Source organism: Aythya ferina (genome assembly GCF_964211825.1).
Source record: "Aythya ferina genome assembly, chromosome: 2".
Classification (NCBI taxonomy): Eukaryota; Metazoa; Chordata; class Aves; order Anseriformes; family Anatidae; genus Aythya; species Aythya ferina.
In genome coordinates this window covers 17,492,568-17,606,906 of record NC_140297.1, presented here as the reverse complement: position 1 = coordinate 17,606,906, position 114,339 = coordinate 17,492,568, and the positions used below count along the sequence as shown (strand labels likewise).

General features: G+C 40.8%; 4 protein-coding genes across 6 annotated transcripts; 2 read left to right on the top strand and 2 right to left on the bottom strand.

Annotated features, from left to right (window-relative positions):
- Positions 1-10,177: 10,177 nt before the first annotated feature.
- ACBD5 (acyl-CoA binding domain containing 5) lies at positions 10,178-41,040 on the top strand. Of its 2 annotated transcripts, XM_084510828.1 has the most exons (14): positions 10,178-10,262; positions 10,848-11,034; positions 12,056-12,176; positions 13,452-13,524; positions 17,557-17,668; positions 17,800-17,832; positions 27,764-27,901; positions 28,897-29,097; positions 29,821-29,927; positions 31,781-32,057; positions 32,870-33,069; positions 34,694-34,744; positions 35,029-35,138; positions 39,019-41,040. In XM_084510828.1, exons 2-14 carry the CDS (start codon positions 10,959-10,961, stop codon positions 39,029-39,031), a joined length of 1,512 nt encoding a protein of 503 aa, XP_084366954.1. In that variant the 5' UTR covers positions 10,178-10,262; positions 10,848-10,958; the 3' UTR covers positions 39,032-41,040. The 2 variants fall into 2 exon arrangements, with proteins under 2 accessions (XP_084366954.1, XP_084366955.1); XM_084510829.1 differs by lacking the exons at positions 10,178-10,262; positions 17,800-17,832 and having other exon boundaries at positions 10,739-11,034.
- Positions 41,041-43,967: 2,927 nt separating this feature from the next.
- On the bottom strand, positions 43,968-60,655 carry MASTL (microtubule associated serine/threonine kinase like). 2 transcript variants are annotated; one of them, XM_084509999.1, is made up of 12 exons: positions 60,466-60,655; positions 58,728-58,865; positions 58,180-58,319; positions 56,679-56,767; positions 55,985-56,091; positions 55,522-55,657; positions 54,248-54,420; positions 51,815-53,062; positions 49,830-49,968; positions 46,902-47,015; positions 46,696-46,797; positions 43,968-45,163 (listed from the first exon to the last, which is right to left on the bottom strand). In XM_084509999.1, the coding sequence occupies exons 2-12, from the start codon at positions 58,860-58,862 to the stop codon at positions 45,006-45,008; spliced, it is 2,541 nt and encodes an 846-aa protein (XP_084366125.1). In that variant the 5' UTR covers positions 58,863-58,865; positions 60,466-60,655; the 3' UTR covers positions 43,968-45,005. The 2 variants fall into 2 exon arrangements, with proteins under 2 accessions (XP_084366125.1, XP_084366126.1); XM_084510000.1 differs by lacking the exon at positions 60,466-60,655 and adding an exon at positions 59,597-59,726.
- Positions 60,656-64,225: 3,570 nt separating this feature from the next.
- Positions 64,226-84,290, top strand: YME1L1 (YME1 like 1 ATPase). The gene is made up of 19 exons (XM_084507389.1): positions 64,226-64,385; positions 66,192-66,323; positions 68,803-68,965; positions 69,834-69,932; positions 70,721-70,830; positions 71,928-72,078; positions 72,171-72,278; positions 73,055-73,137; positions 74,155-74,245; positions 75,609-75,761; positions 76,909-77,041; positions 77,250-77,312; positions 77,820-77,932; positions 78,308-78,463; positions 79,120-79,271; positions 80,291-80,417; positions 80,514-80,587; positions 81,228-81,314; positions 82,499-84,290. The coding sequence occupies exons 1-19, from the start codon at positions 64,356-64,358 to the stop codon at positions 82,640-82,642; spliced, it is 2,169 nt and encodes a 722-aa protein (XP_084363515.1). The 5' UTR covers positions 64,226-64,355; the 3' UTR covers positions 82,643-84,290.
- Positions 84,291-86,122: 1,832 nt separating this feature from the next.
- PTCHD3 (patched domain containing 3) lies at positions 86,123-94,413 on the bottom strand. Its single transcript, XM_084509685.1, has 4 exons — positions 93,623-94,413; positions 93,406-93,527; positions 91,199-91,344; positions 86,123-87,975 (listed from the first exon to the last, which is right to left on the bottom strand). The coding sequence occupies exons 1-4, from the start codon at positions 94,358-94,360 to the stop codon at positions 86,402-86,404; spliced, it is 2,580 nt and encodes an 859-aa protein (XP_084365811.1). The 5' UTR covers positions 94,361-94,413; the 3' UTR covers positions 86,123-86,401.
- Between the last annotated feature and the right edge of the window lie 19,926 nt (positions 94,414-114,339).

Sequence of the window (114,339 nt, the reverse complement as noted above, 5' to 3'; positions counted from 1 at the left end):
CCTGTGCAGGGTAATACCAAAACAATTATATCAATTTCAAATTCAGGCCTTAATGTATGTCAAAACTCTCATGACAGTAGGTTGGTTTGGTTTGCCCTCCACAAAGCAGACCTCTCTTATCATTTATATTCTGAATTTATGTGGGAAAACTTCAAGCTAATGAAAGAACATGTTTTACCTGCAGTTGGCATGTACATACATTAAGCAATGCACTAGTTCTTTTATGTAGTGATGGCTAAAACTGGTGGAAGTTAAGACTTGTCAACTATTTATTGCTGATTGTATTTTATATAACTCATATTTCATAACCTCTGTTGGTTGGTAAGAAGAGATTTAGTCACAGAAAGGCTTATTTTGATATAAATCAGTAATCTGAAAGCTAAATTCAGGACACAAAGGCAATATATGTTTCTAGCTGCAAGGTTGGTCTGAATGGTGTTTCTTCCTTCTCAATATTCCTGACATTTAGAAATATGTTTTGATATTTAATTGTATTAGTCCATAATTCATCCAGGATAATCTAGCACATCTTCTGCTACCAATTAAAATTGTTTGGTTTTGCTCAACCGTTTCTCAACAGCACACCTGTAGAAAGGACAGGACTTTGTTTTCTGTAAAATATACTGCCTCGTCTATTATTCAGGGAGGGCCACATTACATGAATGAAATGAAGCCACAGCGGGATGAAAGAATTGATCCTATCTACCTACCCAGCCCAGATGTTTAGGACACACCTGACTTGTGTGTGGGTGTGGATGAATAAGCGTATTTACCTCACAGGTGCAAAAGGAGCAATAAAACAATAACCATGCTCCAGCAGGACAGGAATACCTGTTACCATATCACTGAAGTGCTTCAGCTCAGCTTCAGGAGCCTGGCTCTTCATTATGGGATGGTGCAACAAGACCTAGTGACAACCGACTGCCCCAGGTGAGTACGGATGTTTCCTAAAACAGCTGGACCCATGCAAGAGGCTTCTGCTGGCATGTTTTTCTGGCCAAGGTTTTGCCCTCCTGACACAGTTCCAGCAAGATGAATCTGTAGCGAGGATTTGCTAAGGCATGCCAACTATTTAACAAAACCTGCTTATTCTGGCTGAAAGGGGTAGAGGAGCATTTCTGAGAGCAGCTCCAGAGGCAGATGAGAGGGGCAGCAGCGGGTGGCTGTGGGTGTGCAGGGGATGGTGACTTCTGCAGCCAACTCAGAAGCCACTGGCAGGGGATGTGTGAACGCAGCCTACGTTCACGGAAAGAGGCTTAAAAGTGTGTTTGCTCTATTAAAATGTAATTTAACTCTGACAATTAAAAGGGTGTAAGACTTGAAAGTTAATCATTTGTATCTACTTTGCTTTTTAATTTCCAGCCTCTGACTAGAAGTGGAATTCAGTTTCATGACAAAGTGAGTTGACACCCTTGGTTTAATGCCATTCTGCTCTTTTGAATGGCTTCTGATCTGTGAGCTAATCTGATAAATGAAGACATGTTGTGCACACATGGTATGCATTTTAAAGAGCTTCAGTGTGTTAACGTGCTACTCTGAATATGGTGGGCCCCACGAGGAAGTGAATAATTTGAGACACATGAGACAGAAGCAAAGACTGGAGGAAGTTGGGATGGTCCATTTGGAATGAAAGAACGTGCACCACAGGGCTCCTTTCTAGGGCAGGCATGAACCTTCATTTACTTTTAATACAACTATTTCAAATTATTTACTTATTTATTCTTCAGGTCATTCCCACCACTTTTCTATACACCTTTTCAATAATGTAAAATATCCAAGTCCATTGATTTGGGGTTTGATTCTGCTTCTTTTTACACATGAATTCCCAAATCCAAGACATGTGAGACAACTTCATGTCTGAGGTAAAAAATGCCATCATTTTATCATTTTTCTGTGTATTTTTTTCTGTTTTCATCAATTCTCTATTCCAGTTATGCCACAGATTCTTTAATGAAATGATTCTTTAGTCATGTATATGACAGCATCCAGCAAACGTGAAACTCTTTCACAATGATTTTTAAAATATCTATCTGTGAGTCCTCCTGTGGATGTAAACCTGAGCAAAATAAAGGTAATGGCAGGTGGCAGAAGTAAAACACAAGGCCAGCATTCCTGAAAACCAAGGGCTCTACCTTGTAAACATACACAGGTCTTAATTTTATCATTGCAACATCAGTGGGATGCTCAGGTGGTGAGCTGCAACATGTGTATGATCACAGACTTAGTCAGCTCAACAACTATTTTGTCTTCAAAAGACTCGTATTTGGGCTGTGGTTACAGCGGTTTAGGCTTCATGCTGGGAATGGTTTAATCTTTGTATTGTGAATGTCTCTCATTCCTTCATCTGTCTCCCATGCAGTTTTGGATTTTCTTATAGAGAAGAACGGGGAAGCTGTGGTGGGGTGGGGTAGGCAGGCTTGTGCAGCCAGTAGAGCACTGCCATGTGAGCCACAGCAGAACCCAGCTAATCCGAGGAGGAACAGGCTCTTCAACCTTTGATCTATTTAATACATTGCTTATAGCAACAGCTAATATGTCATTGATCGACTTAATATGTATCATAACTGCTTTATATATTACGGGTGTACAAATACATGTGTATAGAGTTGGTCTTTGCATTGTTTCATCGAGTATAAAACAGAACTACATTTATGCATTTTGTCCAAAGAACTAAATATCTTTAAACCTTTTTTGAAAAAGAATGTCAGTACATAGTGTAAACAGTACTTTTATTGTGATATAGAAATGTAGACATCAAAATAGACAATCCCACTAATCGAAAGCTTTCTTTTTTTAAGACTTTTTTATACATATACATATTTAAGTACTTACATTCTAAGACTTAGTTTTAATTTTTGATCTGTAAAAAATTCCTGAGCTGACATTTCATAGAGGCAGTAAAGCAGGAAAGACTTTTATGGGTAATCCAGATGAAAATTCTAGAAGAACTACCATGCACAGGAATGAGAACACATACTGAAAGTTACTCTTAAAAATGGTCTAGAGAAATAAGTGAAAAAACAGCAACTCCCTCTTGCAAAAAGTTATAAACAGGATTGAGCTGCTTATAATGCGTGATTTGCTGAGGCAGCTGGCAGACATTTATCCCTAGAGTTCATAAAAGTCAAAGGTAAACTGCAGAGAAATTTGTAGCTTCCTTTTCAAAAAAAAAAATTAATAAAAAATCATTAGACTCCCATAGCATCTCCCATCTGTAGGGTTTCGAGCAGGCAGTGAAACAGTAAAATACCTGGAGAGTGAACAGACTAACAAAAAGAGATCTTTAATCACAGCGTTTAAAACACAATTTTTGGCTTACATTAAAGGGATAACAAGGGAGATCTAGTTATCTGCAGTTTCTAAATTTAGATATTCTTAAATCAGTGTGTCCGGATTAGTTACATCCAAGAGTTTTAAAAGAGCCAGGAAAGAGCATTACAGACTGTTAATATTCATTCTCAGTCAGTTTTCAAGCACTGGAGAAGTTCCAGAGCACTTAAAGAAAGCAAAGGTTGTGCCACTATTGAAAAAAGATAAATAACTATTGTAGTCCTATCAACTTAGCATTGATCCCGGGTATACAACACAATGACGAACAGGAGATTCCATTAAGAAAGAATTAAAGAAGGATATCTTAATGATGCAAATAAATAGGAATGTTTAGAGAAGTATACATATATTCAGGATAGCTCAATAACCTTTTTTATGAAAATACAAGTTTAATAGATAAATCAGTCCACCTACCTACCTACTACAAACTGTGTTACAGAAATACATTCATATTTCTGTAAAATATGTGACTTTGCATGAAATTTTGATTGAAAACTACAATAACACTAAAAAACATTTGTGGTACTGAGAAATCATTATGGTGTGCATTAAATCAAGAACATGCTGACAGACTTCAAATGTGGTCATAAAGATGAGTGTAACAATTTGACTCTGTGTTATTTAACTTATTTTGACTAACCTAGCAAGAAAACAAGAAAATCATTGCTGATAAAACTGTCAGAGATTGCAGTGATTAGGGGAGTAAAAAGAATAAGTAAAAGAACAGTGTCACGATAGAATAATCTGATAAGGGAGTTGCAAAAACAGTGTAACTGAAAATGACCACTTACAGTTTCATCACTTGGAACAAAAGCTTCAGGAGTAGGTACTTCTAACTAGAGTCCCCAGCTACAAATAGGGTATGAGCATCTTGTGCCTTGAGGCTCTTGTCCGTCTCTATACATTCGAAAGGGTCAATGAGTTCTGGATGTACGAATGAGAATACTGAGTCTGGAAAAGGCAGCATCTCAGTCCTCTACTGCCTCTTTGATATTGATACAACAATTACTGCAGCGTTGTAGTAGTATCTGGGATTTAAGAAAGATGTTGAAATATTGGAAGGACGTAAGAAGAATGAATTCACTGGAGCATGAGCACCAGTGAATTCAATTCTAAATAAAGGAATCAAGGGGTTGCTTAATTTCTATTTGTAAGGATTCATAGAAGGATTGTTGGAGAACCTTTCAGGAAGATAATAGTGAGCTCTATAAGCCATCAGACAAAGATATAAAGAGATAATTAAAAAAAAAAAAAAAAAAAGTGAACTAGGCAAATAAATGGAAGAAATAGGATATCTTTTCATTGTTCTTTTGTATGGCAAATTTGTAGTACTAACATTTGATTTCACGATGTTTTTAAGTGATCTATATGACACTTAAGACTTGGTCTTTAGTGATGATGTGAGTGCTCTTTAATGGATATATCTTTGGTTAAAGATTTATAATGGCTTCTGAAATTGTCCTCTGCCCTCTGTTAGATTACTCAGTGTGACAAACAGACTTTGACATAACTTGTTGTTATCACAGGCATGTAGCTGCCCAGCTCACCACTTAGTTGGGGCTGCACGTGTATCTCTATCTGCAGCAGGATGACTTGACTTTAAATATCTCAGTTTAGGTGCATTCAAAGGCTTCTGTGGATTCAATGATCATTTTTCAATACATATTGCTTGGTTGTCTTTGTTTCTTATATTTATTTATTTATTTATTATTATTATTATTTTAGAAGACAACAGTAATTTACTTTGAAAACTATCCAGCGGGCTCTTTTATCTATTTTTTTCTACTTTTGGGGGAAGAAGAACTGACAGCTGTCTTTCCTCATTAACCTTTCTGGCGCTTACAGAAGCTGTGATGCTAAGCTTCTCCTCATACCAAACATATGTATTAGTAACCAGGGCATTTCAGTGACAAGGGAAATAATTAAAAAACAAAAACAACAGCAAAAACACTTGTTTTCCTAAGTTTTTATTCATCCCATTCATTCATCCATCCAATAATTTTCAGCTTAAGAGTGAATTCATTATTTTAAATGGCAAAAACTTGGAGGTTCTGGTCTTGAGATGCTGAACGTTGCTGTAGCTGTCCCAGCTCCCTCACCTCACAGAAGCAGGCGGGCCTTGTCAGCCCAAAAATCTGAAGAAGCAATTCTTCACATTTTCTGGTTGAGTCAAGAAGAAATGATTTAACAGCAGAAACCAAAACAGTTCTTGAATGTCAGATTTCTTTCTCAACACGGTTTCACAGACAAACTTTCTTGGATAATGTCCAGTACCAGACCTAACCTGAAGATGAGAGTGAAAAAGCCGTGGTGCAAACCCGGCTAGCTGGCACCATGTTCTGAGGAAGCCAGATTTTTTACCAGGACTCAACGTAGCTGGGTTCTTATGGCCATTGACACCCAATTAAACTCAGTTTTAAATCCTTCAGCCGAGCTTGTTTGTAGGAGGACTTACTCTAGTAAATCACCCCTAATCTCTTAGATTAGATGGTCGAAACCCATTGGCCAAAACCACAGGGGTATATTTTCTGCCTGAATAAATATACAAAAAGATAGAGAGAGGTCAGAAAACACTTGAATTCAGCCTTCTGTGCCAGTTATATTCCAGGTTTTGTGAACTGGTAAATATGTGTCTGAAAACATTTCACAAAGTCATTTTTCAGACTCGCTAGAAAGAATCATAACCTTCTTTTGCTAGAATTTTAAAAGAACAGGCCTAAACTAGGGGTGTTATTTTTTTTTCCTTCCAAATATTGAAAGAAATATCACAAGAGCTGTCTGGCTATAAATATGCCATTGCATAAGCACATTAATATGATACAGTCACAGTATTTTGTTTGCTGTTCCCAAGAGGCAAATTACACAAGGATAGGCTTATAAAACTTCAGCGGCACTAGTTGCAAAGATAAGAAGCACAAATGTCAAAACAGAAATAATACCCCAGACAGAGTTGGGTTTTCAGAGTCAAATTCTACTCATTTGCATTATGAAAATGTGTAACCATAAATATCCCCAAATCAACCAACTAAATCCAAATTTTCATCCCTGTAAATGACAGCACAATTTAAACTCCAGTAACTGTATTTTTTACTGAAGGGAAAAGAATAAATATTTGTTATGAACTGTCTGGTCCTGCTGTTTATAAGAAGATGCAGTTCATCATTGCTGCAAGATGAAACTTTTTAAAGCTTATTTCATGGCTGGGAAAGGGAACAGGATTTTTAAAATGTTCCATCTAGAATATGCGAAACCTGAACAATTCTGTTATAACAATCTGCTGGTTTTACAAGAATAATACCTTGAGGCAATAAGGAAAACTGAACTTTATTAAAAATTTCATAAAAGAAATGAATAGTAAGCTTGAAAAAAGTAGAGGGGCTTAAGATACGATATGAGACCGCATTGTACTTCAGACCTGCAGTGATGTAAACCTGTAAAAGGTTTCGACTTCGTAAGGACTATATAGTTCAACACAAAGTCAAATGCTGCTAAATGTCTTTGGAAGTGTGATTATATTTTGTTCTCCAAAGGGCGTTTTATGAAAACAGATGTGAGCTGATACTTCTGTTACTGCATCCTCTTTTTTGAAACATGAGATGAGGGGAGGCAGGGGGGAAACAAAAACACAGCTCACGATATTGGTTGCTGAAAGACCTGAGATACCTGAACTGAATAGCCTGAGAGGGATTTAAAATTGGATATTTTACATTTAACCCCTTTGACAACATGGAGCCTAATCCTTAGGCAAAGCAGCCTGATGGTTAAAAATAATTCCATTATTTAATCCTCAACTGTGAAATGAATTGGTATTTCTAGCTGAGTTATTAATGGGTGTATCTGAGCAGCACAACAAAACTTCCATCCCCAAAGGCATTCTTGCTCATTTCAAGCTAGCCTTTTTCCCAAGGGGCTTTTCCTGAAGAACAGGAATTAGCCTACATGGGTGGACAAACTTCAACTGCTGGTTCTGCCATATTCACGGTCTGCAAATAGTTCCCTTTCTCCAGAGCTGTTGATTTTGACACAAATATTCTTCATGATTTCATTAAGAAATCCTGCAGCAAATGTCAACTGATACATTAGCCTTTCTACTGTGAACAATGTCAAATGCTCCTTATGAAAACGCCTGTCTTAGATAACATCTTTCCATTCTTCATAAGCATGTAGATTTAACTTAGAAATTTTAATGCTAATTTAGTTCTTCATAATTATGACTATTAGGTTTTAAATAATTCATTCTCCCTCCCTGCTGGATTACATACCTCAGAAAGTAATCTTTGCTAAAATTGCATGCTCTTGGATCTGGTAGCTTACAGAACTTGCTTTTAATGAATATGAGACTACGGTCTACTTTCTTAAGAATCATTTAAAAATATTTCTGTGAAACACACTGCCGTGATTCAGACCCTTGAGGGAGCAATAGGCATAATTGGTTCCAGTTGCTGCTTTTCACTTGCATAATTATACTGACTCCTCTGTCCCCCAAGTAAAATGAAGGTGCTCCTCAAGCTGGACTGGGATGTAGCTCACCACTGGAAGCAACTGCCAGAAAATTAAATCAGACCTGGGATACAAAAGAGAAGAACACAGAGGGGCGGTTCCAGCTTACACATGGCACAGAATGAGGATTGTAAAGGAGCTCAACAGATCAGACTTTGTAGACTGTCCTGTGCTCACTGGACATCACTGGACTCAATAACCATCCCTAATCCATCTGTGAAGAGTAGGTCCAAGGTTATACTCAGGATCACACTTGTCTGCATTTTCCAGACATCCTCCAAGTGCGCTCCTTTGGGGACTACAACAGTGTGTTTCTATGTAAGATTTTCATTGCCAGAAATGCCTCGTATTAGCAATTCACATTCTCTTCTTGTGCAGTCTGTGAAACACCAGCTGAAGGGAAGTGTGAGGATAGGAAAGTATACAGACATGTCAAGTGTCATACATAACGCTCACTGCCAAACCACGCTGGTAGCAGAGTACTGTGGTTTCTCCTCTCACACCTCAAACGATCACAGAATCACAGAATCACAGAATTTCTAGGTTGGAAGAGACCTCAAGACCATCAAGTCCAACCTCTGACCTAAGATGGGCGTCACTGATCAGTCTTTCTATCACAGTTCCCAATGTTTAGATTCTCATATACTAGATTAAAAATAAATATATATATATAAGAAAAGATGGTCATGCTTATGACTGCTTTGGAGGCCACTTTTGCAGAGTGACAGAAACACAATCCACTTCAACACATAGATTATAAGTAGACCTTACAAACTTGTGGTCATTCCCAATAGGTACCCTACAAACTTGTGGTCATTCCTAATAGGTACCCAGCAGACAACAGAGAAACATCTTATAATGCTGTTCCCTCAATAATGGAGTCTAGATCCTTGGCCTGAGATAAAGTTCCAGATTTGTTCCTCGCTGTCTGCAACAGATGAGAGGGTCTCCTTTATTACCTGTATTAACCCTACATGGTAGTCACTACAATGAGAATGCAATATGCATATATAAGGACAGCTAATGGCATGCTGATTAGTATTATATATGAGCATTTAAATTAACTAGTCATTTGTGATATATTCTCACAGGCTCACCAGTGCTTATAATTTGTTTCTCATTTACTATTTCATCCTTGTCTCAGGGTGTGATGGTACTGATTATTTTGGGTTACTTCATTTTCAAGTGCCTCATTCTAGATCTGCAGATCTCACACTCTCACACATCTTCAATGCAAAGATGGCAGCTTCTGTTTTTTCACACAGCCATTAAATAGGCTGTCATTTGCATCTCTTTCAAAGCTTTCTTCCAGTGAAAGAGTGGCAACATTCATTATAAAAATGCAGACTTCATCTCCCTTAAAACAATTAAATGGTAAACGTCATTATAGATTTTCTCAGGTAAATAGAATTTATACATCAGCTGGCCTCACAAGAGGCCCTTTATTTATTTATTTATTTATTTTGCAATTAACTCTTTGCATTTTCAAAAAATCCATATTTATACAGAGACCCATTTATCTTCAAACAAACACTTCCCTTTGATCTGAGCTTCTGTCATTCCTACCTTCATGGATAGAAAGACGATGGATCTTAGTATAAAGCTCACAAGAGCTTCAGAAATCTAGCACTTGAAAAATTCAGAGAAACTCATCTGTAACATTCATATGAGTGCCGTGGTGATGTTCCTAACATGGGTTTGTCATTTACCCAGCGTGGGGAATCCTATTTGAACACCTCTGGACGCGTAAGCTTCTCGCCAGTAAAGCTCTCCTGGGCCAGCTGGCTGCTGACCTTGTGGAATGCACTAGCTCAGCAGAGCACAGTCTGATCTGCTTTAATTCCCTCTCTGTGGAGCTTTTCTTTCCCACCAGAGGGCATATACTGTGAGTACACAACTGCCTTAAGAGGAATTTAAAATATATGTTGTGTACCAGATAAATGAACTGACTTGAATGCCAAGACTTTGCACTCAATTCTATCTAAAGGGGCTATTAATTCATCCTGAAACTCACTGGGTAAATTATTCCACTTGCTACAAAAGTAGTTTTAGCATACTTTTGTCTGATTTCATGCGCTGTATGCACAGCACTTCTGAATGAGGCCATTCATTTATTTAGCTACTGAGCTAGCTGGCTGTGCTGTAATGGCATTCACCCTCATCTCCGAATGCCATGGCAATAGTTATTTCCAGGGTTCCAGGTTTTAAAAATCACAATCCTGAAATTTTAATGTAAATAGGAGTCATTGCTGCTATTAAAAAAAAAAAAATAATAGTAAATACGTGGCTAGAGTGAGTTCACATTTGGGTGGGTTATGTGGGAGCAGGTGTGGGTGAGGGCAGCTGTGAGGAGAGGGGGGAGGCAGCAAGGCAGAGTGCCAGGGCGGTCGGGAATCCTGTTTGGCATTCCTATCTTCAGGAATCTCCTGAAGGTACTGGGGACGATACTGGGGACGATACTGGGGACAAAACTGGGGACGACAGTGGGTCAGTGCTGTACAACAGGAGCATGGCACCTTTTGAAATATTCGTATAAAGTAACAAGCAGGGAAGCGAAGGCGTAGGAAGAGGGGATAAAGAAACGAGTGAAAAATAAAACCATTTGAGGTAAAAATAAAGGAGAAAACAGTCCCCTGGGGAGCAGCCCTTCAGCTAGAGCCCAACGCCTCAGCCCCCGGGGGCAGCGCCGCGAGGCCGCCCGGCTGCTGGCCGCCAGCCCCGGCGTGAGGAGGAAGGAAAAGGCCGGGCGGGGAGCGGGGAGGCCGCGGACTACGTTTCCCAGCGAGCCCCCTGGAGGCCTCGGGGCGGTGCGAGGGGAGGGGAAGGCGTAACATGGGCGCCTGAGGCCGGCAGGGAGGTAGGGGCCAGGCTGGGCCGGGCCGAGCTGCGGCCAGACCCGACCAAGGGGAGCGGGGCCGGGCAGGGCAGGGCCGGGCACCCCGTCCCGCTGCCGCCTGGGGGCGGTGGGGTGGCGGCGCAGGGCCCGGAGCCTCCCTGCCCCTTCTCCCGTGCTGCAGGCGGCCCGGCGAGGGAGGCTGAGCAGCAGCAGCAGCAGCAGCAGGACGAGGAGGAGAAGGAGGAGGAGGAGGAGGCAGGCGGTCGGGGACGGGACGGGACGGGACGGGGAGATGGCGGAGACCGGCTCGGTGCACGCCACCAGGTTCGAGGCGGCCGTGAAGGTGATCCAGAGCCTGCCCAAAAACGGTGAGAGCGGCCCGGGGGCGGCGGGGGCCTCGCTGGTAACACCGAGGGGACGGGACGGGGCGGTGGGGACAAGCAGGAGGTGGCCCTACGCTTATCGAGCCCCCCCTGCACGGAGGAACGCGGGTTTGGGGCTCTCCAGTTCGCCCCAAAAGTTCCTCCTGAAGGAGGGGTCCTGCGGGAGGGGCCTTTGCCTCCTTAAATCCTAAAGTTGGTTTGACAGCTTTGGGGCTGTTACCAGTTCCCTCTGCTGAGTTAGTGAAGTGGTAGAGTGAGGAACCAGCTCGTATCCTTCCGTTAATAACCCTAAAAAAATCACTAATTGCATCGTTACTTATTTCTGTTATAAGTAAACCCGGGTTTGTTGGGGTACCAAGGTAAAGGTCACTGTAAACATCCCCTAATGACTGGAATCCAACCTGAAATAATTAACTCAGCGGAGCAGGTGTGATTCTCTGCCAATTATTGCAGTTCTGTGTTTACATTTCCTGTGCCTACAAGTGTTTACTTCACAGAGGAAGAAGAGAAAACAAAACCAGGAGGAACAGTGAAACTGTTGTTCAACTGCTGTTGAAAGACCTGTCAAATATCGAAATAAACAACAAAAAAAGTGCCTTTTTAAATTCTGTAGTCTTTCAGTAAGTTACTGCTTGTATTGCCAGAATGGCTTGTGACATACTGTGTTTACTGAAGGCAAGCTGAATCTGTCCCTTTAAACCAAGTGAAAGGAGGCTTGCTCTTTGTTACTTATTACTCTTTTGCTAATTGTGGAGTCTGACGTTAGCGGTAGTAAAGGTTAGAGTCCCTTCAACTTGATCTGAAGCGTGTGCTCTCTGTAAAGTAAATATTGTCAGTGAGGCTGACTGCAGCTAGCTGAAGATGTTTTTCCTTGACTCAAACTGTACTGCTCTGAATCAGGCTGTAACAAACTGCAGGCTGTTTTCAGGCAGAAATACTGACCTTGTGAAATACTTGTTAATAATCTTGACTACAACTTAATTGTATTTTAAAATGCTTTCACTAGGTTCATTCCAGCCAACAAACGAAATGATGCTGAAGTTCTATAGCTTTTATAAGCAGGCAACACAAGGACCCTGTAACATTCCAAGACCTGGATTTTGGGATCCAATTGGTAGATATAAATGGTAACTTTTCATGTTTGGTTTTTTTTTTTTCCTTTTTTTTTTTTTTTAATACATTGAGTGGAGATGTTTAGAAGAGTGGCTGTTGGAGGAAGGTACTAGTGAGCTTCTTTCTTTTTCTTAATCTTTGATGCTTCAATTCACTTTCTTCCTTGTGTTCCAACTTTCTAGTTCAGGTGCAGTGTTTATCCCACACCATAGACTGTAGGCGCTCTGCAGGGTGTGTGATGTGGAATAGTGTCTGGAATTCTTCCTTCATGCGCGCATCATACAAGATAACACGAGAAGTAAATAGGTGCTCATTGAAAGACATGATGAATACTGCTTCAAGCTCTTGAAGAGAGATCTAGTTTGTTCCTTTCTGGTTTGTCTGCCTGGTGGCAGAACTTCCCACTGTCAGTGTTCTCCTTGTGCTGGGAAGACTTCTGATTTGCCAGACTGCTGAGATCTGTTTGAAAACCCATATCAAGACTTTTTATATTAAGTGTTTATAATCATTTTGTCCTGTAGAGCGAGTATTACTGCTGTCTATACGGTTGGCTGTTTGTAGTTCAAATGTGAGCCACCAGCCTTGGGGTTTTGCTGTAAGTGGGACAAATAGTCTGGCAAGAGGTAGGGGTATTGTCAAATCAAGTGCAAGACTGAGTAAGGAAATAGTTTATTCCAGCCTGTATTTTGACAGATTCTTTTTGCAATGCTAAAAAAAACAACCAAACAAACAAAAAAAAACCTTCAATTGAAGTTTTCTGTCTTGCAGAACTGGAGAGGTGGGTATTTTCTAGGTCTTGGGTAGCAGTGGTGGTAACTGGGGGCAACAAACTACTTGCCTATTAGACAGGCGCATCTTTCCCCTGCTGCTAAACATTTTTCTTGTATCCTGTTATAACTTAGCTGGCACTTTACAAACAGCTGGCACTAAATATTTAGGCCTGCTTTACTCTGTAATAGAGGGCCTTAAGTCAATCCGAAGGGGAATATGTGTCTTTCATAATGTCTGGGCTTGTAAACAGCTTACTGGGTACAAGATCCTAGTTGACCAGTGAGGAACTGTGTAGTCCCCAGGCTGTTTATTTCGTTGCTTCTTTATTGATGTCCCACTGTTTAATTATTCTAGCAAATTATATATCTGGTCTTTCAAAAAAAGTTGCAAATTGTTGTTGCATTTTATTTGTATTAGAGAAACTTGGCGTATTATATAACTGACCTACTTAGGGCTGGGCTGAAAACAATCCCACAGGCCTTGCAGATTCTGAAGATGTGTGTGACTTTGCTCCTTAGGGATGCTTGGAGTGCTCTGGGAGACATGTCCAAAGAAGAAGCCATGATAGCCTATGTTGAAGAAATGAAAAAGGTAAATATATTAATGAGTAGAAGGCATCCTACAGAATAAATGTTCCATGAAATACACTAGGGAATGTGAGGAGATTCTCACTGAATACTGTCAGGCCTGCAAAATTATTCTCTATATGAGCTGTTACACTTCAATACTATGCTGTTTGGCCTGTTGGGTGAATAAAATTATGCAGTTTCCTCCAATTCAATTCCTATTGAATTTGGCATGTTTTTAGAAAAAATGAGTTCTAGTTGATCTGAAGCATAAATGATAGATTTGAAGTACTGAAAACATGGTGAAAGGGGGCTGTGGAGAAAACAAAGCAATCTAATGTGCAACAAAAGAAAAGCTGAATTTACTAAAGACTACCTTGGTTCTCCAAGTTGAAAGAGGTGAGGGATCCTTATCTTGGGGGTGGGGAGGTGTTGGAGTGGGAAGACTCTAAAAGTAACCTGTCAACAAGAATTTTGCTCTCATGACTGGAGAGATGAGTATAATCAAATAAAAACTTAAAACTTAATTGTCTTTGACTTTTTTCAGGAATAACTCAGCAGCCTAAGTTTTCTTTATTTGTGATGAAAATACTTCTTGTATATTGAATTTTGAGTCTGACACTTATAATTGAGTAATTTGTTCTGTCTTGTTTGGAATAGATGTGTAACTTGTAAACATCCATAGTTACTTTATTAAGCCTGTATTAAAGCATTAACTAAAGTAGGTGTTCAGAATTAAGGTTTCTTTTCTTTTATTATCTAACTCTTCTAACTGCAGTCCTTTGCACTAGCTCTTTTAAGTAGCCTGCCCAGTTTAAAGATTATTTTTTCTGTCCTTTTGGATGAAGGTGTATCTGTAACTTATTAGAATGAGGTTAGCATCAAGGAGAGGAAAAACTTAAGTTGTACGCTGGACATGCTTGCTTTTCTCTTAGGCCATTATCATAAACATTCTTAAGGGTTCACTTGAATACTTAACATGTTTAATGATTGGTACAGCAAAAAACCTTTACTTGGTGAAGAGATGGAATTCAACTACTTCTTGTTCTCTGTAATTTTGGTTATTCTGTTCCCATTGACACTACTGTTTATGCTTTAAAATGAAAAAAAAATAATCCAGAAAACACAAAAGGCTAAATGTTCATATTTTTTAAAAATAATCCCCACCAAATTGTAACTTGCTTCGAATGCAGGCCATAAGATTTATCTCTTCCTTTCAAATCTCAGTTTCAAAATGTATTAATATTTCAGTAGAGTACCTGCTCTTTTCAGTGCAGTAGCTAGTTCCATCAGGATGCTAAAATTAAGTGGAGTTGTGCAGTGTGTTCCAAAAAAGGCTTAGTAAGTCTCCTGTGAGGAAGTCTGCTTACTTGACCCTAATGAAGCACAAATATTCTGCCTCTGTACGGATTACGTGCAGAGATTGGAGAGCAAATGACTTCTTGCCTCGCACAGCTTTGAAACTGGGGATCTGTTTACCCTGCATTACTGCAGCTTCAGCCCTCGCATTTGAAATCCTAGCTTCAGCTTTTCCAACCCAGTTGGTTCTGCTTGAAATGTCAATGGAAGTGCATTTCCCACGGATCCGCTGGGCTCTTCCATCAGCACATACTGCACTAATCTCTGTGGTGCTGCTGTGGGTGTTCGGCTCTTGCTGCATAGGTGCCCGTGACATTTGTCTCTTCACAGAATCACAGAATCACAGAATTTCCTAGGTTGGAAGAGACCTCAAGGTCATCGAGTCCAACCTCCAACCTAACGCTAACAGCCCTCCACTAAACCATATCCCTAAGCTCTACATCTAAACGTCTTTTGAAGACTTCCAGGGATGGTGACTCCACCACTTCCCTGTTCTGTTACATCTCTTGATGTAACAGAACCGTGTGTAAGGGTGTGATTGGTATTTCTCCCCTCTCCACCACCCTGGAGTATAACCCTAGCACTTGAGTTAGGGCTGTGCGTGTATCAGCCGACCCATTTGCAAGTTGAACATTATTGTAGACTTGTTCCCTCCCCTCATGTGGTGGCATTGAAAATTGCAGCTGTTGAGAGGGGTCTGGCTGAGATTTCCAGGTGTTGGTAGGCAATGACCTAACATGTCTCAGCCCTTGCGAAGATGAATCTAAGCTCAGGTACATGTTGTTTAAGGCAAATACCTCTTCCAAATCACATTTCTGAAAGTTTATGTTGCCAAGTACTATTTAGGCTAATTTATTTACATCTCAAATAGCTTGTTTTATTTATTAATATCATTATATGATGCTATTTATATTTAATATTTAACATTATTGTTTTAATATTAAAATTACCATATTAATGAGAAATATCTTAGCATAAAACATTAACTTACAGTGTTTTTAATTTGAAACAAGGATCTTCTTATGACTTGTCTGAAAGTCGTTTCTTTCCAAAGAAAACAGTAATTCAGGATGCATAGTAACTTATTTTGTATTTACAATTTCAAAATTTGTACGTTGTGCAGAGTGGCTAATATACATAAGCAACCAACTTTGTTTATGAGGGTTTATTGGTTTTATTTTTTTTTGCTACCAAAAAGGTATCAGTTAAAGCCCTTACTGCACAGCTGCTGTTAAACAAGATACTAGGAATTGCTCCAACTTATTAAAAGTATATTGTCATCTCTTTACAGTGTGAAGAACAGTTACTTTAAACGAATGCACATATGAAAGTGCAGTACGAAACAGTTCACAGTGTAGATGCTAAATATAAATACCTAGCAAATACAAGTGTGTTACTCTAGAGTGGGTTTCTTATTTTTCTCAGTGCTACTGAAGGTTATTTTTTCTGTTTATTTGTTTTTAAAACACCTGTCCTATGTCTAGTTCTTTTCCAGCTCCATATCTGAGCACTGAGCTCTAACAAATACAGGATGAATTATATTTGCTAAATAGATCAGAGAAGTGGTGATGGAACTGTAGGTCGATGGGATCTCTGTCTCTTGGTATCTTTGGTGTGCAAGTGTTGACTTGTTAGCTACTAGCCTGCCTGGAGCTTCTGCCTTGTGAAGTAATGCTGTAGCTTTTGCTTCTGCTGCTTAGTGAAGTGCTCGGTGCTTCTATTTGAGAAGCATGTTCTGTGGCAACCTGTATCTTCCATCTGGTACTTTCTGCTCCTCTTCTGGAGGGGGAAGCATACCATAGACAGTAGTCTGCTTCTACCTGAATCCTTTTGCATAGTTACTGGCTTTTATCCCCTCTTTTGTCTAAAGAGGAAGAAGTAACAAAGCTACCAGCTAAAAGCTTGCTCAAAGTACTTAAAATATAAGGGGACAAATGTCTAAAACTTCAAAAACAATATTAAATTATTGAAGTACTTTCTATTTGTTCTAGATTACAACTTAATGTTCTTACCAGAAAGTTAAAGATACTAGTTTTGTAAATTAAAATAATTTTTTTTATCAGAGTAATGACTTTTAAATTCTGCCTTTAAGTCATTTGGAGCTTGTCTGATCTTCTAAGTGTTTATGTGCATTGACACAGCTTTTTTGGATTCTGTTCACTTTGGTTTTTGGTTTTAGGTAGACCCAGGGAGGTACTTTTGATCTGTTCCTTACATTCCATTGAAGATGGCAGGTTTTGACAAATAGGAAGAATCCTCTGGCAAAAAAAGCCTTACGTTCTCATTTTCTGTGTGGAAAGGCAGTCTATAAAGTAAATTGCATCAGATAAAAGCAATCTGTTGAACCTTGGCTAGTTTAGTTTGAAACTGCTGAAATAACAGATTCCTACCAATACTGTGCTGAGGCTGTCCTTTAGTCATGGCAAATGCATTAGCTCTCCTCTCTTACTGTCACCCAAAGCAGGTTAATACAGCTAGTTAAGGTTCTTGTCTGGTAAATTAGGTCCATGCTATTTAAAAAAAAAAAAAAAAAAAAAAAAAAAAAAAAAAAGGAAAGAAAAGAAAAAATCTTAATTATGTGTTAAGAGACTTAGTGCAATGTTATTGAGCTTACAATAAAAGTTTCTAAAACTAGTTAAAATGCATGAATCATTGAAATGCTGTTTCATGAGGTACTTCATATTTTGGACTTGTACAGATTCTTGAAAGTATGCCAATGACGGAGAAAGTTGAAGAATTACTACAAGTAATAGGCCCCTTCTATGAAATAGTAGAAGATAAAAAGAACAGAGGATCTGACCTAACCTCAGGTTCGGACAAATAACTTCCGTTATACTACTGATAATCACAGGTCTGGATTGTGTGTGGGGGGTTGTTTTCTATAAATGATTTTAAAGCTAAATGTTGCATCTTTCTGTTCATTCTCTTCTCTGTATGGCAGTTCGAATGGAGAAAGTCTCTAAATACTTGGAAGGTAGGAATAACAGATTATGTATAAGTCCATCTCTTCCATTGTTTTGGTGCTATAGTAACTTCCTGCTAATGCTTGCAACTTCTACGTTTGCCACCTCATGAGGCTGGTTTTTTTACTATTTTTATCTACAAATGAAATTAGACCCAGGAAGCCAAATGCTTAATCCTTATCTGCATGCTTTCTGAGATGCTGAGGGAAAACTGTTCCTGAAGAAAGTGGAATATTTAAAATGCCCCTTCCCTAGCTAAATCTAGTTTCTCCCTTTCCATTAATAAAAGGAACAACTGTTTAAAATGTGTAAAAGGTGTAGCTGTGAACTATTGTTAAACTATATGCTGATGCTGGTAATCCAACTCTGTTATCTGATCTGAATTTTTAAATAAATAACTCCCTAGTCAAAACCATGGTTTTAACAATCATGGTTTCTCTAATACCTTCAAAATATAAGATAGGTTTGGGAAACTTTCAAATTAAGCTTTCTGAGGCTTAAGCTTACAAAGGAAACATTGATTTATACCTTTTAAATCTCTTGGCAGGTGGCAAACCTAGTGGTGTCATAGCTGCATAAAAATTGATGTGATGATTATTTTTGTTTTTAGCAATGCTATTGTGAGAATGTTTTGATAATAATAGTTATGTTACAGGTAGTATCTTCATAAAGTTGTAATGTAGGACTTGGCTGTTTAAACCTGGCTTCATTTCAGATAAAACTATTGAAATGCATGGGATCAAAACTTGTAACGGTTTTAAAAAACAAACCATTGCACAAATGAATTTGGTTAATGTATTGAAGAAGTAGCAATCACTGGATAAGTTGCCTTTTGTATATGGCTCTTTTCCCCATCTTAAGCAAACACAATCTTGATTTTGCTTTTGGCATTGAGTTTCAGAGGGAGAGAAATAGTTTTTCATTTATTTTGAGGAAGGGTAATGGTTGAGGGTTTTAAATGGCCATTTTGAAAGCTGTATGAGTTCTTTCTCAACTAAAATTGTGCATATTTCATGTCTGTGGTTTAACAAGCCTTCCTGACAGCTGGATTGATAGGCAAGATTGTAGGAGTATCAGTAGATTCAGGTCAGTGATCTGTGTAATAAGGATTTACTTATACTTGGTGTCTAAGGCAGAGTGTCAAAAGCAGCAGCTTTTTTTTTTTTTTTAAGTGACTTTATCTAGGCAAGCAGAGAATCACAGAAGTTAAAAGCCAAGAGTCCTAAATCTGTTATTGAAATCAGAATAGTTCAAAGGTTCAGCTTAAACATAAGGCAGTATAAATAAAACTAATACTATATCGAAATTTCAACTTTTTCCTCTTCTGACAGCGTTGCACTAAATCTGGCATGTGTAGCGTTACCAATGTAGCCTTAATAATTGATTTGCCCACTACAAGAAAAAATAAACAGGAAATAAAACTAAGATTATATGCTCCTGGAGCCTACTCCAACCCTACCAAGTGAACAGCCTTTTACAACGCTCAAATGTATGGCTTCACCTATGCAACTTGAAGCTACATCATCTCATTCTGCCACAAGTTAAGAGAGAGTTCTTGGAGAATTCTGTTGTCTTAGGGCTGCAGAAGAGAGTAGGTAACTGCAGTATTACAGAAGGACCCTTTTCTTTGCAGTTGCTGGAAGAGTAGAAGACATTGGGAAAGGTGGGGACAAGTCATAACTTGCTGGGATGTCCACTTTAGAAGAGCAATCCTTTAAATAGTTGCACTTGCTAATAAATAAGCAAGAAATCTGATGTCTAAAAAAAGTCTAAGAAGTTTCAAAATGCAGTTATGAATTTGAAACTTTCTGAACAGACATTCCAGTTTTCTTGTTACGTTACACCTGAAGAATCCAAAGGTGGGCTAGAATTGGCACAGTAACCGTCTGATACTGGATGAGAAACATGAAAAGTTTCAAAGCCACCTCAGCCTTCCAAATGTTTCCCTGAGAATGTGTGTTGTTGTCTATTCTGACTATGAGTAAATCCAAAGGGGACAAGGAAAAGCCCGAGCTGACACGCCAGCACGAAGGCCCCTCAACAGCTGAGTGAACTATGTGGAATTTGTTCACAAGTTCTTCAGTAGAATTTTCCTGTGTACTCTTTCCATTTTGTGACCAAGGCACTTATCTGTTTTTAAAAATCCTAAATAAAGACCCTCTGCCTTTATGTTGAGCAGTGGCACTCTCTGTAAACCTTTCTGAAGACTAGAAGTTGCCTTCAATAATGTCAAGTTATGCACCGTGGAGACAGGAAGGTTTCAGCATTGTAATACCTCTGACTTCTGTCATCCTGCTGAGTGTCTCTCCTGAGACCTTTGCTCCCAGCTGTATTGCGACTGCACCAGATGAAGCCCTGTTGAAGCAAGGGGACTCCTACTTGTGCAGCTGCATGGGCTGGTTTTGGGCAGCACTGATTGCAGGGCAGCATTTTGCACTGGGAGCCCATACAGGGCACCACTTCAGTAGCACCTCTGAGTGGCAGAAGTTAGTCCAGCTTGCAGGCAGATAGAGTTTGCTTGGACACGAGAGCTATTTTTTATTTATTTTTAATATTCACTGAGGTCTGCATTCTTCTAGAACAAGCAAGTACATTCCAACACTTCTGTTTTAAAGGCAATAGTTACTGCAGGACTTAGGTAAGCTTGGGGGTGGAGGGAGGGTGGCATTTAAAAAAATCTGTTCTAAGTTATTACTTCTTGTTAGAAATACTTATTGTAGCTCTAAATGCAGTATATTTTCCAACTGTTCTTCTACAGATTGAGAAAATGCAGCTATTTGAAAAGAGAAACTACTCAAAGAGCTTTTCATCTCATTTTCAACATCTTTGCTTTGTATCAAAGCATTTGGTGGTACGGCTTTCTGCTTGTGTGTGGGTTTCATGTGAAACACCCTGTGTTTGCTTTATAAGCTCAGTTTCTCGTTTCTGTTTGACTTCAGAGGTACTTGTTAAATTGCTTTCCTTCCTTCTCATTCTTCTTTTCCTGACTGGGATTTTGATGGAACTCAGTGGCTGTGAATCCCTAACCCTTCGTAAGAAGGGAAAAAAGAGCTACAATCCCTGTTACTTCACAATTATGCCTCAGTAGGATATGTTGAATGGGTGGCTGTACCGTAGCTGAGAGGTGCATTATGTCAGGGCCAGCATGCAGCAGAAGAAGTTGATGGGTGGGTGAGAGAAGTTCTTAAAGTTCTGAGCTTTGAACTTCCTCTCCTCTTCCAGTTTCCTGCGATACCCTAACAGCTATCACCCAGGTTCCATCTAAATATCGGGAAGCACTTCTTTACTGTGCAAGTGACAAAGCTTTTGCTCAGGCTGTCCAGAGGGGTTGTGGAGTCTCCCTCTTTGGAGGCATGCAGAAGCTGCCTGGACATGGTCCTGGACAACCTGCTGTATGTAGGTGGCCCTGCTTGAGCAGGTGGTTTGGGCTAGATGACCTCCAGCCAACCTTAACCACTGTGCGAAGGTTACAGTTCATGTTCAGGGAGGCTACTATGAATCTTACTTTACAAATGTTGTTGTTGCTATCTCATTAGTTTAGTAGCTTCAGAAGCATTTAGAATATTCTCTGTTGTGTTCCAGGATGGGATTATTGTAGGATTAAGGGCTGGGCCAGAAACTGCCAAAGTCAGTGGAGAGTGTCCCAACAAGTTGCAGCTTGTGCTGTTGCAATATATACTTCAGGCTTCACAGTCCAAATCTGGGCCTACTTTGTGGTTTGACTTCACACGGATAGTTTTATGCCTGTACTCTCTAACAAAGTTGGAAACTGCAGCAGAACATAAGTATAGAGAAAGCCTTGACTATATCAACAGCTTCACTCTTACACAAAGCAGTAGAGATTACGCATCTGCACTGGGTGAGCAGCAGAATGTTCAAGTGTTAAAATATATAAGACTTTTTTTTTTTCTTCTAAAGTAGAGATAGATGAGAGAAATTGTCTTACACAAAGACATACCTGGCTGTATTCTGTTTCATGCTGGGTTGAGTCAAAGGTAGAAGTTTTTGTGCGTAATTGGTTGTTGGATCTGTACTCTTTCCTCTATTCAGACCAGCTTACTGCAAAAGAGAAAAGGAGTTGTCAAAAGCTCTTCAGGTTCTTTCAATTAAAAAAAAAATAGTAGATGTACCCACTTTCTGTAAAATGTTGGTGTCTCACATTATAGAGATCTGACTTGCAGTTAAAATCGTGTGCTGAGAGAATGAAGGTCTAGATTTCTCACAGCTGTGTTCTACAAAGAAGAAAAAGTAGCCAGAGGTTTGGAAGGCTGGTAAATACCAGATGTAGGTAGTCATATCTTGATTGCTCACATAAAAGTGCCCATTGGGGATGGGTTAGTGTTTTATGCATAACTTCGTTATAGGAAAAATAATGACTTTAATCATAGACTCCAAGATGCATGGAAAAGCCATCTGTGTTATCTATGAGGCACTGTAAAAAGCTGTTCAGTTGGTAGGGTTGGAGTAGGTTCCAGGGGCATATAATCTTAGCTTTATTTCCTGTTTTTTTTTTTTTTTTTCTTGTACAGGGCAGAGCAGTTTTTGATTAAGGCTCCGTTACTATTGCCTGGAGTTTCTGGACTATAGGTGACCCAGCAATATGTTTTTCTGTTGCTTTCAAGCATAACTCAGTTTCTGTTAGGGGGTTTTGACTTTGTGATGCTCATCTTTTGTTGCAGTTCCTGGGGCAGGAATGGTGTACTTGTATCTATTACCACACCAGTACATAGAGCTCCTCTTTACTTTCCACACAGAGTAAAAGTTCCAAATATTGACTGTATCTCTTCCACACAGAAGAGAATGTAGCAAGTCCTGCTCATTCTCCCTGAGGGACGTAGTACCAGACATGGAGGCATCCTGGATCCTGGAATGATCTTATGGCTCTTGCGAGTTGCTATAAATACTTAAGAAGCAGCTGTTCTTCATGTTCATTCTTACACGTGATCGTTTGCTAAGGTGTTGACAGTAAGTTGGCCTGGATCTGCTGGTCTCGCTGCACATACACCACGTAACTGATCGGCGTGTGCTTGGTGGCCTTGCTGTCTGGTGGCCTTCGTGGAACTACCTGCTGGTGCTGGGAATGCCTGCGGGTCAGCTGCTGTTCTCGCTGGGCTGATCTCTCTCAGGAAATCCCAGGCAGGTTGTATCTGCTTGCAGAAGTCTTGGGGTAGTGGGGAGAAGAGAAATATATCCAAGTCAATCCAAAAAACCTCAGCCTTATTTTTCTGTGGAAGGTGTTCTGAATTTTCAGGGGATTAGGTACCAGTGATAAGAATGGAGATGAACTCCATTGATGTTGAACAGGAAAAAAAAAAAAAAGTAAAGGTCCAGGATGACTAAGTCAGTAACCCCAAATGCCATTCTTGCAAGTTAATATTAATGTGTAAGAAGCTGTGCTTCATGCTTGTTCTTATCCGCAAATTATTGTTTTGCTGTTTATAAATGGTGAATAAAGACGTGACTATTGCTGATTACTTTGTCTTTTGAAATAAAGTGGCATCTATTTGCATGTAACAGCTTGAGAAGCATATAAGCAGAGAGAAATGTGGAAAAAACATGGCTGTAGTCTTCTGGAAAATATTAAAAAGAAAAAGGAGAGTCTTTATATAGTAATATAGTTATAGTAAAGTTCAGGAAGACTAAATAAAAGGAATACTATATAGATGAAAATCTGATTGCCAAGATCTATGTGCTTAGGGAATACTTTTTTCAAAGAACTTAATGCATTTAAAATTAAAAGTGATAAAACAATGGTAGCTAACCTAAGGGATTTTATATTTTTCTGTCTCTGTTTTTTGGTGTGCCCTTCTAAAATCTCTTTATTTGTGATGGCAGCTCATTTGTGTGTTGTAGAACAGATGTTATAGAGTACCCTGGGCCCCTGCAAATTTTCTTTGTACTGTGGTATACTAGAAAGAATGGAAGGAAATGAGGGGTATAAAAGTCTTCTAGCCGAAGAACTTATTGCTCCCAGATGCTTGCATGTACCCCCTGCCCTTTCTGTTTCCCCTCAGGGAGGAGGAAAAAAAAAGCAAACAACAAATGAAACCTTCAGAAGGCATCACTCTCAGCAGTCTATCCTCTGAACTGCTCATCTGAGTGCTTCTTAGTCAAGATAAGCAGGGCTAGCAGATATCCATTATTTATCTTCAAGTGTGTTATTTAAGCAAACCCAAGCCTGGAGGTGGTGGAGTCTTGCATAGGGATCCAGGCTGAGCATGGGCTATGTCAGGCATCGCAGCTGTAGCCAAGGAAAGATGTATATCTGTGCTCCAGTTTATTGAACCGCGTGTTGAAATACTGCTTATGCTCTCCGTTCTGATGGCAAGTCAGTAGCTCCTGATTCATACTGTTCAAAGACTTTTTGGCTGGAAAGATGAAATGAAAGGACAAATATCAGGAGGGTTTCTAAAACATAAATGAACCCTGGCATGTACTCCTTCCCCATGGCAAGCCATCACTCCTTGTAGTAATACCATATCAGGATACATCAAGGTTTCAAAAAGAAGGTGGAGATTTGTGCAACAAAGTGAACGGGAAATGGCAAAACCTACTTGTGTCAACTTGGAAGTGAAGCAGGGAGCCTACCTCAGTCAGGAACGAGTGCAAAAGGTTCTGCTGGCAAGGAAAGAATTCTAGTTACCTGGTTATCCAAGTAACTTAGCATAGCACATGTACGTGCAGGTCCCTGGGAGACTTGACACACATTTTGACAGAGCTGGAGCTGGCACAAACACAGCAGTGCAAAGCGGTCCCTAAATAAGTAGTTACAAGTATAGCTCATGTAAATAATCTTTTGGTGGCAGGTTTTGCTGCTATCGAGCTAATAGTAAAGATATGCCATTTTACAAATACACATAGTAATCATTACAATATCAGCATATGCTTTCATCATTCAATGTTTTATATGTTTCATCCGCTATTGCATCCATCCTGGTCACTGGTATTTACACAGAATGAAAGTCTGCATGACTTCTGTGAGCATACTGTGTTGTGCTGGACAGAGTAATAAAAATAGCACAAAAATGTAAAAGCTCGCTTGATTCTTAGTATTCACATGAAAAGACACATTCCCTAGGGAGCAGCTGTTAACCTACCACCAAGGACTGGAGAAGTCACTGCTAGTTGGCTCGGATTTGGCTTTGATGCTATCACCCTGTGTTAGTCATCACGGCTGGTTTCATAGCAGGTACTCACAGTAACAGAAGGAGTGCAGCAAACGGTGCTGGTTTTGAGCAGCAGAAGCATTTGGGAACAGACTTGATGAGGATAGGAAAAATATTTGTATTTCTGGGGAAAAATACAAGATCAAGCACAGTATTTCAGCATCGCCACGACTGTACAATGCACTGTGTTCTTCAGAGCCAGCACCAAAGCCATGTCTCCTTAAGGAGCACTGTTGCTATGAATGGCTGTGTAGAAGTATGATGCTGATGGGTTTCAGATATTTGGGTGTTCACGGCTTGCTACCCTTATTCCCAATACTTTTCTCCACTTCTTTAGTTAAGTATGTGCAATGTATCACTCGGAAGTTTTTCCAAGTGAATGATCTCCTTGCTGAGATTGAGTGCAGAGAAAACGTGTTGGAATGTTCAAAGACATTCTCTTCAAGAAGAAAAAAAGTAAATCTTACAAAATACGTTTACAGCATGGTTGTTTTTTTTTTACAATATCTTGAGTAGGGTGAGGAGGTTTACAGTTCTATGCCTGCCTTTACAGCTAAATGTGTCTCCAAGTCTTGCCTTTCCCGTTTACTCCCACGGCTGGGTAAGGCACTTGGACGTCTCGGCCTCCACCCCCTCTGAATTTCAAAGGGAAAGGTGGTGCCTGCTTCACATTGCAAGGGGGCTGGGGCTCTGCTTACTCTTCATGCTTCAAAGGACTGTTAGGTTGTCCTGATCACACAGTTTCTTCTCACAAAAACACCTCTAGCACTCAGTTTTGCAGTAAGAGAAACATTTACAAGAAATAAACTGTAAATATGTTGGGATTTTCCTTCTATGAAATTAATTTTCTTGCAAATGTTCTTTGTAGTGAGGAGAAAATGACCGTCTATTCTTGCAGTCTACAAAATAGACAATAGTTTTTCTAGTTCTTTTTTTCACAACAAATAAACTTTTTTTAGTCTTCAGATAAAAGTTGGATTAAATCAATCCAAAACAGGGATGGAGGGTGCCCCCGGCAGCCTTATTTCACAGTAAGACTAAGGTGAACAGGATATTCAACATACTCATTATGTTTGGATAAGAAGTAAAGTTATTTTGCCTTTTTTTTTAAGCAGTATGGCTAAGCTTTGAAACTAGAGGAATGTGGGAAGGCAGCCTGCTTCTTCGTGGCGAGGTTCAAGTAGAAAACCCTTAGCCCTAAATTACCATGCAGCAAGGAAAGCAGCAGAGCTGGTTGGGCAGCTCTGGTATAATCGGGTGTTATTTTGCTGTTTGATGTTAAGCCTAAACGTAAGAATTAATCTTTCAAGGTTCTGACAAGGGAATGTAAAAAATCATGCAAATGGAGTGCTACGGTAACAATTAAAGCAGGCAGAATCTGGCCTTGTGGTCAGCGTGTAAAATGTGTCTGCTAACTGTGTCCGCTTTGTACTTTAATTGCTCTGTGCTAATGTACAAGGCTTAAATCATCAGTATGTATTTAGCTGTATTTTTTTTCAGAAGGTGGTAGAAATGTCCCTTAAATTCTCTGGTTTTGTTTATTCTGGAGGAATCTTTGCCTTGCAATACTTTGTACAGTGAGAAAATTGTTGGTGATCCTTGGAGTGATCACAGGGATGGAAAACAAGGCCTTAGCAGTTACTTCATCAAGATTTGTTTTTTTAGATACGTGTGTAATTAGACAAGCAAACACGAGCCGTGTATTTCATAGAATCATCAGATGGGTTGGGTTGGAAGGGACCTCAAAGATCATCCAGCTCCAACCCCCTGCCATGGGCAGGGACACCTCCCACCAGACCAGGTTGCCCAAAGCCCCATCCAGCCTGGCCTTGAGCACCTCCAGGGATGGGGCATCCACAGCTTCTCTGGGCAGCCTGGGCCAAGGCCTCACCACCCTCTGAGTGAAGAATTTCCTCCTGATATCTAATCTAAATCTCCCATCTTCTAGTTTAAAACCATTCTGCCTTGTCCTGTCATTATCTGCCTGAGAAAAAGTTGCTCTCCATCTTGTTTATAAGTCCCCTTTAAGTACTGGAAGGCAACTCTAAGCTCTCCCTAGAGCCTTCTCTTCTCCAGGCTGAACATCCCCAGCTCTCTCAGCCTTTCTGCATAGGAGAGTTGCTCCAGCCCTCTGATTTATTTCATCATCTTTTTCACTGAAATCAGTGCGCTTATATCCATGCTTGCTTTGCCAGATAAAGATCTCTATAAACTTTATTACCACATTTTGTGTTTGCTTAAGTCACTGGGGGCGAAGATGAATGGGATGTTTTATTTTCCCTTCTGCAGGATCCTGTTGCTCACAGAACCGAACAGAATGTTTCAACGTTTGCCTTTGCACTGAGAGCAATTTTGAAGCGTTTCAGCCCAATAGGGAACTTCTATAAAATGTTGATTCTAGATTTAAATGAAAATGTCCATCGCAGTCCTAGATAAAATGTTATTGCAGCTATATCATATTTATGCCATAAACACGGATAAATATCTTGGCGTGAGGCCCTTAGTGAAAGTAACTTGCTGTCTTTTTCCAGTAGGCTTCCTCAGAACTGTTCATTAGTAGTCAGGCATTCTGTGGTGAGCCACAAAGGAGAAACATTAAAACAATTAAGGAAGAGTTTACAGAAGTAAAGCTGGCATTATTTGGTACATCTTCTAATGTGGAAATGCTTTTGTAGAACAATGACCTGATTTTTTTTGGGGGGGTGGGGGCAGGGGAGGTTGTATGTTTGTTTCTTTTAAAATACGTATTTTTTTTTCTCTTTGAATGTTTTCTTAGACCTTAGTAACGTCATGAATTCCACTCCAAATATAAAGGCTGTGAATGGCAAAGCTGAAAGTAGCGATAGTGGAGCAGAATCAGAAGAAGAAGGGCTTCGTGAAGAGGAAGAAAAAGAACTCCAGCAAAACATGAAGGGTAAGTTTTCTGCACTTGGACCAGATGGTTCTTGAAAACTTAAGTAAGTGCTTTACTGTGCAGGTGACTGAGTACTGCTAGAGGTTGCCCAGAGAGGCTGTGGAGTCTCCCTCCTTGGAAATCTTCAGAAGCCCATGGGCATGGTCCTGGGCAACTTGCTGTAGGTGGCCCTGATTAGGGGTTTGGACCAGATGGCCTCCAGAGGTCCCTTCTAACCTCAACCATTCTGTGATTCTTCCCAAGTTTTTTTTAACCATGTAAGTGTTAGAAAATGCCAAAGGGTCATGAACTGTACTTCTCACTGTAATTCTTCAAGAGAATTTTATGCAAATAACTGTAAATGCATGTGTAAGAAATGGCAACATCTCAACCTGTGTTTATGAGATTAAGAACTAGGACAAATTTGTGAGCTGTGCCATATATTTTTTGACTTGGCTGAAAGGTATGTTAGTGTCTTTTGGAAAAGCTGAAAGGATACCCTCTGTTGTTTTCCTTTTTGTTGCAAGTGTTGTATGTAAGAGCTGTGAATGGCTACATGGGCTGTAACAGTAGAATTGAAAATCACATTTCTTCTCTTCAGAGAAAATAAAACAGAACTTGCAATGACATTTGTTTATGGGGTTCTTAAAGAATTTTGAGAAGTACCAATGTCAAGTGAAAGGCAAATGAAATTACACGTTTAAAGTTCTAAGCAGCTTTTTTTTTTCTCCTCCAGGGGCATTAGGATAATAATTTATCAGAGGGACCTACAGTAGATCGTCTTATTTATATTTTTATTTTAAATGTTATCTGCTGTTTATGCAAATTAAAATTTTATATCAGTACGTTTTGAACAGAACAGTCCCAGAGAATGTGAATCTAGGGGCATTGTCATATTTTGTTCTGTGTGTACATTATGTATTTAGTCCATTAGAAAGCCAGCAAATTTAAGGAATATGTTTTGAGCTATTATGTACCTTGCTTTCTATTTGCAAGCTTTTCCTGTTCTTTTATAGAATATAAGAGTGTGAAAACAGAATCAGCAGCTGCAAAGGATTTGGAAAGTATTGTTGCTAATGGCTGTTACAAGGATGGCTTTATCCCAGATCTGCAGAATGGCATCCAGACCAAATCTGCTCTGAATGGCTTGAACACAGAGGAAGAAATAAAGAAAACAGAGCCGAGCCTTGAAATAGCTAATAACAGTGCTCACCAAGGTATTCTCCTTGCAAGATCGTGTTTTAATTTGCATATGTTTTTCTTGGAAAACATTTCTTCTCTTGCATGCTTAATCCTGGGATTCAGAACCTAGCAGGGGTGTCTTTCAGTTGCACAAACTTGAAGAGAGAATATTAAAAATTAATCAAATTTAATAGCAGTTTAAATAAGGCTGTCTTTGAACATCTTTTACAGAAGAGAGATGAATTCACAGAGAGAGAGAGGCTCAAACATACAGAAATACAATTATTTTATTTTGAAATCGTTGTGCTATCTTTGTAAATACTATTGGCATTTGAAATCTAATTTGTAATGAAATGAAAATCACTAATAACTGTATTTGTCATTCCCAAAGGCTGAACATATAAATGCCGTCTTGTTGAAAATGATGTCTGAATCTATCATTCTAAAACCAATTGATAACTTTGGGCAAAACTACTTTATATTGAGATTAGGAAGAAGAGTTGAACGACCAAACTAAAGTTAAAATTTATATCTTACAACATGGAAATACCAGTATGAAGTTTGGTTTTCCCATTAGCAAAAGTTTTGTGTAATTCCTATATTAATGTAACATCTTTATTCTTAACCTGACTTGAAGATGAAAATAGTAGGTGAAAGGAATGAATTGAAGTTTGCCTAGGCATCATAACTCATTGCTTTACTCTGCTGGGATTGGCTCACATTTACAAAGCAAGTGTGCTTACCTCCTTTACATACAGGTGGCAATGAGGAGAATACTGAAGAGGTCTCAGGAACTCAGCACTTAACCAGCGATTCAGACAGTGAAGTTTATTGTGACTCTATGGAACAACTTGGACTAGAAGAGGTAAGGGCTCAGTATCCCTAGGTGTATTTTGAAGCTGGTATGGATATTTTAAAGTAGGTTTCTAGCTGTCAGGTGAACCTGGACATACACAAAGGTGAATGAAATAACTCAGGCATACTTTTCTCTTATTTGGACTGTCATTTTTTGTTGTTTTTGTTGATCTTTTACAACGTGCTTACCACTGATGAAAAGCTTCAAAGTTTTTCCCTTTGGGATTTTTTTTTGAGGGGAAGGTAATAAAAACAACAGTTCAAATGAACAACTGTCAAAAACAACAGTACAAAGAAAGTAAGGCTTGTGTGATGAATTTTGTGTCTCGTAACATATGTAGGGATCTGAATCCTGCTATCCTTCAGAACCAGGAAGTATCTTTGTAATTGTGTGGGCTTTTGTTCTCCTTTTTTCTGGCCTGTTATATCCTGCATTTGTTTCTTAGAATAAATAAAGAATAAGCCTAAGCACTGTACTGGCTTAGTTTTTACTGGCTTAGTTCATTGTATTAACTGTGATCTTAGATGAAGACCATAGATTACTGACTTGGACCACCTCTGTAGATCCAGTTTAAGCATGGACTTTTTAGACTGTGCTCAAACACCTAGTTTGCTGGTTCTGGGGAGAGATATGGGAATGATGCATGGGATCAGAAAGACCTGCAAGCACTGCAGTATTGCACCATTTTCTTGTCCATCTGTTTCCTTTTAGCAAATCAAAATTTTAACCAACAATGAAGCGTATTGACAAAGGGTGATTTGGTAGAAGTGCTGCAAGCTGTCTTTTATGTAGGCGATTTCCCAATTGTCTTGTGTGTTGTTTGAGCTTGTTTGAGACTCTTTAATTGTAGTGGGTGGATATGTGTCAGAATTTCCCAACTTGAATGAGACAAGTTCTAGTTGCGAACAAACTAACAAACGGTTGGGTAGATGTAAATAAATCTAGAAGAACTACAGATGGAATCATTCGAACTAAAAAAAAAGGTTCACTGAAAAAACGAATACAGCTTTTTATTGCAAAAGATGTAGCAAACACTCTGTCTTCAGTTCTGATGATACAAGTGTATGAACTACTACTTGACAAACAGGATTTTGGCAGCAGTTTCTTTTCCCCTCTTTTTTGTTATTTTGTCTTTTTCATGGAGTTATTTTTCAGCTAGCTGTAGTCCTCAGTCTGCTTCAACATGTAGTTGTGCTAATGCTCGTCATTTCACTGAACAAGGGGTGCTTGTACCACCTTAAGACAGTCCTGTTGCAGAACATGTAATTGTGACCTGATCAATGTGTCATCTATTTTTAACGTTTTTCTGCAGTACCACGGATTTTGAGGAAGAAAGTTGGCAGAATATTATATCTTTTTTTTAAATTTTTTGGTGTAAAGGACAAGTCAAGCAGTTTTGAACAAGTTCATAATAAACGCTGTGAGTTCTTTGCAGTAAGTGCAAACACTGCCTGCTCAACGTTGCTAATAGTGTGTGAATTTGGCAGCGTGGCTCACCACTCTGAGTTAGGATACCTCTTCACAGTGGGAGGCAAAGCCTTAAAGGAAAATGGAACACTTTGAGGTCTTCTGAAGGTTTGATTTTAGTGACTACTGAGAATTACTGTATGTTGAAAATGTCTAAAGTAATTCCAAGTGTTACCAGTTTTGAGAATATTTGCCTCAGATTAATGTCTAACCTTTTCAATCTGAAAAGGACATTTAGACAATATAAGCACATCCTATAGCAAAACACCTGCTCCTGTTAAAAGCCTTAATGCAGAACAAACTATTTTCTTAAAGTGAAAGAAGAGAGATTGTATTTTTGTTAGTTAACCGGTATGTTTTACAGAATTTAATTACTTGCTAATGTTAATTTGTAGCCCTTGGACATCATCACATCAACTAAAGGATCTTTAAAGCGTTCATCCCATTTATTGGATGTAGACCACAGTCTTCTGTTAGAAAATACGGATCTTCCAAGGCGTGCTTGCATGACTTCTGGGAATCTCCACCTTGGAAATAATGTAGAAGGAACAGTTCAAGAAGAAGGTGAAGTCAAGTGTGGAGGAGAAGATGGCCAAGCCACTAATGGGGGCCCTCACAAAGAGAAGAAAGGTGGAGAAAAAGCAGATTTCTATGGTGTCAGAAGAGGGAGAGGTACTGTGCACACAGCTTTTGTTTTTCCTATTCATTTTCATCGCTGCCATACGTCATGGGGGCCTAAGAAGCACTGGTCAACATAATCCAGTGAGACAGTCATACTATACAGTGCCTCTGTCCTTCATGGTAAAAATAGATGATAAAATCCTAATACCAGTGGGTAGCAATCAGTTTTCTGTTTGAAGTATTTATTTCATTCCTAATAAGCTTTACAAAAGGATTTTATTGTGTTAAGGAGATCCTGAATAAGCCTATTGGTTGCTTCTGTTTTGGCTTACCTTGAAATCCAGCTGCTCTACATGGCACCTGTTCTCCTTAAAAGTGTAGTCTTCAAAACCCATCTATGCATGAGAAGAGGTTATTTGCAAGTTATTTATATTTTTAAAATCCATATCCACTTATACCTCTATGATGTCTCATTTGAAACCAGGGAGCATCGTGGAAAGGTATCAAAAGGTATCACTCAGTTTCAGTGTCCTTTGTATTCCAGCTGGAGACTGTCCCAATTTAAAACATATCTACCCTTCATAATAAGGCAGATCTCTTTTTTTTTCAGATTTTTTCTTTCGTTTTCTTGACGGGATGTGAGTTAATAGTTTTTTTTACTAAATGGTGATGCCGTTGAATGAATGATGCTGTTACACTGAGGCTGTAGGGAAACTTTTCAAAGGACGTTGCAGTAACCTCCCAGTGCTTTTGAACTTAGTTTGGGTGGAAGAAAATTAAACAACCATTCAAAAGAAAGTTTCAATAGAGGTGGTAGCCCATTCTGTGTTTTATGTATCTATTTTTTTTCCCTCTCAACGTAGGGCACAGACTTCAGCCGCTAGGCGACGGTTCGCAAGGTGGACAGATGGGTAGCGGAGGGGATGGAGAGCGCTGGGGATCCGACAGAGGACCCCGGGGTAGCCTCAATGAGCAGATCGCCGTAGTGCTGATGCGGCTGCAGGAAGACATGCAGAATGTCCTTCAGAGGCTGCACATGCTGGAGGCGGTTACAGCGTCACAGGTAATCGTTGAAGATCTTTGATTACATTTTCATTAAATTTCCTCGGATATTCTTATGCTTTCAGATTAAAATGTCAAACAATACGTTCTTAAACTGTAAAGAAATTTCAATTATATTCTGTAGTTTGTTTCAACCTGAAGTTTGTTATTAGTGCCTACTTTCAGGAGCACAACTCAGGACTCCTGAACCTGTGAACAAAAACACGCATTTTAACTTAGAAATGAACCATATATTATTTTAGTGATTTCTGCTATCCAACTAATCTCAGCTGTAGTTATCAATACAAGTCATGCAGTCACTAAATAGATCATAGTTAATGTTAGTAATGCACAATCCCATATGTCTTTGTCAGGAGATCTTAAAGCATTTTCAGAGCAAGTGAGATTATCTTAATTTCTAGATTGGTAAATACTTGCACACAGAACAACTTCTGAGTCCTTTGTTCAGTTAGCAGGCTGATTTTTCATAGCATTCTTTCCCTGCAAAGTAATCCAACTTGCTTAAGTTTCACATTGTGTACAAGCTAGGCAAAAAAAGTCTTAAGCAAGTCTAGATACTTGTTGATGTAGTGTTTCTTTTTCAATGGAAATAGTGATGCACATAATAGTGTAAGTGGGAGGATAGAATGTGCTGTGAATATAGTTGAATCAGCAATCAAAAATGCTTGGTTTTCTTTGGCTTGCTGATAATATTTTGAGCTACCTGAGAACCAAAGAGCTGTGCAAGCAGTATCCTATGGGATGCACATACTCGAAATGTAAGGCAGCCAGGGAGAAAGGATTTATTAAAACCATGATTCTGCTCCATCACAGCTCTTCAAGGATCTGACGTCTGGATACAGATCTAAATTTTTTTTCGGACCAAAGCAATATATGAAGAAACAGTAAAAGATTTTTTCCCCAGCAGTTCATGCTGTGCTTGCTGTCCCTTTCAGAGTAGAAACTGGGTCAAGACCCTTCTGGTTCACACTCACATTCATTAAGAAAGACCTAGAAAGCTGACTTTGTTTCTGTGAAAGCACCACAGTAGCATGGAGGGAAAGGCTTGAAACATTTCTGGTATTTCTTGCTCTCTGTATTGCCTGTAAGAGTATTTGCTCCTTATACCATTAGACATGCCTGTACCTAAAGCTCAGAGCACACTAAAAGAATGTTTTTTGTTTTTATACAGACCAGTGTAAAGAATTACACAAATCAGGCTGCTGGGATTTCACCTCTGGGTTGTAAATGCTGGACCAGAGATGAGGAAGTTGTGATAATACCTTGGGCAGGGGGCCTTTGCAAAACTGTAGAGAAGTTTGGTCAGTGACACTGACTCATGTTTTAACACCCAGAAATGCAATAAAAATGCTATAAAGTGCAATGGAAGCATGAGAGTTTAAGTTGAAAACCAAGTGTTAAAAGGTGGCTTGCATGGGGGCTGGTTCTACTCTTTAACAAAGTTAAGGGAAAGCTTCCTTGCTCAGGATAGGATCGTAGGCATTAAGGACTGTTCCTCAAACTGTCATATATACAGGCTGCAAAGTCTTTACACAATGAACTAAATATTCTCGCTTCATAAAGCAGAAATATTACAATTGCACTTTTATTTTTGGCACTTAACCACTCCTTGTTTGTATTTAAAGGCAAGATCTGCAACGCTGCAGTCAAATTATCAGCCTGACTCCTCTGTTAAGGTAAAACACTGTTTGTTACTTTTTAGAAAAAATAGTGTGAATGGTGAGAACAGATGAGATGAATATTTTTAGCTTTGTTAGTATGTGCTTTTCATGTTGTCTTTTCCTTGACTAGGGGGTAAAAAATAATCTGTCTGAAAAGATTATTTGCTAGGTGAACCTTTTTTCTGATCTTAGCACTTTTTTCTACCTTGATATAGCATTTGAAGTGTTGGTGAAGCATACATGTGGTATTCTGTATGTGCATGCAGATTGCTAACTGGAATTTCTCCCATTTTCCTTAGAAACCTTCGTGGTGGCCCTTTGAAATTTCTCCTGGTATTTTAGCTTTTGCAGTTGTATGGCCGTTTATTGCCCAGTGGTTGGTGCATGTATATCTTCAAAGAAAGCGAAGGTAAAGATGTGCATTCAATAGGTCATATGTACTTTATTTCATCTATTGATGACCGATATGAAGTGTATCACCTTATTTAGACAGACCTAAAAACTGCCTTCAGGCATAAGGATAATGCAAGGGTATGTGCCTGCGCCGTGTCTTTGACAGGATATCTGAAACATGAGGTCGGTATCAAAACGGGGAGCCTGCTGATCATTGCTTTGATAAATGCTGTTTCCCTGAGTTCTTTGCTTCAGGACATCTTGCTCAATGTTCCATTCTATGCATCAGTGACTGATAGCTCTGAAGATACAAGGCTAAAGCAGATCGTACCGTTGAGTCCTTGGTGTGGTGATCATAGGAAGGTGTGTGTCTTAGTCCCACAAACCCAAGACCAATGCTCAACAAGAAATGCTGGAAGCTAGTAGCAGTGCCTTGCATTAGCTGGGACTTCTAGGAAGCGACATGCATAGTTTTGTTCCCCTTGACAACTTCCCAGTGTAAGTAGTGGTTAATTTGACTCTCGATGTGGTATGCTCACTAAAGGCAACTTAGGTTAAATCCATGAAGTCTGGTGTAGAATAAATAATTTCACAGTGAGTATACATGAGAAGTTATGGCTGGATAACTTGGAGGTTATCTCCATGACGTTTTTGACCCCCTCACTTCCAATGTCCTCTTGAGCCATTTTCACTGCTTGCTGGACTCCCTAGTTCCCTTGTGCCATGAGAAAACTGTCAAATATGTTAGTCTCATCTGTCACTTGTTATTTAACATTTACTAGCAACTTGCTCTGGTATTCTTGTAATGTCTCATTTCACTTCCTTCAGCTAGGGAACAGTTGTACTCTCATCTTACCTGTTTCTCAACTTTTTAAGCACCAGAATATCAAGTAAAGGTTGTCAAGTTGGTATATACTTAAACCTCACACCTCACTTCAACTTTGTGTGCTCTTACCTTTTCCTTATAAGTTTTTTCTTCTGTCAGTCCGCAGAGAGTCTGTATATGTGTAGATATTACTAGAACTAAATTAAATTGTAACTTTTTAATGATTACTTTTCATGCTATTGTTTTCTCTTGTATGGCAAATCACAGAGTCAGAGAATGGTTGAGGTTGGGAGACCTCTGGAGATCTTCTGGTCCAGCCCCTGCTCAGGCAGGGCCACCTAGAGCACCTTGAGCAGGATTGTGTCTAGACTGCTTCTGAGTATCTCCAAGGAGGGAGGCTCCACACCCTCTGGGCAACCTGTGCCACTTTCACCCTGACAGTGAGAGGGGTATCCTGGTGTTTGGATGGAACCCTCCTGTGGTTCAGTTTGTGCCCATTGCCTCTTGTCCTGGCACTGGGCACCACTAAAAAGAGCCTGGCTCTGTTGTCTTTGCACCCTCCCTTCAGATATTTACACCCAGTGATGAGATCTGCCGAGCCTTCTCTTCTCTGGGCTGACAGTCCCAGCTCCCTCAGCCTTTTCCCCAGTCCCTTCATCATCTTTGTGGGGTTCTCCTGTATGTCCACACCTTACCATGGCAGTGTGAAGCAGAAAGGAAGGATCACCTCCCTTTGACCTGCTGGCAGCATTCCTCCTAACGCAGCCCAGGACACCAACGGCCTTCTCTGCATGCAGGGCATGTTGCTGATTCTTGTCCAACTTGGTGCCCACATTTTCCTCAAAGCTGCTTTCCAGCTGGGTGGCCCCCAGCATGTCCTGGTGCCTGGGGCAAGACTTTGCACTTTTCCATGAGCTTCACGAGGTTCCTGTCTGCCCGTTCGTCCAGCCAGGAGATATTTGTCCAGGTCCCTCTGGATAGCAGCACGACCCTCTGGCACGTCAGCCACTCCTCCCAGTTTTGTGTCATCTGCAAACTTGCTGAGGGTATGCTATGCCCCATCATCCAGCTTGTAAATGAAGATGTTAAACAGGACTGATCAGCACCCTCTGAGCCCGGCCCATTGAATGGTAAATGATGTAACGCCCACAAGGGCTTCACTCTGCCACCTCTGCCAGGACATACCCAGTCTCAAAGCTGGCATTGATAACAGGGATGTTATTTGCATTTTCTCAGAAACCCAGAAGTTTCACTATTAAGGCTTTTAGGCAGTTCTGTACATTTCTTTGTCCTCTGCACTGATAAACGGAGATTTCAATTTCATCAGCAAGAAAAAAGTTCATTAAAGTCATGTTTTTAGGATCTGATGTGACGTTCCTGTGAACTTTAATGCTTAGCTAACAGCTTTAGAAGAGATGTGTTTTCTCTCAATTTTCCCTTTCTAAAAATAAAACCTGCAGTTCTTGGAAGCCTTTTTCCATCATCCCTTCTGACCTCTGTAGCACAAATTGCGAGCTGTTTCTGAGTCAGTTCACAGGGTCGGTCAGAGTTCATTTCTTAGAAAAACACACATTCCACCAGTTGTCCTGAGACACTGCTCTATGTGATGCAGAGCTGAAGCGAATAAACAAATGGTGCATGATTTTTAGTTTGGATTTGTCTGACTTCAGCTTTCATCCACCGGATCTTTCTAGACCTTTATCTACCTGACAAAGAGGCCTTGATGTGTCCGTGGGCACTTTATTGCTATAACCAGGCCACCTTTTAATTCTTCTTTCACCAAATGGATGGAGCAACTGGAATCTCATGTTAAAGTTGTTTTCCAAACCTGAGGTGGGTCTTGTGGCTCTTCCCTGAATGCTTTACAGTTTATCAGAATTTGAGTTCTGGACACCAGGACTTGTACTACAGGCTACTAGCAGTAGTACCTCTGAGGGAGACACAGATAGTGTAGCCTCAGGCAGTCCTTGATGTGTTCACCTCATCTTTATACAATCCATGAATCTCAGGAACAGAAGCAACGAACGTTTCTGTTCTTCAGCCTTCCTCTTTGCTTCTGAAGAAACGCTCCCATAGTCAGAATTTAGGGACTGTTCCCGCATCACTTTCCATCTCGAGTTTTATCTCCTGTTGCCATTGGCAGAGGGCAATCAGTACACTCAGAGATAAAATGGAATTGTGAAACAAGATTCCTTCTCTGTTGTCCCATTGCCAGTTTCAGCTTGTACTGTGAAGGTGCGTAAGCTTTTAGGCAATCGTTGTGCATTCATTGCCTCTGTCTGCGTTCATTGGGTTTTACAATACACACACCGCCCTGGAGCAGAAACAGGAGTCTGCTACCCGGTGAGGTAACAGCATGGAGTTTGGAGCCATGGCTGCTAAAATCTCTGCCTGTAGTAGAGCGGCTTCCGTGGGACGGGAGGTGAGGAAGCCTTCCCCAGCCTGCATGAGCTTTGTGTCTAGCTCGTGCCCCTGGGATGGGGCAGCTCAGCTCGCTCTGAGCACTCATCAAGTGTTAACCTGGCTCCTAACCCTGCCTCATACCCTGTCTGACTCCTTTAGGGACTTAATGCTGAAAATCTGAGTACTTGCATCCATAGCCCTCACCAAAGAAAACCCAACTCCAAAAGCAGATCAGAAATAGAAGTACATTTTTAGTAATGATTGAGAACTTTTTAGCTTCAGCTCGTGATTTTAGAACATTCTGATTGCTTGCTTTCTGGAGCCACTGGAAAACAGCTCATAACTGCAAACCACTGATGTGGTCAGGCACTATTATCTTCCTTTACCACAAACTCCTCTCATGTTCTGTACTGTAGGAGGCAACAGTAATTAATTTCATCTGCAGGCGAGAATCCTTAGTGGTATTTTGTACACCTTGGTGCGAGTGGTGCTAGTTCTGTCACCTTGCAGATTGTTCTGTAACTTGAGAAGGCAAATTTCCAGGTATTTCGAAGCAGTGGTGCATTCATGGGTAATCATTCACCTATAACCTTAATTGATTTATATATTTAGATAAAGGAAAAATCCTTTCATGATGTTAAATTAACGTACTTGTTTCTTCTTCTAGAAAACAGAACTGAGAATTGATGACTTGGCTCAAAGACTGCTAGGAGAAGATGGCCCTGGAAAGCGAAGGAATTCTGAATTCTTACAGAACCTCAGGATCTGGGATGATGTTCCTTCTGTTATAGTAATATTTGTACTACCTTTGAGCTGAACATTTAAGAACTAACATTATTGATACTTGAATGATTCGCTGCTCCTAGGTTACGAATAAATTCAGTAACTCCATCCTTAAAACCACACGAACATTAATTATTTTGGAACTTGCTCGTGGATGGGCCTTTAGTAATTACTAGTCTTGCTGATGTCAGATAATGGAGAAAATATCTTTGTAAAAGAATAAGTTAATAATATGTAAAGCTGTCACTTCAGTATAGAAATAATGTTACAATCAAAATATCCTTACCTGTTTTTCCACAGGTTTACATACTACAAGATGAAAGCACTAATGAAGTATGAATTCAATACCTTGTAAGCTGTTGGAAAAATACAATATAGCTCTTAGGAATTCAGCTGGTTATTTTTGCTGCTAAACCAGTGTGAGACAAATTTCCTTGTAAATTGATCAGAAATGAAGTGGGATGCTTCAGTTATCCTTTAAGATTGTAAAGGAGGTTTTTGAATTGTTATGTCTTGGAAATTGGAGCTGTTAGTAACAGAGGGATTGTCAAACACAAGTTTGCAAGTGGCGTGATCCATCTAAAGCAAGGGATCCATCTAAAAAGGCTGCACCTTATATTTTTAATTTTCATAATTGTATTCTTGTTGACAACAGTTTGTTTTAACTGAAATAATGCATAGTAGAGGCACAAGGTGCTTCAAAATGAGATGAAAGCCAGCTCTGTAAGTATATCTCTGAGATTTTACAAAGCTCTGTGCATTTTAAGTTTTCTTCTGTCAGTTTATGTCAAATTGAAAAAAAGATCTTATCTATCCCTTATCTGTTGTACACTCTTCCACGCTTACATTAAGAAAAATATTAGTTCTGCTATATTTCCCTCTTATTCTTCTACTTTCTTTCAAAACAAAACTTTTAAGCTAATTTTGGTACCAATTCTTTTTCTTTAATGGAGTATTTATTAACCAGGATACAGCCAGAGTTGTGCATATGTAGATAGATCAATGCATATGTAGCTAAATTGTCCAAATTTCTGGGAAAGAGAAGTGCACTAAAATTAAACTTGACAGAAAATGAAGACATTCATTTGCTATAAAGAAATAAGCCATCACATAACCTGTGCTTAAGATTTGAATCTTTAGAAATGTCACCGTATTATTGATGCACTTTCATTCTCCATCTGCACTAAATATTGCAAATCATTCTTGAGGACAGCTATTTTCTGTCCTTCCTGAAAATCTTTTTATAGTTTGAAAAGCATTTTTACAGCTATACTGTAAAAAAAAAAAAAAAAAAGAAAAAAGAAAAAAAAATACCACAGAATTTAATGTTTGTCTTACTGGGGCAATTATAATTTAAAGTCTTTTTTTTTTTTAATAGTTATTTTTCCTTATTCTGATTTTCTTCTTGTAAAGCTGAATTTTGAAATAAAACGATCAGAACATCTGTGAAGACTGCTGTAGTGATCGAAAAGTTTCATCTGCCAGAGGTCAGTTTTGGCATGAGATGTACTGAAAACTCAGGTTTGAACAAATCTTATGCTGGAAGGGAAGTTCTACTGTGACCTGAAGCCATTGTGCCTGTAGCTTAAAGTCCTCAGAGTGATCGATTTAATAAAAAAACAACAAATTCTTATATGGGAAGGATGCTCTAGCTTGAAGGTCACTTAAAAACCACACAAAACTGGTAAACCCTGAAGCAGCACGTCTTCTGACAGGATGAAGCACCGCAGAGTGCCTCTCCCAGTTGATAACCGTGTTACGTGTAGGTGTCCAGCTTCTAGAGATGGTACAGACATTCCCAAAGGTACTTAACCGTTAACTTCCCACTGAAATAAATGTAGGCATGTGTTATCTGTGTTATTTATTAATGTTTCAATAAATCAATCCTTTAATATTTTGTATTTAATCTTGAATTTTCTTAATGGCTGGTAAATGCTGCACAGTGCTTTGGTGGTGCAGAACTCGTTGGCTATGTGTTGAAGCAGCAGCTGCGGTCTCAGGGCTGTAACAAAAAACAACATCGCTTCTACAGCTCTTCACTTGTGACTCCTGCCAGGGCCTCAGCGGGTACAAGCACCTAAAGGTCACTGTAACTGGTGGCCTGGTGCAACTTGGATGGATTTCTAGTTAGCTGATAGTGCATCATAAAGGTAAGGGGGAGATATTTGTCCTTTGCCAGAGGACCAAGAGAGCTTTGACTTGGAGATGGTGGCATCAGGAGAGCACTAGCACATGTTGTGCTAGCTGCTACTCACCTCAGAAGGGCTGGCAGGCAGAAGGGTTTTGCCTGGCTCTAGGAACAGCTGAACACCTGCTGCACTGTTGAAGCAAAGGTGCAGCAAACGTCCTGCAGCAAATCGAACTTCAGCTCAGAGGACAGGCTTGTTGAAAACACAAAGGCATTCCACTGTGTGAAGCATTCAGTCAGGGACTCTAAAGAGAGGCAGTTCTTTCTTTTTTTTTTTTTTCCATTTACATGTAACATGAATGCTTTTTAAGATGTTTTCTTAAGATGTTAGTGCAGAAGCTTTTGCTTCCTCCTTAACACTACTTCCCTACTGATTCTCAGGATCTTCACTGGGGTGGGGAAACAGGGATGGGTTCCTTTGCGTAAAAACAGGCACCTGCTCCCCTGTACACACCTGAGAGAGGGCCAAGAGCGTAAGGCCTCTTTAAAGACAAAAATACAGAAGTAGGCAAGAGCAGGACTGCAGTATTTTATTATTTTATACACATACACACACACACACGAAACTGTGCAAAGTATTTTTTTCAAAATTTCTGTAGACAGAAAAAAATAGTTTACTAGAAGAGTAACCAAATGTGAAACCTGAGCATGCTGGAACAGGAGCTTACCAGCTCGGGAACACATCGGCATTTCAGTGCTTGGGCATCCAAAACTTGTGCAGTGTTCAGGCAAGCCTAACAGCAAGTTAGTGGTAATTATTGTCCAAGAGTGCTATTTCTGTGGTAAAAACTGTAAAGATCAGGGATTATCACTTCTCCAGCTGTGTAGTAGCAGGTCAACTGTCCTCCGGGATATCCTGGATGCTACAGTTTGTATGTCCATTAGGCACATAAAGCGTACGCCTTCCACAACACCAGGTCAAACACTCCAGCTGTTACAAATGATAGGCCAGAGCTTCTAGGGGCCAAAATTTTGTTCCAGCTTACACAAATAGTTGTAATTGATTACTAATGGGAAGAAGCTTTAAAGCACTTTCAGCTACATTTGATTACAACTCTTCGTGTTTTTCCTGGACTATTTTAAAAGTCAAGCAGAAAGTGTGGAGAAAAAAGTGGCATTAAGGGTTAACAAGGAGGTTCTCTGAGATGACGCATGAAAACGCATGAAAAATACATCTAGTATACGCCTTTTTATAAAGCAAAAAACCCCACCACGCATATAATATTCAACTCCAAGTTTGCTATGAACAGGGTAAATACAAGATATCGAAGAGAATGGGGAATTAGTAACCTTCAGTGCTAATTGTACACAGTTTAACAGGTGAAGACAGCAGCGGACATATGCTGCATTTACAACTATCTAACATTAAACATGCTGATTCGTCAGCTGGCTTATTTATGGTCTACAGGATTTATGGGTTTGTATTGCATTTTAGAACTATGGTAGAAGAACCATAATTTTATTTTAGAAGGTTTGAGGTTAAGAGCAAAAGGGTAAGTCAATACAGCTCTTTATGCACAGTGTTTTGGTGCTCTGCATAGTTACATTTGCATTAGATTACTTAGTCTGACTTCTGGGTGGTTCTGTAGCTCCTGGCAGTTGGTTAGGGAAAGTTTAGATAGAAGCTTACTTGACTTCTGCAGCTGATTAAGAATTATTTCAAGGAGTTAGAGGCTATTTGTCTTCAAGATGTCATACCACTGTAACTACTCCCCGTAGGTATGCGCTATATACACACTATACTGAAAAATGGGAACAGTCTGTAACCATTTGTAAGGGTCTGAACAACAGTTGTGGTGCTCAATTTGCATAATTTCCACAGTTTTAGGGAGTATTTTTCTCAGCATGAAACTGACATTCATTCCTGTAAGACTGGTTTAAGAAAACTAAACTGAAAGAACAAACCCACACACCACATAAATTGCATAGTAATTATTTAAATCAAGGATATTTCTTTTTCATTTTAAGGATATATGTATTCCAACTATACACAGGAAAAACTTGTGTTTTCAGTAAAATGGCAAGCTAATGAGCTTCTGATCATTCAAAGAATGTCATCTATGGATCCTGCTACAGTAATGTATTGTATTGATTTCCTTGCACATTTTCATGTAGCATCACTTTCAGTAAGATTCAACAATTTAAAAGTCTTCAGAAACTTAAGTCTGTCACGAAGAGAGTGAGAGTCACTGTATGTTGGACACAGCCTTCCACGATTCTATTTCACTACGCAAAGCACCAGCTCTAGGCATGATAAACACTGAGCCATTAAGAATTAGCTCCTTAGGTCTTTTGGAGAACTCCACTCCCCCCACCAGCCCCATGCCTTTCCCAAGCTATCTGAAAGGAAAGCAGGAAGCCTGATGATGGAAATCTGAGAAAACACTGCTCGCTGAATCTTGTCTTCCAAGAAGCAGGGCAGTGAAGAGACAACTTAATTCACCTGCATGAAGGGTCAACTCAGGAAATTCAGAAGTCACTTAGCAAAAGTTTGCAAAATGCCTGGCTTCTGGCATATGGCCACTGGCCGGCACCACTGATCTTAATTTAAGAACTACAAACCCGAAAAATAAATCTGCAGGAAGTTATCTGAGAAAGCAATACCTACAAAAGAAAAATATTAAAGAAGATAATTTAAACAGAATTACCTACACACAACCCTTTAAGATTTCAGAAACGCAAACTGTGTTACATTTTAAGAATATATTTAAATAAGCTTCCCTCTAATTAGAATATACAATACTGAATATACATTTTAACTCAAATTCTTGTGAAATCTCAGATCCGGTTGAGAGTTTACAAAACAGTCTGTTAATTTGCAACACATTATAGTCTTTAACATATAGCAGCTTCAGTATGAGTAATACTTCACTTGTTGGCCAACACTCAAGTGTGTTTTGTTTTCTATCATCCGACATGCCCAAACACTCAGCATTTTCTATTTAAAACAAGTAATTGCTAAAATGTAGGCCGTTCTGTCCATCTTCCTACAGCATCAGCTGTTACAAGGCAACAACTTAAACAGCATTTGTCTAACAGAATGGGCTCAACTCGACTTCCCCTACACCATTTGTCCAGGGAAGGATAATTACCAGCAGAACTGCCGTCAATCTTTACTGCACTACACGTGCCATGTATATACGGCTGAGTTAACTTTGATCAACGCGGTCTTAACCCTTCTGGAGGTAAGGCAAACAGAAATAAGACATTTCAATGCTGCAGTAAGGTTTCAGTTGTCCACTGTGAACAGAAACAACGGTTTTGTACAGTGGTCAGAAGACAAGTCCCAAGTAGTCGGTATAGCGAACCACCACCAGGTAAGTTACATTTAGATACAATGAGCATAAATTTATGTCCTTTCCCTGTTACTGTAAAATAACTTTCCACATCCTAGTCACAATTACTCATTGCTATTAAAAAAAGCCCCCACTTTTGCCAAGGCAAGCGTTACTACCCCTAAAAAATACAACACTCCGGCCTCTCAGTAAGGTGCAGTGACATAAGAAGTAGCAAGGCGGCAGCTAAGTTTCATACAGTAGTTTCACTTCAGAATACAATAATAAAAGCAGACTGGTAACTTAAAACACTCTAAATTTGTCAAGGACACTTGGTTAAGAACATACTAGTGTTACGGAACAATCTGAAAGTGTGCAAATAACACGGAGAGTTCACTTATCTTGGTGCTATAGGCTAAATCCAGACACAGTCAGGTGCTGAGCGTTATTCCTAGCCTCAAAGTACGAGGTATCAGTTTCATCATTGGGCTGAGGGATGAACGGCATCGTTTGATTCTGTAGATTATCCCAGTCTACTCCATGAAAGAGGGGGTGAGGTTTCAGTTCTGAAATAAATGTTTTTATAAGCATTAGAAACTTCCTTCTGCCTTACTGTCTAACATCCCCCCCCTTTTTTTTTTTTCCTAAATTCAACAGAAGTGCAAGTTTTAATTAGATATTGGTTACCCCCAACAAACACAGAGTGGGGTAAAGTTTTCACAATAGAGCACCACACAAACTTTAAGCAACACTTCAAAGTCAGTTTCTAGTTTTGTGTAAATCCTGTGCGGAGTAAATGTGTGGGAGCCAGTCCTACCCTTCACCCCAGACCACCCACCTTTTGCTATCCCATGGAATAGCCCTTTTCTGCTTTGTACAGTCCCCAAATCATAGCTTTCTACCATCAGCTCAGGGGGATACAAACCTACGTTTATCACCTGTACCCACAGACACCAAAAGCTGTCAGAAAAAAATAGGACAGGTAAGAATCACATTTAGGAGGTGGAAGTTTGCTCAAGACAAACACTCACTACAAACTTTAAGTCCATACCGCTGGCTTTTAGCTGTTAGAAAGTGTCAACCCTTGCTTACCATTCCTACATTTCCTGATCAAATAACATGGCATGATATTAAAATTTATTATAGACAAAAGACAAGATAGCAGAGGGTTAGTCTTCTAACTCCTAATTGATTCAGCTACTACACTCACATTTCCGAGAACTTTAGACTGGAATAAACCATTATGTCATCTAAATATAAGTTTGTAGGCACCACAGGCAGTTAGATTTTACCCTATTACCCAGGCTAAGGACAATAAATTAAAATACACTCAAGACAATAGATGCTTTTTGGGGGTCATTAAAAGGCCAGAGAATTCCCTGTGACATTATGAGCCTCATTTGTAAATGTGTTCCTACTCTAATTTGTACTGGCTTTATTTCAGCTCTTAGCCTTTAGTCTGAATAACCATTTCCATACTGATTTGTTCTCCAGCGATTCCTTTGGCAATTCTCCAAGATTTTGTCCCCTTCCTAAAATATCTCACCCTATAGGTTTCCTTCCCTGTTATCAAATTCGTATGAAATATATTCCCTGTTACAACTGCAAGTGCTTAAGTCCCCATATAAGGGAAAAATATACCATATACAAAGTGCATCTTGTAAACAACTCTGCCTTCCCTGTGCATTCAAAGATAGCCTGGTTCTTAAGAAAAAAACCTATTGAATTATCTTTTGAAGGATGCTTCTCTACCGAACTAGAGAAACCTTGATTAAAAGCCTAAAATCAGTTTTGTCTAAATCCCCCAAGCAGATGTTATTGAACTGGAAAACAGAGTGAACTTTAGTATGTCAAATACTGAACATCCAAAGCAAAACAGTGTTAAAGAAAAAAGTGTTAAAAAACCCACCCCCACCTCCCCCAAAACTTTCCTCCTTCAAAAGGAAATACAGAAAATATCCCAACTTGCTAAGTATTCTGGCATTATATATGAACCTTAAGCAGGCAATAAAATTTATTGATGTAAGTTTCAATAGGAGGACACCACGTTGAAAATTTTAATTAGTTATAAAGAACACAAACGAAGTTTAATACTAACCCTTCAGTCCAGCTCTCTTAGCACTATCAATTGTTAGAAGAATATCTATTGCATTTTGGGCATTATCAGACAATTTTTCTTCACCCTCTGGCCAGGGAATATCTACAAAGATAGAGATAAGTAAGTAACTCAAACCATACAACAAACTTTGAAAAAAACAAAAACAAAAAACAACAACACATTATCCAATTACTGAAACAGATTACCTCTTTTCAAAATGTTTTGGAAGACTTGTGTTGGTGTTTCATCATTAAAAGGTGGAATTCCAGTCAGAAACTCAAACAGACAAACTCCAAGAGCCCACCAGTCTACAGCAGCACCTGAGTGAGAGAAATTGAGGCTGTTACCATTAAAACTATTTTCATGTATTTGCAAGCATATGAAGATTAGCCACAGCAAAATTTGAAAGTGTTTGTATCCTGCAAAACTTCTTGGAAATGAAAGAAGAAAAGATTGTCAACTTCTTGACAATTATGCAGAAGATAAAAAGTATTAAAGGGCTTCTTTAAAGTCACCCTGATCCTTAATTCCTCACAGTTAATGCCAGGGTTTACTGATAATAACAGGGGTGCTGATTCAATTATCAGCTCTTCAACATAGAATTCAGGAGCTGACTTCTCCACAAGCTGCTTTTTTTTTTTTTTTTGACAGGAGAAAGTTGTCTTAGATAACTCCTCTAGTGTCTAGATGAACACTTCATGTTTTAACCCCATAGCTTACTCTCAGTTCTTTGAGAACATTCCAAGAATTCAGAGTTTTAACTTAATTTTCATTTGCCTAAATTTATGCCAAAAATATTGAAGGCAGCTTGCAGGGACGAGGCAGCATGTGAAAAACTGGAATTACTTTCCATCACGCTGAAGCTGATTAGGGCAATGTGTAATTACTAGTAATCTCTCTCTCCTTTGTTATTAAGTATTTTTTCCAAGTTCTGGATTTTATAAAATTAAACCATTTAAAAACAGGCAGGCAAAGCAGTCCCAAACACCACTGCATGCGCTGTAAGCTTTCTGCATCTTTAGGCTGTGCCTATACCACTGTATAAAGAGCAGATGCCAAGCCTGCAGCAAAAAACTGAAACAAAATTAAAGTGTAAATTTTTAAAGCTTTTGTTTTGTTATTAAAAAAAAAAAAAAAAAAGCATTCTCAGCCATTTCAAAATGACTACTTGACTAAGTTTAGAAGTGCTGGAAACTGTGTAATTAGTAATAATGCACTTTTAGCAGCTTTTAACAGCAGTTTGGGTGCCCCACCAAGCTAAGCACATCAAAGCAGTGAGATCACATCCATTGGTGTTAGAGGTATTTGGATGTTCAAATAAAAAAACTCCCAGCTTAGTCAAAGTTTAATAAGATCACAACTCTGAACAAAGAAGGCAGGCAGGTTTCAGTAGCACTTTTCTACCTCCTTCCCCAAGTTTAGCTAAAGATACTACATCCACTACTATAACCTTGCTAAGTCATTCCCATCAATACTTGAAGACAGGAATAGAAATACCAGGCCTGAAGTATCTGAGAGTTCTTCACATACACAAACTGATTCAGACTGACTGTACTAAGTGAAAAGGAAACAAGGAAAGTATCTCTGGTTTATTTCCTGTTACACAAGGTCTTCAACAATGCTGACATTACTCCTGAAGTCTAGGCTCACATGTGATTTCGGATAGCATAATCAGCACTACTGGCGATTCCTGAATCTTTTGTGAAGGCACCACACATTATGTGAAGTGCACATCGGACGTAACTTTCTACAGAGAGACACTGTTCACCCGAACAGTTTTCTCAGAAATTGTGATCTACTCATACTTTGACTGTTCAGAGTTGCACTGAGCTTTCCTTTTCTATGCAGTACACAGCAAACTCACCAGAGATCAGAGTCCCTGCATATGAAAAGACAATGAAGCAAGAAAACATTACAATTATTGCAAAAAACCCTAACAAAAAAAGCATATCAAAGAATATCAAGTGTAACTCAAAGTTTGTTTTTATAACTTGGTGACTCAACAAAACTAAAGTTAAAACTAGATTTTCTACTTATAACTTTGATGCGTTACAAAACTATTTTAAGATCACAACTTGGTTTACAAGTCAACTTGCAACCGAGTTCTGCTGTGTCCAACTATTGCGTATATACATTTCCAACTATTATCCACTTTTAATACCCACCAAAAAAAACAGGATTCCTAAAGGGAAGCAAGAACTACCATGTGGGTTTAGTAATTTTCTTCTTGTTACAGTCAAATTTGTTGAGTCTGTTAAACCTTTTCATGGAGTTTTAGTTAATGTATGTCAGCTGCATACCTCAGGGCTTTACAAAGAATGTTGACCTCAATGGAGATCTGATAGTAATATCAGTATAATTTCCCTGAAACTGTTAACTTTATAAAAAAAAATGTGAAAAAAATCTAAAAGTATATTTACAATTAGAGTTTGTTTCCATCTCAAACATACAGGTGTACTCAGGGATATTTTCGTTGTTGTTAGTGACTCGAGCATGATTTTAGACTTTTTGTTGATCTTAGTTGAGCTCAAGATTCGAGCCAACAAAATCTGTGCACTTTAATACTGTGCTATTTCATTTTCTTATAGAATTTTGCAGGAAATATTCAATGGCTACTACTGTCTACTTTTATGGAAGATCCTGCTAGAAATCCTGAATTTCACAAAGTCACTCAATTCAAGAATAACTGATTTTAACACAACTTTATAAACTTGTCTGAATGCACATAACACTTCAGAATCAACAATGTTGAATACAATGAAAACAATTGTAAGGTTAATCCTTTCATATTAAATTTACTATTTTTTATTTTTTTTTTTTAATGAATCTCTAAGTACAGGAATCACAACTTGCTCGTTCTGACTAAGCAACATAAAGGTTTCAGGCTGCCTAAGCACGGTTTCCGATACATCAGATTACCAGGTAGGACCATGCCAGATAGTCCAAACCTTCAGTCATGAAAAAAAAATGAAGGAGCTGCTGAGGCAAACAGCCATCAGTGTTTGCAGAAGCTAAGCACGAGCTTAAAGAATTCACTCTTGTCCTACTTGACAGGTTCAGAGCTCTACATTTCTAAGTCTTTAGATATGTTACCTTTTTATGGATTTACAAAATCCATGGCTTTTTTGTCTTACCATGAGGCTTTGTCAAAAGCAGCTCAGGTGCCAAGTAGTCTGGGGTCCCCAGGATGCGTTCACCTTCTACCGGAGCAGCTCCTCTTCTCACACTCTTTGGGGTCCTAAATGGTGTGCCAGCATCCCCCTGAAGAGGTGTCTTAAAACAGGCAAAAAGAAAATTTCGTACGTCAAACCAAACTTCAACTCCTACCTTCAGGTTTAGAAAAGGCTCTAACAGTTAAGGATTAAGTTTAAAATCAAGTACATGTTACAAAACGTACATTCCCTGGAAGTGTGTGAAACATGCCCCTATTTCTTTCCCTCAACTATCTTGAAGCATAAGGAATTAAGCATTGCTTTTTCTTCAATAAACTTTTCCCTAAGCTCTTTTCCCAATGTCAAATCCCCAAATAACATCTCAAAGTTCAAGTCCTCTTAACTTTGAATCTGAAAATGAATAATTTACTAAATATATTTTTATAATATATATATAGTCAAAATAACATCCAATTTGAGCACAGTTCCGCAAATATTTCATAGATCTGTAAAATAATGCATGCTTTGTTGCCTATTAAAAACACTCAAAATATATTAAATGAGCTGTTCATTCTTTAACCTGTACATCTATGGGATGCATAATGCCTGCAGATGAAATTCTGCTCAGGTTAGACTTAATGACTGTTTAAAGCTATACAAACCTTCTGAAAGTATTTTGGGACATAATTTGAAGAAACACAGACAGGCTAGGAGGTAGGTCAGTAACTCTCCTAGCTGTAAGGCTGACTGCACTGACAGGTACCCACTAAGGCGTGGAGAGACTGTGAAACTATCTTACACAGACTCTTATTCTCTATTCGTCATTATTCCCTGAATTCTAATATATCTGGTATAGTTTTGGTTCCAGCTTCATTTTTAATACAGTAAAGATCAACTCATAAAGATCAACTATACCATACAGGCAGGCTACAGAATCTACTACTAAACCAGAAAAAAAAGTAATCATTTGGTAGTGATGTTGTTTTAAAAAGCATCACTAAAGTATAAGAAAACATCATCCTACTCAAGTCTGAAGCTAGAGAACTAGGTAACGCCATCTGCTTCTCAGGAGATGAAGTGCACTCTACCCTGACTCCAGTTCAGCTGAACACAAGATAAGTTTCATGGTAGATTAAAGTTTTATGCCAAAACAGAAGCAAGCAATTCAGACATGAGAAGTCTTTCCCCAAAATACTATTCTGAATGTCGCTTTTTGTACACAGAATCATTCAACACGCTTAACAGAACTGCTAAAACATTTGATGGCAAAGGCTTTAAAGCCTACATCAGCCTAAGTAACCAGACAAAGGCTTTATAAAGCTATAGCAAAAATAAAACAGGAAATATATACATACTTTTACCTTTCCCACATCTGAGATTCTAACTTATTGCAAGACAATTTATTTGCTACCAATAGGATTAACAGAATCAAAAGAAAAACTTCATAACCTGCAGACAGGTTTCACTGTTGATGAAAAAATGGGTGAAAAAAGGATAAAAAAAAAAAAAAAAAAAGAAGAAGAAGCAGGCACAGTAGCAATTCCTAGCAGCCAAACACCATTTACAGACTGCCTTGGGGTGATGCACAGGAAGAAAAATCAGAAGACATCCCCTTGCCTCAGGAAACCTAAGAATAGCTCACAGAAAGCATCAGTGCTCTAAGAGGTGGATGAGACAGTAGAGCAGGCTTTTTGTACCAGCTCACTGTAAGAGCAAAGGATTTCTCAGAGAGGCAGGCAGATGTGTTGAACAATTTCCAAGCCATGATGTACAGTTACTGCTAAGCTCTCACAGAAATGAAGACTTCAGCCACAAAAGTGCAATGAGTGAAAGCACATCAGCAAAAGCTGTCTTTGGCAGATTACTTCAAAGTACATCAACTTTTCCTTAATTAACAACTTAAAGAATAATTCCAGGTCACTAACGTTTGATGCCCATGCCAAGTTTCTACGTGTCTCCTTGTATACCTGATAGACTCTGTACGGTCTTCCTTTCTGCAGCGGCGTAATAGCTGTTGGATAGGAGCCACTACAAGCAGGTGAAAGATCCATTATGTCTAAGGAAGCCATGCTACACGGCTCAGACACATTGGAGATGTTAATTGGACTATTGTAACTTCGAAAAACAACAGCGTTTTTTTTGAAGAGATTCAGTGTTTTCATCGTCTTTTCTGAAGGAGAAAAAAATGTGTCAGGGTAGGTTTCTTCGGTGTGTATTTGGTGATTATCCTGTTCAAGATGTAACACCCTGCAGTCCTGGACAGTATCTGCTTTCTCTCCATTTTCTGAAGCACCTTGGGAGCTAGGTGATGTTATTAGCATGCCTTCTGCTTTTGGTTCCTCAAAGGAGAGGTCTTTAACACTTTTATCCAAATCTAAAAGCTGTTTTTCCAAATGGCTTTCTGTAACAGACATTTCAGGAAGGGATAAATCAGAATCTGCACTCAGGATTCCTAAAGGTTTTTCATCATCAGCACACAAAAAACTTGAGTTCATGTACTCCTTTTTATCCTTTTCATGATTTGCATCCAGATCACACATAAGATTTTTGGCTATATTTGGACTGACTGATTTTTCTGCTCTTTGCTGCCTGCCAATGAAACGATTAATTTCTTCCTTGCTTTTGCAGGTCTCCTGCAGGCACCCATCATCACCGAGCATTAAGGATTCAATTTCTGTTGTCAGACCTGTCCTTTTGTTTGCTGGAAATTCGAAGATCTGACAGCCACGTTTATATTCTGCATTGCTTTTCTTAATGTAGTTAAGCTCCTGACAAGGACTAGTGTCAACTAATTCAAAGCTTCTTTTCACACCTGGTTTTTCAAAAATTTCTTCTTCTTTGATAGGTTTGATACGATCATTCAGGCACAAAGGCGACTGTTGGTAATTGGAAGTTTCTTCTACAGCTTCATTAGTCATCTCTCTTCTACTTGCAATGAGTTTTTCTTCCCAACTCTTGTCTTCACAAAGACATTTTCTTACTATGCCTTTCACATCCAGTGTGGTCACAGGAGTATCTGTTATATCAGAATGTTCAGTTCCCAGCTTCTGCCTGCTGCCAGAATCATTGCTGCTGATGGGAGAAATAGCAGACTCCAGTTCTTTTTTCTTAAGAATTTTAGTATCTTTGCTATTCAGCAGTTCTATATTAGAAAGGAGATCTGACTCGCTGGCACTTGTTTTGCCTTTTGTAGAATGGAGTTCATCTTCAGTTTGCTGCAAACGAGCACATTAAGTTTTGAGTATCAAGAAAAAGAAGATCACAGCCTTACAGAAATGTGTCCTTGAAAATACCTTATTTCTACTTTAGTAAAGAACAGCAAGTTAGCAAACATTAGTAGTGGTTATGAAGAATAAGTACTGATAAAAAGCAATACATACTGCATCGGAAAAGAAAACCTAAAAGAACTAGACTAGGGAACAGCTTTCATAATTTGGCTTTTTTGGCTTTAAGGAAGAAATAAGCTCACTACACTACAATGGAAAATGCAGTGTTTTTAAAAGCCTACAGATAAAGAAATATAGTGATTAAAATTCTATTATTTGTGACTATTTTATCTTAAGCCACAGGAAAGGAAAAAAAACACATCATAGCAGAAAACCCTGCCATGCTACCCTGACTGCCCTGTAGCATGTTATACTCTAGAGACGAAAGGAAAAGGTAGCATTACTACTATTTTGGTAACAAAACTAGAAACAAGGCCTTGAGAAATGGCTAGATAAAATACGTTTAAAACAACTTATAATACTTTGTTTTGCATGATCCATATAGGAATTGCAGCAAGGGGCTAAATAACACCCCAACATTTTCCTTTAGGTCTCATATTTGTCTGTGCAGAATTTCATTAACAGTTTAAAATAAGAAAAAGGATTTTGCATCAGCTATGACTCGTAAGTACTAGTGGGAGGCTAGCTGGTACAAAACCCTTCAGTAATATAAATGGTAACAGACTGAAGTGTTCTTTTGTACATTTTTTTCTCCTCTTCAAGATTTGTCTTCTAAAGAAATTCTTCAGCCTGCATGCTGAGATAATAAAACTAGAGGTATACAGTCAGCTTTCAGAGAGCCAGAGCTGGCAGCACTGCCTAACTTATGGGGAATAGAGCTAAACCACTGCCTTCCAGCCAAAGCCTTCTTTCACCCCTTTACAGGAGGTTAAATGGCATTTGCTTTTCCTGTTATATTACATAGGACTACTATTTGCCTAGGGTTAAAAAACAGTAACACTAGACAGATCCCAAACTCCCATTCAACAAGGATTACAACCAGCATTCCTTCTCCAGCAGGAAGACTTCTCTGCAGTTGAAGTAACTGGGGGAAGAAGTAGAAGAGAGGGGCGATACCGCACATAGAAGTACGAGCTGTTTTAGTTTGTAGTGGTAAGATGAAACAGTCCTGACCTCTACACCTCTCTCCCACCTGGGGCTGCTGTAGCATTCTGATTCCACACTTGACAAGTATGTGTGGGACTGACTACTGGCACTGGAGGTACCAAACCTTTTTCTTGACTGAAGCAGAGCAGGAGTTAAACTTCTCACTGGCATCACAGGAGTTAATGGAGAAGTATCAAGACCTTGAGAGAAAAAAAAAGTATATATAGATATTTATATTGGTATACACACAAACCTTGATCCAAATACACAGACTGTATAAACTAGCTTCACAGTATGTCAAGATTGCTTTAATATTGTTATACTAAATCACTTTCAATTGAAGTACACAAACAGCTGATGCAATTTGTGTAAAATCATAGAATCATAGAATATCCTGAGTTGGAAGGGACCCTTAAGGATCATCAAGTCCAACTCTTGACACCGCACAGGTCTACCCAAAAGTTCAGACCATGTGCCTAAGTTCACAGTCCAATCTCTTCTTAAATTCAGACAGGCTCGGTGCAGTGACCACTTCCCTGGGGAGCCTGTTCCAGTGTGCAACCACCCTCTCTGTGAAGAACCCCCTCCTGACGTCCAGCCTAAATTTCCCCTGCCTCAGCTTAACCCCGTTCCCGCGGGTCCTGTCACTAGTGTTAATGGAGAAAAGGTCTCCTGCCTCTTGACACCCCCTTACGAGGAAGTTGTAGACTGTGATGAGGTCTCCCCTCAGCCTCCTCTTCTCCAGGCTGAACAGGCCAAGTGACCTCAGCCGTTCCTCGTACGTCTTCCCCTCCAGGCCTTTCACCATCTTCGTAGCCCTCCTCTGGACACTTTCCAACAGTTTCATGTCCTTTTTATACTGTGGTGCCCAGAACTGCACACAGTACTCGAGGTGAGGCCGCACCAGCGCAGAGTAGAGCGGGACAATCACCTCCCTTGACCTACTAGCGATGCCGTGCTTGATGCACCCCAGGACACGATTGGCCCTCCTGGCTGCCAGGGCACACTGCTGGCTCATATTCAACTTGCTGTCTACCACGACCCCCCAGATCCCGTGGTCCCTCCTAAAGACAAATCTTGAATTAAATAGCTGTGCATTAAAAAAAATAATCAAATGATGGCACTAGTAAGTTAACTGAAGAAGTGTTAGTACTTAAGCACTAGAGAAATAGTAGACAACAAGACTATTAGAAACACACCTTTATCAAGTGGGTCCAAACTATTCATGTAGGATTAAAAACGAAAAGACAGATCACGTGATAGCAAAGAGCGTTGCTCAATACACGATTTGGTATATTTACCTGTTTTGAACAGTTTAGCTGAAAGAGGGGTATTTTCCTTTTCTGCTATAGACATGGGAGAATCCACTCCATGCGGACTGTCAGATGCAATACTTGAATTGGGATTGATTGGCATTTTCATTCCAACAGGAGTATACTATCAAACAGGAAGAAACATACTTAGAAGTTAATGGAGCTGGAGCAACGCATCCCAGATTGTCAGTGTAACTTTATACATTCTTTATTAAATTTGCAACGGAGCTTAGCCATGAGCATTTACCCAACTTTTATTTTTAAATCACAATTGGTACTCAGCATTTTGAAATATAGTCCAAGGGAACCACTCCAGAACTTCAAGGTACTGAAAAATATACAGGTCATTCTACCAGCTGGCAGAAGCAGCGTAAGAATAGCCTTACTCTTCCTATTTAAGATAAGGAAAATAGAATAACAAAGTACTTCAAAACCAATAAAAATTACTTACAAAACCCAGAGAGCTGATAAGAGACAACAGTTGTCCTGGAGTACGTGAGTAGTCATGTTTTGGCTTTGCCATTGATGGTGTAGTAAGGATATCTATCATGTTTATCTCTACAAATGGATTTGAAAAAATTAAGCAGGTCAGGTTCACATTGACTATTCAGCTCTATTTTCTGCTGCTTGAAAACAGCGTGTTCAGATGCTGAAGCAGTGACCTACAATCTTCTGCTAGACTAGGCTCACTTCTTCACCCTCCTCCTGCACGTTCCATTTATTTGGGTAAGCTCCCAGTTCAGTTCGGAAATTAATATACACAAGGAGTGAGAAACATGCACCGAAGGACAGACATAAGCAGAGATACACCAAGAAAAGGCCAGAATTACTCATTCACTCAAGTTCTCTTAGTGGATTTCATAGAAACTTTGAAATCCATATCCCTTAAGAGAAATGGCTCCAGATCATTTTTCATACACCTTTGTCCCAAAGAATAAAAATCAGCCTCAGAGTGCAGTGCACAGAACACTTTACTAGCATGCACTCCGTCAGTACTTACCTACTAAAAATCAGGTATTAGTGTAGTGTTTGGGCTTATTTAATTGAAAGCTGTCTGCTACAAGGATGCAAAACATTCAAGAACACAGAATTGTGTCCAAAAAAACACTAACAAATACAACCAATAGGATAGGGATAAATCTTACCTCTGTTCAGAGTAACTCTGGAAAGCCCAAAATCTGTCAGCTTTATGTGGCCCTCATTAGAAATGAGCATGTTGTCTGGCTTCAGATCCCTGAAGATACGAATATAGTTGCAGTCAGCAAAAAGACAACCAGGCAACATTATGGAAGTCACCCAACCAAAACCACATAGTCCAAAACACTCAGAATTATTGCTGATTCTCAGCAGTAAGGTGCCTCTCAGCCAACAAAAAGTTCCAGTTGAAAGGATACAGCAATAGCTAAAAATGTCTGGCTCTAAATATTGGACAAATGTCTCGGGGCTTGTAATGCCACCATGCGTGTCACATCAGTTGCACATTCCACTACATGGAGGGTTTAATAAGTGCTCTTGATGAGGACTACCACAGCAACATTTACTGTTATGTGTAGCTCCTACATATAAGAACAAGCATGATAAGCAAACCCCTAAAAGAGTTCATGTGTTCTCTGCAGCTCTACTGAGTGCAGCAAAGAACGCTGTCACTACCAGGAGAGCATTCCAGCAGTCGTTGTCCTTTGTCCTATAGTTATGTACTTGCAGTATCCAGAGGGTTCCTGAACTAGCAGGCACTCAAATGACACAGGTAGAAAGGGGTCTTAGCAGGCAGTAAAGCAGTGCTAATACAGGAATGCACTGGGGAATGGAGGGAAGGAGAAAACCGTGTATATTTTTGTACTAATGTCCACGGATAGGTTTTATTTTTGGTGATTTATGACATTGCTGTAACGTACACATGCAAAAACCTTCAGGAAACTCTAGCAAATGAGGCCGCTGTTACTACAGAATGGCTGTCAGTATGTGTTTGAGGGGAAGATGGAGACAAACTCCACTGACATTAAGTTCTCAATTGCAAAACAAACAAACAAAACCCAAACATGTTCTATTTGGTTCTAGCTACTTTGCAGTGGTTTTGCTGAAAGGGATCATAACTTCTTCATAACCAATACATAGTTTGTCTCCAATAAATAGGAAATAGCAGTCTGGATGCATAATGAGCCTGTTTTGCACAGCAATACTTGGCTAACATAAAAGATGGATCAAAACACAACTTTAGTCAGAAATCCATCACTGGCAATGCATGCCAATGATCCCATACTGCCTGAAGAGCAGATTGCAGTTGCTGTCTGCCATACACATTCCACAAAGAACAGATCTGCAGACTGCATGTCACAACTTACACCATAAGAAATATATGATATTACATAACAAGTACAAATAAATAAAACAGGCAGGCATCCTGAATGCATTCATCCTCAGCAGCAAAGTAAAGGCCATACAGTGAGTGAGTAATGACGGCAATTACATTTATTCAATGAAACTCATGATTCATTCTACTTCGAATTAACAATAAATAGTAAACCACAATAACCACCATTGTTAAACTAAAAGAAAAAACATAGTTTACTTACTTTTTATTTTCAAATGATTGAAAAACCCAAACTACCAATTCTTTTTTATTTAAAAAAAAAAAAAAAGTTTTACCTGTGGATTATCCCATGTCTGTGAAGATAGTCAAGAGCCAACGCTGCTTCAGAAATATACTTCACAGCCATTTCTTCATCAAAATATCCATAGATATGGAGAAGAGATTTGACATCTCCACCAATAAGGTACTCCATCACCTGCCATACAAATATTTAAATGTAACAATAAAATATGTTTCAAATTTGCAAGTAAAATAAAAAATAGCTTTCACCTCCAGGTGAAAGCTTGTTTCAAAGCGCAGAAGCTCATAGAAGCTTCCCCATGGTAGCTTACTTCATGTTCCCACACAAAGCTTTTTACTTAGATACGACAATATACATTAGTATTTTATACTACTTGCCTAGCTTACTTTCTGTAATAAACTTTTTAATTAACTTCCAGAGGATTTTCAAATTATTTAAAATAATTTGCAAAGCACTTCCATGATACTCAAGGCCTGAACACCCAAACCTGTTTTTAGACATTAATATAGTTCTGCACTCTATTTTCAACACTACCATATTTTCAACACTACCATAGAACACCACAACCAATTATTTACTCACCAAATAGACATTATTAGCTGACTGAAGCGAGTAATATAAGTGCACAACAAAAGGACTTTTACTAAGAGCTAATGCATCCCTCTCTGCCTGGACCTGGTGAACCATGTTTTTATTGATCATGTCTGCTTTTTTCATCACCTGGAGAGGGGAAAAAAAAATAACCAAGTAGATGAATACATTATTTCCCTATGCCAACATGCAGTTCCAATTCATTTAGCTTTATACTTCAAGCTTGCATGTGTATGTCTATATATATAAAGCTGTAGTTTCATATAACAGAATTCTAAGATTGAAGTTATTAGAGAACATTTTTTATTGGTCCTTTTAATTCAGTCTGAACAGAAGTCTGCATACTCCAGAAAATTAGTGAACAGTTTGTATCTGAAGTTCAGCTGCCCTGAGCAGCTTGTCTGCAATATATGCAACTTAGAACCAGGAAAGAATATCCAATACTTAGAAAGAACATTGCTGACCAAATCTTCCCATCTCTTCTGAGGATGCAATAACTGACCCAAGGCTTGAAAACAGAGTACAACAGTCAGCCATGCTATCTTAGTATCAAGCGAAAGACAGCAGCTGCTACTAGCCTCCCATTCCCAACCCAACTTCACAGAGAACGCAAGTGAATTTGTAGTTAAAGTTTACAATCAAGTCATCCACCAAACATTAGTTTTCTTGGGAAGAATTCTCAAAAGGCAGGCAATTTATGATGAAGAAATAAACTTAACTACGAATTAGGTTCTAGTTCATGTACTGAATTACCCCATTATATATTGATGCTCACTCAATATTAATCTTAAAAAGAGGCATAATAGCACAGTTGATAGGTATTTAAGTATATGTTGAATATTCATTGGAAATTCACCTACCTCCAACATCTTTGGATGGGATATGTATGGTGACATTAAAGCCAATTTAATTTCTCTTCTACATGCCACACAAATTATAGGTTGAGTCCACAGCTATCACCACTATTATTGGATTTGATAATGTATCAGCAAGACCTAAGTGCAATTTGATACCTTCTGCGTAAGCATTAACCTTAACTGTACAGGTATTTAACATATATTTATATTAACATATGAATTTTGTAGCTGTGAGCAATCCATAAGCTTCAGTGTGATACGGATAAAGGTTTTACAGAGAAGTTTTTCAGTCATAATACTCATAACAACATTTTGTACGATGCTAAAGCAATGTAATTGAACCACTTTTCATGCAACACAAATGACAGCTGAATCCACACCTACCATCATCATTGAAGTTGATACAAATAAAACCAAAAAGACATATACAGAATGTATCAAATTACATTTATAAAATGTTGACCTTAGTTTTACAAATATTCGGCACACGTAAATGTTGTAGCTGCAATCAATCCATAAACTTCATTGCAACAGCAATAAAGGACTTCACACAGAAGGTTCCGGGTCATAACACATAATAAAATGATGTAAGTAGCCGCGCATTGCTTTGAAGTATAAAACTCCTTGTTTTACGCTTGCTTTGTGTGCTACGAGCCTGGTTGTTAACCTTTGACTGCAAAACGAAGTTTTTACGACGGAGAAGCCTGTTTTTTTCACCCTGCGCGCGTTAAAAACGCAACAGCTGGCTTCCTCAGATGTGCCCTCAGCGGGGCCGCCCTGCCAGCTCTGGCAGACCGACACTGCCGGCCGGTGTGCGGGCAGGGGCCGAGCAGCTCCGGGGCTGAGGAGAGCCCCGGGGGCCGCCCCCTCACCTTGACGGCGTACAGCCGGCCCGCCTTGCGGCCCAGGTACACCTTCCCGAAGGCGCCGCGGCTGATGGGCTTCACGATGGTGAACTCCTCGATGGAGGGCGGCCGGGGGACCTCCACGCGCCTCGGGCCGGCGGCGGGGCCGTTACCATCGCCGTTATTGTCGTTGTCCTTGTCGCCGCCCGGCCGCGCCTCAGCCGCCGGCTCCCCCATGCCCATGGCGTCCCGCGCCCATTCGAAATGGCGGCCCGCCCCGTGACGTCACCGCGGGGAGGCGGCTGTAATGGCGGCCGTAACAGCGGCCGTAATGGCGGCTGGGGCGGGGCGGGGCGAGGCGAAGCGAAGCGAAGCGAAGAGGCTGAGGGTGGTGCTGTGGGCAGCGCCCTCTCTGTGGCGGCCGCTGCTCTGTTGGCCCTGCTCGAGTCCGCCTCGCCGGTGTCCGCTGCTAACGGACTTTTTTAGTTTTGCATGTAACCACAGGGAACGGTTAATAAGGAGTTGTGAATGGTTAACAAGTGGTTGTAACTGGCAGGAGCTGAATAAAGTTGGCTGAAACGCTCTTTCAGTGTTTCACAGAATCATAGAATTGTCTAGGTTGGAAGAGACCAACCTCTGACCTAACACTAACAAGTCTTCCACTAAACCATATTGTTAAGTTCAACACCTAAACGTCTTTTAAAGACCTCCAGGGATGGTGACGCCACCACTATCCTGGGCAGCCCATTCCAGTGCCTCACAACCCTCTCAGTAAAGAAGTTTGTGAGCGCTGTGTCGGTGCCTGCATTTTGGAGTGATGGGTACCTGTAACCATCTCTAGCTGGACCTAGTGTCTTGTAATCTCCTCGTTATATAGCCTTCCTGGTTTTATCAGAAGCACCCCTTGAAAATTTACTCATTTTCATATATAGCAATTGAAAAACAAAAAAACAAAACAAAACAAAAAAAAACCCACCCCACTCTGTTCTGTTATTTGGTGCTGTGGTTTTTGTTGCTGTTCGCTTGCTTGTCTTTTAATGAAAATTCATCATGACAAACTGTCAAAGGTCATTGTTAGTCCATGTAACTGATTTCTATCAGTTTCTGATTTCCATCTAGATTTCTCATTTGGAAGTAGGTTGGTACTTGGAGGAACAGGTGTCCTCTGGATTTCTGTGGGGTGCTAAAGGTGTAGGAATTTGAATGCAGCGTGACCCATGAAGGAATTGGAAGGTAATACTTATTTAGAAAGAAACAATGGATTTTGGTCCCACATGCTCATTTTCAGTTATGCTTCATGCATGTGTTTTCTCATACTTGCATATTGGCAAGCAGCAAGAGTGAAGTGGTGCAGTCAGGATCACTTGTGTGCAACAGCACTCTGCCTGTCAAATCCCCCCTACCACTGCCGAGTCTTTGCTGTTTCTTGGCTTCCTCTGGACTGCTGATGACAAACTGCTTTCTGGGCAGCTTTTCTATAGTCAGGAACTACTATGTTGTGATCTGTTGTCTCCCTCCAATTCTTGTTACTTCAGCTTCCATTATCCTCAGGCAGGGTTGCCATGTGTTTGTTTGCTTATCTCCATTGCTACGTTCTGCCTTCCTGTTGTGGCAGTAGGAACGGGAATAGCATATGCAATGCACTGTGACCTTGTAGCCACCCTCCTGTTATCAGAGGATGGCCTTCTGACAAGCCATCTGTGATATAGCCTTATCAGAGCAGAGGCCTTCTGCTCTTAGCTTTAAGGTCATCAGTGTTTACCAGTTTTACTGCTCTCAGCTGTTCTCTTGTGTTTTTTTTTTATCCTTCACCCTGTTGTTTTTATTTTGCCATCACATTTACATTGCCGTTAATTAATTTCTACTAATCATAATTGCTCTGTTGCAGTCTTAGCATTGGCAAAAAGCCGTCCCCATAAGAGGTTAACACAGAACTATGGGTCTCTAGTAGTTTGTCGCTCTTTCAGATGCATATATCACTTATAATCTGACACTGCACACTGAAGTCTTGCTTGTACTTGTGGAGTGAGAATTTAACGTGCAAATGTACAAAACAATCTTTTAAATAAGCTTTCTCTAATGTTATCAGTTTATCATTGCCTGTGTTTGTCATTTAAATTGTCAGCATTAGTTTAGCTGTCATCTCTTGTCAGCAGCAATTTTATCAGAAAAGCAGAGCTGACAGCAAGGAGGGATTGCCCCTTTTGATGGCATCACATTCTGGTGGTCACGCCCCTTGTGGGATCATACAGTTCATCAGCATGTTACTCCACTGAGCCAGCCTGGGAAAGGACCCTCCCTTCCCCTGAAGCAGTATCAGCTAGGTAGAAAACTAAATGGGGTGGATCCACATGAATGTTGATTGCCTTTTTTATATTGTTGGGTGAGGTTTCTACCAAATCATCTTGTTGACACGTGTCTGTTATTGTGTGAGTGCTAGTGGAAAGCAGCTGGGAGATGCACGAAAGCTAGGGGAGGCAGCACTGTGGCTTTGCTGATGCATATCTGTGTATGCAGGTGTGGAACAGTGCTCTTTGTGAGGAAAGGAGCAACAATGAAGAACAGCAGTGAGCTGAAAGGAAGAAAACGATAGTAACCAACCAAAAGTAATTGGTGTGAACATGGAAAGATAGCACAAGGTGGAGAAAAAAAGATCAATATCAAAGATGAACTTCTGTCATATATAGATATGCCCATAACATTTAGATTACATTCTAACTGAATGTGAGTAACAATATTTAGGTTATTGATACATATCTTAATTTGTAAAAATTTATTTCTATATGCTGTGTACTTCAAGTTCCTGAAAAATATTTTAATTACTTCAGAATGGCATCACAGGTAGTGGTTGTAAGGGCTGTCACCTTACTGACAGACAACCTTGCAAAACCCTTGGCCATTGATTGTGGGGCTGACATGTTTTTAACACCTTTTCCTTAAATACCAAAGTCAACTTCTGATCTTGAACCACGTAGACTCAACTGTAATAGGGAATGTGAACTTTGGATAGGTGTGCAATATAACGGTACCAGAGAGGGCCTAAACAGGCAGGGTTAGGTACCAGTGGCAGCCTGGAGCAAAGAACAGGTTAACTGCCTGAGTGTTTTTGATGTAGCAGCTCCAGCGGGCCGTGTGGCCAGCATTTAGTCTGGAGAAGACTCAGGGGAGACCTTATTGCTCTCTATGACTATCTGAAAGGAAGCTGTGGGGAACTGGGGTCAGTCTCTTCTCACAGGTAACTAGTGATAGGAGTAGAGGGAATGGCCTCAAGGTGTGCCAGGGGAGGTGTAGGTTGGAAATCAGGAGACATTTATTCTCAGAATGAGCAACCAGGGGTTGGGACGGGTTGCCCAGGGAGGTGATGGAGTCACCATCCCTGGGGGTGTTCAAGGAAAAGGTTGGACATGGTGCTTAGGGACATGGTTTAGCGGGTGACATTGGTGGTAGAGGCATGGTTGGACCAGATGATCTCGGAAGTCTTTTCCAACCTTAATAATTCTATGATTTTCCTCCGTGTCTAGAGGCTACACTGCTGCTGCCGCCCTCACGAGCAGCCCTCCACGCACACCCCGCTCTGGGCACCACACGGCTGCAGCCTGGAGGCAGCGTTCAACCCAGCTCCGTAACCGTTTCTTTGCCCAGCCGTCCTGTTATTTGGGCTCCAGATGACGCCGGCAGCGCCCCCGGGAGATTAGGAAGGTTCGGGCCGGTTGCCGGGCGTCCCTTTTGTGAGGGAGGAGCGCTCCGGAAGCTTTTCCACCATCAGCCGCTTCCGAGGGCGCTCCGGGGCTGGGCGCTGCCGGCGGCGGCAGGGGGCGGCCATTTTGCCGCCGAGCCGGGCCCTCCTGCTGCCGGGGCCAGGAGGAGGACGGGGGGGGGGCTTGTGGTGGTCGCCGCCGCCGCCGCCCCTCGGGAGGATGTTTTCCTTCTCCACCGTGCAGCCTCAGGTGGGGATGAGGTGGGGGGAGAGTGGAGAGCAGCCGCAGGCCGCGCTGCCCCTTCGCGGTGCGGGGATGGCGGCGTTTGGGGGCTGTGGGGATCGGCTGGGGGAGCGCAGCGCGTTTTTGGGGGGCTGAAGGGGGGCGTGAGGGGGCTGCGGGGCGCTGGGCTGCCCTCAGAGCCGCGCCGGGTGTCGATCGTGGCTTGTGGGGGGGGGAGAAGGGCCCCACAGAGCCCTCGGTATTTCGGGGGGTGAAAAGCCCCACAGACCTCTCAGTACCGGGGGGAGAAGGGTCCCCCAAACCTCTTGGTATAGGGGAGAGGAGGGCACGGTGTCGCCTCGTGGGATCAGAAGTGAAGAGCTAACCTTAGAGGTGTCATCTCTTACTACTCGTTTTTGGGGTGGAACCGAGGGGGTGCAAGCTGAAGTAAGTTGTGCAGTTGGTTGTGGTGGGTTGCTGTGGAAGTTAAAAAGAAACTGTGTAGAAACGTGGTGAGGTGGTGAAGGAAAAGCCCTTTAATTATTTGTTATAGGAGAGGGTCTGGATGCAACTGGAAAGGCATCTTTCGTCAGTCAGGGGGTAGGATGGGACTGGCGGGTTGCATGGGCATTGGTCTGAGCCAGTGGTTTTATTCTTCTGCTTTGTGCTAGCGGGATTAGCGCGTTACAGTGTCCGCTGTGGGCTTTGATAGCTCCTTCCAGATGTGGGGACAGTGCTAATTGCCTTGCTGGTGCCCTGAAATTGAGAGGAGGCGTGATGCAATTCTCAGGAATGTGTCACTCCGCACTTTTGTAGTGGGAAATACGTGAGGAGGCCTGGTGAGTCACTAGGGTGCCAGCTTTGCCTCTCCGAGGCTTTATAGTTTTACTGCAAGCTTCCGGAGTTTAACTCTGCACAACTGATTCTCAGGGACTTTTCACGTCATGCAGCTATGTCTGTGTTCTTTTTCTTCTTTTGTATTCGTGTCTATGGTATTTTATGTGTTTTGTAATCATAGCAGGGGCTTAATCAGGAATGGCAAGGCGCTGTTCCAGCAGCAGGAGCTGCAGCCCAGCTCTTGTTACCTAGTGACACACGCTGACACGGGGGCGTTTTGGCAGTGTTGCAATTACTTGGACCCCGTGTTCACAGCAGACAGAGTCATCTGCTAGAGGAGCCCTGGTACTGACACACCTGGGCATCTGTATTTCTTCATGAGATGGTGTCGCTGGGATGACTGAGTGTTGCTGAACTGCAGAATTAACTGAGATGCACGTGTGTGCTTTGTGTATGCTAGGTTGGTACTTAGCTATGTTGCCAAAGTGAGATCCTAAGGGATAATCCTGACATTCCTGAAGGGAAAGTATAATTATAGTAGCAATTTTGTTTCCATACTATTCTAGCAAGAATACATAAAAAGTTGTCTTTTTTTTTAACTGAACATTGTCTTATATATGAATTGAGGACAGTCTCTGTCACCTAAATGTTGATGATCTGTGCCTGCTTCTGTATTTGAAAAAATCTAGTGATTATTTTACTTAAACTATTATTGTGTTTGAAAACCAGGAAACATGGCCTTTGTTTTCCTCATCCAAGTTTTGTGAGCTTCTAATTTGTCACACATATTTAAACTTTCTTTTTTTTTTTTCTTCCCTATAATTAGACATGTCAGTTAACGCTGTAATGTTGAAACTAAGAACATGTTGTTTATTATGCAATCCTCAGTTAAAAGGCAGAGTACAAGATATGTAATTCTAACTTGTGGTTTGGAATGAAAATATGTTTAAATTGTGTAAAGGAAACTTAAATCATTAATTTATTTTATTTGCACAGGCTACCGTTCCCCTGAGTCACCTTATCAATGCCTTTCATTCACCAAAAAGCTCCACTACTACTGCCAGCACAGCATCCTTACAGCCTGCCCAGAGGGACTCCTCGTCAGAGCATGATCCTCAGAACAGTGAGGTACTGAAAACCTTTGGAAAATATGTGGTTTGCTTATAACTGAATTCAATCTGTGTAATGCCAATTTAAGTGAATTTCATGTTTGATTCATTTTAAAAAACAGTGTAACGGGACTAAATGCAACAGAATCTTAACAGATAAAATATAACTTTATTGACAGAACTTAAGTCAGTGCTTTGGCGGTAAGGATAGTACAAAAATTCTGTATTTCATTAATAAGAAAAAAATGCAGCTAGTACCTATCTCAGTAATGACTTAGAAAGCTGGAGAGGATCTGTTTCCACTTAATGCTTTTTGCTGCCAAGTAACAAAATACCTTTTCTGTTAGTAAACCTGCTATTATCTTTTCAGCCTGAGTTCTAGGAAAGTGTTTCATCACTGCTTTGGAGAAAACTGTCTGAAACTTAAAACTTGTTGAGGGATTCTGGTAGATTAAATAGCATATTTGTGGGCTTTTCTTTTGACATCAGCTCTTGTTCGTAATGCTGAAAACACAGAATACAGAGGGTGCAAGGTAGAGTTAGATCTTGCTATTTTTTTCAAATAGTTTCTTGCAATGTTATGACTAAGATGATTGTGAGGAAAAACATGGAGTCTCTACAACTAACTATCAAAATCTGGAAATTGGCACAGATTCCATAATTGTACTTGTTATCCTTGTTTTGTGATTCTTCATAAATATAGGGGTATTTGCTTCTGGTGGCAAGAAGTGATTTCAGCAGGAGACTTGGATTTTTGCATGGAACTAAAAGCATATTTCATCTATTCAGTTTTGTGTTTGTCTGTCTACTCAGCAGGAGGATCTGCCCTTTAATTAAAGAGTTTTATTTTTTTTCTTTTAATTCTTCCACTTAAATTCGTCATGTACTGGTTTGTTTCTTTCTATCATGACAAAAGTATGAAAACAATAATTTAAAAAAATGCTACCAATGAAAGGAACTTTATTTTTAAAGGATGTTCTTAAAAACAAGTTCATTAGACTGTAATAAACCCAAGTTTAAGTAAAGGTTAAGTTCAACTTTAAAGTCACCAAATATTGACACAGTACGTGCAGTTGTAATACCGAATAAAGTTGAACTAGCGGAATGGCAAAAGTCATTATTTGAGGCCACAAGGTCTCTATAGTATGAAGTTACACCTGTATGCGGGGGTAGTAGCATCTTCTGAAGGGTCGTAGAAAACATTTTTCTGTAGAGTTTTCTGTGGGTTTATCTTTTTTTAAATCTTCTTACACCCATCTCCCCCAGTAGTATTGCAGTAATTTTCTAAACAATTATTAAGCTGATGTAGGAAGTCTTGATCTACTCCTTCACATTGTGTGTAAATGGTGTTTAAAAATGTACTTTTTTCTTGAGTAGAAGTGGTCTTTAAACAGAATACTGCGTTTATAGTTTAAGAATAATTTCTTACCCTTTGAATAGGGTGATACTGTAGATGCATCTAGATGTCTGTTTTAAAGTGGCTTCAGCTTTTCACACCTTATTCAAGTGTTTTTCATGTAAATCTCCATGTTAGTTTCATCTTAAAAAGTAGAACAACATAAAGCTTACATAAAAATGATTTAGGAAAAATGAAAATATCCATAATGTTCTAACTACCAAATTAAATTCCATGGCAGAAACATTTTGAATGGCTTGTCATGTAGTTATTTCTTGGTTAAGAAAACGTGAAGTCTAGTGCAGACGTTGCATCAAGAGGCTAATAGATATTTTAAATGGTCCAAGCCAATAGGAAAAATGTTTTCATAGGCATGTTTTTAAAATACCTATCTAAAAAATACGATGTTAAAATAACTTAAATCAAGATCACTGCTTTCGTAACTCAAGCAGATGTACGTTACCTCTTGCTTTTTTGAATTTTTTGTATTTTTTTTTGTAAGGAATTCCAGATCCTAGTTCCTACGCTCTCCTAAGTACAGATTTTTGCCTTTCATTGTGTCTTCCCACCTCATGGCTTTTAAAGGTCGAACTCTGGGTATAGTTTCTAAGCATCTGGTCTTCAGGTTTCTGCTAAATTTGCTCTAGCAAGTTTTTGCAGGGAAAGAAAAAGAGGTGGTGTGTGGGATTTTGTCTTTTGCCCACTTGAATGAAATAATAAGTGGATATTACTTGTACATCTCCCCCCTCACACTCTCTAGTCTTTGTCATAAATATGAGAATGAATTGGAAAAGCATTTTTTTCCTGTGCCTGCTACAGCCATGGGAGCTATTAAAAGAGTGAATTGGGAAGAAAATTTACTTGCTATAAATGTATGCTGTTAATGAAAATATCAATGTATGCATATGAAAAAGTTACTTAATATTGACAATAGCAAATGTTCTTTAATTGTTTCCTTTCATTGTTCTCTTCACTTATGAAATCGTTGTTTGTCTGAACTTCTTGGCTTGATGCAGCATTTACATTTTACAATTGACTTTGTTATTCTCATTTTTCCCCATCTAAATTAAGTAAATTGTGATCACTTATCTCTGTTTTGCAGTCTGTATTTAATTTAAGAGATCTGGGATTGTCTGATTTGAAACCTAACCAGTTCAGAGAACTCGTGAACCGGCTGCTTCCTGGCTACTACACGGAAAACAAAGTCTCTTCGCCGTGGCATACATCATACGTCTCTGCTGAGTCCTTCTTTGAAAATAAGCATGGTATGTGTTGGAGTCTAGTGCCAATGAGAGTCGATAAAATTAAATTATGAAGGTGAACACTGTGTTCTTCTGTAGTTTAATTTCTAGTGCTGTAGATAACTTGTAGTTCGAAAGTGTTTAATAAAACATCTAGTAAAGAGACTACTAATATCTTTATTGTGTACAGGCTGTCTCTAGAGTGGTGCTTCTTGAATCATGGGATTTTAAAAAATTATCTTTAGAGATTTGAACCCAAATTTTGGAATAATTTCTGAAATTTCAGACTTGAAGTAGGTGGTTGTTAAATTTGTCTAAACTCAGCTGTGGCACAAGTGCATATTCTATTAGTGATGAGTCTGAGCTATGAATTTTGTCACCCGTTTGCTTCACCAATAGAATAAATTAAATTTTGCTCATCTACTAGCGTAACACATTCATGAACATCTCCAGTTTATGTAAAGCTATTCCTTTTTTGTTTGAAGCAATGCTATGTGATCACTAAGGAAAAATGAATTTGTGATGGCAGACTGTTAACTAGCCATTAAGAGTATTTATTTGCTGGAAAAAAATGAAACATGTTTCTTTAAAGATGTTTTGTTAGGATTAGTCTTAAATACAGGCAGTGAGGGCATCATAAATATGCCCAGAAATGTGTTAGAAAAAGTATGTAGATGATGATTGAGATACTGCCTATGCGATACTGCAGCTGGGAGGAAGAGCAGAGGACTGATGTCCGAGGACTGGTAATGGGTTAATTTGTTTAATTACAGGTTCTTGAAGGATTGTGCTAAAATAAAATTAATATTTAAGAAACTAAAAACAACTTGTGTGAGAAGTAATGTTTAGTTGCCATAGGTTGTGTTTACATTTTGATATTATATTTCTACAGGTTTTGGGGATGTCTTTAGTGTTTTGCGCTCATCATGTTTGTACAGACGGCATCCTAATCCCCTCCAAAATTTCTGTTCAGACCTTAGGTGTTGGCCAGGTATGAAACAGTAAACTGTACTTTGTTTTCTTTATAACATATTTTTATTCTTGGAAGGGTTTTTTTTGCCCCTTTTGTTTTAAAGAGGACTAACCCAGAAAATATTAGTAAGTTTCCAGAAAGAGCCTTTGAATTGGTATTAGCACTGTAAATTGTGAAGACTTTTTTTGTATTTGAGCAATATGTTTCCAGGTCTAAGCCCTTCTAGTTCTCTTCAGGGCACCTTTTTAGCTGAGCTTTTAGACAAAGCTTATTTTAGAGCATGAATCTTCATTCCCATCCTTCTGGATTAGCTTTCAAACATTTCGTGTTTGTCAGCATGCCTGGATTTAATTAATGTGTATGTCTGTTCCTGGAGACAGCGATAACGGTTCACCAATTATCTGTAGTTCACAAAGTGAGCTCCTGATTATTTTCACAAAAAAAAAGTTATGGAAAAAAAGCATTCTAAAACATTAAGTAATGTACTTGACAGTTCAGAGTATAAGTGTTCAGGGTTGCTTAAGACAGAACTAAAATGTGCTGGTTTATACAGTGTATTTTTTTAGATCCAAAAGTGTCTTCATACAATTTTGTGTGTGGTGATTTTTTTGTTGGTCAGGCATCTTAAGTAGATTGCTGTCTGCAATTCTCTTTGCTTTCTACCTTGAATATTTTGGGGAGATTATATTCGGTTTGATCAGGATAAAGTCTTTCTCATATTATAGTTCTTGAAATTTCGTATTTTTTGGTTATTACTATTATTGTAGTGGTAGTAATGGATAGTTTTAAACTTTTCGTTTTTGAAGTTTACATACAATCACGGAGCTTTAAGACTTTGCGATCAAGAGCAAGACGTTTGCAGTCAACATCTGAGCAATTCACCGAAACAAAGAACTCACTTCCTTCACTTCTGAAGGTAAATACAACTAGCATTATCTGGTTGTATAGGGCTTTATAGACCATCTCTTTCTCTTGAATGAATCTCCACAATTTACCAAACGTGTTCTGTTTTACTATTGTAAAAAAGTTTCTTAACTCTAAAGCTTGAAGTAAATGACAACATACCATTTTCTTACTAATACACAATTTACTTCATGTGTCATGACTGTAAAGATAGTTTCAATTTTTAGAGTAGTAATTTAAAAGTGAAAACACTGATTTAGAAATGAAATTATCAGTATTCTGTTATTGTGGCTGTGTTTAAAATATCTTGGAGTCAAATGAAGCATTAATTGAAACAAAAATACAATTAGTTTAACTTTAAAAAAAAAAGTAATACAGCATGTAATTGGTGCTTTAAGGATAGACTTATTTGTGGCAGCTGTCTTTTTAAGGTGCAGAAATTTTAATGTGGATGTTTTGATGGGTTAAAAACTCACTTGTATACACTTAATTTAGCAATTGACTCTCCAGACTTGGGGTAGCCAGGCACTTACCATAAACCAAAAGTACTGAGGCACTTTTTACTTCTAATTGGTTGTACAGAAGTCAGGCTAATTAAAGAGTGTTCTTATTTTATGTTTAAAATTTCTTTGAACTCTCCCGTTCTTTTAGGCATACATGATTTAACCTATGGTCTAGGTATACAATGAAGATACGCAAGAGCTAGTTCCATGCAGTGTTGCTCTTAAATTTGATAGGGTGACCAAGCTCTATCAAAACTATACTTTGAAGATACTTCATGTTTGGAAATAACCTAAGTTGATTTCATGAAGGAAAAAGGTTAAGCTAATAACTCCCACTGAATTCTGCATACAAAGCTAGTTGTGTGCAAGGCTGTCTTAGGTTATGTCTGTTGTTTGGGGCTCTGAACATTATCTGCTCAGAGCAAAAATCAGGATGACCCTGCTGGCACCACAGTGATTTAATGCTCAAACTACTACCCTCTGTTGTCTAATCCCACACCACCTGAATTAGATGTTTTTTCTTCCTCTCAACAATGCTGTTGAGGTAATAAGTTAAATACATATCAAAACTGAGTTTACCCTAACATTGTTATGGAAATCATTTTAGGGTTTTATCCTGAGAAAGCGAAGAATTGATGTTGAGAACTTGGATACGCTAATGAAAACAAAAAACATCCCAGAGGCACACCAGGATGCTTTTAAAACTGGTTTTGCAGAAGGCTTTTTGAAAGCACAGGTATTCCTGCAAAAAACACTCGGTAAGTTATTTTAGTTCATGTATTTTGTTTTTGCATTCAGAAAGTGGTTAATCCCAGCCTATCTTAAAATTTTTCTTTGTTTTCTTTTGCAGATTCTTTGAGAAGATCACGTTTGCTTTCTTTCTTTCTCTTTGTTCTTTGTTTTTATCTTGCTATATATTCCTCATTTTTACCTGGGAAAGGCTCCTTTTCTGATGCTGGTAAGTTAACTTTCTTTTGAAACTCTTTTATTTGCATTGTACTTCCAGTGGGTTTAGTTCAAATTAAATGTGTTTTGACATGATTGATTTAGGATAATATTTCAGTGTACTAATGAAAAAGTTGTTTCCTGCTTTTGGCTACAGTCTTTTAAACAGTAATGTTACAAAATGTTTATGAATACAAAGTTAGCTTTTAGTATCTTTTTTATTCTTTTAATGAAACAATTGCATGGAACCAGCAGAGGAGTCTGGTTGTTCATAGATTGTATTTGTCTTTGAATTTAGATGATGTGTTACCTAGGTCAGCATAGGCAAAATGGTTTGATTCTTATTTGTAGTCACAGCCTAGTTGGTATTTGCATGGCCAATTGCCATCATGAAAAATCTGGTGGAAATACAAGAATGATCAAAGGCTGAATTAATGCAAATGGAGAACTTCAGTTTTGTGTTGAGCTGTGATCTGGTCTCATGAAGATTTCGGTATGTGCAGAAACATTGAGGGCAAACTGTTTTTGTGTACCTGTTTCTGGATGCAGAGCTTTCTGCGCTACAAGTGACCTAAAAGCACTTACACTGAATTAACTGAAAATTCTTCAAAGGGTTTTTTAAAAATATATTTTATTCTTGCTTACATTTGTAAATGGAAACATTGCTTTTTAAAAGGCCAGATATAAAGGTGGAGGCTTAACATATGCATTGATGTACAAAGTACAGTCTTGGAACAAAATGACTTCATGTGTAAATTTTGCTCTTCCTCTTCTGCTGTTTGCTATTAGTACGCTTTCGAACATCAAGTATCTTTGATGCAGCAGTTGATCCAATCCAGCTGAAAAATGTTACCTTTGAGCATGTGAAAGGGGTAAGTTCAAAAGTTAATCGTGTGAAAATTCTTTTTTAATCATCTTTGTGAGCGTGAAGAATGCCTTACCCTGTTAAAGGAACTTCTTTTTACGAACTGTTTTAAAAGACAGATCTCTCATATTTGGATATGCCTGAAATCTTAAAATTGAAATGAACAAAGATATGAATGATAGAATAACATTTTCCATTTTTGTGAAGTAGAGAAGCAGTGCAATCTTGAGTAACTGACTTGATTTGCTTTTCTCCCTGCCCCCAAGCTTTCTCAAGGTGTTTGAATTGAAGTAGAACTTTATACCAACTTTTCTCCAAGGCATAACCTATAGTTTTCTCTGACTTCGTGTGTTTGTTTTGTATTTGAAAGAAAACCAGTTCAGTTTTAAGACCTGGTAATTGCTTTTTCACATACTTAACCCTGAGTGCTTGAGAAAGAAGCCTTAGGTATATTTTGTCTACTCAACACCAGGGAGGTTTTTAGTACTCTAATGTTATTTTATATCCTTGAGGCATTTAATACTTTGTAAAAGGTGCACTCTCAACTTGTTAAATTTTGAAGGCTAGAATAGCAGATAGTTGAGTTTTGAAAGTCAAGCCATAAGTATGTAGGTTCATCTTTATTTCTGTTCAACTCTTCTTTGGCTGTTGGTAGCAAAATGAGGACCTTCCCCTTAGATGAATGCATAGCTTTGTCTTTTTAACTAATTAGTCTAATATACTGACACAGGACTTTTGATTCCATATTTAGCTTGTTGGTCAGATCTGGTCTTGAACTGTTCAGTTATTCCTTGTTTTATTAACTTTATTCTTTACTCAGTCATATAAAGGATTGTAGGAAATAGGTTAACTTATAGACACTTTGTATCAACACAAATTATGATACAGTTTTATCTCCTCTTTCTGCTATGTATTTTTGTTCAAATAAACTTGTCTGAGTCTTTAATACAAAGGTTATCTACAAAAAAGGTGGAGTATTTTATCAATGTTTATTGATATTTCTTGGCATGTTTTCACTATGTAGGTTGAAGAAGCTAAACAAGAATTGCAGGAAGTTGTAGAATTCCTGAAAAACCCACATAAATTTACCGTACTAGGAGGTAAACTTCCAAAAGGTAAGAACCATTGCTCAGCAGATGTGAAAATCCATATGTAGCCATGGCTATATTTGTTCTCTGTTGAATGACTAATTTACAGCGTTCTCTCTGAGCATTTTTTTCCTTTGGGGAATCAAAAAAGCATATGACCAAACTAATAATAAATATCACTGTTTCATTTACTTTATATTTGGGGAAAAATAAATAGTAAAGTAATGTTTAAATGAATCATTAAACATTTATTTGTTTAAACATTAAACAGTTATTTGATTTATTAAATAGTAAGAAAATAATGTTAGTGGTAGTAGACTTCCTTGTTTAAACTATTTGAGGAAGAAATGCCTCCTTAAAGAGTATTGTGAAAGTTTCTTTGAGAACACTCTTAAATGAAGTGTTTTCTTTGCTTAAGGCAGTTGCGTTGCATGCTTTCTGTCTTACTGTCAGTTTCCCTACGTGTAAAAATTGGTCACCACTCTTACAGAAGATTTGAGGTATTTGACATGTCACTGAACACACATAGTATTTCAAAAATATTTACTGATAAATTTATGTATAACAGGTATTGATGTACTTTGGAACAGAACTTGATGTAGCCCTAGATTTTCTAGGTCTCTTCTTTTTCCTTTAGTGTCCATAGGAGGATATATTTTTTTAAAAGTTAATAGGTTCCTGTGACCGAAAGTTTAAATTCTGTTCTACATTATCTCATTTGATAAGTATGTGTAACATTAATTTAATCTAAATGATTGCCCAAGATAAAGCAAAAAAAGGTCTCAAAAATCTTCAAATTAATTAATCTTGAAAAAAGAATCTGACAAATTCCATCCCCCTCTCCCCACCCCAGTTTCTTGCTGATAACCTTTTAATGTTTAAGCAAAACGTAGGTGATTATCCATAATTGATTTTTCTCATGTGCTTGAAAATCTGACAAATATTGTGACATACATTCCCAGGTCAGGTGGCAGACAGGAATGACTTTTTCCTTTCCTCTCTCTGTTAATAGACTAAATCCTTTCTTATGTTTCTGTTAGACTTGTGTTATCTTGATAAACATCCAATATGAAGAATAGACTATTAGGGATTCAGCTGCTAAACTCGGCGGTAACTTTGTGGAATAATTCTGATTTGTGCTGTTATTCAGTAGTCTTACAAGACTTTTTTTGTCGTTGTTTAAATGTGGTTCAGAATATATCTAGATCTTTTAAAGGAAACTACTTCAAACTGCAAGTAATGAGCAGGATCTGCAACAGGATGTTAAGTTTTTGAAGCAAATGTAAATTTCTTTTAATGCATGGAAGACCCATATCTGTGTAGTAAGACTGTGTGGTTTTGGTGTTTTTAATATGTTGGTGACTTTTTTCTCTTATTTATTTTCTTTTAGGTATTTTGTTAGTTGGACCACCTGGAACTGGCAAAACTCTTCTTGCCCGAGCTGTAGCTGGTGAAGCTGATGTTCCATTTTATTATGCATCTGGGTCAGAGTTTGATGAGATGTTTGTTGGTGTAGGAGCTAGTCGCATCCGGAGCCTATTCAGTACGTGAAGTATTTGTGGTTTTGAAATCTTTTAACATGCAAGATTAAGTAGTCAGTGTGTACGTGACTTAGATTTCCATGAGCAGCAACTAACTGTAGAAACCTGCTGGTGGGCAGAATGCAATTGTAGCAAAAACTGTAACTCTTACAATACTCTGAGAAGTTATTTAATCACAGCTGTAATGTTCTATAAACCAAATGGATTTTTTAAATTTGTCATTTAGCTATTGGAAAATGTAAATCACTGTAAATTTAAAGTAAATATTTAAAATTTAAGATAAAAATAGTGTTAACTATTTCAGCTATTTCCCTCAGTTTTGTATTCTCTCTTTTTTTTTTTTCCTGATTTAGAGCTTTAATATAGCATCACAGTGTAGCACTCACCTCAGGTTTCCTTTTGCACTCCCATCAACAGGCCCTGAATAATGGACTTTATAATAAAATTTAGGTGTCTCTCCTGTGCAAAATATCAATCTAAACACGTTTTCTGTTTTAAATAGTCAAATAAGTAATAATACAAAGGGTGTTGGGGGAAAGTCCAACTTCTCTTACATTTAGGACAGAGTGTCAGGCACTGATAACGTAGAAGTTGGTTTGCATTTGTAGAAGAAATGTGGCTTTTTTCACCTGGAAGGGGATCAAAATGTAGTGGATGTCTTGCACCTTAAAGTGTGCTTGTGTTTCTGTTGATAATACTGGTATGCTAGAGGGTGGTGTTTTTCACTGTCAGATAAAAAGCATGCTATATTAAAATAAGTTAGTTAAAAATAAGACCCATAGCGTTTCATGTTATTTTTATTTAATAGGTTAATGTTTTGTACCTGAGCCTATGAAATAAACTGTTGTATGTGTTGGTAGAAGATAAATGACTTTCTTAATCTACTCCACTAGTATTTATTTTTTTTTTACCATTGGAATATACAAGCTGATACAGAGAGGAAGAACTCACTACTTTGCATTGCTTCATTTCAAAAATATATTTCATTCTGGAAGGCTAAAATTGGGATGGTTCTGGTGATGCTATAACACTTCATAATGCAAGAATAATAGACAAACAAGAATCTAAAACAAGAATCCTAAATTACATCATACACGTTCTCCTACTTTGTGTGGTTGAAGTGTCTTTCAGCTATTTTTCTTTTGTCAGGGGAAGCAAAAGCAAATGCACCATGTGTTATATTTATTGATGAGTTGGACTCTGTTGGTGGGAAGAGAATTGAGTCTCCGATGCATCCATATTCAAGACAGACCATTAATCAACTTCTTGCTGAAATGGATGGGTAAATATCTGGATTCTGAGGCATAGAAGGTGCTGACTGGTATTTTGAATGTTTGCATGATTTTTTCATCTTTGACACCATTGATTTTTTTCATAACTTTTATATCCTTGAAAATGTTTGTAAATTTAAAATGATCTGTGACCACTTTCTAGTACTCTGTAATTCATTCTGTATAAAAACACATTCTTGGCCTTTTTTTTTCATACAGCTTTAAACCTAATGAGGGTGTCGTCATTATTGGTGCAACAAACTTCCCTGAAGCATTAGATAAGTGAGTATAATGCATTGATCATTTTTATGGTATGTGTATTAAAAACAAAAACAGAAAAACACCACTCCACTACAATTTTCAAGTATTACAGTGTTACAGCTGGAGTTTTGTTTTCCCTTGGAAAAGTTTGTATATTGGCTCTTAAAAGGTTGTTGAAATAAATCTCAAGAAATAAGCAACCTGATTCTAAATATCTAAAACTTCTGCAAGTTTTTCTACTTAAATTGATTGGTTACATTCCTTGCTTACCAGGCATTTTAGTAGTTGCTGACAATAGTAGTTTACCTTATTTACAAATGCAAAACCACTTAAAATTGGTCGGTAATAAAACTTTCATCTGACTTTATAGATACAAACAAGGAAAATGCGTTCTATGCGTCTGTGCACCAGACATGTCTTTGTAGATGTCTTTAGAAAGATCAGATGGATTTGTCTTCCTCATATCTATTAGTAACAGTTTACCGTGACTTTTTTAAGCCAATATATTAAATCATCTTTTTCCTTTAGTGCTTTAATACGTCCTGGTCGCTTTGACATGCAAGTTACTGTTCCCAAGCCTGATGTAAGAGGTCGTACAGAAATTTTGAAGTGGTACCTAAACAAAATAAAGTATGATCAATGTAAGTAAATACACTATTGTAATATCTCTTCATATAACTGTTCATACTTGATCAACCCACTGACATATTTAGTCCTTTATTTCAGTAGCAGTAGTGTCTTTACTATGTACCTCAGAAAAAAAAAACAAAAGAATTGTCTAGTACATAGTGTTATGACAGTTTTCTGAGGCAGAGTTTCTTTCCAGCCCCTAATAGGGTTATAGTGTCTTAAGCATTAAACTTCATTTCTTCTAAAGCTGAAAGTTGTTGTTTAAACAGACAGTTTTTAAAAGAATATGATTCATGTTCAGAATTTGATCATTCCTTGTTCATGATATGTTTTTTTCAGGAACAATATGGTCCCTAATGACTTTCTTTCTTTCTTTTCCCCCACAGCCGTTGATCCAGAAATAATTGCACGAGGCACAGTAGGATTTTCTGGAGCAGAGCTTGAGAATCTTGTAAATCAAGCTGCGTTAAAGGCAGCTGTTGATGGAAAAGATATGGTAACCATGAAAGAATTAGAATTCTCCAAGGACAAAATTCTAATGGGTAGGATTTTTATATACAAAAGACATACATATGTTACAGTACATTTTGTTGTGTAATTAAAACTTTACAGAAGAAGGAAGGTTTTTGGTGGTGTTTTTATTAAAAAAAAAAAAAATCCTCTGTATAGTTAGTTCTGAATAGCATTTGAGAGCAGGGGCTAATTAGTATATTCAAGCTAGTATTAAATACATTCATTAAGGCTTGTTTGATACTCTGTCAGGAATGATGCATGTTGTACTTGAGCCTAGAGGCAAGACGCAGGTTTGATTTCCTCCTATTTCTCTGTTAGGAATAAGTGGAGGAGAGTAGATGACCAGAAATCCAGAGCTAGATGCAACGAAGTTGCCATGTGGTAACACAAAACTTGGAACATCTGCACCATACAGACCAAAATCTGGTCTGTTCGTGCTTGAGAAAGGAAATGGGATTCCCTTAGATACTCGGATTCATTTTGATGTACTCCTTTAAAAGGAGCATGACTGCAGAATCATGTCTATTTTAGGCATCAACTAACACTCATTAAGTGCAAAATGTTTACAAGTAGGATTTAAATTTTGCTTGCATGCTGTTCCACAGCTACTTTGTACTCTTGAATATGTATAATCTGCGTATCATGGTGGTCAGCTGTACGAATGAGATTGTTTCCTTCCTTTAAGGGCCTGAACGTAGAAGTGTAGAAATTGATGAGAAAAATAAAACCATCACTGCTTACCACGAGTCTGGCCATGCTATCATTGCGTATTACACTAAGGATGCAATGCCAATCAACAAGGCTACGATCATGACACGAGGAACAACACTCGGACATGTGTGTATTTCTAGAATTTGTTGTTGATGTACTGTTAAATGTTGTTGAGAAATTTGCTAACAATGCTCTTGTTGTACTTAAGTTGTAATGCATGTTGGGATATAGTGAAATTTTCAGTTTAGGCTTGGAAAGCTGGCTTTTCTGTGTAATACAAATCTCTCTTCATTTTGCAATATGATCACATTTGCTTATATAATAATTCAAATATATGAGGAAAGAAATATTTGATTCTGCTGCAGATAAAACAGCACTCAAGAGCAAGACTTTAAAGAATGTCTAAAGGACCCAAAAGTAGCAGCACTGCTCACCTGTATTTTTAATACAAACATACTTTATCAAGTTGTTCTTTGTCCTATGTGACTTTTTTTTTAAACCTAATTGTCACCTTCTTTCTAGCATAGATATTTTTCACTTTCTGTCCAAGTACTTGGTGTAGCTACTGTCAGGATAGAAGAACTGGTTTTCATTATGTCAGTTTCTTCTCAACTTTATGCAAGTTGATGTGTTCAGTTAAAGAAAAACACTGGTCTGAATCCTCCAGGCGAGAAGTTAATTTGTGCTCAACCCAAATGTAGGGAATAAGGAGAAATGGATAGAATAGATTGTTCTGTTTCTGGTGTTAAGTAGCTTAATTTTAAGGTTTAAGTAGCTTAATTTTATGTGATGGTGGTGGCTCAGAGGAAGCTATTTCACCTAGTAGACCAAGCACTTCCCAAGCAAACCTGATGAGTACATAGCCTTGTAGGCAGCCCAGGGCATTCATGTTGTTGCATTTGTATTCTCTATGGATTTGAACAAGAATTGCTTTAGGCTGCCCAGGGAAGTGGTTGAGTCACCATCCCTGGAGGTCTTTAAAAGACGTTTAGATGTGGAGCTCAGTGATATGGTTTAGTGGAGGACTTGTTAGTGTTAGGTCAGAGGTTGGACTTGGTGATCTTGGAGGTCTCTCCCAACCTAGACGATTCTGTGATTATTTCAGTGTTTCTTCTGTTTCATGACCATGGTTCTGTATCTTCCAGGTATCTCTGCTCCCGGAAAATGACAGATGGAGTGAAACTAGGTCTCAGTTGCTTGCACAGATGGATGTCTGCATGGGAGGAAGAGTAGCGGAAGAGCTCATATTTGGAAGTGATCACATCACAACAGGTCAGCTGATCAGTAGTTAGAATCTCTGATCAGAGCTTGTGGGCAGACATGTTTAACCTGGTGTCAGTAATTAACTTAAATTTGTTTGCTCTCTAGGTGCTTCCAGTGATTTTGACAACGCTACTAAAATTGCAAAACTGATGGTGACTAGATTTGGAATGAGTGAGAAGGTAACGCGTCATCACTTTGTAAATAGTGATATGGCACACGGAAGTGCAGTGTAACTGGCTGTCAGTGATAAAAGGCAAAGTAGTTCTGTTGAAAAAGAAGATAACTCAGGGCTTACGATTGGCCCTGCTATAGAGAACTCAGTGAGAAAAGCTGTTCATTTGACAGTTTACAAATCAACTTGCCAGATTTTCACCTCAAAATGACCTTGAAACTTTTTAAAGTCTACAGGAAAAAAAAAATAAACCCAAACTTTTTGGAATTGAGGATATTGTTAACCTCTAGGGCAGGGAGAAGGCAAATGCTGAGTTTTGTATACTTTTAAAGAAACCTCTTTAGTCGTTGTTATTGTCTGCTAAGTGCTAGCAGTCTGAAGTTCTTGCTTTCTCTTTGATTTTCTTCTTAAATAAGAACACACGTAAGGTTCTGTACTATGACCTATGGAAACAGAACTCTGCAGTGACTATGCAGTTTGTGAAGATGCTTCTTGTTTTGCTGCTTCTGTTGCAAACACTTCAGTAAACATTTCTTTAACTATTTTATTTGTCTGCATTTATAAGAAATGGGTGCTGAAGCTCTTACAGAGTATTTTGTGTGTTATATTGCAATAGTGGCAAAAAGTTTGTTTGTTTGTTTGTTTAGCTTGGTGTTATGACCTATACTGACACCGGAAAAGTTAGCCCTGAAACTCAGTCCGCAATTGAACAGGAAGTAAGAACACTTCTGCGGGTAAGATTCTTCCCTTCAGTCTCACGCATTTCTTTTGAGATGACTTGAGCATCAGTTCACTTGATTATTGAATTTGTAACGTGTACCAGTGAGAGAACATAGTTGGTTGAAAGTAATTCCCAAGTACTTAATGTAGCTGCAACTTTGAATCTCTTCATATCAAAGCTTTTTGTAAATTGTCATGCAGGAGCAGTGGATAACAAGTTGATGGTGTTGGGTTCTTAGTATGTTCCTTAGCATTTCCTCTTGTGTAAACACAAGGATTTGTATTTTGCCTATTTAATTCACAGGAAAAAACTAGTGGTGTGGGTTGTTTTTTTTGTTTTTTTTTGTTTTTTTTTTTTTTGAACAGATGTTGATGTTGTCTTTTCCTCCCACATCTCATAACTTGCAGCTGAATCATTTTCTCTAGAAACAGAGAAATGGCCATATTAGTTCAGACCAGAGTGTCATCTGGTTGGGACTCCTGTTACACGCAGGCATCAGAATCAGATGCTTAGGGAAGTTTATATCATTTAATTATCTTGGAACTTCCAGATCTCTATTCTGGTATTTGGAATTAGTTTGGTACAGGTGGGAGAATTATTTATATCCGATAACATCTAAACCACTAAAAACTTTTTTGCTGAAGTTGTTTCTGAACTGACTTGGTCTGTCTCTGTAGAACTAAAAGTTAAAATTGAAGCTAATAAAGTTGCCAGTGTATTTCTACTTGAAGCAACTGATAACTGGTTGGGTATCTCTCAGCTTTGTAAAGTACATTATACTTTGAGAGTCTGATGACCTTTTGAAAACTTCAAGCTTTGAGGGAATATTTCTTGAATGCTGTAACACTGTCCATAATGTAACATTTAATATATTTGATAAGTGACTTTTCAGATCTTGTAAGTGTCTATGTCATATATAAAAATACTCAGGCTTGTCTCTGGATTTTATTTTCAGGTGTAACTTCTGCAAAATGCAAAGGTGGCATACAGCTATTTTTTCTTGAGCAATTATGGCAGCTAGGTTTTAAATCTTTGCGGGATAGGAGCTCTGGTAGCTGTGCTATGTAAGGCACAACTTTAAACACAAGCTGTATTCACCCAGAAACAACTTTTTAAATAGAATATTGCTGTTACTTTTGTTCTAAAGTTTAATAACCTTCTTTTACCTTCCTTTTTTTTTTTTTTTTTAAATTTCAGGACTCATATGAGCGAGCGAAGAACATCTTGAAGACTCATGCAAAAGAACACAAGAATTTAGCAGAAGCTTTACTGAAATATGAGACTTTGGATGCCAAAGAGATCCAAATTGTTCTGGAGGGAAAAAAACTAGAAGTAAGATGATGACTTGTGTGATCCAGTAACTGATAATCTGAAGAATGTACATCTAGCAATGCAGTAGTCTTACGCAGCATAGCTTTTTTTTCCCTTCCTGATGTGTGTATGGCATTAGTGACACGGTAAGATTCTTCTGTCTCTTGTGAGCTTCTGTTACTTATCTATTGTGTCTCATCAGAATAAGACACAAAAATAAAACAGGTTCCTCATCTTCTGCTCTATCTACTCTTCCCACAAGAAGTTATTCAGAAAGATAAATCTCAGGGTTGAATTCAGTGGTTTGGTTTCGTCAATCGTGTTGAAGCTGAGAAGTAAAACGTGTAGATGTACTGGTGTGTTTTGGCATAGGTTCCTGGGTCACACCATAACAGGTGCATTTGAAGTGAAACCCCGTAATATAATAGGGAAGGTTTTATGGGTAGTGACAAATTGACAAGTAAATCAGTAGTATGAGTGTTAGACTACATAATCTGTTTTGAGGTTAGAGATCACTTTTAAAGAAAACTTACTTAAAAATGTAACAAAATATCCGTATAAGTGAAGCAGCTACAGAGTGCATCTCTATTAAAGGGAATTATGAGATCTCCATGTTAGACTAAAATATTAGTGATTGTCTTCTCAGTGCTCTTGGGGTTAGAATACACACTTATGGCTGGGAGAGGAATTTTGATGCAAAACCATTAACAGGCTAAACATGTCTAAACCTCTTTGGACCATGTTTTGGGCAGAACCATGGCAGGGATAAGAGAAATACCTGTAACCTCTGATGTGCTGCTGACAAGATTCTTTAAAAAAATTTTATTACTGCAGTAGATGGACGTGATTTGATAACAATGCTTTTATACTGCTGGAGATTCTACAGAATTAGTTTCTGCTAATACTATGTATGAGCGTTTGATAATCCAACAAAGAATTTCTTCAAAGAGGACAATATTGCTCACTAGAAAGTAGCTCAGAAAACATTTGAAGCATGTGTTTCAAATAACATTCCCAGTCCTGTTCAGTAGAACTAGGGAAATACAACTTCTTTTCTGACCCTTACAAGAAACGTCTGGAAATTCTAGGCTCATAATAAAAACCAGTTTCCAATCAAGTAGAAGTGATTGCTAGCAATTATATGCCAGTATTCTTCTGATCCCATGGAACTGGTTTTTAGGAGTAACACAACTTTATCATAATCTTTCTGTACAATTAGTTGTAGACTCCTGGGAATATGAACTTCTGTTGCAGAGAAGGCCTTTTATTATTACGTTAATGTTGAAGGTTGACGTAGTTGGAGATGAAAATAGTTGGGCCGGTGCCAATAAGTGTGAATGGAAATTGGTAACTACATTTAAAACTAGAGTTAACATATTTTAGAATTTTCTGGGTGTAATGCTTGATTATAGCCTAGTTTTCCAGTAAGATCACATGCGTTTTTTTTCTTTCAAAACTAGGATAACTTTCTATTTGCTTATTTTTCCATTGTCAGCTAGCATAGTGACATCCCCGTGCAGCGTGGGAGAACTTCCAAATGTTATAAAACAGTATACCAAATGCCTAGGCTGACTAGTTACAGTTGTACATGTATTTTAGAAATATGCCATTGGAAACAGAAATATACTGCATATTTGGCATCTGTTTTTGGAATAATAAAGGTTAAATTTAATTATGAGTATTGTTTTTTTCCTTTTATTTATCACTGTATATTGCTACAAAATGTAATACAGAGTTCCTTACTATGTAAACTAAGGTATTATAAAACATTTGAACCTGTAAATAAATTTAATAGTTATGGCAAAATTTCACTCTCTAATGATATTTCTAGGGAACATTCTCCCTAGAAATTCAAACCTCTTTTTCAATACGTGCTTCAGTAATGGGACTTGGATAGGAATTATTGGTCTGGGGTCTCATGGGAGTGGAGCAGAGCAAGAGAAGCCTCCTGTGACTCCTGGCTGTGCTTCTTTTGATGTAGCCCCACATATGATTGGGGCTTTTTGGGCTTTGAGCATGTGTTGCCAGCTTGTGTCCAGGTTTTTCATTGACCCGTACCTCCAAGTCCTCCACGTGGCTGCTCTCAGTCCACTCACTCCCCAGTCTGTTCTGATGCTTGGGCTTGCCCTGACCCAGCACTTTGTGCATGGCCTCGTTGAGCTTCATGAGGTTCACATGGCTCCGCTTCTCAGCTGGCCCAGGTCCCTTTGGATGGCACCCCTTACCTCGAGTACCACCTGCAGCACTCAGCTTGGTGCCCTCTGCAGCCTTGCCAAGGGTGCGCTCAATCCCACCACCGATGTTAATGAGGATATTAAACAGTTGATGTCCACGTGCACTGATGCAGTCACTCCAGCGTAGCAGGCCACTAGATGAGCCACGCACAATTGGTGAAGCCACGCTGGCTGTCTCGAGTCACCTACCTGTCTTCATTTTGCCTTACCATCGCTTCCAGGAGGATCTGTTCCATGATCTTCCCAGGCACAGAGGTGAGGCTCACCTGTCTGTGGTTCCCTGGGTCTGTCCTTCTGCCCTTTTTAAGAATGGGAGTGATATTTCCCCTTTTCATGTCACTGGGGAACTTTGCCAGACTGCCAGGACTTTTTCAGTTTGTACTGGAAATTAACTGAGAGTGTCTGTGTGATGTGACTTCCAGTCTGCTGTCCCCACCAGCATGCATTATGAAGGAAAGGGGATTCTGCTCTACGGGGTCTCTGAAATGGGTCACAAATCCAGATGGAACAAGGCTTTGTCACCCTTGCCACAGTTTTCAGAACCACTCCACAGCTGTATGTTTGGACTGAGTGGTTTTATACCTCTCAGATTTTTTTCCCTAAATTACAAATACCAGTTGCCATTATTCAGTTGTTTCTGACAGGTAGCTCACTAAATTGGTGACAAATTACATGCTGGCTCTTCATTCGGTGTTTCATCCCTGCAGGTTAAACACCATTTATTATTAACTCACATTATTAACTCACACTTCTGTGCAACTCCTCTGTTCTGTTGATGCATCAAAGGCTGGGTTGTCACAGACAAACACAGTAAGAATTTGTGTATTTAGTTTTAGAACAGACCGGCTGCGTTGCTTTTATTTTGCCCTCAACCACGGTGTGATTCTTTCTAGCAAATTCTAGCCCTGGCGTGCCACTGGCATGCCATCTAGCACTACGGCTAGACCACAGAAGTTCAGTCACCTACAATAATCCCTTCAGAAAATGCAGCCAACAAACTAATCTTTTTCAAGCTACATGTTGTTTAATCCAAGCAAGAATGCACAGCAAGAAAAGATGCACGTGAAAACGAAACCTGTCAGTTTGTCTTCCCTTAGGGTTTCTTGTGCTGTGTTAGGAGCCCGAGCAGTCTTAAGTCTCTTGGGGAAAATTGGCTCAGTGTTGGGCTGAGTGACAGCATCAAGGTAAACAGCCAGAAGATGCAAACAATTAGTTGTTGCCCCCTGTGTACGTCTACTGACAAAACTGTAACATAGTCCATGAAGCTGGGACAATATTCAGTGTTTATAATAATTTAATTTCAATATATTCAGTAAACAATTCACAAAAAAAAAAGGTTTAACAACATCAAGGTTACAAAGTCAAGCACACAAAAATAGAGGAAATGTACATCTGTTCTGTGCACTTTCATACCTTCTGTTACTTGCTGCTTGGCTTTTCTTAAGCCTTTGCTTCTCTGTTGCATTGTTCCATCCTTCATTTCTTATATTCCCTGAAAGCCACTGCACTTTAATCTACATGTAACAAATATATAATATAATATTTTATGTTTAACTCATGGACAGTCTTTATTATTTCTATATCTAATCTCTTGAATTTTAGGCGTGCCAAAGTATCCAAAAAAGGTTAAAAATACTGGAATGAAAAAAAGACCATGAACAGCCCCAAACAAAATAACGAGAAACATAATCTTGAAAAACGTTCTAAAGATGTAGGTTTTTGCTGCAGCCAGGACAACCACTCCTAATACAGTAGAAATTGCACCTTGTAGTACTGGGTAACCTAGCTGGTGCAGAGCTCCTATCGCTTTTTTGTTTGCCGATGACTCTTTACTCGTAACAAAGGCATAGGAAATATGAGCAGAAAAATCTACCGAAAATCCTATACAAATGACCAGGTTGATCATGGATATGGAATCCAGGTTGACATCCCAAAATGTCATGAAACCAGTGACACCGACTATAACAGAAGCTATAGCAAAGGTCACCCACACGCTACACAGCGGGTTGGGAATGAGGAAAAGAGAGACAAGGAGCATTGCCCCAGCAGCAATGAGAACATTCTGAATGGTGTTCTGCACTATGACCAGGTATTGGTCGTAGTATATGAATGCTGGGTGGTACACCTTTAGGGGAATTCTGCATTCCTCGGCTTTGGCTCTTAACTGATTTAAAAGATTTTTCTCATCGACAGCTGACGTAACATTCACTGTCTGGACGAAGAAACGTGAGGCTGTTATTTCATTGTGAGTCTTGTTAATATCCAACTCAAAACTGGTATAGTTGAACAGAATATTTAAATTATTCATGAAAACATCCTTATTGCTAATATTTATGGAAAGACCTTTAGCAAGTGCTGTGTATACTCTCAGCCATGACTCTGTGAGGTTCTTATCTACATACGAAATGTTCTCTATATCCTGTAGGCATGTCTCAATCTTTTCACGAACAGGCTCTTCCCAGTAACTTACATTCCCATTAATAATAACCATGACCCTAGGTCCATATTCTGAGAAGTATGTTTCATCATCGTCATAGTACGGAATAACGTAAGAGTCATCACTAGCCAGATTTCGAAGATCTATGCCCTCCCTTATTTGAGTACACCCATAAATACTGCCACCCAGATATGCTCCATACAGCAACACCACAAGTAGCTTGGTCCATTTAACTGTCAAGAAAGGCCCATAATACTTTTTAAAGAATAGGCTCATTGGATGTTCACTGACTGTCTCATTGGTCTGAAGCTGAGATGAGTCGCTAGAACAGCTGCCTATACAACATGCGTTATAGAAGCAGGACGTCCTTCCTTGCTCCACTGGCATACAGGTTAACCAGTGTCGGTTTCCTTGCTCCCTCTTATCATTCAGAACAATAATTGCCCCAAAGAAGGTCATGGTATATATATAGCAGAAGACAAAAGCAGTGCCGGTGTAGAGGCAGAATGATTGCACGGAAGGAAAAGTAGTCCAGGTGCCAATGAAGAAGGCCAAGACATCTGTGACAGTGGTGACTGTCACAGACAGGGCTGCTTCGCTGTAGGTGTCGGCCAGACGAGATTTAGTGTCCGTCTTACTTGCACTTTGTTCCCAGGAAGCGATCATGATGAACATGTCATCGACACCAACACCTGCAAGAAAAAGAGTTAACCCCGCATTGCACAAGGCAGCTTCCTCTGACACCCAGCAAAAGCACAACATGAACAGCCTTTAAGGCTACATGAAATCAAAATAATAAAAGAAAGTGGGCTACTAGCATTGCTTTAGCGCTGATGCAAGTTAAAGGTATAGGAAAACACATCCTTTGTATGCAGATGGCTCTGTTACTTTTCAAAAACTCATAGTGACTGCATGGACTGTTGATCCCTCACCCTGCTGTGCTGAAGGACTGAGCACTCTTAGTGTTTTGTGTCTGTTGTCCATGTGCCCACCGATGTAAAGTACTATATACATCGCTTTAAATATGATTGAAATACATTGCTTATTCTGATGCTTCACTGCCCTTATCAATAGAAGCATCTCCTACTGCCCCTGGAATCTCTTCGTCACCACTGCAACAAATTAGACCAATATTTTCTTGCCCTATCTTCAGCAGACAGTTAGGAGATGGAAAATATACCAAGCACTTCAAGAGGTATGAAGAGTACACAGCAAGTTTGTTAAACTGGCAAAATATTTAATTGCTTTTAGAATTCCAGCAAGTCAATGAACAAAGCACTCCACTTGAGAGGAAAAAAAAAAAAAGCCCAAAGAGACTGCATGAATAGAACATGGAGAGTAACTGGTTAAGTGGTAGAAACAGATCTAAGTGGAGGGAAGAAGGATAGGAAATGGTGGGGTAGACAATAAGCAGAGAGGAGCATAATGAGCCAAGGATGGCAAGAACACATTAGCAAGAAAGACAAACGGACAAGTGCCAGTTCATGAACAAAGGCAGCTTAGAGGCAGGTGGCTGAAAGTACTTTGATCTTCCCTGAACCTCTCCTAGAAACTGCATTCTGCAAAGTATGGTACAGCTGAATGTAACAGCTGGTGTATTTAGATAAACCAAACGTGGAGTTCCCTACTATGTCTGGCTTTAAAAAAAAAATCAGATCTCTCTGCTCTGAGCAAGATAGTGTCCAGGAAAGAGGTGTGCTGGGGCTGTATCGCCTCTTTGATATTATTCTCTTTGCACGCTTAAATCACCCTGTTAGAAAGCAGCATGATAACAGTCCGCAAATTAATAAAGGACTGTAAAAAAGAAATCAATTACCTTTGATATATATGAAAGGACAAGGAATGATCGACTTAATGCTATCAGGGACACCTCAAAAGTTATTGAGATAATTGTCAGAAACACCTTCCTGTTTAATTTTCAGTAAGTTCTCAAAAACATTTGGCAGGAGTGGTTTACTTAGATCCTACCTTGCAGCAGGGAGTGTGCCCTCACCAAGTTCCCTCTAAGCCCCAACTTCTTATTCTGATGAAATAGATTCCTTCAAAAAAGCAGCTTCTGGCATATAGTAATTAAATAGCAATCTCGGTGTTCAGCCCTCCCACCTGTGCCTATGTATACTTTTGACACTGTGACAGAAAGATTGAAACATAACCCAAATAGACCCTAAAAACAAGTGGCTGTGTAAAACCACAAACTAAAACAAAAAAAACAAAAAACAACAACAACAACCAAAAAAAAAAAAGCAAAAAACAACACAAAACAAAACAAACAAACAGAAATTTGAAATTTTGTTTTAGAAAAGTCTCATGATTTTTAACTAGGCTTGTGACTTTTAAACACTTGGGACTGGCTCCTAAATCTCTCAGCATCAGCTAGACACCCAGAACATGGTAAGCAGCAAGCCAGAAGCTAGTACTGAATGGTGTTGAGTGTTGAGCCACATAGTTTCTGGAAGCCAGGTTTGAAAGCAGTTCTTTTAAAGTAAGGGTCATTTGTCACTATTCCAAACTAAGGGTCATAACTCCAAAGGGAGCCAAATTCATCACGTTGCTTATACAGTTCTGAAGAAGAGTGATGTAAGCCCTTTCTCAGGAATACAAAAGAGCTCTTGTTAAGTTTAGAGCCTTTGTATTTGGTGAGCAAAAAAAAATGCAAATACCAAATGCATCTGAGCAATGAAGGCAACAAAGAAACTACCTGTCTCCTAAAGAGCATTTGCATTAGACATCCAGTACAGCCTCCAGCCTCCATTAACTTGGGAGTTCCATGTGTTTTCCTCAGCACATGGTTAAGACCAAGAAAACATCACATTAATTTGTCATTAATTAACAGGTGACTAGATAAGGATTTTAAAAGCTGTAATTTATCTGCAGTAATGTTACCCAGAGGTATTTGAAAGGTAGGATCTCTCAGACCGTGCTACAATGATATTCAGTAACTTCCTCGGTGCAACAGAATGAGGCATCGCTTCAATTTTCTATCCCGAGACTGTTCAGAGTCATTTGGTTGAACAGGAAATTTCACATCTCGTGAAAACAAAATGAACATCTTGGAAATTGCAGACAGCCCTGCTCAGTGCTTAAGCTATATGCAGACCCAACTGTATCCGACCAAAGACTACACTCTTACTATAGGATACAAAACCTTACGGTAACTTGTTTCCCATACTCACCTCACACTACATGTACTAGCCTAAGTCACTGCTAGTTCAGCCAGGACATACGTTCCATGGTGCTCACTGCTGAGCTACCTACATGTAGAAAGTGATTAAAAGTATCCAGGTAGGGAGCTCTCGCTGTACTGCAACAGGAGGTGCAGTGATTGAGGGGTGGCTGGTTTTGGAAAGACCTCTGTACCTGCATAAATTGCTAGCACATTCAGCAGTCCCAGAGAACAGTACTAGCAACAAACTGTTTTGGGGTAGGCTAAGTATTATCTGCAACTAATAATTTACATAAATGGTTATAATACACCTGCAGAAAACAGGAGGGTGTCATAGGAAGGAAGGCAGTGATGGAGCCCCGTTGAGCTCAGCTGAAGCAGGAGCTCTGGACTCCAAGCACTAGTTGAATAAATGGTCAGTCAGCATGGCTAACTTAGCAGTGACCCTAGAATAATGCCAGAAGCACTAACCTTACTAGCCCACCCTTTACACTTGTCAAGCTGGAGCAGCAAAACTAGGGTAGGCGCTATTTTTTGTGAAAGCAGCCCTTCTGCCAGAGCACAACCTCTGCCTCACAGCGTGGGCATACTGAGCCCCCCTGAAGGTCAGGGGAAGCTGCATCTCCTCTCCTCACAGCACGACTGAACTGCGTACGATCTGATACTCATTTCATAAAAGAGAAATGCCATTAAGTTGGTTTAACTCCAACTTTTTCCTTTGAATCTGAACCCAACACACTTTTTCTACTTACCCAGAATAAGAAACGGTGCATTTGCTACAGTGACCACAAATGGCACTCCACAGTACATCAACAATCCAAAGCTGCTTAATACAGCTAGCCCGGCAGAAACCACTCCGCAGCATGCAAGCCAGACATTATTTCTTATACAGCTCAGTCTGAAAATATTTTAAAGAATATCTTAGTTACACGTCAAATATTTCACCAAGACGAGTATTCTACAGAGATACAGATGGTATCTTGTCCATGAAGAGAACTTGATGAAAGCTGCCGTTTGCTAGGAGAGCTCTCAAGCGTCAGCGTTAGACAAGATTAATTTATACAGCAGGTGCTAAATACGTTATTACTGCTGGCCAGTTATATAGAAATAGATCTGAGAGTAAATATGTGTACTGATCTGTGTATCAATAACAAGTGGACTGGTAAAATGAAAATACGTACACTCTACTAGGGAGGGTCTAGATTTAAGGTGATCAAAAACATCATTAACTTTTGGAAGCTCTGTCCTTTTATACAGATTCTTAGGGTTAGCATCAGCATAATATGAAAGCAACTCCTGGGCAGTAACAACCATGTAGAGAAGCCTTCTAGCAGACAGACTGGCAAGCAGCCATTTGCCAAGATGCCCCCAACAGCTTGCTTGAAGATTCCCCATGAAACATTTCCACTGGGAGACTTCACACCGCACTGAAAGGGCAGAGTTGCCTTGTCCCAAATCAGGAATATTTTCCAGGCTGTAGACCATTTCTGAACTTTAAGAGAACCTCTCACTTCCATAGCAAGAAGAGTCTGATAAGTTACCATATCCTATTCTGGTTGTATTTTTGTGGGCTACACCATGATTTTTATATACCTAAAAAGATGTTGAGGCTGGAATTGTGTATGGCTGAAACCTCCTACCATACTCTAGTATCAGCAGCATAGCACAGCTGCCTAACTCTTGTGAGGTTGTTTAACGCTGTACAGAGAAAATCCCAGGGGGTGTATGGGTGGATGAGTGTTGGTGGAACCACCCTGGTTCTGGCTGCACCCTCAAATGACAGGGCATGAGACAGCTGATACACAGAAATTGTATAGCCTAATTAGCACAAAGTGTAATGCAAGCACTAATCTATTAAGCCCACCCTCTGAGTAGAACTTTATTCCTCAAGCACAGCACACAAACACTGCCGTATGACTGTCAAACGTAGCCTGGCTCACCTCCTTCAGGAGCAAAGAAAGGGCAGACCAAGTTCTTTGTGAAAGCAGGTAAAGCTCAGGGCTCTCTGAGAAAGCACAACGCTTAAAGACCTACACAGACTTGCAGCAATCTGTGAAGTTAGTGATGATTGATCTGTACCATAACTGAGAAGGTGGCAGAAAAAACATGCAAACAGATCTTAACCCGATATACTTCTTCCTCCCTCCCTGTCTTCCTCCCATTTTTGAACTTATCTTTGCAAATATTTAGCATCTTGTGGGCAGGATGAGGGTTGAAACTATGAATGCAACCCAGAAAGTGGCAAAATAACCTTAGCAATAAAACCATTTAGTCTTTCCCTGTCCAGTAGGATGACTTCTTGGCTTGATTTTTATGCATCCTTTCTGTCAATGTCTCCCCTATGTATGCCAAGCTGGGCTGCTAGGTTTGACCCAGGAGAAGTGCTGGTGCAGAACTGAGCTGCTGCACAGGCTGCTAGAGCAGGCTCCTGGCTCCCTTACGCACAGGGGAAAGTAGAACCTGGCGTCTGTGCCGAATCATTTTCTTAATCCAAAGTGTTTACTTTGGCATAGTGCTTTTGTGTGGAAGTTACAGCACTTTCAACCTCCTAAGGAGCACAGGTTTGCTGCAGCTGGAACAGTTGCAACACACGGAAAACATACCATACACAGATATAACATTAATGAAAGTGATTCTTGTGAGATGGGGACTATGTAAATGATTGATGGCTTCAAAGAACACGCTAATGGATATTAGCATTCGGGGTGCGTAGGTCTGAACTAAATGCTAGCTCAAGTACATGTTTGGGACTCCGCACGAACCCCACTTACAGAGATGGCTAATACATGCAAATTGGAGAGAAACAGCAAACAAATCCTTTTTGCCTACTGTTAAATTTCACATGATCTTCAAGAATTACTTCGTTCAAGAACAGAATCATTCTCATTCCCTCAACAGAAGGAGGAGAAAGCAAACGAAAAGAGTGAAAGCCGCCGCCCGCAGATCACAGCTATCTTACCTGAGGCAGGAGACGATCGAAAAGGTTATCGTCAGGAAGTAAGTTACGGAAAAGAGCGGGATCACGCTCTTGGTGTTTCCTTCGAACTCCTGCTGCCTGGACAGCGAGGTGAAGTAAGTCACCTGCCGTGGAAACAAGACGAAGCAAGGTGAATTACCAGCGCTCTCCCTGCCGACACGACCCCAGCCGCCGGCCACCCCCAGCCCCACCGCCTCACCCTCACGGTCTTCAGATCCAAGCGGGCCAGCACCCCGGGGAATTCCCTCAGGAAGGTCTCCAGCCACTCGCGGCTCTTCTCGGCCTCGTCGCCGTCCTCCCGCAGGTAGTACAGCAGCTTCATGGCCCGGGCCGACTCCACGTAGCCGCTGCCGTTCGTCCTCACGCCGCCCAGCGTGGTGCCCAGGAAGAAGCCGCTGTCATTGGTGGGGTAGCGCAGCGAGCCCAGCAGGTGGCTGTCCAGCAGTGGCACCAGGGGGTTTGGGGGGACGCAGGAGCCCAGGAGGGAGGCGCAGTGCAGCCTGTAGCTGTCGGCGTCGCTCAGGTTTTGCACCGCCCCGTTCAGCTCCATCAGCTCCTGCCTCGCCTCGGGGCTCAGCACCGAGCCGTTCTGCTTCGCCACGGCGATCAGGGCGGCGTAGGAGCCCTCGGTGGCCAGGCGCTGGGCGAAGAAGCGCGAGTCGTTGGTGGGGAAGTGCAGCCGCACCAATTCTCGCTCCGCCTTGGCGGGGCCGCCCGTCGGGGTGAACTGCCCCTCGATGTCGTTCTCCTGCAGCCCGGGCAGGAAGATGAAGCCGGAGCCCAGCCCGCCCGACACCAGCAGCGGCAGCAAGGCGAAGGGCCAGGGGCAGGCGGCCACGGCGCGGCCCAGCCCTTCGAAGAGGCGCTTGAGGGGCCGCTCCAGGCAGTCGGTGTTGCTCCAGGAGCAGCGCTCCTCGTGGGGCCGCCGCTGCCCCATCCCGCCCCGGCTGCTCGCTCCTCACCGCCGGCACCGCGGCTCTGAGCGGCTCCCGGCCCGCGGCGCCCTCCCCGCCTGCCCCGGCCCTGCCTCCGCCCTCCTCGGCGCGGCGGGCGGGGCCCTGCCCGTCTGAGGCGCTGTGGGGAGGCCGCGGGTGCCCCGCCCGGGTCCCTCTGCGCCTGTGGTCACGGAGACCAGGAGCTCAATGAGGGGTGGAGGAGTGTGGAGAGCAGGAGGGGAGGCGTTGGGCAGGCAACGAGCAGCCGTTGGGCTGGCATGTTGTCTGAGGGAAGTTCAGGCAGAGTGCGGAGCTGAGGCTACGGGTCACTGTGGGGTTGGTGTTTGGGATCTGGTGCCTCAAGCGCCCTGTACGCTGCTACACTGAACGCCCAGCCTGACCTTCAGGCTGTGTTGTGCTGCACAACCCCCTTGGCTGCAGGATAAGCCCGCTCTGCTCATGGCAACAGAGGAGCCTGCAGGCAGCCGCCAATCGCTATCAGCGATCCTGCAACCTACACTTCATCCTTTAGACTTCCTCCTCTTGGCCATTTTTTCCCCCCAGTCTGCTGCCCTTGTTCCTTCAGCAGTAGTATTCTGCCCGGGAGCACAGCATATAACCTGCTGATGTGCTTCTTACTGTGCTTCCTCTTGTGGTAAACAAGTTTACAAAACAGGAACGAGAACCGAATAAATAAAGGACTTGGAAACAAGGTTTAGTGAGTGCAGTGGGCAAGCCACAAAAATCTCAGTGTTATGGTACTCGGGAGCTTCATGCAGTAACAATGATGGAAAGCATCTTCCCAAGCGCAAGAAATGCCCTGCAGCCTGCTATTCTTCACTCTCTTAAGTGATGCTGATTTGAGTGCCCCCTGGCCGAGGAGAAAATTAAGCATGGATGTGACACTGCTGCATAAGCGTACAGTCAATTAAACTTGTACGTCACAAACAGGCACTTCTTCTTACCCTTTTTTGAAGGAAGCAACTGTCTCCTCTCCTACCAGTACTTCCAAAGAAAAGTTACCTGATGTCATGCAGAAGCTTGATAAATTATTGGCAAAAGTATCCTCTCTGACATGGAGATTGACTCCAGAGATAAAAACAGCTGTATGTGCAAATAATCTTCAGATATGCCTATCCCCATACCAAGACACTAAGAAGACTGCCAGGATCATTTGTCAGTGGAGTTGTGTGTGGATGATTTACTGACATTGCAGCAGACGTCAAGAGGTTTCCAGTTACATGCTTAAACAGTAAAGGCAGCCATAAAAGCTTTTCAATTGCTTTAGGCTCATCAGAAATGAAAATAGAAACTTGATAGTAATTTTCCTGGTTACAGGAAAACAGTGTCAGTAATTTTAGTTTATTTATTTGTTTTTTTTTTTTTGAATTTTGACCTCATAAATGAGAAATGAAAGTTTTTCTTTATTTTGCTTTGCTCTATGCTATGTTACTAACATTATTCAACTACTTTTTTTTTTTTTTTTTTTTTTTTTTTTTTCTCATCTGTCTGCTCTCATAAGGACTTGGGGAAGTTGAGTGCCATACTCATTTGAAAAGTAAATTTATAAGTTTACCTTTTAGGGAATCGCAGAATCCTTGAGGTTGGAAGAACCATTGGATATCTAGCACCCCACACTCCTGCTTATGTCCTGAATAGGTTGTTCAGGACATGGTCCAGTCCAGTTTTCAAAATTTCCAGAGACAGAGAGTGCACAACCCCTCTGTGCAACCTGTTGCTGTGCTTGAGCACCCACACTGTAAAAAGTTTTGGTTTGATTTTTACAATTATAGGAATAGTCTGGAAAAGTAATAGAACATCCTGTGGATACCAGTGGGGCCTGGACTGTGTGTCAGGAAGCTCAGGATCAAATTTCTCTTGTTTGCCTATTGACATAAAGTCCTGCTCTGCAGGGATTGATATTTGCACTTTCAAAATTTCTATCAGAGCAGAGATGGCTCGTTTCTTCCCCTCTCTTTGGAACTGCAGGACAGAAGGGTATTTCTTTATCCAGGCTGCTTGTGGAAGTGTTGTGCCAATTGTGTGAGTTGCACTGGGCCCTGGAATAAAAAAGTAACACCAGTAATTTATTTTATTTTTATTTTTATTTTTATTTTTATTTTTATTTTTATTTTTATTTTTATTTTTATTTTTATTTTTATTTTTATTTTTATTTTTATTTTTTATCTCATTCCTTCTGCCATAAAGCAGAGCCAGGTCTGCCTATGCCACCTCTGAAAGAAATTTGTCTAGTGTGTTGTTTACAGTGCCCACCACAGTACCCCACGAGGTCAGGGAAGTTGCCTACTGGTCTAGCCTAGCCTTTCCATCCATCTGGATGAGGCAGGAGTGCTCTGTTGGCTGCATCTGTCTCTGCATTCATGACTGGCTGCAAAAGCAGGTCCTTCCTTCCTGTGCTAGGCAGTGACAGTCCATGTCCCTAATCTTACATGATTGCAGATGGCATGGAAAATCCAGTGCTTCACACCCATATATCCAAAGCAAGCAGTCTGGCTGTCAAGCTGTGTGTGTCACGGGCAAAACCCACTCAGCACAGGGAGATTATGCACGTAATTTATTACTCATTACTAGCAGTCTAAAGCAGTGAGAAATGAAAAGCAAACTGAAAACACGTTCTTGCCATCCACCCGCTTCTACCTCCTTCCCCCAAGTGTCAAAGGGGAACAGGGCATGGGGGCTGCAGTCAGTCCTTAACACTTTGCCATATATCCATATATCCAAAGCAAGCAGTCTGGCTGTCAAGCTGTGTGCGTCTACTAGGAGAAGTGTTCCCTCTGTGCCCTCACCAGCCAGTGTGCAAGAAAGAATTGCTGTTCATAGACCTTCAGAAAAGTGCACGCAAAGGAATGATAGGGAGGCGGCCTGGTGTGTAGGGCAGCCAGATGAGAGATGAATTCCTGGTTTCTACCACAGCAGCTTATCTACTTAGATTATACAATTCTGAAGAAAACCTGGTGCAATATTCTGGCACCAGGACCTGGAAGTAACATGTTTATTCAGGTTGAAGAAACTGCTATTCGATTTTGGAGCAAGGGGTTGCTCTTCTTGCTCTTTGGAGCAAGTGGTTGTTCTTCTGCTTGATGATGAGACTGGTATTTGCTGTGAATAAGGGCATCAAATGTGAGTGAGCTGGATGCAAGAGGAGATGGTGTCAACACAGAGGCAGTCACGTTGTAAGAAAAGATGTGACTGCCTTATATGATATGTCAGAGTTGTCAACACGTATTAGGCACAGAGTGGGGCTTTTTAGGAATTTCTATGTTTAGCTGAGTTTTCTTTTTCGTTTTTAGGAAGAATGAAGTTGCATGAAGCATTTTAACTGACTAGTCAATAAGCCGTTTTTATTGTACATCAGAATGATGGACAGAATTTCAATTTGTTAATATAGGTTACCAGCAAGGCAAAGTGAGCTGCCAGATTTTATTAATTAAGCTCCAGAAATATTTATTTTTAATCTGACATATACAAAATTTCCCATCTCTACTGTGATTTTGGAATCATGAGGTTTTCCAGGAGGGCTGCTCTGAATTACAGTTTTAAAACCCTGGAGTGCTATGAGTACTATGTGACGTGAAGATAATGAAGAGCAATAATCAACTTCTGTACATTTACTGCCTTATTAAAGGGCTGTGGAATTTCACTTTTCTCAATATATATAGATTATTTCATTAATTCTCTGAGAACTGTGAAAATCTGCCTCTTTAATCAGTATATTGCCAATAACTTGGATGTTATCTTTATGGGCTGCTCTTTTAATATGTTACAAACTTCCTTGTAAAATTCCAGTAAGGTCAACAGTGATCTAAATAGAGCATTTATTACATTATCTATATAACCACTAACTTTGCATATCTCTCCCCGTTTCATTTTTGATAAAAGAATTTCATACTTCCCATAGATAGAAACTTTCTGCTTAGCTGCACAATCAATATCATCATTGCTATTCTGTGCCATTTTTCCTGTCCCAACAGGACCTTAGCAAAATTATCTCTTTTTTTTTTTTTTTTTTTTTTTTTTCCTCAGGTCAATCCAGGTTCTCCTGATATTTATCTTTTTTTATTTTTTTATGATGGGTGTGACAGGCAATATAATCTCCTGTTGCTTATACACACACGGAGTGCATGAAGTCTGCTTGCATGGATCTATTTGTGTCTGTGTATTTTCATTTACAGTGGATTTAAATTTTTTTTTTTTTTTTTTTTTGGGGGGGGGGGAACCAGAAGGTATGCTGAAATGTCAGTACCTGGATAACCTGCTTTCTATGCAGTATACTAGAAACCCATCAAGAATTTCAGCTTCTTAAGTTCCCATAAACTTGGAGCCTGCTTGAAATTGCTTCTGAGATGAACCTTTTTTTGAACTTGTCCTCTGGAAGATTTATTTTCAAACTTAGGTGACTGAAGATTCTTAGAGGGCATCTGATCTCAAACCTGAGGTCTTCCTGGGTCTCTTGTGCCTACTGCTCCTTTTTAGCCTCAATGAATATGCATAGTTTTATTCTCTTGAAAATACTGTGGAGCAGCTCTCCCTCCTGTCACAATTTCTCATGGTAACTGGCTTATGTCTGTTGGCTGCAATGTGCAGGTGATGTGTTTGGCACAAGCATAGGATTTTCAGCACAGCTTGGTACCTCAGCAGGTAGAATGACCACCTCAAATACAAAGCCACTTTACAAATGTCATTGCTCGATCTTCCATTTGCTTTGTCTCCCTTTTTCTCCATATTGTCTGCTTCCCACACCTCCTAAACCCTTCTGCTAATTAAGTAGCAACAGATAATCATGTGTTTTAGATCTAGGATTTCAATGTGATGTTCTGTGTGTTTTCTTTTCTTAGGTGTATTTCAGTACCAGCTTTGTTTTGTGGTTAGGAAGGATGTTGTACACCAAGAATGAGGAGGTTTCCTAAGGTTTCTGTTAGTAGAATAACTGTCTCACAGGAGCACTCTAAGAGTGAAACAGTTCATACTTTCAAATTAGCTAAAGTTCTTGTAAGGCAACATTCCTGCTCTACTCTTTACCTGACATGCACTGATAGTAAGAAAGAAGAGCTAAAGATCCAGAAGTAACCAAAATGTACTACGGAAACCTACTCTACCATCACCTGCTATGGGAAGTCATTTGAACAACTAAATAAAAGCTGACCAGGTGATTTGTACCCTGCCTGAAGCCTAAGTCCCACAGACAGCAAGACTGAGATCTTTCCGAAACCTGTCCAGTTTGAAACCTTAGCTCTTGCACAGATTTGGGTGAGAGACAGGACGATGAGGAAGAGTCTGTGCAGGCCCTCAGTGCATCCCCCCGAGGGGTTTGGCTGGCAGGGCCCTGGACACACGAAGTGATGGCACAGCAGACAACAGCCCCATTCCCTGGGGAGGTGGGCAGAGGCTCCCAGCAGGACTGTGGGGAAGCCAAGGCCAGGGCCCTGACCTGACTGGGGAAACTGTGCCTGTGCCTGGCCATGGCTTTGATCTGGGTCTGGACTCCACCTGCGGGCCAACATCCCAGCCTGGCCTTAGCCCATCCCAGTCCCCATAGCGGTGCCCGAAGCCTGGGCCTGGGGCTGTCCCCCCTGCCCCCCACAGCCCCTGCCCTGCCCTGCTCCCTGGCTTGGGCCATGGAGCTGCCAGGCCCTGTCCTGATGCCCCCAGGGAGTTCCTTGCCCTCACTGGGCCCTGACAGAGGGGAGCATCAGAGCCAAGAGTTGCTGGGTTTAGACATGGCTGACGATCAGATAGGTTGTGTTTTGTAGTGTGCTTTACTCATCGGATCTGATCTATCAGCTGGAAAACAGGCATAGAAATGCACTCCTGAGGGTGCTAAATTTGTGAATGAGGAAAGGGTGCATGAAACCTAATAAAAGAGCCTGAGTTGACAAACAGCATGGGAGAAATAAGAATTTACCAGAAAATGATCAGTTTTCACACATGCAAAATGTATTAGAGCAAAACTTGGTGGCATATTTTCTTCAGTCGCCACCTCCTTTGTAATGTGGCTCTAACTACTGAATTCCTAGCTGCCTGCCCTGAAGGCCATTGCCCTGTCATCTTGCTGGTGAAAAGGCACTGAACAAAGCACCTAGCAATCAAAATATCCCAGTTTCTGTTCTAAAATTTATTTTTTGTTGTCCTCCTGCTTTATAAAGGCCTTTAATGCTCAGCTGATGGCCAGATAAAGAGTCTCAAAAACCACTTGTTATGCAACAGGGATTCAATTTTTCATGCAACTCAATCCCTGAACAACTAGTTACTCCAGGTCTCATCCTGGAGTTTTCTGGACTTGGCCATGTCACTTTGGTTTACTCCTCCAGAGAGAACAGAGAAGGTCTCACCTCAGGAGAAGCATTAGCAGTGTTTGTGATGTACCAAAGGTCAGAAAAGGGAAAAGCTGGACGCAAATGATATGGGGTGCTTTTACCCTGATATGCAGCTGAACTCCACCACAACCACTCCCTCACTCCTCTTCCTCAAGGAAAAAGGAGAGAATATATGTATATGATAGAAAGGGCTCAAGGTTTGAGGTAAGAATAGGGAGGTCACTCGCCAGTTATTGTCACGGGCAAAACCCACTCAGCACAGGGAGATTATGCACGTAATTTATTACTCATTACTAGCAGTCTAAAGCAGTGAGAAATGAAAAGCAAACTGAAAACACGTTCTTGCCATCCACCCGCTTCTACCTCCTTCCCCCAAGTGTCAAAGGGGAACAGGGCATGGGGGCTGCAGTCAGTCCTTAACATTTTGCCATATATCCATATATCCAAAGCAAGCAGTCTGGCTGTCAAGCTGTGTGTGTCTGCTAGGAGAAGTGTTCCCTCTGTGCCCTCACTAGCCAGTGTGCAAGAAAGAATTGCTGTTCATAGACCTTCAGAAAAGTGCACGCAAAGGAATGATAGGGAGGTGGCCTGGTGTGTAGGGCAGCCAGATGAGAGATGAATTCCTGGTTTCTACCACAGCAGCTTATCTACTTAGATTATACAATTCTGAAGAAAACCTGGTGCAATATTCTGGCACCAGGACCTGGAAGTAACATGTTTATTCAGGTTGAAGAAACTGCTATTCAATTTTGGAGCAAGGGGTTGCTCTTTGGAGCAAGTGGTTGTTCTTCTGCTTGATGATGAGACTGGTATTTGCTGTGAATAAGGGCATCAAATGTGAGTGAGCTGGATGCAAGAGGAGATGGTGTCAACACAGAGGCAGTCACGTTGTAAGAAAAGATGTGACTGCCTTATATGATATGTCAGAGTTGTCAACATGTATTAGGCACGGAGTGGGGCTTTTTAGGAATTTCTATGTTTAGCTGAGTTTTCTTTTTCATTTTTAGGAAGAATGAAGTTGCATAAAGCATTTTAACTGACTAGTCAATAAGCCGTTTTTATTGTACATCAGAATGATGGACACCTGCTCCACCAGGGGCTCCTCCACCCATGGGGGGGCTGCAGCATGGAGATCTGCTCCATGTGGGACCCAGGGGCTGCAGGGGGACAGCCTGCTCCACCAGAGGCCTCTCCACAGGCTGCAGGGGAACTTCAGCTCTGGTGCCTGGAGCACCTCCTGATCTCCTTCTGCAGCGACCTTGGTGTCTGTGGGGTTGGTTCTCACTCTGGCGCAGCATTTTTTTTTTTCCCTTTCTTGAATCTGCTCTCACAGAGGCGCCAATAACATCTCTTATTGGCTGAGTTCTGGCCAGCAGCAGCTCCCTTTTGCAGCCAGCTGAAAGTACCCCTTATTTAACATGGGGCCGCTTCTGGATTATTCTCACAGAGTCCACCCATTGCAGCCCCCTGCTATGAAAGCCTTGCCATGTAAACCCAATACACCATAGCATCTTGGCTGGCACAGTTAATTAACTAATCCTTTCCTGAAACCTGAACAAGCACTTATCACAGAATCACAGAATCACAGAATTTTCTAGGTTGGAAGAGACCTCAAGGTCATCGAGTCCAACCTCCAACCTAACGCTAACAGCCCTCCACTAAACCATATCCCTAAGCTCTACATCTAAGCGTCTTTTGAAGACTTCCAGGGATGGTGACTCCACCACTTCCCTGGGCAGCCTGTTCCAGTGCCTCACAACCCTTTCAGTGAAGAAGTTCTTCCTAACATCTAACCTAAAACTCCCCTGGCTCAACTTAAGCCCATTCTCCCTCGTCCTGTCACCAGGCACGTGGGAGAACAGGCCAACCCCCACCTCGCTACAGCCTCCCTTTAGGCACAGCCAAGGTGCTGTGTCCTCCTTCAACTAACAGCACTCAGCACACTCTGATGCAGGGCAAACCCTCATCCTTATTCATTTCTTAGAAGAACAGCATTTTGCTTTCTTGCTTTAGTTTCAACCAACATAATTATGTGTATGGCTGCTGGAAGCCTGGAAGCTCAGGCAATGTAGAAGGAATACATGTACATGGATGCTGTTCATGTTTGTAGGGAGAAAATTCATTCTGCCAAAGCCTAATTAGAGATGAAGCTGGCTAGGTCTGTGGGAGACACTAAAAAATTTGTTTTGTTTGGTTTTTAAATATGTGAACAGAAAAAGGAGGACCAAAGAAAACATAGGTCCACTACTTGATTGGGAAGGTCACCTCACAGACAAGGACATAGGCAAAGCAGAGACATTTAGTGCCTTCTTTGCCTCCATCTGCAACACCTGATGGTGGGTTTCGGGACCCTGGGTGCCCTGAGCTGGAGGACTGTGATGGTGGGAATGACAAACTCCCAACCTACCCTGAACGTGTGTGGGATTTGCTGCTCCACCTGGATCCATACAAGCTCATGGGTCCAGATGGGATTCATCCCAGGTTGCTTAGACAGCTGGCTGATATCATCGCAGGACCTCTCTAAATTATTTTTCAACGGTCTGGGGAATCTGGAGAGGTCCCAGCAGACTGGAAGCTGGAAAATGTTGCACCAGTTTTCAAGGACAATAAAGAAGACCCTGGCAATTACAGGCCTGTCAGTCTCACATCAGGGATCTGGGAGTTGTGGCTGATAGCAAGCTGAATATGAGTCAGCAGTGTGCCCTGGCAGCCAACCATATCCTGGGGTTGCATCAGGCATGGCATTGCTAATCGGTTGAGGGAAGTAATTGTCCCACTCTGCTGTGCGTTGGTGCGGCCTCACCTTGAGTACTGTGTGCAGTTCTGGGAACCACAGTACAAAAAGGATGTGAAACTGTTGGTGAGTGTGCAGAGGAGGGCTACAAAGATGGTGAATGGCCTAGAGAGGAAGACGTATGAGGAAGACGTATGAGGAGTGGCTGAGGTCACTTGGCCTGTTCAGCCTGGAAAAGAGGAGGCTGAGGGGAGACCTCGTCGTGGTCTACAGTGTCCTCATGAGGGGGAGTGGAGGGGCAGGCACTGATCTATTTTCTTTAGTGACCAGCGATAGGACCCATGGGAATGGTGTCAAGCTGCAACAGGGGAGGTTCAGGCTAGACATAGAAAGAGGTTCTTCACTGAGAGGGTGGTCACGGACTGAAACAGGCTACCCAGGGACATAGTCACAGCACCAAGCCTGTCGGAGTTGAAGAAGCGTTTGGACTGTGCACTTAGTCATGTGGTCCAAATTTTTGGGTAGACATGTGTGGTACCAAGAGATGGACTAGATGATCTCTATGGGTCCCTTCCAACTTAGGATATTTTATGATTCTATGTGAAATGGGTATTTCAACAGAAAAAAATAGTTTTGTTTTGCATCTGGCTCTTGATCATCATCTTGATTGTTACGAGAAGCAATAGGATTTTGTGTGTGTGTGTGTGAACCATCATGACCTACACATGCAGCTCTATTTGACTTAATCGCACATACTGACCACGAATCCTCATATAGATTATCACAACAAATTCTACGTTAGCAATCATGTAAATAATAAATTTTCAGAAATGAAACCATACTTTACCACAGGTTCTCTTCCTCTTACAAAATAGCCCTTGAATAATGTATGTTCCTGTAATTCCGACCACTTCTGACACTTATATATTGTCTTGGGTTTAAGTAACAAGGTTTTTGGGGGAGGGTGAAGGTTGGGGAGGAGTGGGGGGTGTGGGGAGAGGGGCTACAGGGGTGTCCTCTGTGAGCAGAGCGCAGAAGCTGCCCCATGTCAGAGCAGAGCTGACTCCAGCAGGCCCCAAGGGGGACCTGCTTCTGGCCAGAGCTGAGCCAGTGAGCAACATTTTTTTCTGCCTCTGTGAGGGCAGATTCAAGAAAGGGGGAATACAACAACAACAACAACAACAAACCCTGCTGTGCCACAGCAGGTGGGAGAGAGGAGTGAGAACCAACCTCACAGATACCAAGGTCACTGCAGCAGGAGGGGAAGAGGTGCTCTAGGCACCAGAACAGCATTTCCCCAGCAGCCAGTGGAGAGGCCCCTGGTGGAGCAGGCTGTCCCCCTGCAGCCCATGGGTCCCACATGGAGCAGATCTCCATGCTGCAGCCCGTGGAGGAGCCCCCGGTGGAGCAGGGGGTTTGGGGGGAGCTGCTGCCCACCCGTGGGGGACCCGTGCTGGAGCAGTTTGCTCCTGGGGGATGGACCCCATGGGACGGAGCCGTGTGGGAGCAGTTCTTGAAGAGCTGCTGCCTGAGGGCAGCCCCCACAGGCTCAGTTCGGGAAGGACGGCATCCTGTGGGAGGGACCCCATGGGGAGCAGGGACAGAGAGGGGCTGTGAAGGATCAGCGGAGTCAAAGTGTTAAGGACTGACTGCAGCCCTCATGCCCTGTTCGCCTTTGACACTTGGGGGGAGGAGGTAGAAGAGGGTGGATGGCAAGAAGGTATTTTCAGTTTGCTTTTTGTTTCTCACTGCTCTAGCAGTAATAAACTATGGTAGGTATTATTTAGGTAATAAATTGTGTGAATCTCCCTATGCTGAGTGTGTTTTGCCCGTGACAGTAAATGGTGAGGGACCTCCCTGTTCTTACCTCAACCCTTGAGCCCTTTCTATCATATATTCTCTCCTTTTTCCCTGAGGAAGGGGAGTGAGGGAGTGGTTGTGGTGGAGTTCAGCTGCATATCAGGGTAAAATCACCACATACATCTACCTCAGATTCAAATGTGTATCTCTGCCCAGTTGTGTACCTGGCCTCCCCCAAAGTCTCAATAGCTGCAAACATTCTTCAAAAGAATGGACTCTCTGTATCAAGTGACAGACTTTTAAAACGTAGGCAGAAGAAGGAGGAAGTAATTTTCTATGTTGATCTATGTATGATGGCTAATGTACATACCTCACAAGTCTGTGATTACCATTACAGTCCTTTCACAAAAGGCCAGACTTCATGCAGATACCAATATGTATTTATACCAGATACAAATCTATTACAAATATATATATAAAACATATATATATATACACAAGTATATATATATATATATATTTATATATATACACATATATACCAGATAAAAATCTATTATGAGTGGGTACCCTCCCTGCCCCATGTGAAATACAGGCATTGCTGCAAAAAGAATAAAACATCCATGGGGTCAGAACGAAGCAGGAGGACAAGACAGCACAGAATCACTAGGAAGGTTTTGTACCTTCTTCCCTGAACTACTTTGATTTTTAGGCAGTAACTTTTCCAAATGGAACCTAGAGCCTTGACTGGGAACCCGAATCAATCATTTCCAACTCCTGAACAAATTCCCTAACCTTTAGGCTGCATAGTCAAGCTCTTTTGTGCTTTCCCTCTTGGTGTCTCCTTTATTCTTCTTATGCAACCACCCTGCTAACGTGACTCAAAGCCATGTTCTACCACTCCAAGATAAGGCTTTAAGCAGTCAGATGCTTTGAAGAAGCTAGCGCCTCTCCACACAATTGCTCTTCACTTCTTTTTAATTCCAGGTGCACGGAAGCATCCATCTGCAACCTAAAGATAGGAATGCAAAAGAGGAGATTATTAGTGCCACCCAGAATGGTCATTACCTTTCATTTACTGGTAGGTAGGAGTTTCTCCCACTCCTTAACCTCTGCAGTTGTTGTTTTTCAGATTTCTGAGTATCCCATTTCCTCAGCCCACTGGGGAACTGTACCACCCAGCTTTAGATTCTGGATTCTGTGTTAAAGTCTGTAAACCAAACCCAAGAGTTAGATGAGTGTTCACCACTAAAATTTTCAAGTGCATCTACCCACCAAATGGCAGTTTATACCTCTTTCATAAATCAACAGTGCTCTTCAGCAAGCAATACCAAAATGTGTTGTGCCTTTTGCAAAAATGATGCAGCTCCCAAATGTTTTCATTTGCTTTTGCGTTCTCCCAGCAGTGTTAGTGGGGGTCTGCCAACAGAATTCAGACAGTGCTCTGAATACCAGGAAACTTCTACTGAGCTGGAAACAAACAAACAAACAAACAAACAAAACACTAGAAAAGGAGGATTGCAATATATCATGCTTCTAGAAAACTGAATTATTGCCTTACTGACTCTGTACAGAAGCCTAAGATGGCTAGTGGTCACCTGTTTCTACCTTCAAGGTCTCTCACGCCTGAAGCTGAAGGCATGTTTTCCTGCCCCATACACAAAGATGCTGAAGGCAAATAGATGGAGGATGCTGATAAGGTACACTTAGAGCACAATTCCTCCAAAAATTCCCAGATCACCCAGGAGAAAACCCAAGTGGCTATGGGGATAATATGTGGTGGTTTTACTCAGGTGGGCAGCCAAGCTCCTCCATAACTGCTCTCTCATTCCCCCTCTACAAAGGGGAAGGGGGAGAAAATACGATGCAAAGGGCTCAAGGGTTGAGATAAGGATGGGGATATCACTCAACAATTATCATAAAGGACAAAACAGACTCAGAGTAGGGAGATAGTAAGATTTATTGCCTATTGCTAACAAGCTAGAGGAGTGAGAAACAAAGGAAAAAAAAAACCACAAACAAACAAACAAACAAAAACATCTTTTCCCATCCACTCTCCTCCTCCCCACCTCCTCCCCCCCGTGCAGCACAGGGGAATGGGGAAATGGGGGCTGCGGTCAGACTATAGTGCTTCTCCTCCACCACTCCTTCTCGATCATTCTCTTCCCCATCTCCAATGTGAGGTCCCTCCCACAGGATGCAGTCCTTCCCGAACTCATCCTGAGTGGGTTTTCCATAGGCAGCAGCAATTCAAGAACTGCTCCAGATATGGGTCCGTACCATGGGGTCCATCCACCAGAAGCACACTGCTCCTACCTGGATCCCCCATGAGCGGCAGCTCCTGCCAGGTCACCTGCTCCTGCATGGGCTCCTCTCCACGGGCTGCAGCTCCGGCCCAGGGCCTGCCCCTGCGGGGGTCCTCCAGGGGCCACAGCCTCCTCCAGTGTAGATCCATCTGCTCCACTGTGGTCTCCTCCATGGGCTGCAGCATGGAACCCTGCTCCACCATGGTACACCATGGGCTGCAGGGGGACAGCCTGCTCCACCAGGGGCCTCTCCACAAGCCGCAGGTGAACTTTGGCTCTGGTGCCTGGAGCACCTCCTGCCCTCCTTCTGCAGTGAGCTTGGTGTCTGCAAGGCTGTTTTCTCACTCCCCTCTTTCTCTCAGCTGCTGTTCCCAAGCAGTTTTTTTCCTGTTTCTTAAATACGCTCTCACAGAGGTGCAAACAACATCTCTTATTGGCTCAGCTCTTGCCAACAACAGTGCCCTTATCTAACATGGGGCAGCTTCTGGATTCTTCTCGCAGAAGTTACCCTTATGCCCCCTCCACTACCAAAACCTTGCCATGTAAACCCACAACATAAGCATATCTGAAGCTTATTTGCATATACAGCTCTATTTTCCTCTGGAGTTAATCTCCATGTCAGAGAGGATCCTTTTGCCAATAATTTATCAAGCATCTGCATGACATCAGGTAACTTTTCTTTGGAAGTACTGGTAGGAGAGGAGACAGTTGCTTCCTTCAAAAAAGGAAAGGCAAGAAGAAATGCCTGTTTGTGACATACGAGTTATTTGGCTTATTTATATGCTATTTATATGCTGTTATTATATGTTTATGCAGCACTGTCACATCCATGCTTAATTTTCTCCTCGGCCAGGGGGCACTCAAATCAGCATCACTTAAGAGAGTGAAGAATAGCAGGCTGCAGGGCATTTCTTGCGCTTGGGAAGATGCTTTCCATCATTGTTACTGCATGAAGCTCCCGAGTACCATAACACTGAGATTTTTGTGGCTTGCCCACTGCACTCACTAAACCTTGTTTCCAAGTCCTTTATTTATTCGGTTCTCGTTCCTGTTTTGTAAACTTGTTTACCACAAGAGGAAGCACAGTAAGAAGCACATCAGCAGGTTATATGCTGTGCTCCCGGGCAGAATACTACTGCTGAAGGAACAAGGGCAGCAGACTGGGGGGAAAAAATGGCCAAGAGGAGGAAGTCTAAAGGATGAAGTGTAGGTTGCAGGATCGCTGATAGCGATTGGCGGCTGCCTGCAGGCTCCTCTGTTGCCATGAGCAGAGCGGGCTTATCCTGCAGCCAAGGGGGTTGTGCAGCACAACACAGCCTGAAGGTCAGGCCGAGCATGCAGTGTAGCACAGCCCAGCACAGCATGGCACAACATAGCATTGCATGAAACAGCACAGCACAACACAGGGCCGTACCTGCTCAGGTCATGGCTATGTGGATCACTAACTGCTTGATGTCCAGTGATCTCCTGGTTGGCATCCCTACACCTCCTGTCCCACTCTAATTTTACAGCCCCCTTCTCAGAACCCAGAAGCTAGGTCTGGATTTAATCCAGTAATGTCAGCCTGTTGTATATTACACTCACTTCCATTATATACACTGTGGAAGTCTCTTCCCTGGCCTGTTTACTGTCCACACACCCAGGGCTCACATTAACCTGGCTTGCTGCAGGGAATTTGAGGCACAGGATCCCAAACACCAACTCCACAGTGACCTGTAGCCTCAGCTCTGCACTAGACGTAAGCTTTCCTGTGACAACTGTGCCAGCCCAACAACTGCTTGTTGCTGGCTGGCATGGTCTTGTTTTACAGAATCACAGAATCACAGAATTTTCTAGGTTGGAAGAGACCTCAAGGTCATCGAGTCCAACCTCCAACCTAACGCTAACAGCCCTCCACTAAACCATATCCCTAAGCTCTACATCTAAATGTCTTTTGAAGACTTCCAAGGATGGTGACTCCACCACTTCCCTGGGCAGCCTGTTCCAGTGCCTCACAACCCTTTCAGTGAAGAAGTTCTTCCTAACATCTAGCCTAAAACTCCCCTGGCTCAACTTAAACCCATTCCCCCTCGTCCTGTCACCAGGCACGTGGGAGAACAGGCCAACCCCCACCTCGCTACAGCCTCCCTTGAGGTACCTAAAAAGAGCGATAAGGTCGCCCCTGAGCCTCCTCTTCTCCAGGCTGAACAAGCCCAGCTCCCTCAGCCGCTCCTCGTAGGACTTGTTCTCCAGGCCCCTCACCAGCTTCGTCGCCCTTCTCTGCACCCGCTCAAGCACCTCGATGTCCTTCTTGTAGCGAGGGGCCCAAAACTGAACACAGTACTCGAGGTGCGGCCTCACCAGAGCTGAGTACAGGGGGACGATCACCTCCCTAGCCCTGCTGGTCACGCTGTTCCTGATACAAGCCAGGATGCCGTTGGCCTTCTTGGCCACCTGAGCACACTGCTGGCTCATATTCAGCCGACTATCCACCATCACTCCCAGGTCCTTCTCTGCCTGGCAGCTTTCCAACCATTCCTCTCCCAGCCTGTAGCTCTGCTTGGGGTTATTGCGCCCCAGGTGCAGGACCCGGCACTTGGCCTTGTTAAACTTCATGCAGTTGACCTCAGCCCATCGGTCCAGCCTATCCAGATCCTCCTGCAGAGCTTTCCTACCCTCAAGCAGATCGACACACGCACCTAACTTGGTGTCATCTGCGAACTTACTGAGGGTGCACTCGATGCCCTCGTCCAGATCATCGATGAAGATATTAAAGAGGACCGGCCCCAGCACCGAGCCCTGGGGGACGCCACTAGTGACTGGCCTCCAACTGGACTTGGCTCCATTCACCACGACTCTTTGGGCCCGGCTATCCAGCCAGTTTCTAACCCAACGAAGTGTGCACCAGTCCAAGCCAAGAGCAGCCAGTTTCTTGAGGAGAATGCTGTGGGAGACAGTGTCAAAAGCCTTGCTGAAGTCAAGGTAGACCACATCCACAGCCTTTCCCTCATCCACCCAGCGCGTCACTCTGTCATAGAAGGAGATCAGGTTCGTCAGGCATGACCTGCCTTTCATAAAGCCATGCTGACTGGGCCTGATCGCCTGCTTCCCCTGCAAGTGCTGCATGATGACTCTCAGGAGGATCTGCTCCATGAGCTTTCCTGGCACTGAGGTCAAACTGACAGGCCTGTAGTTTCCTGGGTCTGCCCTCCGGCCCTTCTTGTAGATGGGCGTCACGTTTGCTAGCCGCCAGTCGATTGGGACCTCCCCCGATAGCCAGGACTGTTGATAAATGATGGACAGTGGCTTGGCCAGCTCCTCTGCCAGTTCCCTCAGTACCCTTGGGTGGATCCCATCTGGCCCCATCGACTTGTGCACATCTAAGTGCCGTAGTAGGTCACCAACCAGTTCTTCATGGATAATGAGGGCCACATCCTGCTCCCCATCCCCTTCCACCAGCTCAGGGTACTGGGTATCCAGAGAACATCCGGTATTGCCGCTAAAGACTGAGGCAAAGAAGGCATTGAGCACCTCCGCCTTTTCCTCATCTCTTGTAACTAAGTTTCCCCCCGCATCCAGTAAAGGATGGAGATTCTCCTTAGTCCTCCTTTTTGTGTTGATGTATTTATAGAAACGTTTTTTGTTATCTTTAACGGCAGTAGCCAGATTGAGCTCCAGATGAGCTTTGGCCTTCCTAATTTTGTCCCTGCACAGCCTCGCTACTTCTTTAAAGTCCTCCTTAGTGGCCTGCCCACTTTTCCAAAGCTTATAAACCCTCTTTTTCCTCCTAAGATCAAGCCACAATTCTCTGTTGAGCCAGGCCGGTCTTCTTCCCCGCCAGCTCGTCTTTGGGCACGTGGGAACAGACCGTTCCTGCGCCATTAAGACTTCCCTCTTGAAGAGCGCCCAGCCTTCCTGGACCCCTCTGCCCTTCAGAACCGCCTCCCAAGGGACTCCACCAACCAGTGTCCTGAGCAGCTCAAAGTCAGCCCTCCGAAAGTCCAATACAGCGGTTTTACTGGTCCCCTTCCTGGCCTCGCCAAGAATAGTGAACTCCACCATTGCGTGGTCACTCTGCCCTAGACAGCTCCCGACGATCACGTCCTCCACCAGTCCTTCTCTGTTTGTGAAGAGAAGGTCTAGCGGGTCTTTGTTCCTCCTGTGACCTTTCCTCCTAACTCTTCCCCTTGTGCATGCCAACACTCATCTGCTCCCTCAGTGACTTTGTTTGGCTCCTTAAACACAGGGGAAGCCACTCCCGTCTGTGGGCCAGATGACAGTGGTCTGGTGAAGGAGCTCCCTGAGGTCTGGACCTGAGGCTGAGCAAGGGATCGCAATAACCCCAAGCAGAACTACAGGCTGGGAGAGGAGTGGTTGGAAAGCTGCCTGGCGGAGAAGGACCTGGGAGTATTGGTTGATAGTCGGCTGAATATGAGCCAGCAGTGTGCTCAAATGGCCAAGAAGGCCAACAGCATCCTGGCTTGCACAAGCAACAGCGTGACCAGCAGGGCCAGGGAAATGATTGTCCCCCCGTACTCGTCTCTGGTGAGGCCACACCTCGAGTACTGTGTTCAGTTTTGGGCCCCTCGCTACAAGAAGGACATCAAGGTGCTCGAGCGAGTCCAGAGAAGGGCGACGAAGCTGGTGAGGGGCCTGGAGAACAAGTCCTATGAGGAGAGGCTGAGGGAGCTGGGCTTGTTCAGTCTGGAAAAGAGGAGGCTCAGGGGCGACCTTATCACACTGTACAGGTACCTTAAAGGAGGCTGTAGCAAGGTGAGGGTTGGCCTGTTCTCCCACGTGCCTAGTACCAGGATGAGGGGAAATGGGCTGAAGTTGCACCAGGGGAGGTTTAGGTTGGATATTAGGAAGAACTTCTTTACTGAAAGGGTTGTGAGGCATTGGAATGGGCTGCCCAGGGAAGTGGGCAGTGAGTTCCCCACACTGGTGACCGGCCACCAGCCTGATGCGGCCCCATTTACCATAACTCTTCGAGCTCTGGCAGCCAGTTATTCACCCATCATATGATGGTTTTTCCAGCTGTATGCTGGACATTTTATTCAGAAGGACTCTATGGGAAACTGTCAAAAGCTTTACTGAAATCCAAAAAGATTACATTATCTGGTTTCCCTTGATCGACTAGATGGGTGATCTTATCATAAAAAGAAATCAAATCTGTTAAACAGGACCTACCCCTCGTGAACCATGCTGGCAGGGAAAGTTAACTCCATCCCAGCCAGACCCAGCACACCCTCATAATGTGACAGTGTGGACTTCAATTCCTGCTCCAGGGGCAAAGCCAGAGGGACATTTTTCTTTGTATTTGGTTAAGACCCTTGGTAAAGTGTGATGGCTACATGTAATGAGCACAACACAGAGGTCTGCTACAGAGTGTAAATCTTTAGGACAGAAAAAAAGATGGGCAAGCAATTGCTCCATGCAGCCTTGGATGTAAGTACAGGGGAAGATCTAGCTTCCTCACTGTATGGGCTCAGCTCAGCAGTCACCCTGAAGTGGGTGGTCAAGGGGGTCTTGGGCAAAAGATGCAGCAGTTCTACAAGTTCTACTTTTGCTGTTGTTTGTCGCCTTGAATCTTCTTAATGTTCAGACCTCAGGTAATACCACAGTTTTCGGTTTAGTATACTGTATACATGAAAAAAGCCTAGGGTTTCCTGCATTGTCCAAAATTCACTGGAAGTTTTTTCTCCAGTCCATGGTGGGGTTTCCATCACATTATGCTGCTTTCACATTATGCAATCACATTATACTGCTTTGAACGCCTGTGCCTGCCCTAAGTAAAAAGTTTCTATGTGAAGGTAAAATAAAGTTATACCATACTTTGGTTTGCAAATTCTATGGGGGATTCCCTTTTAAACCATTTATACATCCAATATCAATAAAACTGGTTTGAAAGTGAAAAACATAGTCATAAAATTCATAATCAATAAAAATAAAAAATCATAAACATAAAATTACCTGTGACCGTAACTGCAGAGTTGGTACCGAAGTCACATGAAATCAAACAGCTTCCTGAAAAGACCAAAGAATATCTTTACCTTATTATAGAGAAATATCAACCAAAGTACAAACAATTTATTTATTCTTCTGAAAGCTGTAAAAAAGGTTCAAAGTGTCAAATGATATGGCATTTATTGACATCTTACAGTGTTATAGTTAATAGAAAATTAACCTAGATTGAAACATATTCTAATATTCAGCACCCCCTCCCTACTAGGGTTATGCTATCTTGCATGACAAGAATTCTGTGAGACGGGAAATCAGAAAACTGAGAATGGAAGGCAGATAATAACACATCATAGAATCATAAAAAGGCTTGGGTTGGAAGGGACCGTAAAGATTATCCAGTTCCAACCCTTCTGCCATGGTAGGGAAAGTAGCCACTACATCAGATTGCCAAGTGCCTTGTTTAACCTGGCCTTGAACGCCTCCAGGGATGGGGCATCCACAGCTCCTCTGGGCATGCAGTTCCAGTGCCTTACCACCCTCTGAGTGAAGAATTTTCTCCTAACATCTAATCTAAATCTTCCCTCTTTTACTTTAAAACTATTCCCCCTTGTCCTGTCATTGTTTGCCTGAGCAAAAAGTTGCACTCCATCTTTTTTATAAGCCCCCTTTAAGTATTAAAAAATTGCAATAAGGTCTCTCCAGAGCCTACTGTTCTTCAGGCTGGCCATCCCCAGCTCTCTCAGCCTTTAGGAGAGGTGCTCCAGCCCTCTGATCATCTTCGTGGCCCTCCTTTGGACCCATTCTGACAACTCCACACCTGATTGCAGGACTCCAAGTGAGGCCTCACAAGGGAGGAGCAGAGG

What these genes read in the sequence shown, in the direction of transcription:
- PTCHD3 (XM_084509685.1), bottom strand. Translation starts at nt 94,360, where the DNA reads ATGGGGCAGCGGCGGCCCCACGAGGAGCGCTGCTCCTGGAGCAACACC. An exon ending in TGGATCTGAAGACCGTGAGG is followed by an intron (nt 93,528 to 93,622) that starts GTGAGGCGGTGG and finishes TTTCCACGGCAG; the next exon opens with GTGACTTACTTCACCTCGCT. An exon ending in TCGATCGTCTCCTGCCTCAG is followed by an intron (nt 91,345 to 93,405) that starts GTAAGATAGCTG and finishes AAATATTTTCAG; the next exon opens with ACTGAGCTGTATAAGAAATA.
- YME1L1 (XM_084507389.1), top strand. Translation starts at nt 64,356, where the DNA reads ATGTTTTCCTTCTCCACCGTGCAGCCTCAG. An exon ending in TCTCCACCGTGCAGCCTCAG is followed by an intron (nt 64,386 to 66,191) that starts GTGGGGATGAGG and finishes TTATTTGCACAG; the next exon opens with GCTACCGTTCCCCTGAGTCA. An exon ending in AGGCTCCTTTTCTGATGCTG is followed by an intron (nt 72,279 to 73,054) that starts GTAAGTTAACTT and finishes GTTTGCTATTAG; the next exon opens with TACGCTTTCGAACATCAAGT.
- ACBD5 (XM_084510828.1), top strand. Translation starts at nt 10,959, where the DNA reads ATGGCGGAGACCGGCTCGGTGCACGCCACCAGGTTCGAGGCGGCCGTG. An exon ending in CCAGAGCCTGCCCAAAAACG is followed by an intron (nt 11,035 to 12,055) that starts GTGAGAGCGGCC and finishes TGCTTTCACTAG; the next exon opens with GTTCATTCCAGCCAACAAAC. An exon ending in ATGTTGAAGAAATGAAAAAG is followed by an intron (nt 13,525 to 17,556) that starts GTAAATATATTA and finishes GGACTTGTACAG; the next exon opens with ATTCTTGAAAGTATGCCAAT.
- MASTL (XM_084510000.1), bottom strand. Translation starts at nt 59,632, where the DNA reads ATGTCACCATACATATCCCATCCAAAGATGTTGGAG. An exon ending in AGCTAAACTGTTCAAAACAG is followed by an intron (nt 54,421 to 55,521) that starts GTAAATATACCA and finishes TTTTCTCTCAAG; the next exon opens with GTCTTGATACTTCTCCATTA. An exon ending in GCTTTTGACAAAGCCTCATG is followed by an intron (nt 47,016 to 49,829) that starts GTAAGACAAAAA and finishes TCTCTCACTCAG; the next exon opens with GTGCTGCTGTAGACTGGTGG.